The 110644-nt window shown below is 39.8% G+C and overlaps 3 protein-coding genes across 6 annotated transcripts; 2 read left to right on the top strand and 1 right to left on the bottom strand.

Annotated features, from left to right (window-relative positions):
* The first annotated feature begins 17532 nt into the window (after positions 1-17532).
* Positions 17533-43363, top strand: FHL2 (four and a half LIM domains 2). Of its 2 annotated transcripts, none has more exons than XM_071569856.1 (6): positions 17533-17728; positions 27978-28157; positions 35351-35525; positions 39055-39224; positions 40874-41060; positions 42510-43363. In XM_071569856.1, the coding sequence occupies exons 2-6, from the start codon at positions 28002-28004 to the stop codon at positions 42659-42661; spliced, it is 840 nt and encodes a 279-aa protein (XP_071425957.1). In that variant the 5' UTR covers positions 17533-17728; positions 27978-28001; the 3' UTR covers positions 42662-43363. The 2 variants fall into 2 exon arrangements, with proteins under 2 accessions (XP_071425957.1, XP_071425968.1); XM_071569867.1 differs by having other exon boundaries at positions 27983-28157.
* A 3052-nt stretch (positions 43364-46415) lies between these two features.
* Positions 46416-55576, bottom strand: C1H2orf49 (chromosome 1 C2orf49 homolog). The gene is made up of 4 exons (XM_071576488.1): positions 55415-55576; positions 53296-53462; positions 49465-49837; positions 46416-46568 (listed from the first exon to the last, which is right to left on the bottom strand). The coding sequence occupies exons 1-4, from the start codon at positions 55553-55555 to the stop codon at positions 46512-46514; spliced, it is 738 nt and encodes a 245-aa protein (XP_071432589.1). The 5' UTR covers positions 55556-55576; the 3' UTR covers positions 46416-46511.
* Positions 55577-58375: 2799 nt separating this feature from the next.
* On the top strand, positions 58376-99245 carry TGFBRAP1 (transforming growth factor beta receptor associated protein 1). 3 transcript variants are annotated; one of them, XM_071576793.1, is made up of 12 exons: positions 58376-58396; positions 65679-66380; positions 73231-73425; positions 74418-74572; positions 80398-80480; positions 85826-86167; positions 87145-87202; positions 88594-88737; positions 89749-89895; positions 91198-91357; positions 92991-93424; positions 94022-99245. In XM_071576793.1, the coding sequence occupies exons 2-12, from the start codon at positions 65696-65698 to the stop codon at positions 94208-94210; spliced, it is 2592 nt and encodes an 863-aa protein (XP_071432894.1). In that variant the 5' UTR covers positions 58376-58396; positions 65679-65695; the 3' UTR covers positions 94211-99245. The 3 variants fall into 3 exon arrangements, with proteins under 3 accessions (XP_071432894.1, XP_071432810.1, XP_071432724.1); XM_071576709.1 differs by lacking the exon at positions 58376-58396 and adding an exon at positions 62693-62878; XM_071576623.1 differs by lacking the exon at positions 58376-58396 and adding an exon at positions 62693-62815.
* Positions 99246-110644: the final 11399 nt, after the last annotated feature.

A 110644-nucleotide genomic window follows, 5' to 3' on the forward strand; every position in this document is an offset into this window, starting at 1 on the left:
TTTCCAACCTAAACAATTCTATGACTGTAAAGCAGTTTTCCAACACACACACCTCCCATCACCTTGGAGTAGAGAACTGAATGAAATTCTTGCTTTGCTTGTCACTGGTGCCTCAGTCATGAAAGTAACAGGGCTGCAGACCCATGGAGATAGACAAAGAGCCTGCTGTGCCATTACTGTTGCCAGCCAGAGAGCTTCAGCCCCTATTCCTCTTCTTAAAGGGCTACATTCCAATACCAATGTTACCTGAGACATCTGGAGAGGTCTCTGCTTCTGACAATATCCACAGGAATACCTCTCTGTTGTTAGCCTGCTTAGCTGTTACCTGCTGCCAGAGGCCAGTGATCAGGGCCTGTAGCCTGACACGTTGCTAATTCTTTAACTTTGTGGTAGCGTCTTTCTCCAAGGAATCCTCCTTTCCCTCCTGAGCCTCATCGAAGGGTAAAGCAATACCCAAGATGAAATGAGGACAGTTTAATTATAGGGAAAATGGGGGCCAACTAGCTTCAGAGGACAAATGCTCTTTTCAGGAAGAAAAGTTATCATGTTTGCATTAAGAGATCTGTACTCCACCTTTTTGAGTTTTCAGATGAAGAGTGCTGGGCAGTCACCTTTACCCCCAAACTGGTCCTCAGTTGCTAGATGTGTACATCAGAACCAAATGTGCTCTGCACTCAGGCTGACACCTGAGGATTAAACATGTCAGTAGCACCCAGAACATCCTGGACTGAAGCAAGGGACTACCATCATTTATCCAGGTTGTTTCTACAACATCATCCGGACCTTTGAATTGTACAAACAAAAAAATTGGCTAACATGAAAAGGTTGAGGCTCTCCAGAGCTGTCCAAACATATGTCTTAACTACCACATTTTTGCTGCTTAAACAGCTTTTCATAACTGTTTATTGTTCTGGGAAATGTGAAAGGGCTGTTTACATGTTAGCTAAAGGAACATGTGGCAAAAGGCTGCTAGCTCTAGGATAAGCAATATTTTTCCAAGGAATTTGTGGGATATTTCTCTTATCACCCTGACCAAAGTCTCTAGGCCATGCTCCTCATCCCATGGTGCTTGGAAGCTAGGCATTGCTTCATGGACAAAAAGAGATGTGTGAAAGTAATTTGTTCCCAGAGGCTTGACCTAGGCTGTCAAATCATGTGTTTGGCAGAGGCCGAGGACATGCTGTTATGATCTTTTAATGTTAGGATGAATGCTTCAGATACCAGCTTCTCATTGGTTTGGAGTTAAAACCATAAGACTTGACTGGGCTCCATGTCAAACCATAAATCAGTTTGTCATGTCAGAAAGTTGGTGTTAGTATCCAGTCTCTGCAGCTTGACCTACACTTGCTGTTCAAATGAATTGCTCAGAGACAAGCTGGGAAGTGATGCTATCTCCTAAGGACTATTACCTGACCAGAGCTCTAAAGAGAATAAAATCAAGAGGGAGATGAAGAGAATGAGGGGTTCTTCAGGACCATGAAAGTAATAAATAAATCCATCAAAGAAATTGAATTCCTCAGCAAGTACTGCTGCTTCAGCAAGGAGGAGGAACAACCAGCAATCTCAATTCAGCAGCACAGTATTTCTTCAGATAACTATGCTGCTGTGTACAGGAGAGATATCTGCCTGTACACAGAGGCTGCCTGATGCTATTTCTTCACCTTCCCATCTTAAAGAGAGGGTTTCATTTTCCTCCCCTTAAAATAGTCCAACTTTATATCAAGGACTATGTCTCTGCTGCAACTTTGTCTGCAGAAGTACATTGAAATGCAGAGATGGAGCCAATATTGTCAAGGAGATAGGTAGGTTGTAACCCCACTTCTGCATTGAGTCTTTCTTGGACAAATATTCTTCCACAGCCAGCAAGACAATACCTGTGGAAGATGCTGGAAGAGCTTTTTTCCATCTCAAACTTCTTGCTTTTATGTGCAAGTGTCCCCTTCATGCAGCATCACAACTGCATTGCAGCGGGAAGGGAGCCCTGAGCAGAAAGCTCATCCCTGAGCTACAGCCTTGCTGCCAGTGCAGGTTTACTTTGTGATCTCAGGCTAACCTCTAAAGTTGCTCTATTTTTTGTGGTGAGATGGTAACACTGGCACTAAAGCTCCCTGCACAAGCAGGTGCAGGGCTAAAACAAGGCTACACACCTGGGGGGAATAGACAGACAGAAAAAATGGAGTTGTAGTCTGTTACTTCCACAGAACAGTCAGCATTTCTGAGGGTGTTTCTGTCAATCCCAGGACTCTGACAAATAATCTGATTGAGAAATTAGAGTTGCTCACTCATATCTCAGCCAAAATATTGAGTCTTGAAATATCACCATCTCCTTTGGGGTCCTTTACAGGGCTATCTTGTGGATAACTGTATTTTAAGGTCAGGCACTCCCAAATGCAGCAAAGTGATGGGCTGGAACTGCTCAGGAGCGCAACAGCCCTTTTCTTCGGGGTCCTCGTTCTGCTCTAGCTGTGATGCCTTAAAAGGCTGGCAGCACAGGGATGTTGCAGTCCTTATCTCCTGCCAATGGCTGGTATTTCAGAGATATTATATTTATAGCTCACCCAAAGCACGAATGCCCCACTGCCTAATTATGACACATACAGTTCGGGCAATCCAGTAAAGTGTTGAGTCTGTCCCTGTCCTCTCTCATTTGCAGACTCAGGACCAGAGGTAGCACCGAGCTGCAGCAAGGTAAGACAGTGCCTTGTTTTGGATTTCAATGTCTTTCGGTCCCTTTTCTTTTTCAACTACCATTTGCAATGGTTTCCCAGGGATCTTTATAGACATCTTGAGGGGAGTGCTGCTTTCTCAGGGGAAGAGTGGATTTTAAAATGTTTATTCCAGGACACACAAAAAGCATGTCTCTTTGTATTTCCAGTTGGCTGTGGGGAACCAGGTGCTAACTGACAGCTGCTTTTTGGTTTCTTCACTAATAATACACTGACATGTTTCCATGTGCTCAAGGAACACCACCATGTCTAACTATAGACACTTCACCAGTTTGAATAGCAAACTGAAGGACTTCAGGCAGAAAGCTTTTGATTTGTTTTTTTTTTTTTTGTTTTTCCCTCTATCAACATTTTCTTTATGTTGAATATTTGGAAAATGAATAGATAGTAGAAAAAAGAGAACAGAAGGAACACTTTCCTTTTTTGCCCTCTTTCAGACCATTTCCTAATGGCCATGAAGGAAAGAAAGGAAAATTACAGGTGGTGCTTACTGATTTCATGTTTTAAACAATTACTTATTATGGATTATAGTAGCTGTAGGAAAAGGGAAAAGGGAAAAGAAAGCTAAGCACTGAATCATAACTAGTTGTTATAATTCCTGCAAAGCAGGAATTCATCAAAACTTGTCTGTAAAATAGCATTAGCAATAACTGCCAAATGGCCATTATCAGGGTTCTGTTACATTAAATTACTTTTAACCTCATCTCATGAGAGCTTTAGTTTTCAAATGAAGCCAAGAAAAGAAGCCCTCTTAGGTAAAATAAGATTGTTTGTGCATGTGTGTACATTTATTTGGATGCATTTGCACATATGTTTTTGTTATAAACATTCTTATAACCAAAGGCTTTTAAATCCAAGGATCAAAAATTATGGAACAAAGGTAAGAAATATTAGTTCACTTCTAGCCCAAAATCTAAAGCTGTCACACTTTGCACCAGAGTTTGTTTACCATTCCATTATTTAGGAAATTAAATGAAGGAAAGCTTTTTCCAGAATGCTGATCCCTCCACAGGCTTGGACAGGATCTTGGGTCACTGGTACCCAAGTACCTGAGGAACAAGATTCCCTAGACCTGACCCAAAGCCAATGCTTGTAGAAAAGGACGGCCCACTTCAGAGTCTTTGGGCTTGGGCTCAGACCCTAAGTGAGCATTTCAAATTCTGAAGGGTAGCTAGTGAGTTTGTCTAAAGCTGCTGGGGATCCATGGACTTCAGATGAGTGGTAGGTGTTTACATCAGGTGCTATTGGGTCAGTGGAGGTGGAGAAGTTGGGTGTGTTCCCCAGACTACCTCTTGGGCTCTGCCATGGCAACATGTGCAATACCCCTGACAATGCTCCTGAAGGAGATACAGCCTGGAGCTGTGCCCAGGCCATTACACACTCATGGCCTCTGAAATCAAGTGGCCAAAACATGACCTAGGGATAGAATTTGCTCTTAAGCCATACTCAGGTCGGAGAGCCCCTTACAGGGTCTGGATAACTGACTAGCTCGGCTGACTGAATCTCAGTGCCTGGGAGCATTCTGGTGTCCTATATGATTTATGAGTACAGATATGTCTCTGAGGTGCTTCCAGGTATCCAGCCTTACCTACGATGGGGAGCCATTACCATGGTGGGTGTCCTCAGTTAACATGTCTCTCTCCAGGCTTATGCTGGTGGAGGCTGTGACAGTCAGTGTAGAGACAACATACTTGAGAACAAGTGTGTTCCACCTTTTATGTCAAGAACAGCACATAACTTAAGTGAAAGAAAAAGGGAATGTAAAATACCAAATTGTCTGTGCACACACCCATCTTATCTTGGGGTTTACTGTCCCTGCATTAATGCCTCAGAAAGCTTAGCATCTTCAGACATGGCAGCCGGCATCTCCACTTCTCCCTGTTCTCCAGCAGTAACAGTCTTGCTGCTAGACTGTGATGTGCTCAGATCTGCACAGAGCTCCAGTCTTTTTCTACCCAGCACTGGGGAGATGAGTTTCACAAATTATCTGGAGCCAAAAGGTAGCGCATCCCTCCAGAGAGTGCAGTGTTTTAGAGGGAATCCGGTGGGAGGTGGCAGCTGCCTTCACTGGTCCTTTGCTCCACTTGGCTTTTTCCAAGATCTTACTATTAAGCTAAACAGATGTGCCTCCACACTAAATTGTGCAATAAAGAAATAGTGTACAAAACTAATATTTTTTAATGGAGTAGTCTCAATTCTCCCATGCTACAAACTTTCTCATGTCCTCAAATTCTTTGTCTGTCACCCAAGTCTCAGGCTAACACAATAAAAATAAGACAACTGTTCTGGTTGGGCACTTAGTGTTAAAGTATTGCCACTGCTGTACTGACAGTGTTCCCTTTTAAATACAAGAAGAGAAGAAGCATTCCAATCATGCACAGCAAAACATGAGGTTTGTTTTTTTGGGGGGTTTGTTTTGTTTTGTTTTGTTTTTTAATGTGTTGGCTTAAGGTCTCTAGCTTGAATAAAATGAAGAAACCTAAATACTTATTGCAGTGATTTTTCACTGAATTTGAATTTAAAAGTGAAATTAACAAAAAGACCCAAAGCCCATTTCCAAAGTGAATTCATTCTAAAGGCGGTCTTTCCAACAATAATACTTTGTTCTTACCTAGCATTTGAAAATATGAATAATGGGTGAATAACTTTACTTTTTCCCTTCCAAACAGAAAGCCATCAGAACAAGCAAACCTTTGACTGCATCTGGCAAGAGGCTGGGAGGGGGCAGACTCATTCAAATGCTTCTTTAATACAGAAAATGTAAGAGGCTATTTTACAAGGAAGAAAAGCAGAGAAGGAAGTGAATGTGAATACTGACTTGGGGGTGAAATCTTGGCCCCACAGATATCAATGGCAGTCTTCCCAGAACCATCCACTGACTTTAGCAAAGCACAGATATCTTCCTTCTAATTTTAGTAGTGAAAAATTTGTGTACATTTGCACCACCAAAGCATGTTTTCATTTTTTTTCTTACTATTTTTCCTTTTTTGTAGCTGTGTATTGTCTAACCAAAGCACAGACACTCTGACACAGTTGTTTTTCAGTAAGATGAATTATTTCTGACTGCAATATTTTATCTTTGGCTTTATGTCACAGTGAGTACAGTTTCATGCTGATAAATCTCAGGTTGTTTCAACAATTTTCATCATCTAACACTGATTAGCTTTCAGAAGCATAGGTCATATTACACAGAGTCCTAGTTTTTCTAAAAGCAGCAGGAGCAATTTTGCCTGGTGTTGCTCAGCTCCCTCTGACAAACATGGATGGAAGACTACTACAGACATTTCAAAGAGATCCATCACCTTCATAAAACTCAAAATGTTTCTTCTGCAGGTTGATTTACTGGCTACCATTAAGACACACCACCAAGAACTAGTGAAACTGGAAGCTAGAATAAAAAATATTTTGCCTCAATTTCACTTCATATTTCAGTAATATTTTTTTATTAAGCCAGTTTTATGGTTTCTCTTCTGTAATATTTTTTCCTGCTATGTCTGTGAAACTTGCATATGACATCAAGTTTGAGAAAAACTCTTCATTAAAAAAGGAAAATAAGTACACTCACTTTGTCATGAGAATAGAATGAGCACTTATGTGGGGACAGAAGTTGTTTCGCACACTTCATAAACAAAGCTAGTGGGCATTCAGATCAACATATTCCCTGTACAGTTTACTGGATTTTCACTGAAATCTCCCCCAAAATTTCTATCCTTTCTGTAGGAGGGAAATAGACAACATTGACTAATGCTCCTTTTTGGTAGTCTGTGTCTAGGGAAACAAAGCCCAACACATCTAGATTGCCATCTGAAACCAGAAATACCTGCAATCCACAGATACCACTGCACAGAAACCCATTATTCTGTTTCTTAACCCATATTTTATATGGGTTAAGTAACCTAATATATGATAACCTAATTTCCCATGCATGATTTCCACTGCAATACATCCTACAACATCTAAGGTAGAGTGTAGAAGGCAGCAGGACACTCTAGGGTTAGAAGGCTAATTATAATATAAAAGAGAGAGATACAGCACGGCACTTTAGGTACAGAACAACAAAAGAGAGGAAGTTCTCAGAATAAACTTTGTTTATTGTAGTTTTCAGCTTCACTGCATAAGCCCCGGCTCAGGAATTTGTGTGAGCACAGATAAAACACAATGCTTGTTATGCACTCAAATGGCCTGCATTTCACTTTGTTAATATTTCTTCTCTCAACATCCTTTTAGGACAGAAAAAATAGCACTTTTTCCTAATTCAGAAAGGAGAAGTACTGGGCAGACCTGAGGGCAGACTCAAGTGCTGGAGTGTGTTGAGGATTGACAGACAGAGACCAAACTCAGGACTGCAGTGACACAGGACCCCAAGGAATAAGTCTGGGAAAGAGACATTCCCCTTTCTTCCCTTCATCTGCCTTAAAAGCCCTCTAGCCAGCAGAGGTGATGTTGTGTCCAGTTCTGCTCAATTAAACAGCAGGGACTATAGTGGCTGAATTCAGGTATTTAAATTCTTCCTGGACATACATAACATGATTTAGCTGTCCAAGTTTGGGTGTTGGTCTGAATTAGACAGCTGGATTTTCTGTAAATTCAATGGGGAAAGAAAAGCACACCTATGGGGCAATTCATGTCATCTTCAACAGGTGTCTAACAAATCACTCCTCACAAGCACCTTTCTTTCTTCACTGTAGCAGGATCATGGGTGGCCTGTTTAGGTAGTTTAGCATTTCATCAGTTTAAATGAGGTGAGATGGCTGTCAGCTTATTGGCAAATTTTGTTGATCAAGGAACAGATTGACATCAGCAAACTCTCCTCTTCTTTCTACTTTTATGAACCAGGATGCTTAGCAAAGTAGACTTTGTCCCCTTTGTCCTAGACTTTCCTCCCATTGGTATTATTACTCCTTACTGAAGTCTGCCACTGCTTTTGGCAATGGTTCCCTTATTTGTTGAATGAGAGAAGCTGAATTGATGGGGACCTAGCACCTGAAGGGCATGGAGACATCCAGCTCATCATTCCTGGAATGGGTTGGGACTCAGTTATGATCATTAACAACACAGATGAAGGGATCAAGTGCACCCTCAGCAAGTTTACAGATGACACCAAGCTGAGTGGTGCAGTTGACACACCTGAAGTACAGGATGCCATCCAGTGGGACCTGGACAAACTCAAGAAGATGGCCCATGGGAATTTCAAGAGATTTAACAAGATCAAGTACAAGGTGCTGCACCTGGATGCATCTATTGGTACCAGTATGAGCTGGGGATGAACAGATCAAGAACAGCTCTACTGAGAAGGACTTTGGGGCGCTGGCAGATAAGAGGCTGGACATGACCTAGCATTGTGAGCTCACAGCCCAGGAAATCAATCATGTCCTGGGCTGCATCAAAAACAGTGTGGCCAGCAGGTCGAGGGAGTTGATTCTGCCCTTCTGCTCTGGTGAGATCCCACCTGGAGTGCTGTATCCAGTGCTGGGGGCCTCAGCACAGGAAAGACATACACCTGTTGGAGCAAGTCCAGAGAAGGCCACCAAGATGATTAGAGGGATGAAGCACCTCTTGCATGAAGAAGGGCTAAGACAACTGTGATTACTCAGCCTGGAGAAAAGAAGGGTTTGGGGTGACCCAATTGTGGCCTTCCAGTACCTGAAGGGAGCCTACAAGAAACACAGAGAGTGACTTTTGCAAAGGGCATGAGTAACAGGACAAGGTGGAATAGCTTCAAACTGAAGGAAAGTTCATTTAGATTAGATGTTAGGAAGAAATTCTTTACTGTGAGATTTGTGAGGCACAGGAAAAGGCTGCCCAGAGAAGTTGTGGATAACATCATTGAGAGTATTCAAGATGAGGTTGGATGGCACTCTGAGCAACCTGGTCTAGTGGAAAGTGACCCTGGCCATGGCTGGGGACTTGGAACAGATGATCTTTTAGGTCCCTTCCAACACAAAAAATTCTGTGATTCTATGATTTGTGACTAGAGTCTCATGCTGGATACTTGCTCATGCCTTCTTTCTGCCTTTCCCCCCTGTTTACTAATGCAAATATAGGGTGGATATGCAGCTTACTAAAGGAAATAGCAGACAGTTCTGGGTCTCAGGCATGCTCAGGTAGAAAGTCAGCACAGGAGGGAGTGTGGGCATGGCTGTAGAAGTGCTGTAGGCACTCAAAAAGAGCAGTCTGCCTTCCTCACAGGTCTTCCTCTGCCCTCTCCTGCAAATGAAGTTCCCACTGCCTGCCAATACTGTGCCTGCTGTGAGACCATCCAGCCCCTTCAACACACCCCTTTCTGGACATCCAAGTCTTAGAAACTCGTCCTTGCAAATGAGGAGTTTGGGTTCCTGGAAAACCTCTTGGATATAAGGAAGAGTCAGCATCATTGCAGGCAGGCCCTTCAGGGATCAGCCAGCCAGTTGGGCAGGGCTCAGTCATTTAAGGCATTTGCATTGTAGCAACCCAACAAGGACTCCCTAGACTTTATGGGTAGACATGAGGGATAAATAAAAGCACTGCTTCATAATGTGAGTTCTTACTCCTTTCTAAAGATTCAGAAAAATTACTTGTCTTCCAGCATGTGACACATTATCTAAAAGACAAGCCATTGTTACAAGTCTTTATTTAATTTTACTCAAAACATTTGAGTTTCATTCACATTAAGACAGCAACTCCACTAGACAGCCATGTGAATATAAACTTGGCAGGGACAAACAAAATTCGTAAGTCTATCAGACTGACAATGGATGGTATATTTTTTCAGTTCTATGTGAAGTGTTAGACATGAAATTCACATCAGCAACCAAATTATTACTTTAATCCAATTATTTAAAGGGCATGAACACTTATAGGCTTCAAAGTAAGCACAGGCCAAGGAGGATCAACAGCAAGGACTCTACTTCAAAGTCCACAATCTAATCTCATATATTCAATCATAATATATGTCTGAGCCTATGTCTCATATCCTCTCAGTTTCTCTGTAGTATATGCAAACAGTAGTTGAAAAGAAAAATAATTGTTGCCATACAGAAGGCTCTTTCTGCAAAACAGGATGTCCCCAGTTGTATTCAGATTGGAGAGGGCAACTGCTTCTACTTACATCAAAATATTATGAGCCTGAAGTAATCTGGGAAGTGATTTGCAAAAGTATGCTTTTAAATACCAGGCAAGTAGAAAGGTTTGAGGAATGATAGGACCAACAGATAACGGTCCTTGGGGAAGATATGGCTGCACAGAAAACGTTAAATGATCTTTTTTTTTCTGCTCCTGTGTTCACTATGAGAACTTGGAAAGCTTCCTGCAGCAGAACACTTCCTTATGGGCATCGTCAGTGGATCTATTTCAAGCTGAAGTTACTGAAGAAGTATGGAACAAATTTAAAAAAATGAAGAGGAAGAAAATGTTAGAACCAGACAGTGTTCACCCAACAGATCTAAAGGGACTGAAGGATGAATTAGCTAAAATAATAATAGTGCATGACCTCTTATTTAAAACAGACTTAGGGGCACAGACCTGAATGTATCCAATACAGTGTCAGTCTTTTTAAATGGTTCAAAGAAACCAGGAGAAATAGAGGCTGGTAAGATTGACAAATTTAGTAGAAATTACTATGCAGTATAGAGCAGATGTGTAAATATGATACATTGGGAGAAATTCAATGCAGCTTAATAAGGAGAAATCATGCTGTGGAAATCCACTGGATTTGTGTACAATAATAAGCCACATGCACATACAGGACATCTTTGGGTGACACCATCTGCTTATTTGTCCTTTTCCATGTATTCAGTAAGGGTCTGCACCACACACCCTTAAAACATGCAGTAACAGGGTAAGAGGGAAGATAATTGCATGTACTGCATGAAACCAATTGGTAGATAAGCAGGTCTTACAGTAAAAAGTTAATAGATAATTAGTAAGAATTCTTCTAAGACTGAGCAAAAGTAAGGATCTTAGGCATCAGGATGAGTGGGCACTGGAACAGCATCTTAAACTGAATGTTGATAAATATAAAGCAGTGAACATGGGGAGAACTGAAACTTTAGCTATAGAGTAATGGTTCTGAGATGTCTACCTGGGTGTTAAATTTAGAGATTATATAGATTTATTAAAAAAAACCCAGACAAACAAACAAACAAACAAAAACCACAAAACCAAGACAAGCAAACACAAACTGGTCAAAAGCAGCCAAAAAGCAACTCAAATGTTAAAGTTTTGGCCACATAATCTAAAAAAGCAAATTGGCATATTGCAAAAGGTTTGAGGAATGATCAAACACAGGGAGTATCTTTCATACAGAATTAATAGGCAGACTGGTACACCCCAGCCTAGTAGAGAGATGGCTGAGGGGAGATATGATAAAGATTGACAAAGAGATGAACAGCCTGTAGCATATGAATAAGGATCAGATACTCATTTTCTCTCCAAAGGTAAAACCTACAACGCCTTGGATGAAACTATTAGTAGATAATATGTTCAAAATTAACACAAAGAATATGGTTTTTCAACAACACTCAATAAGGCTATGGGTAGCAGGAAACCATGAATTTCTTTTCAGGGAATCAGAAGGGACCTGTGTAAGTGACATCACTTTGTGAAAGTGATATTTAGTATGGTTACTGCCTCCAGGTTGAGAAATCCCCAAGCCAAAAGTTCTTGGAGACTGGCAGAATATTATGAAGAAATATCATTACATTCTCTTCTCATGTTCTTCCCAAGACATTTCTGAGTCTCCAAGAGCAGCATAACAAATTGAAGGAACCCTTCTGTTCAATGATTCTCATATTGCTATGGTGTGATCTGAGTAACTACAAATGACAGATTCTGCCTGATGCTATTCATCCTTTACAGGCATGAATGTTAGACTGAAACCTTTAGTCTGAGCCTTCCTTCCTTCCTTCCTTTCTTCCATCCTTTCTCCCCCCCCCGCCTTCCTTCCCCTCTCCCTCCCTCCCTCCCTCCCTCCCTCCCTCCCTCCTTTCCCCCTTTTCTGCCTCCTTGCCTTCCTGCCTTCCACAAAATTTTGCTCATTTGACTTGGAAGGTTGTGGAGCCCTAATGTTAATACTTAAGGGAATATTAGACAACTATTTGCCAGGAATGAGTTAGGCACTGTCACTTCTGTCTTGGAAATTAATTAGGTAGGTTCTTGAGGTGTCTGCCAGCTGCTCAGTTTTTCAAACCTCTGTTTGCTCAGAAGCTGAGGCCTCTGTCTGCCACATAAAGTGCAGTGGCAATTTCAAATGGTGCTGTTGGCTACTTCTAGAGGGTCATAAGAGATATCAGGGACTGAGGCAGAAAAAGCACTAAGGGGAGCAGAAGAAAATTATTCACACAGAAGTAATGTTTTGGAGACGAAGACATGACCGGTGATGCAGCGGGAGGGGGAGAATTATGGAAAGGTGATTTTTCCTAAAAACACTGAAACATGCTGCTGGGAACACCACTAGGAAGACAACATTCTGTACAGAATAGCAAATTTCTTGTCCTGTCAGAAACACAGCGATTAGGTTTTTTAAACAATCACAATCACAGTGATTTTTTAATAATTAGGTTTTTTCTTTCGTGTGTCTGAAACAGGGAATGATAAATCTTGATTATAATGAAATTAATAAATCCTAAAGTAAGGGCTAGTATTTACCAGTTCAGAAGACCAGTAATTACTACAATCTGTAGTAATTTGACATCCCAAGTTCCATCTGCAGGGGTAGGAAAACCAAAATGCTCTTCTCATTTGTCTTATTCAGGCTCCACATGGCAGTAAAGTTGAAACCAGGGGGAAAGGAAGAAGCAACAGCTTCTCTGCATAGGTCTCTGCATTATCATCACTTAGAGTAATCATTCCTAAAGACCGCTCACCTCCTGTTGGAGGTTGTCTCTGTATTCCAAAGCACTTCCAAAGACATTCCATGAAGCTCTCTGTCCTTGGTTACAGATGAACAAACTGAGGGGTTTAGGGAATACTTAGAATCCAAAGAATTGTGCAGATGGAAAAGATCCAAATGTTTCACTCTAGCTTCCTTAAATGTAGAAGCACCATCTGTTCCTTAGTGAGGGGAAAGAAGGATGGTAGGGAAAAGGACTGTATTCAGCAAGAATTGCTGTTTTACACTCTCTTTGTTACAAATCTTCATTGCTTCTTCTTCACTCAGTTAGCAGCCTGGTGAGGGCTGTTTAGCAGGTTTGCCTCACATGGTACAGACAGCTACTGCTCGGGGAATTGTTTGATGGGCTACCTTTACCCTGCAATGGCCTGGAATGGATCTTCTGATAATGCTTCTTCCCCAGTGAAGGACCTGTCAGTCTTGTAACATGGTGCCTCAGCTTTCCAAGCTGTTGAAAACTCAACTATCGACAAGAAGGATTTTCCCTAGCTGACACTAGTTCCTTTAATCCCTGGGTTGCCCCTTGAAGCTTCCTGTGGTGTGTTGTCTGCTCCTTTGCTGAGTACTACTACTCTGCAATCAATTCATGCTCTTCTGCTCATCATTGTCAAAAGCTGTTTTCTGGTCAGCTGGGAGAGAGCTAAGCAGCTGCAGCAAGGACACAGCCATCTTTCTGCCTGGGTCATCCATTGCAAGCCTTCTCCACATGTCAATTGTCCACAGAGAGAGGGACATAGGAGCAATTACACTGACACTGCCAGACCACATGTTGACCAGTGTCTCGCTGCCACATTCACTTTGGGACATCTCTTTGAGGGGATAGATTTGTCTGAATGAAACTAGGGCTAGCTGGATAGAAGGTCCTGACTAACTTTAAAAACTGAATGAAGCCTTTGTCTAAACTTACCATAATGGTCTGAAATGCTTTCAGCTCCATCCCATATGATGCTATCACAGAAAGACACTTGTATTTGAGTCTGTATCATCTACCTCATCACATAGCAATATATTAACCTTCTAAAGATAACTTTCCTTATACAAAACCAGAATTTCTTCAATGCTACCCAACCATGGCACCTAAATTACTGAAGAGAATGGTTTAACACTGTATATGAAAACTATTGAAACATTTCAAGAAAGAAAACATGATTTTTTTTTTCTAGATTAGATTGGAGTTTCTAAAACACTAGTCTTTTCACATTGATTTAGACTAAACAACCTCCCAAAAAAACCCAGAAGTCTTGAAAAAAGTCTTGCAAAGCAGACAGACTTTCACTATCTGCCCTGGCTGTGGTGGTTTTAACAGATTGTCCAAGGTGGTTTTAATAGATTGTCTCTGAAACCCTGATACTTCTTTCTTGCTGAGTATTTCTGCTTGAGGACTGAGTTACCTAGAGGAAGAAAGTCAGATGAAAACATTGTAACAAGCCTTGTGATTGGGAGACCAAATTGGGGAAAAGTATATGCTGAAAATACCATTTTATTCCTTGTATATTCATCATATGCTTGGGGAAAACTACATATCTGTGAACATCGTATGAGAATGAATATTCAGAAAGTTTTAATATTTCCTGTTATTTTAGGTTTAATGAACTAAAATGCAACACCTGCGTGAGTCTGTACTATTTCCTAAGCAGAAGTGCCAAAAATAGCAGTTCTCCTAAATGCATATTCTGTATTCAAAGAACACTTGTGTTGCACAAGTTCAGGCATCAGAAGGGGTTTAGCTGAATACTGATAAAGTAAATTATCAGTTTCCAGGAAAAATTAATGGAGTAAGGAATCAGCCAGTAGCTCAGCCACTTTAAAAGTGCAGATTTCCACCTCCTCTGCTCTCTCAGAGACATTATATTTCTGTGTCTCATAGGAGGAAAGAAATATTCTATTTCCAGTTGCCCTTTTCCAGTTTTTCTTTATTCATTCTTTTCAGGCAGAAAAGGAGATAAGTGCTGAAATGATAGTTATTTTGGCATCAACCCAGTCACTGAAGTGAGACTTATGAAGGATTAGTAAGATCATTGAGAAGTCTGCTATGAAAATGATACTTTTCCCATCTTTCTTTTCCCATATATAGCATTCTATGCATATAATTAGACCTATTAAACACACATACCACTGAGGAACAAGCAATATATGCTACATAAATGCTATACACATGAGGAAAATATAAACCATAGGATATGGCACTGGATGGCACGTGCAATTCCACACTTATATTTCGGCCCCCCTATTGAAAACACTGCCCCCTGTTTTCACTGCATTGTCTCATCTGAAGCCTTGGCTGATCTGTTCTGGGTTAGTCAGAGAACAAATGAAGTAGAAATAAAATTAAATATATATATATATAAAAGAGAAGAGGGTGACATAATAAATTTGCCACTGAAAAAAGCCCAGCCTTTTCCTTCCCATCACTCTGACAATTAAGGAAATTTGGGTTCCTGCCACCCACGCCCCTTGGATTTGTTTGTGGTGGGGGAGTGGTGCGGGGAGTGTACTGCCAATTACTGATGAATATTTACTTGTGAGATAAAATATGGAGTGAGTAGGTTTCGACCTAGGATAAGAGATCAGAGGTTCCCCATACCTTCCCTAGTAGCATTTTATGGAGCGCACACATTTCATCATGGAAGGAGGGAAGGTGCTGCCTGATAGCTCTCCCTCCTTCCTTTCACATCTCCATACAGTCTTGATGTGGCTGCTGAGTGTCCAGCTCCACAGTGAGCCCACAGATAATTGTGTTTGAAATTGGCAGAGGCTCCTCTCTCTTCAAGGAATCAGAGGTGTTAGATTAAATCATACAAAATCAATTCATGACCTGCAACAGTTAAACTAAACTATTTCAGCTGAAGCCACTACATATTTTAACTCCTGTCTTCTCTGCCTGTAGGTCAAATCAAAAAACATCTGTCAGAGTTGCTGCAGTAGCTGTCAATGGACAGATTGGGAAATGAAAATATCATAGAAATGGGAAAAAATCAATTAATAAATTCAGAATATTTAATTTGTTTAGAAACACTGACTCAAATAGCCCAAATCTAATCATCATAAAGGCCCTTTTTTCTTCTTTATATGCACTTTTAAAACAGAGCTAAGAAGTGCAACTAAGATGGAAATAAATTATTATTGTTGTCACTGTGAAATAGTTGCATCTAAAAAGAAAGAAAATCATGATGATCATGATCATCATGATGATGGTGGTGGTGGTGGTGGTGAACTAAATACTCCTGTAAATTTGCCAACAACTCAGTAAGAATTTGGCTGTCCTGAGCTCTATATTTATAGACAGTGAAACTAAAGAACAGAAAGATGCAATGTCTTCTCCAAGGGCACCCAACAAGTTGGTGATGGGGCTGGATACTAAAGTGGTGTCTCTCCCAGACTGAAAACTGCTCACTGTCTGGTTTAATTCATCTTCCAGTGCCAATGCAAATGCAAGGAAAGAGTCAGGGACTCCTCATGTTGCTGGGGAGTGCAGCAGCTTTGATTTAAATAACATTTAATTGCCATGGCATCCTTAATCCCATATGCCCATGGTCAATCCTCCAGGGCATGATGCCTGTGTTTTGAAAACACAGCCACAAAGGCTGCATCAACTGACAAACAGACCCATGGGCATTGCTGGTCATCAAAATAACTCACATCTGTAAAGCAGATTTGACTTCTGATAGAAGAGCTAGGTACTGACCTTCCCTACCATTTTATTGTCTCTGGTTTTCTAGATTTAGAGTGTTACTAAGACCAACTAATACTTTCATCCCCATGCCAAATCTGACTACCATTAGGACAGCAAGTACTGGTTACAGTTCTGGCATACATTTTTCAGGAGAAACCCTAAGCTAACCCATGTTCACATCTACACCACCACTCAGACGTGCCAGGACTCAGTGTCCAACACAAAAGGACACCAGACTACCTTGCATCTTCTGGATGCAAAGCAGCAGCAACACTGTCTCTGGCGAATGGGCTTTATATTTTTATCCTTCTGACTTTCCTTAAGGTTGAAAGCATTCAATTTAAAGCACCTCCCTTTGGCAAGCACAAGTCATTACTGAAGAATTACCCTGAAATGCTTCCCCACCCTACCCCTCAATCTACAGAGCAGATATCTCTCATGTACTTCTGATCCAAATTCTTCCCTCTGGGAGGTTTTCCAGAACCCTGACTGTTTTGATTAGGAGAATGTGTTGATAGATGAAATTGGATTTTGTAGCAGAAAAATTAGTTCCTGGTTATAGGAGGATTAATTGCTCCCCCTCTCCTTAACATGTGCCCATTGGTAGGGCTCTCTGCTGGGTATTGAGCATGACAATCTGTTCCTTTGCCTTTCTTTTAAACAAAGAAGGGTTTTTGTTTCATTGATTTCCTGTGCTTTTCCTCTCCTCCTGATTATGGGGGAACTTGGAAAAAAAGAAGGGTGGAGAAAAACTAGAATAGGCTCTGAATGCTTGTAAAGAATGTCTGCACATTTGCTCCTAGTAAAAACCTGCACTCTCCCTGAAGGAGGAGAAAGCTTGCTTCACTCTTCTTTGGGCCAAATACGAAGTCACAGCAGGCAAAATGACCAAAGCAAATAAAGACTGGTACCAGTTTGAACCAAAGACTTCATTCTCTTGGTCAGGTGAAAAGCCTTACAAATGTTTGGGCTTGAGTTGCTATAAAACCTTTCCTTCTGTAGAGAGAGCGCCCTCGGAATTAGCAAACTGGTGTTATTAATAATAAGCATCAGGGGTTTAGAGAAACAAAGGCTGGAGGAGGGGAGGGGGAGCCTTATTTTAGGAAGGGGGCCAAGAAAGACAAGATATTTAGGAGAGGGAAGTATTGACACCCTTCGAATAGAGAAAGTGTCGAATGCCAGCTGCAGAGCTCCTGAAAGAATGAGAGTCTCCGATGCTTTTGTCTCCTTATATGGTAAAATGATAGCGAGGGGTTTCACTAGGCTGAGGAAGGCAGCAGCCTCTTTCCACACAACACTGACTGCAGAGCTGGAATCGGAAGAGCTGCTCTTTGCAGGCAGTAGAAAGCCCCATCTGGCTGTACAGCTCTCCACTGCCAGCAGGCCAGTGTGCTATTTGTTAATGGATGTGATCCCCTGTCCCTGGTCCAGGAGGTGACATTAACTGCCCGCTACTGCTCTGTAAGTAAATATCCCTTTTTTCCCCTTCCCTCTCCACTACCCACATATATTTGAAGGTGTTGCTTTAAACAAAGGGTGCAGAGAGGAGGAGAGGGTTGTTTAATACCCCAGTGCGTTGTTGGGGAAGGATGCAAGGAGAGAGACTGTCGGTCCCCCCTTCTACTGAGTGCACAGGGAGGGGGTGTGAAGAGCAGAAAGACAAATTTCTTATCACAGCAATTACTGCTACGTGTCCGTCAGTAAGGTGACACATCGGGGAGCTGATGAGGCGCTGTGTCCTTTCATGTGTAACTATTTTTAATGACTGTATTGTGCTGCTTGTGTAATCCACTGGGGAGGTGATAAAAAGTAGAAGCCGGGGTCTTAGATTCCTTACACCTCCGTGCACACTCCTGCTGCCGAGCTCAACAAAGGAGCATTTTCGTACTGTAGCAAGAGCAGATGCACATGAAACAAAGGTAGCCTTTCGTCTTTGCAGGCGAACACTGTGAACAGATCGTGTATGGGAAAAAAGGGGAGCCGTCAGCATTGTATTTCTCCTTTTTATGTGGAGAGAATAAATTAGAATACAGATCCCAATTAATAGCTCTGAATTCCTTCTTTTTGCGCTTCTCTCTGTACGCTTGAGTGTGCAGCTACAATAACCCAGGTCCTTACTGTATGCTAACGTGGATTTCTCTGTGTGTGTAATAAAGGAAATACTAACTTTCATTGTCTGCAATAATGGCTGTTCTAAACTTTCTACTTTCTCAAAGGCATATGGCTGTTATTTAGTTGACCTGTATGTTTCAGCTTTGTTGTATACAGAGACATACAGAGTCACAAGAAAGCAAATCTTATAAAAATATATATCCACAAGTCAATCTGTGATTGTTACTTCCCTGACTCCAATCTACAGGTACATTAACTAAGATTAGTAATTGACACTGAAATTGCTAGGGTCAGTAGTTGTAACATTTATTGATGGGTATGCATATTTATATGTGTTCTTAAATGGGAATTGGGCTAAAAGGGACAAGCATAAGGTTGTGTGTTATTAGATATGCAAACATATCCACATGTGAAGAACTGCAACAATGAAGGTTGTCCTTAGGTTTCTGCTATGAACCTTATTTTCATCATTTCACAAATTTATGGGACTTCCTGCTTTCTGACCCAAATCGTCTATGCTTTTTATCAGCCAGACAGTAAACTTTGAAAATGATTGCTTCAGGCATTTGGATATAGAAGAAAAAAAAAGTGTAATTTTTTTATTTTATAAAACTTTCTCTCTGTTTTTTGCACCTTTGCATATATTTGGGAAAGCATACATTCTAATTGCTGCTCTTTAAATAGTGCCTGTGTATATTTTTGACCACATTAGGAGAAAACTTTTAAAAAAAGATATGAGTTGCTATATTGAAAAATCTGTTCCTAACAGGCCATAGTGTCATTATCAAAACCTGACCAGAGCATCAATGAAACTATCTTTTACCCTAGCCATAGCATAGATAATGATCTTTGTCTTGCAAGTCAACACATGGTTGAGGTGAGCAGGGCAGCTGAAAAGACACAAAATGCTATTGTTGAGAAGTCACATTCTTGAAAGTTACCTGGGGTTCCCACCTGACATCTCTATCTGACTAGTACATCTGAGTCTGGGAGATAGACCACTTCTTGTGATCTTTCGAGAAAGCTTAGCAGATCAAGATGGCTAAAGTAGGGATAGAATGTACTTATTTTTGTTCTCACCATTCTGCAAATGTGCTCCCATAGAAATCAGCGGTGCAAGCACCAAATAGCAGCTTCCCTGTGGTTTAGATTGATAGGAAAATATTACTGGTTTTTGTTATTTCATAGCAATGTCTGCGCTGTGTTATATATTGTTTGTCTATGTGAAGCTTCTGCCATAGTCAAGTACAGATAGTGCTCTGTTTCCTACCTATATTACACAGTTTCTTAAAGTCTGAGGATAGCACTTTCCCCGAAATAACATCTTTCCTGTCCATACAGACATCAGCCCTCCCAGATGGCACACGTTGCCTTAGGAAAAAGATCAGAAAACTCCTTTGATCACACACAACACAGTCCATCAGGATCCCATCATGCTTTGAATATCAGGAGCCAAAAAAAATCCCCAAACCCTTGGTGACAAAGTACAACTCCTACAATTATAAGGGTTAGTGACAATTTCTGCTGCATTGCACTGCAAATTCAAGCTTTCATCCCAAAAGAAAGGGCTAAGAAGGGCTGCAAAGACTTATGTTCATGAGTTAGACCTGGTTCAGTTCTCCAGGACATTGAGCCCTGAGCCTGAGAGCCAAGCAACACCTTACCTGCTGATGTCCTCACCTCCTTGCCTTGCCTCGCCTCGCCTCGCAGGGACCAGGACATCCAGAGTTCAGGAAGCATTGGATAAACATTAACACCATCAGCCACAAGCAATGCCTGTTGCTGCTGGCCAGCACACTCACACTCTTTCAAGGTCCCTGAAGACCAGTTACATTCAAGTCTTAGTCTCATTCATGTTTCTCTGATGGATAAATCTGTCCTGAGCATCTTCATACAAACTCTGAATGGTGTATTGTTGCAGGCAATAATTTTCCCTCACTTGGGTACTGCTTCAGAGATTGGGGAATCTCATAATTTGCATTTTTAGACTGATTAATTCTAATGGTGTAATTTTAATATTTCATTTACATATGCACAGTTATTTGTGATGCAGATTCACCCCCAAGTGAGAGTGTGAAATGGCAGGGTGATGACAGGTTTCATGAAAATAAATCTTGGATACATTGACAGTCACTGAAGCATTAACATTTCAACAATATTAATTAGCTATGCATAGAGAGACAATTTGATTAAAAACCACTAGAGTCTTCTTTTAAGGATGATCATCAAAATACTTGTGCCAGGTGAAAAAGTTACAGTCCTAATTTTGTTCTTTGTCACATACCCTTCTGTATTATATTGAATAATATTAACTAGGATGCTGAATGGCTACTGTACATATGGGTAATATGCTGTAAGAGGAATGTAGGTGAGCATAATGCTGACATAAGCATATACATCTCTCCCTTTCACAGCAAATTTTCATTTTTAAAGTTGCATATATATCAACCACACCAGATCAATGTCTATGATATCACTTTTGATGGTGTGAAGTAGTTCTAGACCCTTGGCAAGCACAGGCATAAGGACTCAAAATCCACTGTCCTTTCTTTAAAGTTGTGAGTTGCATAAAGCCGTGAAATACTTCTAAGCATTTGCAGAGATATATTTTGTCACTGCTCTGAAGCACATTTGAGATTAAGAGCAGAAGTGTCTTCAGAGACCAAGATCTCCCCTATGATGAATTCCACCCCTACATACTATGCCATGCATCTCTCCCTGGTGGATTCAATATCTTCCTTCTTCAGTCAGAAAGGAACTTGCCCAGAAAAAGGTCACCTCTACCCATGTCCAAGGCTCTGTGTGTCTTTCTATACTTTCTTCTGTGTCTCTCACAATCACAGGTACTTTGCTTTCTGTGTCCAGTCTCCATCGCTGAACCCCAAACTGGGCCAAACTGGTTTCACCAAGGTACAATCAATCTCTTTTGCTAAGATGTGCCCAGCTGAATGGGTAAACCTCTAAGGCTTACGTGTGATGATTTGTGATGATTTGGAAGGCCAGGGGCATGGCAGCTGAGCAGAGGAGTGTGGATACCTCACAGCGCTGAGGCATTCAATGCAAAAGTACTTTTATAAAGCAGCTGTAAGATGTGTAGTAACTGATGCTCCAAAACACCATGCATGTCAATTATCTCAGACAGAAGGAAACTTTGTGGTCCCAGCTCAGTAAACAGAACCAGAGCTGTACTGCTACAGGCCAGAATAAACAACAAAGGATTCCTCTTCCTCAGAGTCCTCCTAGATTTTCTTACACCCTTTCTATAAGGAAGGAAACAAAAAATGTTTGGGACACTGTTCTGGTTTTGTGCCCTGGAGAGTAGTATGCAGGATTTCAAAAATATAGAATTTGGAAATGTCACTGCATGGTAGCACATGGCATTTCTGTACATTTTTATCTTAGGGTCTAATTTCTCCAAGATTATCAGTGTTCCTGTCAATAAGAAAAAGCAATCCTGTTCTAGAAAAAACCCCTCCATTGGAGTTTAATGTCTGCAGATATTTAGCTTATACATTACTTATGCAGGGTAGGGCCAAAGATAATAATCAGGTTTAATATTTATAATCTTATTCTATTTTTCTCCTCTATCATTTTCTGTTATCTGCTTAAATGCTCTTATTAGAAATCTGAATTTTTATTAATATCAAGTATTTGACCTTCTCTTTGAGCAAGCTTTTGCTTATTCTGCAAAAGAAAGAAGGAAGACAGCTGTTTAAAAAGCCTTTAATATAGAAAATAAGGGCAAGCCTTTCCACTTGAACTGGGCTCTTCCTTGCTGTGGTAGATTTAAAAGTCATTCTCCATGTTATTTCAGTAGACTCCTTTTCTAATTGAAATGTGTTCAGGAATGTTGGTAAGACCATACATCCTGTAGTCATTTCAATGTGAACCTGAGATAATCACAGTGTAAATTGTGTGGGGGACACTTTCAGTGTCAATGCTCACTTCTGTGGTATTTGTTGTTATTACCACTGGTTCTCACTCTACCACTGCTAGAATGACTCTAAACTGGAGCAGATCTTTATTGGCTGCCAAACTCAATAAACCACACAGAAACCACAAGTGGAGTGCTCTGTCTCCACTACTGGAACAGGGGTTACTTTAGCCAGATGCATGAGGAACTTTAACAAATGAGAAACATTTTCTGTTTGGGTGTTTTATTATTTATATTCTGTAAAGGAAAACAGTCTTAAACAGCACACTATCCACTTTCCAAGTCATGATAAGCTGACTGTGCAATCCAGACAGGAACCAGGTATGCTTTGGTTATCTGCACATGTTAATGCAGTCTGTCTTCTCAGAAAATTGCTCTAAAGTACTTAAAAAGGCACATTGGAATGTTATACCATAGGCAAAATAAGTCAGCCATTTCCAAGGAAGCCGAGTCCTTGGAAAAACCTAACTGTGATTTTGAAGAGTATTTTAAAGTACCTTTAAAAAGTCCATTAAAAATTTAACTTTTTTTTTAAATAGCTTTTATGATTTGGCATGTAAAGGTCTGATTGGGATATTTAGGAAGAGGTGACTTTACTTGGAACCTATTTTTAGTTGGGTTTTGTTATTACTGTTTTTGGTTTTTTTCAAATGTCAAATGGCTTTTGCTGGAGAGCTTCTAAGAGAACTGTGAATATCTACTCTGAAATTAAAACTTTCAGAAGCAGCAATGAACACTTCTGTAACAGGACTTCTAATATTCTAACTTTGATGTGGACACTGCTAAAGCAGTCTAGGCTTGTTAACAGAGAGAGCAATGACATATCATAAGGCCTTTGATTTATTCAAGATAGGGTGCCAAATTCTTATGATGGTCTTCCTTCAGGATTGGTCTTATGGACTGGTTTGAAAAAGGGCATAGGTCTTTGAAGAGTGGTTTGCTGTTGCTGCAATGAGATAATAGATAATGAATGCGGCAAGAGTGTCTGAATTACAGGAAAATAGTCACCACTTGCAAGGAAGACCAGCTTAGTTTGAACTGCTAGTTAATAGTTGTAAATAAATCTTTGCATTTTAGCCTTTGGAACATTAACATAAATTGTATCCAAATGCTCTAGACCTGAATGGCTCATGCCTCTAGAGCTGCCAGACACAAATCTTTCTTTCTATGGGGATGGGAAATAAACAGATAGAAAATTCTCCATGTGCACAGTTCTGAAAAAATAGTCAAGTGGGAGAAATGTGCGTACACCTTGAAGGAACACCTTTTGTTTCCTGAGTAGGTGGTGACAGAACATCCTTCTCTAGGAGCACAGGCAGAGCCCTAGTATTATTCTCCTAATTAAGGTCAGCAGGAAGACCCCATTCAGCATCTACAGGGATGATTTCTGTGTCTCCAGATACTGTTCCAAGAGATCAGAACCTCACTGAATAAACTAAACAACTCCTACATGTTTTAGACAGTTTGCCTTGGCTTCTTTCTCTCTCTCTCTTGGGCATGTGCATCTGCACCTCTCAGTGTCCAACACCCTCTAAAAAGGGTTGAAATAAGAGACACACAGAATATCACCTATTAGGCTTGCAGGCCCTGGTTAAAAAAAAAACAGGCAAGTTCTGCTTTTTCAGTAGTCAGTAGTGTCATGAGATGGGGAACACTGGCTGATTTCTTAAAGACGAGTCATAATTTTTATGAGATAATATAATAATTTTAGCAATTACTGATAATAAAATGAGACTAAGCCAACAGGAGAAGAGGAAAAAACATGGATTTTTAGGTCGGTTTACTAATTTTTTTTTTTTTAATTTTTCTGCCAATTCTTAACTCTTCCTGGAAGACACAGTGTAGGTAGTGCTAACATTTGGCATAAGCTGTAACTTCTCTTCTGGGCATGCAACAGAAAGGTCTTTTTCTTGTGTAGATGTACTTGTTATGTCTGATGTTGTAGGAGGCAGACTGCAAGGCCGAAAAAAATCAATTTCTCCTTCATGTTAATGTTGAGAGCAACCTGAAAAAGCCTAAGAGAGATTACTGCAATAACATCTACAGACCTTGTTGTGCCACAAAGAGGTGTAATAATGATGAGGATCTGGCCCACAAAGCTTTATAGTCAACAAGTGTCAAACACAAGTGGAAGAACTAGATCAATGGCAAGGAGGTTGGTAATTTGTGTCCATCCAGAACTGTACAAGTCTTCTATTTTTTTGGTGTTTTTTTTTCCCTTAAAGTCCAAAACAGTGCATAAAGCCTGTAACAAGCTAAGCATGAGGGGTTTTTTATATAACAGGACTGACAATGTAAAGGACCATGTGTACAGTGACAGGCAAAACCATTGCTCAATACGATTTTGCATTTCTTCATTGTAAGACAACAGTGACATGATTTGATTGAAATTCTTGTTACTACTTAGTAGACAGGCCCCATGATTACTTTTCGTTTAATTCTCTCCAGAGCAGAAAAAAAAACCCCAAAAAAAAAACAAAAAAACCCCAAACAAAAAAAAAACCACAAAAACAAAACAAAACAAAAAAAACCACCAACAAAAACACTTGCACACTATCCTCAAAATATCATGAACCTGAATTCCTAAAGTTGAGAGATATTGGATACAAAATTGGTTCCGGATCCAAGAAAAGTTTCACGTAACTAAAACCAAAACACAGATCTGGGAAACCTTTCTTTCTTGTTTTTCGATTTCACAAATCTCTGGGGTTGTTCCTTGAATCCCATGTAGAGCTGTCCCTGTAGTTTCTTCATAGAGCAGTCTTGATCCATAAATCTGTTCAGGACATAGAAACGAGGGCCGCCTCTCCCTCTTAAGGGTGAGGGGAACAATCTACTGCGGCAATCTTAGAGAACATTTAACAAAACTAGATCTCTTTCAGAGTAGTCAGGCAAATGCCCAGGTATTTTCTGAAATAGGGGCAATGATTACTAAATAATTGTTATGTTATTGCACTAGTATATAAATTATTAAATAAATATATTACACAATGCTTGCCTCTGCTCCTGTGAAATGCACCCAGAAGACAATAGAGGACTCAAGAAGGACCCTCCTGTGACCAAGAGACAGGAACATCCACGTCTAAGGGAATAGTCCTTCTTCCAGTCACAATGCATTTCTATATTTTACATTTAGCTGTTTTGAATGAAGGACAGAAATGGTATAAACCTGTAAAGGAATCACAGTCTATAGTTTTTGCTTTTACACATCTTCACTGAAGAGAAATTTTTCACTCTTTAGTATCACACATCTAATTCAGGGCTAGAAAGAGCTAACTCTGCAGAAAAGCAACAAATGCAAGTTCATAAGTGGTTTTGGCTCATTCTTTAACTTAGCAATAATGGGCATTAAATGTACAACTGAATACTATCATTTGGGAAAAAAATCTAATGAGGTCTGATAAAAAGTACAGATTCCTGTCTTAAATACAGAATATTTGAACAAAGCTATCACTTCTCTCAGACTTTGTCATACATCTACACATGTGATAGAATGTACATTGGTTTGACTCCATTCACTTTACTGAAATTATTCCATGAAGAAAGTTAAGGCCTATCTAGTTATTTCATGGGAAATTTAAAGCATGTTATATAGGTTAGGTGTGTAAACAGGCTCTAAACAGAGAGGAAAATAAATCCACCATCCTCTTTTAAAGACTGCATCTACACTTCAAGATAAGACTAACTTGTTGGAAGCAGTTGTTAAGGAAATATCCTTCTGTACTGTCCCTGGTCTCTTGCCTTTGACTTCATTTCTAGTTACTGCTGTTGGAGATGGGCTAGAAGGGAGCTCTGGGTAGTCACTGCACTTGTCTCTCTAGGATGTATTCTAACTTTCCATCTTCTATTATCAGTCCCCATGAGTCTCTCTGCTCCTTAAAGATGGACACCTAACATGCTACCAGCTCCCCTTTGGGATAATAAAGTTAAATCAGCTCCTAGAGCATCTTTAAGGTCAAAGACGTTGGACTGCTACTCATTCTGGGTTCTCAGTAGTGCAGATGACCACCTGTCAGGATTTTTCCTCCAAGCATATTTTGAGGTTTGGTAGTTTGTCTCTCTTTTTTAATTGTTACTTTTAGTTCAAAGGCTTTCCAGAACCTGAGCCATCACTTACTTACTGCACACATACAAACCATTCACTCACGCTTCAGTCTGTACTGGTCACCACACAATTCAACAATTGACCAACCATAAAAAAAATAGCCATCAAAACAAAACAAAATTTGACCATTCAGAGTGCTGTAAAACCTAAATCACATCCCAGCTACAGGGAATGAAAGCTAACACTAAAAACTTAAATCCTGGATGAGAACTCAGGATTTCAGAATGCCCTGTGGGTGGCTCCCACTGCCAGAAGGAGAAGACAAATTCCAGAACTGAGCAACCTGTGCCAAGAACACTAAGCAAGTAACAACTTTTTGTTTAAAAATGAGAGCTGAAATTGGCAAAAGGACTGCAACTGCTGTAAATGTCACTTGTGCGTGAAAGACAGAGGTAGCCACTTAAGCCATTAGTACTAAAAACATATAAAGATTTATAGGTCAAATGTAGCTGAAAGAGGAGATGAGGCCTGACAGACAGTGAAAAGTATGCAGTCCAGGTGGTGTGCACTTTCCATTTGGGAAATTTCCTTTCCTAAGCAGGAAGCTATGCCCTGCTCCAGCTGTAACCTCCAAACAGATTTCAGGTGCAACACATGCTGCAAGCCTCAGGTTAAAAAAGAAGTTGATGACTGTAATGAAACCCAAAATAATTTGTTCCAGGCAATAATTAATATTCATGTGGTTAATCAAAGGCATTTGTGTCATCGTTGTTTGTGTGTGCATCCAGGAAAGGATAGAGACATAACAAGACCAGAGGAGCAAACAGCAGTTTCTCCTAATTCAGACAAGCTGTTGCATCCTATGCAGTTTCTTTCACTTGCTTTTCCCTTCCATAATCATTTTTTGATATTTGTCTAAGCCAGGGCATCTAGCTCCCTTCTGTGACCCAGTGCAATGCAGTGTTTGGACAACTCAGTCAGTTACATCAGAGAAGAATCAGATATACAATCACCCACCATCCCTACACCTCCTGCTGTTAACAGTGCCCGTGTTCCCATGCATGAGGAACCATGAAGGGTTGGTGTCTGCGTGCAGGGGAATGATTGCCAAACACTGGCTTACTGAGAATGCAAAGAAGGAAGGTGCAGAAGCACATAACAGTGGTGCCTGAGAGCCTGTGCATGACTAAAGTCTAATAGCAATGCAAACCTTTGTCTTGCCTTATGCAGGAGATGTTTCTGAAGATTAGCTGGCTCATCCTATTAATGTATGTGTCTCCAACCACCCTCTTCAGAAACACCTTCTTTCTTTGAAACTGTTGGTCAAATCCCATTTGCAAATCCCACGGGAATTCAGACTCAGGGTTTACTCCTCCCTCTTGTCCCTAACACTAGCTCTGGTCAAAGACAGGTCAGTGGATGGCTGAAGTAGATGGGCTATTATCATTGCCCTGCACTGCAGAATTTATAGTCCAGTTTCTTCCCATTGTGTTCATTTATTTGACTGAAAGTTGGATTAAAACTGAGGCACAATGTGATAAAAACTGATAAACCTTCCCTGGGGGATTGGGTTGAGTGTAGGTCAGTCTGACATGTGCCCGTTTCTGTCTTCCTGACAGGATAGCTGGACTCCAGACATCAACATGACTGAGCGCTTTGACTGCCACTACTGCAAAGAGTCCCTGTTTGGTAATAAGTACATCCTGAAGGAGGACAGCCCTTACTGTGTGAAATGCTATGAAAACCTTTATTCCAACACCTGCGAGGAATGCAAAAAACCTATTGGCGCTGACTGCAAGGTATGCTGGATTTGTCTTGTTACAGAAATCTTGACAGAGCAGCCTGAGCACAGAGTTTTGAGTCCTGGAAGGATCCAGATTTACAGCTACAGTTTCTTTCAGTGGGAAAACATGTTTTCTGGGCTCCTGTATCTGCTTTTTATCACTTCTTTTGGGAAACCCTTCTTTACCAGACATGGTAATAGAAATGCCTTCCTGTAAGGCATAGAGTGATCTGATGTAAGAAGTAGTCTCTAACTCATTAGGACAGTCTGCACACAGGGCCAGCTGAGATCTGGAAGGGTGGTAGAAGCAGATTTTGCCTACCTTTGGGTCAGAAGGAGCTAATACACTGCTGGATTTCCAGTGACCGTAATTCTGTGGTCATCAAGAGACAAGGCATGCTGAGGAAAAGTTGCCAACTTGGGGAACACAAAAATCTAGCTAGCACTGACCCAAGTAATAAATCAGATAGAGTTAGAAAAATTAGTGTTTAAAATATGAATGGTGATAGAGTCTAACTAGAGATTGGAAAGGACAGAGAAGAGACCTTGCTTGCTTGAGCTGTGCACTGCTGCACCACGTGAAAACACTTACCTGGTACAAATAAGGTGTGACCAGCTGCATTTCTTTTAAGTTAGCTAAAACAACTGGAGTTCGTGCCAGTTTCACCCTGACTGAATGAAAAGAGATGAGCCATGCAGTGAAGTGTCTGTTGGACTTCATCTGATAGACATCCTTATTACACAAAATTGACCTATTCAAAGTCAGGCAAGAGTTTCACTGACAGGGTGAGATTGCAGTAGAACTGCAATTTGTATTGCATGACCATAGGATTCTTGACAGACACAAGGATACCTGACACTTGATCTCCTACATTGCTGATCCATACCTCTAGAAGCACCAATTAATTCCTATTAGTGATATTACCACTCAATCACTAGTTCAGAGACAGAAAAATATATGCTTACTCAGACTGAGAAAACTAAATATCTTGTATCTTCCAAATAGATCTAACCCACGCTATTGGCAAATCAGTAGGAAAGTCCTTTTCAGAAGCCTTAAAAAGGTGAGAACCTTTCACTGTCAAGACAGGGAACTGGCAACAGTCTGTAAGAGGGTATAAAATTGCCAGTTTTCCTACAGCTCATAAATATTCAGATTAGAGAAGAGATACAGCTGGCCTTGCCTGACCTGAAAAGCAAAGTATTTCTGTCCCATTCCAGAATGTGCTTTAGTTTTAAGGTCTCTTTCTAATCCCCTGAGAAGACATTTCCATGTGTTGATATTCAAGAATTTAAAAACTTGGACTGGCTTCAACAAAAATGTGGTCAAAGTATTCAGGCATTAATCAGGCTGAACTTTTCAACCCAGAATTATGGATTTAGGGAGTGTGGGTGTTATCTGATATACTACTTTTCTTTACTTTTAAGCAAGACACACTCTAATAGCAGATAGAAGGGGAAAAAAAAGGCCCCTTAGTCTGCAATCTAAGAATATTTTTTTATATATATAAAGAAACAGAACTATATGTGGAAAACACAACTACGAGATAGTAAATATTTATTTCTTAAAGTGCTATGAAGCGTACCAGAAACTAGCGTGTCCTTTTTTGTTTCTGTGACTGCTGTTTGTTCCTGTCCATGCTTTATGCTGTAACTTTTGAACCTGTTGACCAATTTTAACCAAATTCTGACAGAGGGATAAAAATTGAAACTTAAATTGCTGCAAGTTTTTTGAATAAAAACCCAAGTATTCGGATAGCAAAAGAGATCCTATGGAGGTTCCCACTGAAAAAAAATTGGAGTATTTTTTTAATGACAGTAATAGCTGCTAGAAAACACATTTGTGAGTGCCTTTACAAGTGCCTCACCCACAAGATAAGTTTCAGACCAAGTGTGTGCACTGTACAACTGAGCATAATTCAGCTGCAAAACACAGAGTCATAAAAAAAAAATCAGACTTCTACTTCTCATTAAATTGTATGCATGCATAGGTATACAAACATGTAAGAAACATACACACAAAAAGACATAAATGTATGTATTTTTCTATATATGTTTTTACACATTTCATTTACTTTTTCATCTGAACAAAGAAGATAAATTGTATTGTGTTTGGGAATGAAACCAGCATGCTTACTGTATGTACAAAACAGATTCCACATCTGTTTGTATGTTCTAACATAACCTACGATTGTAAATTCTGAAACAAAAACCTAATGGACAGTGTTATCAGAAAAGGTCACGTCTGGGTCTCCACATCTGGCAGGCGTGCCCATGCTTATACTCACATTACAACCTGAAAAGCTCCATATAGCTCTCACCTAAGAGCTGCTTTGGCAAGTCTCTTCTTGGCCACTGTTGTGTCTCTACACTGAGAAAAGCTGCACTTAGAACCAGGTGCTCTTAATTTCCCTCTTTCCAGCCCTCCCAATTAAAAATAACCTTCCTAGAACTGACAGGGTTAAACCAAAGTAAAACAGGTGCTGACAGGAGGATAGCCAGGTCTCTGTCTTTGAACTATTGTAGTGAATCAGCACTGGTGCACAGCATCAATTCACCTGAGTTGAACTTAAACCTGCTCAGACACTAGTAATACTCCAATTCTGACAGCACTGGCCTCTGAGAGAATGAAATTCATGCCAGATTTTTCCACTGTGTTTCAGCTATGGCACCGAGGGCCCACAAGGTGATATGATGAATAGAAGCTTTCCTTGAATTCAAAACAGGGGAGAAATTGCTTTACTGTGTTTCTAGTTTTTATGGTAATTTATGTGTAGCGGTGAATGTAACTGAGTAATAACTAATTTGTTCTTTATTTTAAAATTTTTTCCACCAAAAAATCCTGAAATGATAACCTGCCTGAATGACACCTTTGGACTTCGGCCATTTCATTAACTGTAAACAATTCTAGCTGATGTTTATGAAACTTTCACAGACAGATTAAAAGCTTTACATATTGAGTGGTAGAAGGCACTGGCAGGCAGCAGAAAAACATGATGCCATTTCTCTCACAGCTATTATACATTATCCATATGCCAACAGTTGTTAGCATAAATTTACTTTTTCTAAAAAAAAGTCAATTTGTTGCATATGTGCCAGGTGAACACTCACCACACCTATGGTTTCATGCTTCTTTCTGGACACCCATCCATTCTGTTCCCATGTGCTTAACTGCTGAAGCATGACTTTTGGTTGACTTTGGCTTTTTTAATACTTTCTTTGCAGATCTTATGGTATAGAAACCATTGCAAATAGAGGAAATACCTACAGTAATCCAGTGTTTAATGCAGTCCACAAGTTGGCCTTGGCAAGTAGGAAGGAGTGAAAACTTTCTCTGCAAAATGCAAGAATTAAATTATAAGTGAATTGTGAGATAAAGCTACTGAGACAGCACACAGGCCAAAAATGTGTCAAAAGGGTCAGTCTTACCTAAACCAAACAAAAAAATAAAACCTCTGGTAATGCAAATCAGGAAAGGGATAAAATAATTTCTTTTCTTATTTTTAATATTTAAACCTTTTCCTGACTTACAACACTTTCTCAGTGTGTTACTGAACTTCAGACTAGTTGTAAAGTGGAATGGTAAAAGAGGCAGATACCTTACTGTCTTCTCATACGCTTAAGGGGCTGGGTCTGGCACAGTATCACTTGTTTTTACCTTTACTCAACATGCTTTTGATAGTATGTGCCCGTCTAACATACTGAAGTGTTTTGCTACAGGGTGTGCATGGTGTATGGTCTGGCAGCATTTTGTTGGTGTACCCTGTTTGCTCTGCTGAACCTTCTGAAAAGAGCATTGTGGCAGGCAAAAAAGCCTAATGTAGACTTCTTTCATGAGCAACATATACAGTTACTCCACTAGTAATAAGCTCTCCAATTTCCTTCTTCCTGTTGGGTCATGGCTGAAAGCCAGTTGAGGAGAGATGGTAACGCATAATGGTCTCAGTTTACTTAGACTTAAAAAAGCCAGATAGAAGACAAAATAAATGCAGGGTATGGGGAACTTTAAGCTTAACCCAGTCACCTGGTAACTTTAGTCTTGAGGGTCTTCTAGTTTTTTGGGGGTTTTTAAAAATACTTTTCCAGTTTTAAAAAAGTCACCTTGCAGTCTTATCCAGCCATGCTGGAGCAAAACTACACAGAAATATGGAGAAGCTGTAAAACGTGATCTTGCCAATGATAAAAGTGATTTTGTCAAAGGTTTTTTTTGTGACGTAATGAAAATGGGAGAAAATAAAATTACTTTAAAAAGCACATAATGGCTTTTCAAAGCCATAAGTTTTGCATGACAGGAACTCTAAAAAGTTTTGGATACAAATAGTATGTGTCTCAAGTTTTGCTTGCACCACATTCTTACAGTCAACTGAGTGTGTATGAAAGACCTCCATTTGGTTCACTCTCTGATGTCTATTTGAGAAACGTTCATCATTCATTTGGTTGTGTCAAGGAACCCTGAGCTGAAATTTTCAGCTGAGGCTGATTCTGAGATCAGGCTGAGAAAAGAGTGCATTCAAATCTGACTAGTTTCAGGGATTGCTACTTTGGTTAATTTTTCATCTTCAAATGAAACCGTTCCAGGGAAGAATTATTTCCCATATTCAGAAGAAATGTCACTGAGAAAAGTGTTAAAAATTCTCCCTCTAGATACTGCTACAGGATTTATTACAGCTTAGCAGAGATAGGTATTGTCCTCCTTCCTTTTTCTTTTTAATAGAAGCACATCTGGAACTGGCTTGGTGCTGTCTGCACTTCAGCTGCAAAATGCTTGCACAGGGCAGAGCACGTAGAACTTAACAAAGGACCAGCCCAACATTCAGACAAGCTTGAAGTCAGTTTTGTGCATGCAACTTCTCCAGTGTAGAATCTCCTCCAGAGCAATACATCCCCAGCTTATGGGCAAGCAAAAGGTTCCGGCAATATACACAAAAAACTTAAGTAGACCAAACCTCCTTTTCAGTGACTTTATTACACTGACTTAAGAACAATCATGATGCCTAAATGGTTTTTCAGTACCTTGGGCTTCCTTGCTTTCAGATTTGACAGATTCAGAGAAAGACAGTGGTATCCATTTAATTAGTCTAATATTCTGCTGCACGTGTGTCAAAGTCAGACATCTTAGACTATCCCTACATTCAATGACAATACCTGTTAGAGTAATCCAAAGTACCTAAGATTATTCAATCCACTCTTTATCTTTGGTGCTTCTTGATGTAGGTGTGCTGCATCACTGTGCTATGATGAAATATCTGCCACTTTTACCTACCCATCTACTCCTGATATAATCTGCCGTCATAACTGAGTCAGGGGTCAAATCTTGCACATTGACACCTAATCTTTGTCTTCATTACTTCTCCTCTAAAAGGCTTGCACCTTCTCCAGGGTATAATTTCATTGATAAAGTAAACAGACATCAGCACATGAATTTTGGAGATAAAAAATAGCCTGCAGAAAATTGCTAAAAAAGGAGGAAGGCAGCAAGTGGGGGAAAAGAATTGAACACATCATGTTGCAAGAGAAAGAAAACCAGATCTGTTGCCATTCTACTTTCTAGCAGGCAAATTTCACCTTTTGGAAAAAACTCTTGGCTGTATATTGTATTTTTCCTGTTGAAAGTATGATCTGAGATCAGATTTATGCTATTGAACTTCATTTAAGGAGAAAAAAACGTAAATATCTTCCAAACAAATTTGTTTTCAATTTGCTATTAGAAAATATTAAAACTTTACTGTGGGAAATTTGTGCTGTTTCAAAAGGAATTTGCTGAAATGAACAGATGAACTCAATAAACAGATGTCTGGAAGCTGTAAAGTTGGAGTCTTAGATCTTTTATCACAGAGTGCAATCTCAGAGATGAAAGACACATTGGTACCAATTGTTATTCATAATGATTTAAGAAATTTAGGTGAGTAGTGCAGATGTCTAAAGAAAAATGCTTAATTGCATGGTCAGTTTGTGACTTAAATTACTATATTTTAACAAGCTACTACATATCAGCTGAGCTAGATGAAACTATTTCAGTGTTTCCTGTGAGCTATTTATGAGACCAAGGCTCCTGAAGACATAATGTGTTGTTACTTTAAGTTAACCCAAATCCACAGTTTCTTTTGTTTGCGCTGAGCTAAGATTACACTTTTGGAGTTACCTGTGACTGTAGTGACTTACACAGAGCAGCTTTGGCCAGAATAGGTACAAACACTTTGTAATGCTTTACACAGATAAAAACCTCTGATATTCTACAACTTGTTCTTTTCCTTCAGTTAACCAGATTAGTTCAGTGCCTGCAATAAGTATGTAGTGGATCTTCAGCTAGAAACTGAGAACTTACTTCTGCTCCATTCATGACAGGACTGGCCAATCACACTCCCAACCCAAACTGAAGTCTACGCATTTTGGGGTAGACAGCTTTTCTTGTAATTATCCAAGCTCCATTTTGTTTGAAATTAAAAGACACTGTTCAAGAGTTACATGACTAGGCCACCTTAATTTAAATTTTAAGAAGCGCAATCCATTTCTCTACGCCACAATTTCAGAAGGATTGAGTTTTTTTCAAATAATAAAAGAACTGCTGTAGAGGGTATTTTAAATACTTATATGCTCACACTAATCGCTTGGCCAGTATTCTGGATCACTGGATGCAAGTACAACAGTGATCTCACATCTTTCAGTCCGATCCACATCTAAAATAAAGGTAGACCAGAACACAAGAGTCAGTAAAAATTTGTTGTAGTGAAAAAACCCCAAAGAGATCAGATCTATTCCACCCTTGGCATAAATCTGTTGAACTGAAAAAATACCAATAGCAACTGGTAAAAGGATTTCTGTTCAGGAGTGAATATATATGAAAACACCTAGAAATCAGCAATAGTTAAGACAACAAGGGGAAAGCTATCATACCTATAAGTCTAAAGTTTTAATCTGACTCAGTAGCAGGGCTTTATTCTCAAAGAAAATATCTAAATAAAGTTAGTTGTTCCTCTGCCACATACAAAAAATATTACCTTGAACAGAAAAAAGCTCAGTAGTTGTCATGAGCTCTTCTTGGTTATCACAGCAAAATAAGTCCACCTTCATTGAAACACTTTTTCTTGAACTGCGCAAATTAGCCCCAGTTCATGATTGCTGTTCTGATTTTGATGTGTTTGCATTCTCCAACCTTCCAGTTGTACAAACTGTTCATTCCACTTACTTTGTGGTTTTGTATTTCTACAGGATCTATCTTACAAGGACCGCCACTGGCATGAAACCTGCTTCCACTGCTTCCAGTGCAAGAATTCATTGGTGGACAAGCCTTTTGCCGCAAAAGAGGAACATCTGCTTTGTACTGACTGCTACTCCAATGAGTACTCTTCCAAATGTAACGAGTGCAAGAAGACTATTATGCCAGGTTAGGATGCTCACTTTTTGGACTAAGAAAAGATTAGGCTAAACAGCAACATTTGTGACTGATGTTTTTCCTTGACTATTTCTGCTAAGCCATGGTGAACTCTGAAAAATACAATTGGTGGTACATTCTAAGCCATTTCCTTGATCAGAACATGTAATATTCATAATGGCTCATGGTAGAACTTTTATTCACATGAAATGGATATCTCTTGAAAGTTAGTGTTTATTTTGCTTAGCATTTTTATTAATGGGATTTATATTTTTTTATGGCAGTATTCATTAAAAGGCTTTTGATGTCTGGAAAAATAATATTGATCTTTCCATCCAATCCCAACTTTCTATGCTGTGTTGATTGACTTCCACTTCTTGAAAACTGGAAACAGCTTGCAGATTTAACAACTTAGTTAATTAAAAATTTAGCTTTCTAACTAATTACTCTAAAGTTATCTTCTCTTAGAAAAAAAACGAAAAACTGGTCAAAGTGCTTCTGAGGTCTTTCTTGAGCACAAAGATACAAAAAAAAAGGAAAGAGCTATTTTCTTTTTCAACATGAAATGTGATGTCATAGTAATAGATAGCTAAAACCTCATCTGCTCATGTCAATACTATAGCATTTTGTGATGATTTGAGGGCTTTAAAGTGGAAGACCTCTCAGTGAGAAATAAAATATTAAAATGCAATTTGAAGAATCCTCATACATGCTCCATTATGATTACTAGTTACTTTGTCAGCTGGTTCTGATACTGGTCATCTTAGACAAAAGTAGAAAACCACAACAATTGCTCCTAAGATATAAAAATGAGGGCTTGATGATGAAGTAGGACTTACAACTAGAAGCCACAGCAATATTTAAAATCAGATGACCCTCTGTATTTATGATTGAGTTTATTCCATGTGCCCCTGTTTACATGGCAGTAAAAACTGACATGTTTGGGAATAGCCAGTGCTAGCTTTAAAACTGGAACTCACTACATAACACAGCAAAGTCTACTTGCAGTCCAGAAAACAAATCATATCCTGAGCTGCATCAAAAGCAGTGTGGTCAGCAGGTCAAGGGAGGTAATTCTGCCCCTCTGCTTTGCTCTTGTGAGACCCCACCTGGAGTACTGCATCCAGCCCTGGGATCCACAACATAAGAAGGACATGGACCTGTTGTAGCAGGTCCAGAGGAGTGCCATGAAGAGGATTGGAGCAACTCTCCTATGAAGACATGCTGAGAGAGTTGGGACTGTTCAGCCCAAAGAAGAAAAGGCTCTGGGGAGACCTGCTTGCAGTCTTTCAATACCTTAGAGAGGGCCAAGAACAAAGATAAGGACAAACTTTTCAGTAGGTCCTGTTGTGATAGGACAAGGTGTAATGGTTTTAAACTAAAAGAGGATCAATTTAGATTAGATATAAGGAAGAAGTCTTTAACAAAGGAGGTAGTGAAACACTTGAACAGGTTGCCTAGAGTTGGTGGATGCCCCATCCCTGGAAACATTCAAGATCAGTTTGGATGGGTATCTGAGCAACTTGATAGAGTTGAAGATGTCCTTGATCACTGCATGGGGGTTGGACTAGATGACCTTTGAAGGTCTCTTTCAACTAAGACTATTCTATGATTCCATAATTGCATATGTATATAAGATTGTTCATCATTTTCACATCCCATGATCAGTTATTTATCCAATGGATTTCTTTCAGTCTATTGGGCCAGCTATATATTGATATGTAGTAATTGAAGCAACCCAGAGAATCCCATCTTCTCTTATAATCTGAAAGAAAGAAATCATTTTTTTAAGCTTTACAACCACCCACTGGTCTTTATCTTCTTACTCAGAATAGCTGAGATGTCACCACATTCGGAGACCAGTACCCCCAGCATGTCTTCTCTTCTTACACAGCACACCATGTTAGTACAGGAGCTACACCAGAGGAATACGATAACCAATAGAAGTATAAGTTATTTTGAAAGAACCAGCAAGTCATTGGATACCATTTGTGGAGAATATTAATGCTACACTTGCCCTTTGCTTTGCTCGACTAAATGTACCAGCACAGAGAGGGCATAATTCTTAGAATGGAACAGAAATATTCAAGCATGTAAGCATCAGGCAGTAAGATAATTAACAGTTCACTTATTACTGCTGCAAGTAAATTGTTTTTAAAAAACCACCACCAAATAAATCCTGAATTATGCCTTTGGGCAGAATTTAATGAGACCATAAAAGAAAAAGAAGAAAAATGTGCAACTAGTAAAGAAAGATGAATTAATGCCTGAGAAGGGGAAAATGGCAAAACATCACCCTGCAGTACTAGGGGTGGGGAGAGCTGGCATTAAAGGCATTAGTGTGGTTCTTCATCATTAGCCAACACAATCAGCTTGTCAGTCTACCAAGCATTTGACATCATGTTTGTTGTTGCAGGCTTCAAGAATGATGCATAACTGTAGGAACAACATTTGTTTGTTTATCCTTCTGGCCAGTATAAAATATTCTGACTCAAACTGGTACATGGGAAATTATGCAGTGTACAAAGACATTTGTCCATACAATGGGGTATCTCCAGTTTCCTGGAAAGGCTCAGAGTCCACCAGCCATACAGTGGACTGAATCTGCAACGCCCAGTATCTGAACCCTAAAACTTGATTCTAGAGAATCACACTCATTTTCTAGCTCCCAGGCTTTCTAAGCCACCTTTCTGTTATTCATTAAAAGGCTTCTAAAGATTTTCCTCTCTTTCACATTGTAACTATGTTTACAATATAACCGGAGACAGAGAGAAAACTTCTTTCTTACTGAAAGTCTCAGGAGACAGGAAAACATTTTAGGTGTTGCTGAGATGGAAACAATTGCAAATTTATAGTAGACCTCAATGAGGCCAGGAAAAAGACCACAGAGCAGATATTAAATAGTTCTTTGTCTCAGACAGTGACTATACTTTACTGGGAAAGGGAAGTAAGACGCTTGCCAGGAATTGGATGCCCCATCCCTGGCAGTGTTCAAGGCCAGGCTGGATGGGGCTTTAAATAACATGATCTCGTAAGATGTGCCCCTGTCCATGGCAGGGGTTTGGAGACAGATGATCTTTAAGGCCCCTTTCTACCCAAACCATGCTGATTCCATAATTATCCAGGTATCTTGCTGGTATCTGAAAAAGAAACAAACCCAGACTTGAAATGAATGAAGTCAATCTTTAATGAAGAATGGCCTTACCTTCACTCAGCACTAACAACAGCTTTTATTGGTGTGTCTTCAATTCCTCAGAATCTTTGTGTGCATAAAATTCATTATTAGCTCAATAGTACCACAAAAAGGTTTTTTAAGCCATCATGATTAACAATAAATGTTTCTCTTCTTCACAGGAGAACCACTTGCCATCCAAAAACTTAAAATGGTACCCCAAACTATGCAAAGCTGGTAGGAACATGAAATAGCCTCTAGCTCATAGCTGCACTGATTATTGACTGACAGCCAGCTGGCAAACAAGAGATACAGTTTACAATCACTTCATCCAGGAGAAATTCAGTTGGTGCTCTGGTCTCATTACAGGTACTCGGAAGATGGAATACAAGGGCAACAGCTGGCATGAGACCTGCTTTATCTGCTACCGCTGCCAACAGCCTATTGGGACAAAGAGTTTCATCCCTAAGGACCATCAAAACTTCTGTGTACCCTGCTATGAAAAGCAGTTTGCCATGCAGTGTGTCCAGTGCAAGAAGGTAATGCTCTTATGTTACCTGAAACCTGGGGGATTGAAGTCCATCCCATTTTATGCCCAAAGAGATAGGATATCTCCTTTTAGTGTGTGTGTTCAGAATCAACTGATTTTGAGATGATTTCAGTTCCCATCCTGCAGCAGCATGGCATTTGCTACAAAGAGCTTAAACACTCCTTAATATTGAAAGCATGCAGAGGATATATGAAAAAACCCTAAACAAAATAAAAAACCAGCAACAAATAAACAACAACAACAACAAAATAAATCAAAATAAAAAATAACCTCATTCCAATATAATCCATCATATATCACACACCTAAACATTTCAGATGGAAGGATGGAAGGAAGATGAGTTGACACAGATAATTATTTTTAATGTTCTAATGATGTTCAAGACAGAGATAAGATTTACATGGAGAAAATGCTGCTCCTGAAATAAACACTAGTTTAACATTGTTGGCTAAGGGCCTTTTATTTGTGAATTTCCTAACTTGTATACACAGACACTGAAAATAATTTTAGAATTCTTTCCTAAAGAGACTCATCATTTTGGAACTAAAAAATCCCAGTTTCGTATGGATATATGCATTGGCAAAGACAATCAAAACAATGGCTATATCCACAATAATTTTTCTAGTCCACTGCCACTTTTTCCTCTCCCTTCATGCTCTGCACCACTTGTGCCAGACTTTCTCCCACACATGCTACCTACTTATTTTGCCCTTCCAGTCAAACAAAGCTGCAGTCTGGTCAGACATACAAGCTGGCCAGAAACAACTGCCTCTTTGCTGCTGCACAGGCAGAACAAAACCGTAAAGGCTAATTTTTTCTTTCAGCATCTTACCAGAAATCTTCCTAATTACGTCTACTACCTCCTATCCATACATCTGTTTTCTGGAGCTTCTAAGAGTTTCAAATCTTAAAAACTTTGCTTAGTGTTCAATTTTAACCACATTTGAGAACAGGTTCAAAAAGATAGATAGATAGATAGATAGATAGATAGATAGATAGATAGATAGATAGATAGATAGATAGATAGATAAAGCACCATGATCACATATAGACCTGATTCTCAGGGAATTTTACTTTAGTGAAGAAAGGAAGAAAATTTAAATTGTCTACTTTTACAGCCTTTGTAGGAATACTCAAAGGATAAAAAAAAAATCAGTCTGTTTAAATCAAGGGAGCTGTTTTTTAGGCAACGACTTGTAAGAGAAACCTCCTGACAAAGTCTGGAGAAGCACAAAGTAAAGATTTCAGATAAAATATGAAATAAAACAGTCTTTGCCAAAGAAAGTAAGAAGGAAGTTGAAACACATAAGGGAGTCATTTAACCATGAAGAAAGGGACAGGTAAAGGAACAGTGATGAGAAAAATTCTATCACATGCATATGAAAAGCAACACACAAATAATTGCTAGAATAACAAATAGGACAATTGAAAGTAAGGTTTTACGGCGTGTGGAGAATAAAGTATTTTTACTACGGGTCTTGTTAGTATAAATTAGGAATTTATAATAAATCACTTGCATGATTTTCTCAAGATCAACTTTCACCCACAAAAACCTCATCACACTTCCTCTCTACCAAATCAAGAGACAAACCTGCCACCCCTAAGGAAACACATTCTGTCTTACTTTTCCTAAAACAGGCTATCACTACAGGAGGTGTAACTTACCGGGAGCAGCCATGGCATAAGGAGTGTTTCGTTTGCACTGGATGCAAGAAGCAATTGTCTGGACAACGCTTTACCTCCAAGGATGAGTTTGCATACTGCTTGAGCTGCTTCTGCAACCTCTATGCCAAAAAGTGTGCTGGGTGTACAAATCCTATTAGTGGTAGGTCTCTCATGGCTGGTGCCTTTATATTTTGTGGGAGGCTTGTGTTTTGGGTTTTTTTTTAGTTTGGTTGGTTGGGGTTTTTTCCAATGAACTGCTTCTAATATTAAAAATGATTCAATAATTTTTTCTGAATAACTTGAATGATTGAAGACAATATATAATTCAAGATACGTGAAATTATATACTTATGATACCTTTCCAGTGCCTAACAAAAAGAAATGGAAGAGACCCTTAAATTGAAGTTTCCTTCTTTTCACCTGATTTTCATGTAACATAGTGGATGCACATTAACAGACTTATGCTTATAGTGGGATATGCATGTTTTGTACACTGTCCCACTTGTGTTCATTAGAGGGATCAGTGACCTCAGCAACAATAGTCTCTTCACCAGCAGAAAGTGTCTAACTGGCTTATACTTCATGCTGTAGCAGAGCACATTTCTTCCCTTCCTTCTTGGGACATCAACTGAGAAGTCACAGTTTTTAGATGACACTTTCCAATGCACACATAAGGAAGGGAGCAACTGATTAGAACTTTACTATGAAGCCATTAGCCTTTAGCAGTAAGATCCATATAGTCCAAAACTGAAATCTGAGTTACACCTGGAACATGGATTACATAGTTTCTAGAAAAGCCAGTGTATATCCCCACAGGTACCGTTTTATGTTCATATGAAAGAGACATTTCTTTTTTGAATATTGCAGTCCTTTCTATCATATGTTGGTTTTTTTAAAATGTTGCTACTAAATGCAAAACTAAAGAAAAAACTCTCTCATCAGGTAAGAAATATGCCAATTAAATCTTTTCACCGTTTTCCAATGCATCATATTCCAAAAGTTCATAATTTCTGAGGTTAAGCAAAAGACAATTACTACTACAAGACATTTGTCCCTCTTTTCTTTCTTGTACAATTTCAGTATCCTTTATGATAACCTCCATAGCTTCAAACTCTAGAATACTTCTTTCACTTTACTAACCTGCTGCTTTTCTTGAGGCACTCTTCCTTCAGAGCTATGAATCAAGTCATGACACAACCCGACAGACTTTTTTAATAATCTAAATGCATTTTAGTAAACAAAATATAACTTACTCAGACACCATAAAACACTCTGTAAAAAACTGAGAATTCTGTTTGGTGGCAGATGCTTTCCTTTCCTTTTCTTCATCTCAGTGCCATCCCCTGAAAGTTAATTTCTGCCATTTTCCCCAGTTATAATAGCCTCACTCACTAACTTAGCTGAAAGAAACAGAAGTATTTGGGGATGAAAATAATAGTTGCTACAGAACAGGAGTTGCAAAGTTAGCACAGTAACAAATGGATTTGTCACAATGGCATATTTTCATTACTCTGTGCTGGATCTCCATATCACTGAGGGAAGTCTGCATCACTTGGTGGCTGATGTGCTATCCTTCTCTTCTAACAGAATGCTTTTGGTTTTCCATCAGGACTTGGAGGAACCAAGTACATCTCCTTTGAAGAACGGCAGTGGCATAATGATTGCTTTAATTGCAAGAAGTGCTCTCTTTCACTGGTGGGTCGTGGATTTCTCACAGAAAGGGATGACATCCTTTGCCCTGAATGTGGGAAGGATATTTAAAGCTCAAACTAAGAGGTGAGGAAGAAGGGAGGAAAGCCGTGCTTGCAAAATAGTCTGAAACACACGGATGTTCAGAACTAGCTTTGCCATTCTGTGTCTCACTGTACTATTAACAGTACTTAACCTTTTTCATTATACTCTCCAAGTCTGGAGGGAAAACAACTTGAATATCTCTAGTAGCAGTGTTGGTGTTTCTACAGCTAGAAAAAGCTAATGCAAAGTGTAAAACCATTTGGCTGTTTTTGACATTACATACTATTTTTCATGTTTGTTTCTTTTTTCCTTCCACTGAATATTCCAGTTACAAGTAAGTGATACTGTTCAAGGATTACAATGGCCACACACACTACATTCATAGGTGGTTACTTAGGGTGAAACCTTCAGGCCACTGAAATCAACAGCAACCACCATTCAATTCCAGTGTGGTGATGGTCTCACCCCAGTGTTCTTGAGCTATGTGACTAGTGTGTGCTGTCAAATCTGTAGAAAGACTGCAAAGGTAGAGTATGTTTCAATGTACAGGGATTTGTGCCATGCCATAAAGAGATCATGACAAAACAGTTGAAGTGGGAGTGCTTCATAACAGGTACATTTTATTGCATGACTAGCTGATCATTGTGTGAAGTACAAGTTCTGATTGACAGTGTCAGTATTTCAGTTACTTATTACACTGCATATCGTATTTTTCAAAATAAAATCATTTAAAACAAAATTGTGATTGTGATTTAATTCTATATACGTATTTACAAGCAAAATGTTCTCAGTCTGAAGAAACACATTACATATAAATACAACCCTTTTTGTACCCAGTTCCAAAGGAACAATCCAAAGTAACCTAACTCTTGCCCCAAAGCAAAACTGCAAGAAATACAACCATGTTATACAATGGACAATCACAGTACACTTTCCAGATGGAATTGTGTCCAGTAGAAGAAGTATGTTTCACCTCCAACAGTAGTCTTCAGATGTGGAAAGATTTAGGAATATACTTACTCTATGTGTAACTGGGTAGGGAAAGTTTGGTCCTAGTTTCTGCCACCACTCTCAAATTTGTCTCTTTTTGTACCAAGTATGAAGTGCTCACAAGTCACTACTCTCTCATTAATTCAACAAGCTAAAGATATGCATCAGATTAGATTTAGTTTATTGCACACCATTGGAAGAACTTCGTTAACCGACATTTTTGAAGTGCACACTGTGCTAACCAGAACTCACTGAATGACTAAATTCTATCCTTTGATGATTTCATTTTATGATGAAAGCTGTAGTAAATAGCCACAAAACTCCCTCTGATATCCACACCTCCCAAAGGAGGGCAAACACCTCACTTACTCTCCTCTGGGGTCTGGCAATCCCCCAGCACACTGCAGGAGCAGGAGCAGCATTTGTGCTATGTAAATCTTACCACTGCCCTAGCACTTAGTGCTGAGAGAAGGGTTACTATTGCTAAAGGGGTAGTGTCCCTGTACTTGGCACTGGGGAAGCCACACCTTCACTACTGTGTTCAGTTTTGGCCCCTCACTCCAAGGAGGACACTGAGGTGCTGGAAAGTGCCCAGAGAACTGCAACAGAGCTGGTGAAGGGGGTTACTTAACATGGAGAAAAGAAGCCTGAGAGCTTATTGCTTTCTACAACTACCTGAAAGGAGACTGAAGCAAGATGGGGAGCAGCCTCTTCTCTGTGGCAGCTAGTGATAGGACAAGGGGAAACAACTTCAAGTTATGACAAGGGAGGTTCAGGTCAGATATTAGGAAAACTTTCTTCACTGGAAGTGGTCAAGGACTGGAACAGGCTCCCCAGGGAAGTGGTGGAGTCACCCACCACTCCTGGAAGTGTTCAAAAAATGAGCAGATGTGGCACTTTGTGACAGAGTTTAGTGGGCATTGTGGTATTCAGGGAAGAGTTGGACTTGATCTTGGTGGTCTTTTCTAACCTTAATTATTGTATGAAGACATTAAGAGCAGCACGGCTTAAACCTTGCCTCCGAAGTACTACACCAGAGGACAAAATGGTCCCTGCTTTGGGGAAAGGTAGATGAAACATAACAAGGCTGGAAAGCATACCAGCCAGAAAACAAGACTGTTACCATGCAATAGCAGCATCATGCTGCATATCCCTCCTTAACACACACCAATACACACATGCTCCTAGAAACTGGAACTAGACAAAATACATCGTAGACTCTCAACCACTGACAATAAGCCAAGCACAGAACAGAATTTTTATGACTGTTACACTAGTGCAGCTGGTAAAGCAGCAAAGTGGCTGCTGAGCCTTTTATCCTGTAAGCTTTTTCTTGAGTCTTAATCACTTCAAGTCCACTGAAATATACCTGTGCAAAACGAACAAGCTTAATTACATAACAAAAACAAGTCAGCACTGCTTTGTTTGCTTTTAATTTAATTTATTTAAATAGGATAAGGCTACTTAAAAGACAAGTCTTTACATACAAAACGTACATTACGTTAAAGTTTGCTGTACTCAAGTACAAAAACTGCACAAGTGTTTAGTAAAAGGGAAACAGCACACTATTTCAAAACACACATTCTTACCATTTTACAGCATTCGAGAAGTGCCTTTTGTATCATAACAGTGAATGGAAAACTTCTGTATGGTAATGAACTAAGCTACAGGTTTTGGTTTCAATATAAACCAGTGCTGAAAATGTAAACAAGCTTTCCGAGCACTACTGACAGGTTTTTTTAGTGGATTAACTAAGCGGATTCAGAATTTGATTTCTTTTTTTGTTTTACTAAGTCTGGGAGCATTGTTATTATTATTTACCATCCATATCTAAAACTGATCTAAATTGGCTTCAGCCTGAGCCACTGAGTTTTAATAAAAATGTTCCCATCAACTTAATTGGATTTTTGCCCTGTAAGGCACTACCAATAATGCAGTGAAACATCAAGTTTCACAGAAAACCAAAATCCATCTTAAATTATCAATGCAAGGGAAAACAGGTTTGTGGACTTTTTTCTAGAGCGCAATTACATGTGATAATGCTCTCCAGATACTTCTCTGTCTTCCTATCCATGCCCCTCTCCAACTCTGTAAGCTGAGAAAGCATTGGCCTGCATTCCACTGGTTTTCCCCATATTTTATCAGCATCATTGTAACCAGCAAAACAATCAAATTTGCTACACTTCTGCATGTATAAAATATGCCTCTGTAGTTAAGAGAACATGGCACTAATCCACACAGTACTTCCTCTCAAAGTTTCTTATCAATCTAATAACATATTTCCTTCTGTGCATTTCTTATTTCACGTATCACGAGAAACTTCAATTTGAAGTAATGCTGTTAAAATAGTTCATCTCTTATTACCAACCTAACTTGCACTGCAGATTCTACACTTCTATTCTGTGCAATAAAAAGTAAAAAAAATTACTGTAGACCAGCTTATCAGCAGAATGGCCAGTTTTCTCATCTCAATTAATTACCTTTTTATAGCCAAGAAGCCACTTGGGATCTCTCTAAATCTCAATTTAACTATTTAACCCGATGTGGAACAAAACTGAATCTTAGTAAAGCAATGTGTGAATCATAGTGACATGGAGGAGATGAACTGTAATAACCTTGAAAACTAAAAGTGGGAGGTTTAGTATAGTGTAGTATCACTACCTTCTAAAGAAGTAATTAACTACTTGGTGTACAACAGCAGACACTCTTAAGGTTACTGGTGATAGTGACTCCAGATCTATGACAGGGAACTGTTAAACTTGTTAAAGCTTCACAGAAATCTGAATCTCTGTAAGGTTTAAAAAGAATTTTATTTAAACTGTTTAAATATACCTATCTATTTGAAAATATGGAAGTAATATTTATGTTTCAAGCACCATTAGTTACTTCATGGCCACGTAACGTGCTGGATTTTCTTCTTTGCTTCTGTAGGCTTTAGGTCATTCTGAAATACAAGAAAATACATAAGTATTTTTAGACATACTATGCAAATAGGAGTCAGCCATTGATCTGACATATTCAAATCTGGTACTATTGCTGTACCCAGCCATAGGCTACTACAATAGCTTTCTATTGCCATCTTGTGGAGAAACTTAAGTATCACAGGACTTCTCTAGAGAACATAAGAGTCAATTAATTTAACTACCTGCAAATCATACATGTGTTTTGGTTTTTCTTAACCTACAATTAAATATGCAAAAATGCCTTTCAGTTATGCAGCTTAGAAATGGGTACATATTGGAGGCTCAAAACACACTTCTAAAGTTATTTCAGATTGTCTTCTTAAAACACTTGTTGAAATGCAATAGCATAAGGAAAAAAACCCAAGCATACAACTAGGAAACCAATTTACTTTTGCCAAATAGCAGAATATTAGAAAAAGAGAAAGAAAATTCGGTCTTCCTTTGTAATGATCTGGATCAAAAAAGTAAAATAACTCCCAAAGCCTCAGATGAACTCATCTTTCAAGCCCTCCTCTAGCTCAAGAAACTCGTAAAAATCAAGAAAATCCAAAGCAAAACAATGGGAGATGAGTGGTGAAATTATTACCTTTCACCATCTAAGAGAGTAATAACAAAAAAAACCCCTGAAGAATTGAACTTCAATAGATCACACAAACAGAGTAAAGACAGCCATATGAGTTTTCAAGAACAATCTGCAACACACTGGTTTAGGGAGCACAATTTAGAGATCTCTCGTTTTTAAGAGTTTCACCGTTAATTTAGTTACAGCAGTCCTGTGGACTGCAACCACTGAAATGTTTAAGAGAATTAGACGCAAAGAGGGATAGTGCCGTGCTATTTAGCACAAGAACTTCAGGTTTTTTTGAAAGTCAAAGAACAATCACTTGCTTGAAGAGACAATTGTCGTTACTGTCATTACACTAGAAATAGATAAGGTTTTACACTCTTCAGCCATCTGCCAGGTACACTGACTCTGCCTGACTGCACTACTTACTATTCAACACCACATTCTTTAACTTCAGCCAGTAAGGTACCATTCATAGGACACACTTGCCTAACCTCAGACATTTCCTCCAACATTAACCAAGGCATGGCTGAACTTGCAGGTATTAACTGGAACAACTTAAACTGTGGCAAACATAGAAAGTCAAATGTCAGAGGTCAGAGCTTCTGAGAGTCAGTTACACAGTGGCACTTAAAAATGTCATCACTGTGTCTACAAAACATTTAAATTAAAGGAGCTGTGAGGTGTATATTAAACAAGTTTCAAAAGCTCTGTAGGTTCAGATCTGACCAGTGCTTAAAAGAGTTCTAAATACTAAAGGAAGTTATGATACTAGTAGTGGGAAACACACCTCTACAGCATAAATTTCATTCAGAGCCTCAGCAACAGTTCTTGTAAGTTGCTAAAGCTGTCTTTCAGAACAGCCACATGTTTAGGTGCTCATGTTTAACAGAAGTCTGATGGAACCTGTCAAACCACACATCAAGGATAGTACCTGCATTCTTTCATGAAAGGATTGTTTAAGAAGATATTAATAGAAAGCATATCATGAGGGATTACTGAGCAGAAGTTCAGTCTCATGTCTTGGGAAAATTCTGATGAGTGTGACTGCACACTATATCTAAAGCTCCCCCTGCAGTTCAACTGAAAATAGGTATTTCTAGCTCTTTCTTTGAAGCCCAGACTTATCCCAGATATTCAGGTGCTCCAGTGGAAATGTGAAAACTCCTTCATTTGTAAAATGAAGGAAGGAATACCTCACAGATATAAGACTTATCCCTACCTTGTGGCATGTTTTGAAGAGATGCCCCATTGCTCCTTGCTCACTGACAAACCCTTTAAGACTCATCACGCGGTTGTCAAAACCAACCACTGCTCCTTCTTCCCATCTGGCAGCTCCATTCAGCACCATTATCTACACCTTCCAAGACACACACTGCTGAATTCACAGATCCTGCCTTAGCTCTTCACTTGTCACTTCAGCTCATCAGCTTCATTCTGCCCTCATCTGTAGAGCAGTTCTCTTGAATACAGAAAATTTGTTTACGGTCAAATATAACATGCAGAAAGAAGGTAACTATTTACCTTATGGTTAACAGCTCACTCATCAGGCTTCTACATGAGATCAGCACCCTTCTGTTCAAGATCTCAGCATGTCTTCCTCATTGCCTTACAGAAGCCCAAGTACCCAATTAAAATGCCACATCAAAATGAGCTCTTGACCTTTGGTGTCTCACCTTGACTGATACAGTTTGCTGTTATAGCTTCTCATTCAGACCCACAATCTAAGCACTCTCCAGATTTACACATCCAGTTGCTTCCCCTAGTTTGCCAACTCCTGTATGAGATTTAAAACAGATGGCATTCTTCTTCTAAGGATATATTCTATGACTCTCAGCATCTCACTTCAGTTCCTCTAACATCTCTTCCTTTACTGTAAGAAATGAAAGCTTCTCCTACTCAACCATTCAAGTGTGATTGCTACAAATAATTTCATTTATTCTTTCCCTACTACAGAAAACAGATCACTTGTCCTCCCTTCATCCTGTTCATGTTCTACAATACCTGTTCTTTCTCTCAGACCTAGCAGTAGAATTATTTAGTTTGCTACCAGCACCACCTTAAGTATTACCTACTCACTAATTTTAAAATTACATGCATGTTTTCTACAGTTGCATCTCTCACACAGAAGTTTCCCACAAAGTACTTAATTTCCTTCCTTCTAATCTTTCCCAAAGCAGCTGCACTTTCATCTGTTTCTAAATACTCTATTATTTAAAAATAAAATAATTCCAAAAACTCTTACAAGGTTTTGGCTTCTGTAAGTTTTAACTAAAAAAAAAACTGCAAAACAAGATACTGCACAAACGTACCGGCAAATCAGGTTCCTCTTTTGGAACAGACCTCTTTAACTTCACAACATTAGTTCCCGCTACTGGAGGCAAAGGGTAAACCTTCAGATTAGTCAACACACCGCTGTTAGTCTTTGAAATATTGTTCTGCTTAGCCTCACTACTCCTCATTCCCAGCTTAGTGTCCTCTGACAAACTGGAGGCTGAAATGTATGTCGAGGCATTTGAAGGAACTGATAATCTTCGAACAGTGTTGGTGGTGCTTCCAGCTGGAGGAGGTTTCAGGCGATCGGCAGCTCCATTCTCTGTCTTCTTCACCTTTATGCTTGTACTTGTTGAATTGCCATCAAATACAATTAATGGCCGTTTCCTTAAACCTTCCACAGCTGTAACACTGAAAATACAAATCACAAAATTCTCAGAAACACAAGCTAGATGGTAAAAAAATAGCATATCCAAGACATGAGTACTGAAAATTAATTTAATCTTGTCTAAAGTAAATATATATCCCAAAACACTAACGTTAAACTCTGAGCTACTCCAAACTTAAATAAAAATAAATATACTTATATAAACTTACATATACTTAAGTGAAAATAAAAAGCAACCAAAATCACTTCCAAATTATAGAGGCAGGAGGCTGTATTGAGGTAGAATGTTCCTCAGCAAAGAGAGTTGGGTGAGGAACTGTGTAGGCAGACAATTCCAGTTGTACGACCAAAGACCTTGTGCTGATACACTGTAGCTCTTTCAGAGTAACTGTATCTTCTATTCTGATAATTCTAAATTTCCATGTTTACACGCTTATGCAAAATCATAATGATAAGACAGTCCAAAAGATTGTTACACAAGGAATAAAAGCATCAATCAAATAAAGCCCATCTGTTTTTTAAATAAGCTGTCTTTGAATAGGAACCTTAAGCAAATTTAATTACTTTTTTAATAGTGTCTTTAAGCCTATGTGTAGTCAAAGCTGGTCAATTTAGTAACAACTGATTCACGGAAAGGAGTACTACCAAAGCTAATATGAAAACAGTATTATCAGAAAACATCCTGACTGCAAAAACATAAAGTTAACATAACTCACTCTACATGAATTCGTAGTTTTAAAAAAGCATTGCTCAAGAATGACAAAGAGAAAGTGATTGAAAAGTGCAGATTCAACAAATAAAAAACACAAACCACCATTAAGGTATGTGATATTCCTGCTTAGAAACTTCAGTTTTCAGTATACGTTGACTTTTCAGTCATCTCATATTGAACAGATGAATAAAAGCTGAATTACAGTGTTTTCAACAACTGAATATATCCACTAATTTGCAGCTAATGAATTTGAGAATATTGATGCTAGGTATCTTAACAAACTTCAAAATAAGCCACAGAGACTCAGTGAGTTGGACTTGGAACATTACGGCTGATAAACCTCACAGATTAAGAAACTGCACATCACTTGAAAAATTTCTGTCAACACCAGAGATTTCTATTTAAAAATGGAAGTAGACACAGCTTAGGAGTTCATAAAGCAAGAGAAAGCTCAGTTCTTAGATTTTTTTCCCAGTCACCTTCCTTAACATAGTAAGTCTGCCTTTCCTATGGGGTCAGGGGCATTTTATATATTCGAGTGGTGAAGAGTGGCAAGTTAGGAACTAACTGCAATTCTTAGATTGTTATCTTTCTAAACTCAATTGTAGCACTTACACAAATGGCACAATGCAGGTAACATTCCCAGAGAAAAACACTGGGAACATTCCAAAAGAAATTAGGATGCTTTACTGCCAAGAACTGTCACATCCAATTTTTAGATGTATGTCTCACAGAACCTTGGGTGTGATGTTTGCTTTGTTTATATAAAGTACAGGCAGCTTAAAAGCTTCAGAGCAGGACTCCTGTTACTCAGCAGTTTTCCCAGGGAGGCCACTGACACTCACGAACAGCTGAAATCAGCCATTTTGGGACCATGTCCCCTCCTGCAGATCATCTGTGAAATCTAGATTTTGATGCACATCTATATCCTAGGGAAATGTTCTATCCACACTTTGGACTGGGCTGGACGGAGGGCATGATCTAATCCCGCTGTTTACTTTGCAAGGCATGGTAAAGATTCAAGATTTACCAGAGGAAACAAAAGCTTCACTACATGAGCAGTCTGGGTTGCTACTCTCTCATGTGACTGCTCATGTAGTCAGGATGGCCTCCCAGTCATGAGGACAATTTAATGAATAACGCCCCTACTTTTTGTCTAGCTTAATCTACTTAAGGTAGAATCATAGAATCGATTGGGTTGGAAAGACCTCCGAGATCATCAAGTCCAACCCTTGGTCCTACTCCAGTCCATTTACCAGATCATGGCACTCAGTGCCACGTCCAATCTGTTTAAAAACCTCCAGGGTTGGTGAATCCACCACCTCTCTGGGCAGGCCATTCCAATGCCTGATTACTCTCTCTGGAAAGAATTTTTTTCTCATCTCCAACTTCAATTTCCCCTGGCAGAGCTTAAGCCTGTGCCCCCTTGTCCTATTGCTGAGTGCCTGAGAGAAGAGACCAGCCTCCACCTGGCTAGAACTTCCCTTCAGGTAGTTATAGACAGTGCTGAGGTCACCTCTGAGCCTCCTCTTCTCCAGGATGAACAATCCCAGCTCCCTCAGCCTCTCCCTATAGGACTTGTGCTCCAGTCCCTTCACCAGCCTTGTTGCTCTTCTCTGGAGCAGCAAGTTTTAGCTCCCACACTCTGATTATACTAAGTATTTGCCTGTTACCAAAACAAGCAGGTGATCCCCTCTTCTGTGAATATCTGAAACTGGTCAGAAGTAAAATGGTTTACACTGAACTCAGTATCATCAGCAGTTCTCAGGGGATGCTGAAGTGGCCTCTCAGGTTCTAAGTACAAATGATGGGCCTTACCAAGGCCAAGCTCTGATCATGAACAGCCAAAGTGCTCCTGGAGACTGAGTGTTCACAGGTGAGAGTCTTCAGACTTGATGGCACTTCAGAAACTACACATACACTCCGGGATTCTCACCATCCTCTTTCTTCCAGCAAGCAAGATGACCTTACAGATCTACAAAATTAACCAGCCCTGAACACAAATTCGTTCTGAAATGTTTGGAATTGCATAGACTGTGCTTGTTTTTATTTGGTATGATTGTCTGCAAGCTCAAATATTCAGTAATATGAGGTATAAACCACCACCTGTAACCCCAGATATTTGACTGAGGTGTAACACATCAACTCAGGCAACATACAGCAAGTCTTGTAGGACATGACAATATTCACCAGCAGTAAAACTAAACACAATATTCAACACTGATTTTTAAATTTCAATGTGCTTTTACCTCCAACCTGTAACTACTGGAGGCAAGCCAACACTCACTAAACTGTGCTGATCAAGTATTTAAGCCTCATACTTATTCCACGTGCTTCCCACAGAGAAACTCATCAGAGAGCTTCTCTTGTTCATACTATCGCTCAAGTTTATTTGATTTTTAAACTGAACTAACAGCACACTTAGTTCCCACTTCCTGATTGAGTTGAAAATGTCCGTGCCCACTGCAGTGGGGTTGGAGTAGATGACCACCAAAGGTCCCTTCCAGCCCAAACAATTGCATGGCTCATGAAAAGAAGCACTATAACCTAGATACCATGAATAACATTTGGATGACAAAAAAAAAATTTCTTTTCCTTTTTCCCATTATTGCAGTAGTAGAATCTATCACTTCTAACACAGGAAACCTGACATAGCATTCTCTGTAGACTGTAACAATGTCCAAAAACTGTAAGTTACATTAATGAGGTAAACAAAGATTCAACTAGATGCGTTGTCCTAAATTCTCCAGGTCTAGCTCACTAAATTACCTTTTATTCTCACTTTTCACATCATTTGGCTGTCTTTTCTTTTCCATCATTTTCCCCCATCTACTTTTTGGTAACTCACGCTGAGGCAGGGGAATGGCATGTTGAATATAGAGATCAGTGAGACCATCTTTGTCCATCTTCACATCATTTTCGACTAATATATTTTTCTGTAGGGAACAGAAAAAAAAGTTGCTATTATTATGACAAATTCAAAACACAACTATCTTAGTGCCATAATTTATTTTTTCAAAATCCACTTTAAGGTATTGCATTGGGCATAAATGCCAGAGCTTCAGAAGTGAGGGGGTGGATGGGGTGATTGGTTTGGAGAGGGCATGACCTGTTCAGTGCCAATGACAGACTGGTGTCATGCCTTCCTACTGTCAAATGCCCTTGTTTTCTGTGTGGATTCCACTCAGTCCATCCCTCAGAGAGGCAATGGGAAACAGGGGATCAGTGCACAGTGATTTAGTTTCCCACCACCTGCAAGTGCATCTCTTTCACATATCTCCCCATGTGCCTCTTCCTGTGCATCCTTTGGAGTCTCCTGCCTCCAGAGTCTGCCACTCTTTGTTAAGCACATTTGAGCACAGGTGCCATGAGTTCCCCTGCTTCAAATTCTGGTGTGTGATGGCCTGTTTCCATCAGTGTCAGACAGCTGGATGCAGCTGTGACCAACACTGGGCAGTTATTCCCCTCTGCCTACACGGGTTAACCCTGCACTGCCTCCCTATCCAAAACCCACAAGTTTTGCCAATAAAACAGTAGGAAAAAAAAAGGAAAAAGTTCTGATAGAAATACTGTTGATAGCTGATGTTTTCATCCACTCTTAAACACACTACCCTGAATCCAACTACCATACCAGAGCTCTTCTTCACCCTTCTAAACGTCAGGTAACTAGAACATAATGCAGATTCATCAGACTTATAAAGAAGCTGTGCTTCCTTCCCCAGTTCCCAAAAAATAAGAGAGGTAAGTTCAATGTCGACATGACTGACAACTTATTTACATTGAGGGTGGCAGAGCATTGGAACAGGCTGTCCAGGGAGGTCATGGAGTCTCCCTCTCTGGAGACATTCCAAGCCCACCTGGACAAGTTCCTGTGTAACCTGCCTTGGCAGGGGGGTTGGACAAGATGATCTCCAGAGGTCCCTTCCAACCTTAAACATTCTGTGATTTTGTGAGATTTCTGGAACTGTCAGTTTTAACAGAACACCAGTTTTCCTTTTAACCGTGTATAGGATTGTGAACATTTCTTGGTACCTCCTGAAAGATTATTAAAAGAAAAAAAAAACCTCCACTAACATTCTACAAACTAGAAGTCACCAAAAGCAGGTCAAGCCTCTGTCACTACTGGTTTTGGGACCACTTTATGACTTCTGATGTTGGCCTGAAAGCTGTACATTTTTTGTCCACACAAACTACATGGATGACAGCATATAAAATTCTTCAAGCTCATACAAAACCCCAAAACTGTTGTTTCATGCACGTAAAATTTCCAGGCAAAAGCGGCAACAAGTATTTCAAATTACATAAAATGAAACTTTGCATGGTCATAAACTGTTTATAACTCACTTTTGAACTGAGTTTCTTTTTTCAATTATTAAGCATTACTTAAGTATTTAAGCATTCGCTTGACTGATGGCACAGGCTGCACTTCTTTAATGCACAGAATTACAGAACAGTGTTAGGGTTGCAAATGTTGATCCAACCTGGACTGGGAACCTCTGAAGTTCACCTGGTCCAATCCCCCTGCCCAGACAGGGTTACCCAGGGCAGGTTACACAGGAACTTGTCCAGGTGGGTTTGGAATGTCTCCAAAGAGGGAGACTCCACGCCCTCCCTGGACGTGGCAGCTTTACCCGTGCACAGACCATCATCTCTGCACAGGCAGTTTAACTACGCAGAGAGCATCGCGATTTGGGCAAACTGCTCTTCAGCAGCCTCGGTGTTCAAACGCAACTCCTCTGCAAACACAGAGACACCTCCCGCGCCACGGGCCTCCTCTCAGCCAGAACGTGGCCTTCGGAGCACAGATTCGGGGGCTGCTTTTCCCTGCACTCCGCTCGCCCCCCTTCAGGGTCCTCGGGCCCAGCCGGGCCGGGCTCCCCGGACGCACCTGCTCCAGGGTGAGCCGCAGGAATTCCTCCGAGAGCAGCTCCGGGTGCAGCAGCAGCAGCTCCGACTCCGAGTGCGCCGCTCCCCGCTGCTCCTCCTCGCCGTTCCCGCGGCCCGCCCGGGCCCGTCCCTGCGCCGCCATCTTCCTGCCCCGGCACCGCCTTCCCGGCCTCCCACAATGCCGCGGCGCTGGAAGCGCGTCCGCACTGGCGTCACGGCCCGGAGCGGGGCGGGACAGCGGGGACGGAACGTAACGGGCCGAGGGAGCGCACGGAAGACGCGGGGTCGCGGTGTTCCCTGGGCTGGAAGAGGCCCGATGCCCAATTCCTGGCCCTGCACAGCACCGTCCCCAGGAGTCACAGCACGTGCCCGACAGCTTTGGCCAAAGACTTCTTGAACTCTGTCGGGCTTGGTGCTGTGACCACTTCCCCTGGGAGCCTGTTCAATGCCCAAACGCCCCCAGGTGAGAAAGTTTTTTCTAGTGCCCAACCTAAACCTCCCGTGACACAACTTCATGCTATTCCCTCGGGTTCTGTCACTGCTCACCACAGAGCAGAGATCAGTGCCTGCCCCTCTTCTCCTCACAAGGAACGTGTGGACTCGCCTCAGACTCCTCCAACAAGCCAAGTGCCCTCAGGCTCCTCACACGGCTTCCCCTCAAGATCCTTCACCATCTTTGTTGCCCTCCTTTGGACGCACTTTAAGAGCTTAATATCTCTGTTACATTGTGGCACCCAAACCTGCACACAGTGTTGCAGGTGAGGCCGCCCCAGAGCAGAGCAGAGCAGGACAATCACTTTCCTCGACTCGCTGGCGATGCTGTGCCTGATGCCCCCCAGGACATGGTTGGCCCTCCCAGCTGCCAGGGCACTGCTGATTCATATGCAACTTGCCCTTGACCAGAACACTCAGGGCCCTTTCCATGGCACTGCTTTCCAATATCTCATTCCTTAGTCTGTACATATATCTGGGGTTGCCCCATCCCAGGTGTAGAATGTGGCTTGTTAAACCTGTTAAACTTTCCCCAGCTGGGGATTGCCCAGCCCAATAATTTTGTCTGAGTCTTTCTGCATGGCCTCCCTGCCCTCAAGGGAGTCAGGTCTTGCTGATGAGGTGAGGTCACCCTCCAGCTGATAAGAGTTGAACAGGGAAAAGATATTTTACTGTAATTCTGTCAGAATACAAGAGTACAAACCACTTGTGCTGCTACATGCCAGAGCTGTGCTACTGAATTAAATGGGATCCCCATCCTGCTCATACCTGTGGCACCTGCTGATTATGTATGTATGGCCAGACTTCGCCAACGCAGATTTGGGAAGGGCTCTCCCCACGTGGGTGTGCCCTTCCAGCCTGCACAGTGGATTTTTTAGGTGAGGCACAGCGTGCACAGAACTGGTCCCACCGTTTAAGTCCTCAGGTCCATTTGCCACGGCCGAGTGAGCTTGGACAGTGACAGTGAAGTCCTCGGGACTGTCACAGCACCCGGTACTAACCGGGGCTGACCCTGCAGAGCATCCAAGATCTGACGTCGTTGGATGGCAGGGAGGCATTGAACTGCCAGGGGATGGTCCCCATTGAGACTAGAACTCAGAACGTTGGTAACACAGCTTGATCTGCAATAACAGGAGTTGCTTTATAATTCCAAAGTAAAGTAGCTGCCTGTCCATTGGAGTTAGTCGTCTGCTTACATATTTAAAAGCTGAATAGGGAATTACAAATGATTACGAGTAAATAACCATGTTGTTGTTACGATACTGAATTGCAATGTAATTTGAAGTACTTACTTTCATTTTGCAGAATTATGAGGCACAGGGAACACCTAACATAGTGTCGTGGGTTTAGGTGTACATCCACACAAGTGAGCTGCAGATATGTGACTGTGTATGCCACGTTATTGCTACATGTATGCAGTGCTTCTGTGTGTGAATTCAAAATTTGAATATTTAAAAATCATTTAATTGTACAAGTAAGTAGTAACATAATTTCATAATGATGGCCTCAAAACAGCCATATGGCAGTATGTGCTTTCCCTCTGTCCCTCCTCCCAAACTATCCCAAGCTACTGTTACTACTTATTTTTTCTTGGAAGCACTGCTTTTTCCACCTGTGCTTATTCTTTGTCTGTCAGGGTTGGGCTACAGCATTTGGAAATAATAAATGGATCCCCCAGAGCTGGCCAGCCCGTGAGCAGTGGCCAGTGTTTGCATTGCTGGGATTGGGTTCTCCCCTACGTGGTTGCACAATTCGGATGCTGGCCCCGACACTCATATCTATGGGACCACACACAACTACAGACTAGTTCTATTTTCAGTTTCTCACCCTTCTCTCACTTCAGCCAGTTATGTCACAAAATCAACTTAATTCAAGTAATCTTGTAAATTAATATTCATGAATGTTCAGCCTGTATTTTGGTGCTTATTTTATCCAATGAAATTACTTCCTTGTAAATTACATGTATCACCTCCCTTTTCCTAAAGTATCTTATAAGTTCTTTCCTCATGGAAATATATCCTGCTAACCAAATTACTTTTGCTGATTGTGACTTTCTCCCTGTGATTTTCTTATGTTACTACTTACTTTGTAGGGATTTGTACCCAAAATTATAGTTTCTCTTTGGTTAACCAAACCATGTTGTTTCACAGTGAAGTTCTGATAGGGATGGAATGTAAACAGTCTGATAAAAATGCAATGTTTCTTTTCAATTGGCTGTAAAAATTATACAATTCTAATAAACTAATGTTTTCATAGATCTGCTGAATTATTTTATTGCATTTTATAACAGAGATTTTTTTTTTGGTTAATGTGATAACTTTTTAATTTTTCCACATCATTTTCCTTTTTTTTAAAGATTTCCCAGTTAGAAAAACAATGTTTTAGATCAGTTCTGATACATTTCTCTTTACTTTGTTCATTAGCTGTATGTGTTGTCCCAAAATAGGTTCTTCAACCAAGTGTGCAAGAGGCCAATCCACGCAGAGTCAAGGTATTTGATTTATTTACACTTCTGCACAAAGAGATAGCAAATCCAAAAAGTCAGCACCAGAACCACCAAAACTTGTCACTATTTATATGTTTCAGCAAACAAAGGTATTAGTATTGGCTACAAGTTGCCTGGTTTTCTTATAATTAGTATTTTATCTTCTATTGGTTAATGATTTCTTTGCTTCTTATGCTAATTAGTCTGCAGGTTCAGTCCTTCTCTTTTGAGTCGGTGGGCTGTGAGTCAGTGGTCACAATCTCCCCCTTCAAGAATTACCTTTGGCTCAGTCAGAGCTGATTTCAGCATTTGCTGAGTTGGCTTCGTGTGTTTCTTCCTTATCTTGGGAGTTCTGCCAAATGTCCCGTGACCCATAAATTCTGCATTCTTTGTGTCTGCTATCAGTAGTACATCCTTCTCCCCAAGCTTTGTAAACCTCCCACTAGGTCTGAGATCACTGAGGCATGTCAAGCCCTAAACCTTAACAAGGCATTTCTACCAACAAGTAATTTATCTTTCTAACACCTGGTCATCAGATGGTTTCAACTTAATTTGGGAATTACTTTTTTCACATTCCAAGAAAATGCTCTCAATCTAATTGACTTTAATAATAATATCATAAGTCTCTTATAATATATAAGAGACTTAGATGATATAGAGTTTAGATAGAATGTATATAGAACATAAACATAATAATAGCAATAGTATAAGTATGTTACAATATAAAAGAGACTTACATATATAATATACAGCATATATAATAATAGCAATATTAGGTCATATAAGAGGCATGTAATATATATTGAATATACATAGAATATATAGAGTATATATAATAACAGCAATAGTATAAGCCTCCTATAAAGGATATTTATATAATATTTATATTTCTAAATATTATATTTATTTATAAATAGGTTATGTAATATATAGCAGATATAATAATAATAGTAGCAATATTATAAGAGACACATAATCTTCATCATCATCATCATCATCATCATCATCATCATCATGGCTAGGCTTCGCGAACGAAGATTTGAGAAGGGCACTACCCACGTTTGCTGCAAGTGTGCTGGTGGCTAAAAAGGCCGATACGGGATAGGCAGGTCCGGTCACAAAAGGCACAGCGGAACGTCTCCCTAGGTGACATTGGCAAGGAACGGTTCTTTCTGCGTTGTCTTTTCTCCTCAAGACTGACTCTCCGTGCATTCTCAAAGGAAGCAGCAGCGTTGTGAATCGTGTGTCTCCATGAATCCCGATTGGAGGCCAGAGTGGACCATTGGTGGCAGTCAATATGTCCAAGGCTGAGGTGTTGTTTCAGGGAGTCCTTGTATCTCTTCTTCGGGGCTCCTTGTGGCTCTCTTGTGGCAGCCGGTGGCGAGTTCACCATAGAGCACAATCTTTGGGAGGCGGTGATCCTCCATCCTGGAGATGTGCCCTGCCCAGCACAGCTGCGTTCTCATCAGCATGGCCTCGATACTGCTGACCCCTGCCTGTTCAAGAACAGACACATTGGTCACGTAATCAGACCAGTGGATGTTTAGGATGGAACGGAGGCAGCGCTGATGGAAGCGTTCGAGAAGCTGCAGGTGGTGGCGGTAGATGTCCCAGGATTCAGACCCATATAAAAGAGTAGACAGTACAATGGCTCTGTAGACACTGATCTTTGTACATTTCTTCAGGCATTTATTGGACCAGACTCTTTTATGGAGTTTTCCAAAGGCTCTGTATGCCTTTGCTAGCCTGTTGTCTATCTCTTTGTCAATCTTACCGTCTGAGGAAATGATACTTCCCAGATAGGTGAACTGCTGGACTGACTTAAGCTCTGAATTGCCTATGGTGATGTGAGGATGATGGAAGACTTCTTGAGGTGCAGGTTGGTAGAGAACTTCCGTCTTCTTCAGGCTGACTTCCAGCTCAAAAAGCTCAGCAGCCTCTGCAAAGCAGGATGTTAAGTGCTGCAGAGCTGCTTCTGTGTGAGCAACGAGGGCGGCATCATCAGCAAAAAGCAGCTCGCGGGCAAGGTGATTCAGGGTCTTGGTGTGGGCCTTCAGTCGCCTTAGGTTGAATAGGCTTCCATCGGTACGATATGGGATGTAGATGCCGTTTTCTTCATCGAGGTCTGCCGTGGCTCTTTGGAGCATCATGCTGAAGAACATTGTGAATAGAGTTGGTGCAAGAACGCAACCTTGTTTCACACCATTGGTTATTGGAAAGGGCTCAGAGAGCGCATCGCCATATCTGACTTGTCCATGCTGATCCTCATGTAGCAGGATGATCATTTTGAGGAACTTGGGGGGACATCCTAAACGTTCCAAGATCTGTCACAGGCCTTTTCTGCTCACAGTGTCGAAAGTTTTGGTGAGGTCAATGAAGGTTACATAGAGACCTTTGTTCTGTTCCCTACACTTCTCTTGCAGTTGTCTGAGAACAAACACCATGTCTGTGGTGCTCCTATTGGCTCTGAAACCACACTGGCTTTCAGGTAGAAGATCTTCTGCAACAGTGGGTACTAATCTGTTCAGAAGTATTCTTGCAAGGATTTTACCAGCAATGGAGAGCAAAGTAATACCTCCGTAATTTGAGCAGTCTGATTTTTCTCCTTTCTTCTTGTACAGGGTGATAATGACTGCATCACGGAGATCTGGTGGTAGTTCCCCTTGTTCCCAGCAACGCACAACAAGCTCGTGGAATTTGGCATGGAGTGCTTGACCTCCATGCTTCCAGATTTCAGGTGGAATTCCATCAACCCCAGCTGCCTTGCCAGTTTTCACCTGTTGTATGGTCTTAAGTGTCTCTCACATAGTAGGGGCTGCATCCAATTCATGTTTCACCAGTTGTTGTGTAATGTGCTGAATTGCTGAGCCTTGGACTACACGGTTGACACTGAAGAGAGTCTGAAAGTGCTCAGACCATCAGTTCAGGATGGAGGTTTTATCTGTTAGAAGCAGTTGAACATCTGCACTGAGTAGGGGGCTTTGAACCTGGTGTGTGGGTCCGTACACTGCTTTCAGGGCCTCATAGAATCCTCTTTGGTCACCCAAATCTGCGCATAGTTGTGTCTTTTCTGCTAGGTCGAGCCACCATTTGTTCTGGATGTCTTGAAGTTTCTGTTGGAGCTTACTGCATGCAAGACGAAAGGCGGCTTTTTTTTATATGGCAAGATGGCTGAGCAAGGTGTGCTTGGTGAGCAGTTCTCTTCTTCTTCAGCAATTCCTGGATCTCTTGATTGTTCTCATCAAACCAGTCTTTGTTTTTCTTGGAGGAGAACCCTAGGGACTCTTCAGAGGACTGCAGGCTGCAACTTTTAATATGCTGCCAAAGTGCTTCAGGAGAGGGATCTATGGGATTATCTTTAAGTCTAGTTTGAAGGTTTCCCTGGAAGCTGTCTCTCACTGTGGCTGTTTGAAGATTGCTGACTTGGAGCCTCCTCCTTGGAATGCCGCCTCTCTTAGGTTTGGGCTTGAAGTGGAGGTTAAGTTTGCAGCGCACAAGGCGGTGGTCTGTTTGACATTCTGCACTCAGCATCACTCGAGTATGATGGACATCACTGACATTTCTCTGTTGTACTAAGATATAGTCAATGAGGTGCCAGTGCTTGGATCGAGGATGCATCCAGGTTGTCTTCAGGCTGTCTTTCTGTTGAAAGATAGTGTTGGTGATGGTGAGCTGCCGTTCTGCGCAAAACTCTAGCAGGAGGCGTCCGTTGTCGTTGCAGTTTCCAATGCCATGCTTGCCCAGGACTCCTTTCCAGGCTTCAGAATTCTTACCTACTCTGGCATTGAAGTCACCAAGGATTATGATCTTATCATCTGCAGGAACATTTTGGGTGAGGTGGCGCAGGTCTGTGTAGAATTTGTCTTTTTCCGCTGGGTCAGCTTGGAGAGTTGGGGCATATACACTAAAAAGAACAACATGTTGCTTGTTGTGTAGAGGGAGGCGTAAGGACACAATGCGATCGGAATGACCTGTCGGCAGATTTTCAAGTTTGGAGGCAATGGAGTTTTTAATCATGAAGCCAACTCCTGAAAGATGTCTTTCGGTTTGGGGTTTGCCTGACCAGTAGAGTGTGTAGCCAGCACCATGTTCTTTAAGGCTGCCTTCCTCATGAAGACTAACTTCACTAACTAACTACACACACACATTCTTTATGTTTGTCTGTCTGCCTCCTCTCTGGGTTGCAAAGTTCAGGTGCCCGAGGAGTGTTTCGGACGGTGAGGGCGGGGCATTCCCACACGTGACCGGACGCTCCCGTTCCCGTTCCCGGTGACGCGCGCTCCGGGCGGGGCTGGCGCCGCAGCGGAAGCGGCGCGTCCCTCCCGCCGCCGGCGGATCCCAGCGCGCCCCGAGGCGGCCGCGGCCGCCGGCACCGCACGGCGAGGCCCCGAAGCGGCGGGCCCGGCTCCCGCCGAGCGCCGGCAGGTGCTGAGGGAGGGAGAGAGCGGGGCCGGGAGAGGGAGAGGCTCAGTGGCCGGCGAGGCGGAGGTGGGCGCGCCGGGGCGGGGCAGGCACCGGGCCTGGAGGGCTCCGTGTGTGTGTCTGTGTGTGTATGTGTATGTGTATGTGTATGTGTATGTGTATGTGTATGTGTATGTGTATGTGTATGTATGAGCGGACCGAGGCGAAGCGCATCCCTGCCCTCCCGGCTGCGCGTCCCTGCCCTCCTCCCGTCGCTCGGTGGGATCGCACCCGGGGGGCAGTCGGAGCTGGTGCAGGTGCGGGGGAGGCGGGCACGGCGCGGGTGTGCCGGACAGCAGGCAGAACATGCAGTGCAAGGTTATTACTAAGAGCGGGGGAGAGGGAGCTGCTTCCCACTTCCCACCGGAAACGAGTGCGTGCGGGGCTATTGCTACGCTGTTAAAAAATAGCGTCTACTACGCTCATAATTTTCCTGACTGTTGCTCTTTGGATCTTGACAGCAAGTATCCCCGTTATCTTGTTTTCCGGAGTTCTGAACATCTGAAAAATGCTACAAAAAGTCCTGACTATTTGTAACTCTGGTGTGGCCTCTTGCACTTTTAAAGGAACAGCGTGTTCTGTAGAACCTGTTTCTTTGCAGTGCACACAGGCCCCTAAGGTTTTATGAAGGAAAACAAAATAAATGTTAAAAAAATAAAATTATGTCCAGCTCACGTGTGTTGACATTGATTGTTCCTAAAAGCTTTTTCCCTCAGCCTTCTTTTTTCCTAGAACGAATTTCTTTGTTACTGGATTTAAGTAGTACTATGGGTTTTTTGTTATTTCTGCTAGGAGTCATGTATCTATTATGACTTCTTTTATACTTTTACTTTTCATCTACTTTCATTTAGGAAATTCTTTTGGAGCTTTTTAATACATCTTGGTCAAAAGCAAAATTCTCCCAATGGCATACATTAGCATTTTTACTTTGGGCTACAGGAGTGTTAAGTTGTTGTCAGCTTCAAGTAGGAAAGCTGCCTGACCTCTCCAGTTTACCTTTCTTAGATCACTTCAGGCTACACACAGGCTCTTAAAAACTGTTGGGATTTTTTGTTGGTCAGCCTTTGGACACCCTTCTCTAACTTGATATGGTGTGTTTCTTTTGATCATGTTGGAGGATAACATGGCTGTGTTGCCAGAGAGTTGCATTATTATTTTACCTGAGGTTATTTCTCTCATGCTTTCTGAGTTTGTTTGGAATTTTTTTGCTTTAAGGACAGAACACTAATTTACACCCCAGCTGAGAATGGAATAGGAAAATGTTATGAAAGCCCAAACTAAAGTCTTTTTAACTTCTGAAAAAAAACCCCACCAAAACAAACCTCAAAATTCTTGGCATTAAAGATCACTCCTGTCTCTTAGTAACACGGTTTGCTTCTGGTTATATTCTTAGTTTGATCTAATTTTATTTAGTGGTTACTTGCAAGTTGTGTACCTTACCTTTTCTCACGCTGTTTTGGAAATTTTTTGCTGTGATTTTCAATGTTCTCTCTCAAAAGCAAAGGGGTTGGTTAGATACAATAATTTGAAACTAAATTTAGTTTGACTATGTTTGGCTTCAAGTTTGTTCACAAGAGCATCTTGTTATTGGTCTCTCTTGGTCCGCAGAGATTTCTTTTGATGTTTTGTATCTCCGTTGTACCTGTAGACTAGAAGCAGTTGTTTATGTTGTATCTTAAATCCATTCAAGATGTTTAGTGTTGGGTCTTTCCCTGTGTTGGCTAAGTGGTCATTAAAGACCAGTCATGACAAATTAAAAGGTGATTAAACAGGGTAGTAGTTTCTCATTTACTTCTGTTTAGAGTGTTGAGCACAGCTGTCTGCTGGTTTCCTGTAAAAGTTACACAAATCTGGAGTACAGTAAAATTGCAACTGTTTTTAAAACACAATCAATTGCTTCATAAATTGCATCTGTCCCTTGACAATGTTTGATTACAAAAGGGTGGGTATAGTTTGTAGAACAAATATTAGAAGTGCCGCTTAGCACTTAAAGACAGTGATAGCAGAGAACAGACAGTCTTTTAATTTCTGTGATATTGCAGCTTGAGCTTAATGTTTTATGGGCCATGCTTCCAAATTTTCTGGGTGAACGAGCTTTATAATTGCTGGTGCATATAGTGTGATGCAGAGAATGTGTAAGTAGCACTGAATACAGTGGGTATTCTGCAGGTATTAAAAACCAAAACCAAATTACAGAACAACAACTTTTATTATGAGGTGGATGCTACTTTGCATAAGGGATTTAACTGGATTGGAAGTTACCTATTTCTGATTGCAGGAGAAAAGGAATGTAAAGTATGTGTTAAAATGGAATATTCCTGTGATATTTAATAAAGAGACTGTGTACTAATACTAATGCAATTGAGTGTAAAGCAACATGAGATGCTAACTAATAGCACTAAATGTCTTTCAGCTTCTCAAAAAACCTAAGCCCTAAAGCTTGTCTCTTTTCTTGTACCGGTCATAGCAGCATGTTCATGACAGGTTTATAAATCACTAAGCACTGGCAATAACCACTTGTAGCGCCAAAGTGTCTGAGAGAGCCAATAACATGCTGGTTACATGTGGAGAAAGTATCTCTTCAGAATAGCTGGGTGCTCTTGTAAATCTGTTCTAGAATAGGTTTGAAGTGGAAACATAAAATTTGATTAATTTCTGTGGTTATTAATGTGCTTGCTCTTGCTTGTGTAGTTGGGTTGGAAATAGAGTATAGGCTATTAAACAATGCAGCAGCTAAGTTTTTGTATTGGTGAATGTTAAAGTGCTACCTCTGATATTAGATTATGTGTGTGGAGGTAAATAATGTTTTTTTTTTCTTTTTAATCAGATCACCCAGAAGACACAATGAGCGTTAAAGCTTTCAAGCTCGTTTCTGCTGTTGAGCGGGAGATGTTAATGGGAGACAAAAATTACATCAACATTGAGTGCATTGAGTGTTGTGGGAAGAACCTCTATATTGGAACCAATGACTGCTTTATCTACCACTTTATGTTGGATGAAAAGGTGTCAGCAGCTGGAAAAATAACTTTTGCTGCTACCAAACAACTACATAAATACCTGGGCTTGAAGAAGCCTGTGAGTGAGTTGAAAGCAGCCTCTGCCCTCACCAGACTTCTTGTGCTTTGCGACAACACGATAACACTAGTTAACATGATAAACTTGGAACCAGTCCCCACCGGCGCCAGGATCAAAGGAGCTGTGACATTCACCTTGAATGAAAACCCAGTGAGTGGGGATCCTTTCTGCGTGGAAGTCTGCATTATCTCGGTCAAGCGTAGGACCATTCAGATGTTCATGGTGTTTGAAGACAGAGTCCAGATAGTGAAGGAGGTGTTTACTCCGGAGCAACCCTGTGCTGTGGCTGTAGATGGTTACTACTTATGCCTTGCACTTACTACACAGTATATAATTTTGAATTATAATACTGGTGTCTCCCAGGATCTATTTCCCTATTGCAGTGATGAGAAGCGGCCAATTGTGAAAAGGATAGGCAGACAAGAGTTTCTCTTGGCTGGCCCTGGAGGCCTAGGTGAGACTAAGGTTTTTAATTTTTTGCAATTTTTTTTAACTTCTCCTAATTTCTCTCAATTTGTGAAGCAAAGCTTTTAATAATTGTTATGCATCATAATGATTGTTTACTTCACAGGTCTATATTGTAATGTTGAGATAAAAAGGGAGATGGTAAATTTTTGGTACTTAGTACTATTTTAAGTATCTTGTTTTTTCAGTGCTCAAACATCTATGGTTATTTGTGTTTTAATCATGTTTCAGAAAGCTTCATTTCTGTATAGACAGCTAAGAATAGTAAGACTGCATGCCTGAGTTAAAAAATTGTTTGGTACCAAGTGAAATTTGAGAGGCTGATAGACTGTAGTGACCAGCTGCACTGGGTTTGAGGAGCCCCATGTTGCTACAAAATTGTTAAATTAGTGTCAACAAGTTAATGTTAGTTCATCTGGAGTCTATTTTATACATTGTAACAGATTCACCAGTAGGTTTGTTGTACTACAGTGCTTTAAGACATTTTAGTGGAAATAGACTATCCTAACTCCTATTGAAGCAAACTCTGTCCTAACTATAGATGATGTCAGATACTACCCAGTTTTTATGTTCCCATTTGCTTAAGTTTTTTTAATGGTGTCTTTCAGCTCTGTATTACAAAAAACAGTAGTTTAACAACTGCAAACCTAAAGTTAGATCATGTGAAATAATGCTCCTGTTTAATAGATAGATGATAGAAAGGACTTAGTGCTGCTGTAATCTGTCTAAATCAACAGTATACTGGGAGGTCAGTCATCTTGAGCTGTTTTTGGACAAGCTGCAATATCGCAGAGCTAACAGAGCACAGGCAGAATGCTCTCATGCTGTTTCCCATATGACTCTTCTTTTGGAAGACACAGTTTATGTATTTTCTCTGACATTAGGAATAGCATGATGTGAAGTTCACAGCTATTTAGGTTCCTAATTCAGGGATCTGAATGGGTTTTGGCTTTTAATATAAATTCCAAAGAAAAATAAAGAGTGCAATCAATTGCTTATATTGAAGTTTTGTCTCATGACCAGAATGTGAGATGTACAACAACTTAACAGTTTTTCTTGAAAGAAGTAGACTCTCATTAGAATATCAGTTTATGCAAATTAAAGATGTTCCAAAATGAACTTGTTTTTTTCAAATACAGGGCTTTTCTAAGTCATTTTCGCTGCCAGCTTCTTATTGAAACTCTTAGTTGCTTTAAATGTGAACATGTATTTGTGGACATTAACTGTTTTAGTAGTGCTGTAAAAGTTTAAATTTGTAAATGAGCTATCTGAAAATATTCCCTTTTGATATATTTCTAAGAGGATCCCAGTCTTAATTTATTTTTTATTTATACTTTTAGGAACATCAAACCAGCTTCTGTTCAAATAGTTAATTTCTTTTTTGATTTAAGAGGAATAGAGATAGTTTCAAAAGCATAACTATTTAGAGGGCAGAATTTTATTTAGTCTGACTTTAGCCTTTATGTGGTGTCTTACAATAGGAATGTTACTTATAAAATCTGACATACTGGTGTAAGTAGCATGTGCTGGGCTTAGAATATCAGGTATGTGGGATCTTAAGGCAATGCACTTATGCTGCTCTAAACATGCCATAAACCACTGTCTTCCTCACGAGACAGGCAAAGTCTATCTTTTACTACCTCAGAAACCTTGCAGACTGTTTGCTATCAATTCTATAGGTTTTCCTTGCCTAATCCAGCCTGTGGGTTGTTGTTTTTTTTAAACCTCCTGTTCTCTATTTCTTCCCCCCTGTTGTTTTTGCTAGTACTGTCCATATTGCAGTATTTCTTGGTAAAATTCTTAGTGCTTTTTACACTTGTCTCTTTGAAATTATGAAGATGGTTGAGCATCTTTATGGTAGATAAGTGTTATATGTCTTGGCGTTCGAGGTAGGCCTCTGCTGTAAAATGAATGGACTTGAAAAGCCTTGATGTACATCTTCAATTCTAATTTTGATGTGCTTTTGTACGTCTCATTGGTTAAGGTGTGCTTGTTTGGCACTTGCTAGAGCCTCTGTGTTTAATCCAGCCTCTTACTGAAGTGGATGTGTTCTGCATTAATAATATATTTGTCTTTACAGTGCTTGAAGTGACATTTATTTAGGTTGGCAGAAAGCAAGTGCTCAAAATGGTAACAAAGAAAAATGTCTTTGAATTTATTTAGTATGTAACTTTTTTCCTTACCTGGACTCTTTGCATTTAAAATTAATTGTTAGAATTGCTTGTAGCAGATCCCTGATCTTAGCCATTTGGTACGTTCTTGTCTCTGCTTGCAGTTAGTATTTATCTAATTCTTTCAAAAGGAGGGGGAACTTCATTTTTGATGCATCTTCATTCTGTCCAGTAATTAGTTAATTTAGAATTAAAAATCAGTTCTTTCTGATAGGTATGAATCTATGCTTACCAAAACTCAGTTTTTGAGTTTGTTGAATGTTTTTAATCAGATTTCCTGCTGTACAGAGGCTTTAAGTGTTTAAGATTACAGCAGACAGTTCTTGCATATTGGCACAGGCTGTGCTTCCTAGCACCAGCTGGAGCAACTGCCCCAAAACATTAGAGGTGTCAACCAGACTGAGCTCCCAAGAGCGGGTGCAGCTTGTCAGGCCTTGAGCTGAGGACAGCACCTCATGCCTCTTGCAAGGAGACTGGAGCAAGGGGAATGTCCTTGCCCACGGGAGATGTGTGCTTAATTGAGGATTTCTGTTGCCATGTAAAGGAGGTGCAACAGGAGGTCAGGAGAGTGCATGGCATCAGCAATGACCAAGAGGAAATGGAATCTTCTTCGGGACCCAGGCATGAGCCTTGAACCTCCAGCTGTACAGAGGGAAGGACAGGCTGAGTCTCTGCTTGTTCTGCAATGGCCAAGGCTGGAAACTTGTGACTTGTAACAAAAGAAAGGAAAAACTTGTCATAACCAGAAGAGAAAGAATTCTCCTTCTCTGCCTGCAGACCTACATCTATATATATTGAGTGCTCACAGTAGCAGCTGAAAAGCAGGAAACTGTCCCAACAAATTATCTGAGCCTGTACAATGCAATATCACCAAGAGGAATTAGGAAGTCAGAGTAGTGGGACACTGCCTCATATTGGAGATGGAGGTTTTCTCATCAATCTTGCTGGTAAGGAAGAACATCCTGAGAACATCCTGTTGACAGGGATTTTGGCTTTTATGACTATGCGTCCCTATTTGATCCCCATTTAAGGGAGAAATGGGATCCACCAGGCCAAGTGAAGCAAAAGTGGTTTTGCCAGCTTGACTGACCAACTTGATGAGGAGGCTGGAAATTGGATGTGGTGATGGTGGTAGGCTGAATGGGCAAACAAAGAGTGCAAGATAGTGTGATGAGAGACTTGATAAGCAGCAAACAGAGCTGAAGAGGTCCTGCTTCAGACATTCACAAATAGTCTTTACAAAAACAGTATGATGGCTCTTCCACTTTTTCTGGGAAACCAGCACACCTATGTGTTAACAGCTGAAAGGGGAGGTTACCCTCTCACATGGGAGCCCTAGGAAGATGTGGTGGTGTGCCTTGGAACAAAAGAGGAGGCAGATAAGAGTTTAGGATTAGAGGGCAGGCTAACACAGGTGACATTTTGGTGAGTGCCTGCTACAGATCACTTTATCAGGAAGATGATGTACATAAGACATTCTTCAGGTAACAGGAAGCAACCTATATTTGTAGGCCCTGGTTTTTAGAGTGCGCTTGAACCACTCCAGTACCTGCGAGAGGGGCAGCACAGCAGGGCACAAGCAGTCCATGAGTTTTCTGGAGTGCATTGATGGTGACTGAGAAGCTGTTGAAGTCATGTGCTCTCTTGAACAAAAGTGTATTATCAACATTATTCTCATACTGAATCAAAACCACACCATTGTACCAGCTACTAAGAAGAAAATTAATCCAAAAGCAGAGGGGAGGCCAGTGTCCATCTGGCATTGTCTCTGCTGATACCATGTAGAGCAAAAGGAGCATATCATCAGCAAAGGAAGGCTAATGGATGGCTACTGTTGAATGGGGTGGAGGATCTGGTGACAAAGGTCATGGAAAAGGCTGAGGTGCTTAATGCCTTCTTTACATCAGTCTACTGGTATGACCTTCCTTCAGGAATCAGCCCTTAGGAACACTGGGAAAATCTGGAGCAACAAAAACCTGCCCTCAGCAGAGAAGGATTGGGTTATGGAACATTCAAATAAACGGTACAGACAAATCCATGGGACCTGATGGGATGCTCCCATAAATGCTTGAGGGCATTGATCAATGTCATTGTGAGGCCAGTCTTTATTATCTTTGAAAGGACATGATGATCAGGGGATGTTCCTCAGGTCTGGAAGAGAAAAATGTCTTCATTGCTTTCTTAGAAGAGCAAGAGAAAGGATCCAGGGAAGTACCGGCTGGCCAGCTACACCTTGATCCTCAGGAACGTGTTTGAGAAAATCCTGGAAGCTATTTCCAAACCTGCAAAGGACAGGAATGTGATTTGGAGTAATCAATGTGGTTTTAAAAAGGGACTATTGCCTGAGTGTCTTTTATGACTAAATGTCTGGCATAATGAATGAGGGGAGAGCAGTGATACTGTGAGACTCAACAAGGCTTTTAACACTATGGCCCATGACAGCCTTTGTAGACAAATGGATGAAGAGCAAACTGGAGAAACAGTCAGGTGGATTGGCTGAAAGGTTTGTAGTCAGCAGCATGGAGTCCAGCTGGAGGCCAGTCACTTGTCTTGTACGCTGGGGGGCCAATGTGAGGTCAATACTAACACCATCTTTAAACAATATGGGTGGTGGGGAAAAGTGCACCTTCAAAAGGTTGGCAGATTATACAAAACACTTCTTTATCTCTTATTGCAAAAAAGAGTGTAGCTGTGTTTTGGGTAAGTCTTGTAACCTTTGCATACCCTATGCATTTTTAATACAGAATTGATTCCTGACTTCAACTCAAGTTTCATCAAATGCATTCCTGTACCATAAAAAGGCTGTGGTTTCTGATGGTAGTTGTTATGTTTATTGTTATCCCTAGGTGAGAGCTGGATGAAGATATCATTGAACCACAGCACCATTCTACCACAGAAGCCCAAGCTATTGAGGGCAGAGAGATGAAGAGAGACACTGAGTTGAAAAATTGCCATGCATTGCTCTGCATACCCTTTCACTTTCATAAAGGATATGTTAAATTACCTTAAAAAGAGCTCTTCCATTTTAAAAAAAATTGATTTTTATAAATATTTTTGTTAGAACATTGGAGAAATAGAAAACCTAAGAATTAATATTTCAAATATTATAAGCCCTAAATTTACTACTTGTTAGTATGTGTTTAGTTCAAGTTTTCTTCCATTTTTTGAAATGGGATTATAGCATGGCGTAATAACTGAAAACCTTTAAAAGTGAGCAAGGAAATTTGCCTGACATAAAATTTTACTTCTGAGTCATAAACATATCAAAATCTATAGAGTAAATTGGGAATGAATATATTACTACCCTCAAAAAAGTATTTTCTGTGAGGTGCTTTGGCTGAAAGGCTGATCATTGTAGTGAAAAAGAACCCTTAGTCAAGGGGAAAAGGATGTTCATTTAAAAGCTGCTATAAGAGATACAGAAGCTTCATCTCTACACCGCAGTTCTGTAAAAGTCCTCAACCTTGTGTTTTGTTTTCTGTTTTCCCTTTTTTTTCCTCTTTCATTCCAAGATGCTCCCTCTGCTCAGCTCGCCTTGCCTCATTATCCTCTGTTTGGAAGGGATCTGTTTGGAAGAGATTTTGTAAATTGAATAACATAATCTTTTAATCTCTTGTGTTCTTTAGAGCTCAGACTTATTCTGCCAGCTGTCAAGTGGCTCACTGCTGCCAAAGATCAATTTTCAGGGGCATGTCTTTTTAATGGCATGAGAATACTGGTTGTAAGGGGTATGAATTCATATTTGAACAGTAGTTTACATACTGCTTCAGTAGGGCTCAGCTTCTAAAAGGCCTGAAAATTTTGACTGAAATATTTCTGCAGTTAATGTCTCGGAAAGAATTGGGAAATACCCAGTAGTATGCATAGAACCAATGGCATGTGGTCATAAAGTTAGAATTCTATTCAGCTAGGAGAAGGAAGGAGGACAAAATAGACAGGAGGAAAGTGACCAAAAACCCCCAACAAATCAACTTTGAAGTTTTCATCTGGTTATTTCAAAGACAGCATAGGAGTTATCATGAGGATATTAGAAATTCTTTGCTCTGTGCTGCTTTATGCACAACCTCTGCATTCTTTTCTAGTGATTGAAAACACATATGCCTCACAGGAAGTGACTCATCTCAAGGAGCTGGACCTTTGTTCTGTGAAAATGTTGCCGTATCAAAAGTGAAGAAGTATAAGTAAACAATTGTGTTCATTTAAATGCTCTTTAGAGATTTGATACAACAAGGAACAAACATGCCTGCATTGCCAGACAGCTCAGGCAGTGTAGGTCTGCGGTTCCTACTAAGGCAAGATTGTTTGAAAGCTGGATCCCAAGAAATGTTAATGTTCTGAAATGAATTCAAACTGCATGGCATAATTCCTATAAGAAAACCTTGAAACTTACTAAACTTGAATAATTCTTTGTAGTTTCTTTCAGTATTCGTCTCTTATCAGGTTTTGGTATTGTCTGTTCCTGTGGTGAGGGAGGAGGGGAAAAAAAGATTGAACTGAGTGAACTGTCAGGTGTCAGGTCCAGGGAGGTGGGACGTGCTGTTGTTGTGCCACCTTGCATCTGTTCGGAGACTTTTCATCGCTGTACCTTGGTACCTGTGCTTTGTGTTGAGAAAACAACATTCTTCAACTATAGCACGAGCTTCAGGCTTTGCTTTTCCCTTTTTCTAGGCATGTTTGCAACTGTGGATGGGATCTCACAGCGCGCCCCAGTGCACTGGTCAGAGAACGTGATTGGGGCAGCTTTGTGCTTCCCTTACGTGGTTGCTCTCGATGAGGAGTTCATTACCGTGCACAGCATGCTGGACCAGCAGCAAAAGCAAACCCTGCCTTTTAAAGAAGGTCACATTCTACAGGACTTTGAAGGTATTAAAAAGGACACTGTGTTGTATCAGTAATTTTGGAACAACCTGCAGTCACTTCCTTTTCGTTTTAAACAAAGCATCTGGCAAGTATGTTGACTGTTGAAACTTTTATTGCAAATTCTTTTCCTGATTAGATTCTTGCAGACTTCAGTAATCCAAAAGTCTAAGCTTCTAACAAAATGTATGCTCATTAAATGTGCTCTAATTATCAAGTTAATTGTTGGGAAGCAGTCCATGGAGTTAGAGCTTTTTTTTATTTTCTGTAACTTGATTATTTCTTTCAAAGGAGCAATGTTAATTTAATGCTACAACTTAGCAATTGTGAACTACAGGTATTTGTCCATTGACTGTCCTGACAAAATTGTACCAAACCAGAAAGGCATACAAAACAATAAAACTTTTTAAAATATCTGTGTAACAGTGTTAAAATATCTGTGTAAGAGGTTTAACAGTAATAATTCTTTATGGAATAGCCAAACAGAAAAAATACAGTAATTTCTCTTGGTGTGTTCTTCAATTAAGAACTCTCAAGTGTGGATTACATTGTGCAACTACCTTTTTTTTTTTTTTTTTCAGAAAAGCTGCAAATTCTAGCACTATGAACTGTATGTTACTTGCTACCTTTGATGTACAGCTTACAATTAAAATGCAAGCCTAGGGAAATACCTGGCAGTTAAAAGTCCTTAGTCTCTGGAATCTGGGCAATGATTTTGGTGGCCTTTGCAGTTTGGTTCATCATGAGCAATTAAACACAGTTTCACTTAAAATGGAACAAACTGTGCTGTGAATAAATAAATTTACCATCATCTCTGTATTTCGGAGGTGGCATTTATAGGTAAACTATGCTATCTAACAAATATGGTAACATCAAAGGTCAGGTTTGGAACTTTAACACTGCTTAGGTTTTTGAATCTTAAATTGTGTATCTTAAAGCTTATTTCTGATTTTTTTGTCTGTAGAGAATTTAAAAATATGTCTGTTCATTTTGTCCAGGAAAGGTGATTGTTGCTACTAACAAGGGTGTGTATATCTTGGTGCCACTACCTTTGGAAAAACAGATTCAAGATCTTCTAGCTAGCCACAGAGTAGAAGAGGCCCTTGTTCTGGCAAAAGGAGCTCGAAGGAATATTCCAAAAGAGAAATTTCAGGTCTGTCTTTTCTTTAATTTCATGAAAATATGAAATTTCACAGTGGGATCATGTACTCCAGTAGTCAAGTGATTGGAGAGGGTGGGGGAGGAATTTACATTGAAGAGAAATTGTAATATTAACCTTTTATGATTTCAGCCTGAGGAAATAGGTGTGCTGTTTAATTGGTTTGTACTTGTAAAGGCTGTGACACTGGCAGGTCTGAATGCTGTTGCTCCTCTGGGGTTTGGGGTTTTTTTGCAGGGAAGATGTTGGGGGTTTTTGTTTGTTTGTTTTGAGGTGTTTTTAGTTTGGTGCTTTTTTTGGTTTTTTTCAAGTAACTTGAGAGAATTGAAAACAAAAAACCTCAAAAACCTAGTGACAGAAAATCCAATGCAACGCTTCCTTAATAATAGGCTCACTTATTTGCTTTTGCTGTTCAAAAATGTAGGCTTTATTTCAAATCAGAATTTTTGCATTTTACCTTTTTATCAAAGATTCTCACTGTATACTAAACTCTGGTTTACATTGCAATACATATTCTACTATATTTGTTTCTATTTAGAGACTTGGAAAAAGCAGCATGAAATCTCTGCTCACTGAGTAGGTGAATGAATATCAAGTCTGGTGTGTTTTTTGTTGTTTTTTTTAATATATTTTGGAGCATTTTGTTGCCATTACAGTAGTACCTGTTATTACTTCTGATTTGTTTAAAAGATGTAAACATGACTGTGGAAGTTACAAAACTGCAGTGGTTCAAAATGATTCAGATTGTCAGGATTTTTAATTTTTTTTTTAATTTCACAAGGCTGCTAATAGCTTGTCATTTCAATTTTGGTCAAGGCCCTTGAAAAGCAGTCAATAAATTAAATGAAACTTGTATCAGTTTTTATTTTGATCCTTAACTCCTCTGTTGAATGAACACCTGGGAAACTGCTAGAAGTAAAAACCTAGTCAAGAAAAGTGTTTCCATCCTTTTGCTAAGGGATAGCGATCTGGACGTACTTGAAGCTGTATTTAGGCAAATAGAGTTTACTTTCCAGCAGGTTTTGCTTTGCATCTTCGCTTCCAACTTTTCCTCCGCAGTCTCTTTAAAGCAGCGAGCAAAAATCTTGCTGTGGACAGGATGCCTGATCTAATCAATGTCTCATACTATGTATGATCACCTATAAGTTTCCAATTATTTCTTTCCAGTTTATGTAGATGTAGTGTGGGAGGTGTCTTTCTGTGTTTTGCCACAGAATGAACTGCAATTCATTATCTAAAATATGTGATGTAGAATCTCATTCCTCCTAAGTTCTCTTGCATTATTTAGGATTTTTCAGTTTTTAGAATAAGTTACTTTCTGTCCATAAATACCTTATGTGCAGTGTCTGTCTTCCTGGAATTAGTTGCCTAGAATATTGTAAGTTCTTTCTAACTTAATGTGCTCTTAAAGGTGTTCAGTTACTTTAAGTCAATGTTACAACTGAAAAACAAAAAGTATGGCACTTACATGCAAAATAGCATGTTCCATTTCTGGTCTGTATTTGCAAACTGATATTAACCACTTTGAATTCATGAAGTCTGCCACTGACTCATATTAAAACCACTCAACCTGGCTTAGTTTTTGAGCTGTTAGTCGAATATTTCAGTGTTTATCTGTAGCTGGAAGTGTAGCATATTGAGCTTACTTTCTGATGTGACTCTGATACCAAGCGCTGTCATTACAGGTTTGTTACAAGCACATCAGACTTTCTGCTACTGTAGTCTCACATAATGTCAATCTGATGGAGCTCAACCAAATTAAATGCCTTACATGTTTTTTGCAACATTTCTTTGACATACTTTAATTGATCGTATAGTCGCTCATTTCTAACTCCTGTGTAAGAGCTATCTTCAGATAATAGATGTTAGATAGGTAAGAGATACCTTCTAATAGATATCTTTGGGTATCTGTTTTTCAAGCTTTACTGAATCATGATGTAGGGTGGTCCCGTGGTGTAAAGGACAGCACTCTGGACTCCGAATCCCAAGGACCTGAGTTCCAGTCTCAGTGGGGACTGTCCTCTGGCAGTTCAATGCCCCCCTGCCATCCCATCCCGTCAGATCTTGGATGCCAAGCAGGGTCAGCCCCAGTTAGTACCAGGTGCTGTGACGGTCCCGAGGACTTCACTGTCACTGTCCAAGCTCGCTCGGCCGTGGCAGATGGACCTCAGGACTTAAAGGGTAGGGCCAGTTCTGCACACGCTGTGCCTCACCTAAAAAATCCACTGTGCAGGCTGGAAGGGCACACCCACGTGGGGAGAGCCCTGCCCAAATCTTTGTTTGTGAAGTCTGGCCATACATACACACTGAAGCATGAGTAGCTGGCAATTTCAAGGCATTACTTTCCCATTTTATCCAGGCAGTAGAAAGGAATACATAGGCTTGGCATTAAGGCACTTGATCCAGCCTCTATAATTTGTCCATACAGAATACTGATTGTACTTGTCTACTTTATGAAGTACAGTGCCCCCTTTGCCACATGATGGTTTAGTTCTGCGGTTTGCAGTGGCTGTTGCCATCTCACATGTGACTTGAACTTAGTCAGGGCATTGTAGGGGAGATCTTGAGGACATGGTGTTTCTTTCCTGCAGTTCAATCCTTTGTGATTGCACACATACACAGGTGCATGCACTCCCTCTATATATCAGCAGTATTATATCAGTGTAAATACATCTATGCTGCTAGTGCAGAATGGTGATGGAATAGCAATGAAGTACTGCACTCTCAGAATTATTTGTATAGTCAATATTTAGTTATTGGAAAGTAGCAGGTCATTCATTAGTGGCTCCAACTTGTTTTTTAACCTGTGGTCCCTGCAGACTGTAAATGTAGCTCTGCCAATCAGATGAAAATTTCTTTGAGCATCAGGAATTCCTGCTAGGTAAAAAAACACTAAGCAAAAGTGTTCCAAGGAAATGGCTTTACTGGATATCATTTTTGATAGAAGAATACAAAGGCCTTTCTACCATGCTACCATGAAATGACTGAATACCACTTATTAATTTTTCAGGACAGCTGACGTTTGCAGAAATCATGGTTGATGGTAGTGAAGACCTTGGTTAGATTGACACACATCTTACATAGGTATCTCTTTTTTTTTTTCCTTCTCATTTCTTTTTAGTTTCAAAAATTCTATTAACTGCACCCAAACCTGACCAAAAGGCAAGGTGGCTTTATCGAAAAATTCATTTGGACAATGTAGTTGGTAATTCTGACCATTTTAGAAAGGATTTTTGTAGCAGTTAGGAGAATTCAGCTTTTGTTACAGCTGTCGCAACTTCAGCAGTCATCTTTCTGTTTCCTAAGACTTTTTCAGATATGAATTAATACAAAACCTATTTCATGGTTTTGTAGCTAATTTTTTAATGTGATTTCAGTCAGTAATACAGAATTTGTCTAAAGCACTTCAAGTCCTATGGTGGTTCTTCAGCAATTATAAGGGACTAAACAATATGTTGAATTTTGACTGGATGTCACTTAGTACCTTTTAAAAACCTGTTGTGATATTTTGTCACATGTATCTAGAAGAACTCGAGGTGTTTTTTCTGTCATAAAAAGAAGTTATATATATGCATTTGGCATATAGGTCTAACCCATTCTTAAAAATCTGTAAGAAAGGGAATATTGGATTTTCCACAGACTGTCTGATCTGCTGTTTCCATAATCTTTACCCTAGGACATCTTAATGTCAACTGTGTGTCTTGTTAACTAAAAATCTACCTGGATACTCCCTATCCCATCACTGCATCTTTATAAACTTGGGAAAGCATCTATCTGTAGATACTCTACAACTTTTTGTAGCATGCAGGAAGTGAAGATATGTCAACATTTAAATGAAAATGAATATCACTTAGTTCAGATTTCAAACTGATTCCTTCAACCTGTAGTTAGACTATTTATGTGCTCTTTTCAACTTTTTATTGCAAAGATGCTGCACAGACTAAACTCTGCAATTAAAGCAGCATTTTCAGTGTCTTAGATCAATTCAAACTTAATTACAATGTCAGAATTCACTAAATATGTAAATTTTACTGATCACTCTATTGCAAAAATTGAAAATAGACTTGGGGGAAAAAAAACCCAGCCTATCTACCTTTGATACCAACCAGCAGGGTGAGAAGACTTTCCCTGGAAAGTCAGGCCAGATTTTAATTTTTTTTCTGCTGCCACAAAATGCAGATATTTGCTGATTGAAATATTTTAATAGTGTCCTTAGGAGTGTGACCATGTGGGTATTCATCAGTTCAGAGATTACTGTGTAGTGATGTAATAACACTGTCAGAAATCTAAAGTATTTTGACTATTTTGTGAATTAATTGCCTAAGAAAGTTTTATTTTGTAAGTAATCAATTCACTTTTAGCTTTGTTAACTATCTTTTGAATTATTACACTTAAATGTAAAACATTAGTTCATATAAAGATGTCATGAAGTAGTGTTCAATTAATTTTATATTGTTATGTTTGTCTGAAAAAGTGTGCCACATAACATTTTGCTGTTTCCACTTCTCTCCTCCACACTGGGGAGTCAAGAAAAGTCCGAGAGAACCTTACAATCAATACATTTTAGTGGCTTGCTAATTACCAAGATTAAGTATTTCCTTAAGACAAACCATTAGTAAGGCATGACTAAATGAACTGAAGCCAAGCTTTTCTCTTGGTAAATCCATAATCTTTAATCAAGGTGAAAAATCATCAGTTACAGAATCAATCCGCTGTACTTTGAGGTCTGATGGTTTTTAGCAATTCCTGCCTGGAATGCGTTCCTATTGTATTGTAGTTTCTCTGGATATTTTCATTGGAAATGTTTTTATAGATCTGTTTTAAGTCTGCCTTCACATACAGCATGAAATATTACAAAGTTGTGTACTCATGAGGAAGTTGAAGGGAAGAACTGAGGACATGTGGAGGTAGCTGGGTGTGTTTGCCAAAATACCAGTGTTGTCCCAAACATGGGATGCTTTGCAGAGCACAGTTCAGGTTCCTTGCTTTTAGTAGTTCTCCTTTGCTAACAAAAATATTCTGGGCACAAGGGTTTCATTTAAGCTTGTGGTACTTGATGGACAATTCAGATTTAATAACTACCTATCATTTAAAGTAGTTTTTGTGTTATTTTTCTAATGAACTTCTTTTTATCATTTTCTGTCTAGCTGTGACCCTAACAGTAAAACTTGATAACAAACAGCTTTTCATATGGTTTACTTGGTTTCTAACTATATTTTTATCTGCTTTGCATAATGTATTTCATATTGGATAAGTTGAACTGCTTTGGAAGTATTTTTTTATTAAACAAAAAAAAATCAAAATAACAGAAGTCAAGAATATGATCCCTAGCTGAGGATGAGACTGAGTATTACTGCAGCAGTGAGATGAGACAGGAAGTGCTCGTGGGACCATCCTTATCTCTTTGGGGTTTTTTTTGTTCACACTGAATCATGGGGAACTTCAAAGGTAACCATTGACTTTTATGCTTACAAATAACTGAAGCAAAAACCTGAGGCAAGTCAGTGGGATGTCAGATATGTCATTATTTGAACCAGAAAAATTCAGCTTGCTGTTTGTTGACTTTGCTCTTAGTAAGGACTCATGGGCAGTGTTATGTTAATACACATTTGTGTAAGAAACTGAGTCTGGGCTGCAGATTCAGTATATTAAAGTACATAATATAAAATGTAGAGGATCAAGGCTTTATTTTGCATATGACTTGACAAGTGTGGTTGAAGATCATGTAGTCAGTTTTTTGGAGGTAGTTATTGCAGTAGTAATTAGCACTATGTAAATACAAATATAATAAACCTTTTTTCCCCCCTTCTTTTTCGTAGGTAATGTACAAACGAATTCTGCAGCAAGCAGGTTTTATACAGTTTGCACAGCTTCAGTTCCTTGAAGCAAAAGAACTCTTCAGGTAATTGTGTGACAAGAAATTTATTAACTTACCTTCTTTAAATAAGGAGTTGGTGTTCTTGGTTTTAAAAACAGTCGCTTGAATGGCTTGTGATGCAGATGTGAGTTCACTGTGATAAAATGGTTTTCTTAGGGGTAAGAACACAGTAACATTGAAACAACTTTATAGCTGAAGAGTTAATGCAAATGATTTTTTGGTATGCTAGCATATAAAGCCTTAGGTGTTTGAGTGTTTTATCTGTAGATTTTTTTTACTGTATACCTATGAAGGTCAAATCTTTATTATTGAGCCTGTGCTGTGATTTACAGCATGAACATTGCTTTGTTCTTTTTTTCAAAATATTTTTAACAAAAAGGTATCATTTAAATAGTAGTTACTATTTAAATACTGTTAACACAATTGCTCTGTTTTGAGGATGCTGATACTGAATTTGTTTTAAACTTGTTCTGCTAGACCTTTTCCAGAAAGCAGATTATTTGTTCTTGAAGTCTGTACTAAATTTCCCAGTGTAGCCATTTCAGCCCTCCTTTGTTTCTAAATTGATCTTGATATTCCACTTTCATTAAGAAAATTCTGCTCATTATCTTTATCTGATAATTTCATTTCTGCTAGACATGCCTCCTGCTGTGATGGAGCACTGTCTGTAGTTAGTGTAATTCGTGCTGACTCCATAATATGACTCTCCTTGTTTTCTACTGACATTCACTTTAAAGCTGTTTAGAGTCTATAGAATGGGATTAAGGTTAGACAATTTTCTGTATATTCTAAGTATGTACAGTGTAGGGAAAAAGTTGTCCTTGGGTTTCTGGAAATGCATTGAGGAAAAAGTTTTGGAGAATTCTGCTACTGCTGAGGGACTTTGCCTTTTTGCCTCCTGCTCACCAGTATAATGGGAGACACTGGGCTTGAATGGGCAGAGTACAGTGAGTGAAGATGAGGGACTGACAGGAAAGCCCTGGACAGCATTTTTGGCAATTTTTTTCAGCCACAACCACTTTCTATATGACCTTGTAATTTTTTTCATTAGTGTGCAACTTGCTGTCTTCCTCCATCCTTATAATCTTCCACACACTGTATCTGAACCTTGTGTTGTGTATCTGAAGTAGGAGTACAATCTGGACATAGTTAGGAATCTTTGAAAAGCAGTGAGAAGAGGGAAATGTATCCTGCAGGGGAGCTCCACCACCTTGTGGAAGGAGTCAGGATCAGTGATGCAGCCTCCATCCAGCTATCCATCCATCTGACAAGTTTTAATGAATAGGATTGTGGGACCTCCTCTAGAGAAACAAACAATCTTAATGAAAAGATTTGCTATCCAGCCATGAATTTTGTAGCTGAGTCAGCATCCCAGAATGTTTCCTTCCTCTAGAAGCTGGTACTCCAAAGCAGAACAACAGTCCATGAATTGCTGATGTCTGCTTGGGGAAGAAAGCCAGGATTCTGTGCTTTTCTTCTGTCCAGCCATACACAGGCTATTCAGAGTATTTTGGTGACTCTGAAAAACCTTGTTATGGAATCCAGGTTCCTTGATTTTTCAGCCCTGAACACACCCAGTTACAGTAATATCATGGTGTGCCCTAATACACTCTCAATCAGTCTTGTTCATTTAGACTTACTGATGCTCAGGGGTTAAATGGGAAAGATAATGGCAGCCTATGCAAACACTTCCTCCCATCCCAATGTGTTGCTCTGTGGGTGTTTCAAACTTGTGTTAGTCAGAAATAACTTCAGTCTTAATGCCAAAGGGAAATTTGGTACCTGTCTGAGAAGATGGATTTAAGCAAGAATGGCAGCAGTACTTCCAAGAACTTAGTGTGATGTGAGTCTACTTCTGGCCAAATATGAAGGGAGATTTATCTCACTGCACAGAAAATATCTGTCAGTTACAGGCTAGCTGGGGAAATTTCTATATTGGACTAAAGGTCTTCATTTTCTTACCTCAAGTATTCTTGGATAACCTTGTCAAGAAACAGTTTGATCTTGTGCTTAAAATGTGAGTTCTCAAACACTGACTCTTTTAAGAGGAATATTTCGCAGAGTTCCTTGTGGTTATACTGATACTTCTGAATACTGACAAAGATGGATAAAAAGGAAGGAAATAGTAGTTTTATTGAAACTCAAGTAGCTCAACAAAGAGAAGGGAATTTTCTGGATCTGTTAGCGTTGAACTGAGGGAGCTGTCACAGTAGGGCTTCTTTAGTCCAGCAAATTGTGTTATAGTAATAACAGAATTGTGATTGTGTTATGTAGTAGTGATTTCTATTTATGCTATTTCACATTACTGTCATTAGAGGCTTGTATGCAGTTAGACCAAACAGTGCTGTTTAACAGGCCATATGCTGAATTCTAGATGTCTTACTGAGGTCTTAGCAGCTGCCTCAGTGAAACCAGTTCTTTTCAGTGTTTTTGGCTATGTCCTTTCACTGAGTAGTTGCTGCTTACATTCTGACACACCAAATACTTTTCTAAACTTTGTTTCCCTTTTTAACAAATCAAAATGTTAACTATTTTCACACCTGAGAAAGCCTATTGAGAGACTTTAGGAATTAGTGAATCCTACACAAAAAAGGTTAAAAAATTGCTGGTGCTTATACCTGGAGAAATAAGAAGTAGGGACGGTGTAAGATTTGTATCTTAAATGTGATTCAAAAATATAAGCTTCTAATACAGCCAGTGGGATCTAGACAAAACAGCTCATACTGTAGGCTTCGACATCTCTGATACCTGTAAATATGAAGGTCTAAATTTAGGCATAAGTTTCCTGAAAACTTACAGATTCTGCCTGTTGTTTTGTTTGTATATATGAAGCACAAAAAGACTGGTTGAAGTGAAGCTGCCTCTTGACATTGACTACTGGACTTGTCTTGAGTTTGTTTTCTACTGTGTGATAAGTTGCTATCTGTATTTTGCTAAGCCTGAGCTGTTAGAAGGTGAAGACCCAGATGTGTTTTTTGAAAGAGGTGAGGTCCTTTGTGCCTGCTCTTAAATGATTTTGTCCAGATGTGGTGGAAAGAGCCACAAGACAACCACAGATCCCAGGAGTCACAGGCCTTGAGATGAATGTTAGCCATTCTTGCAGGTGGGGTCATTTTTAGTATTTGCTATTTTTCTTAAGAAACTTGTGGATGATGTGGTGCTTTTAAGGAGGCTGCTTGATTACAGATTACCACTGCTGTGGGGAGACCAAAACTATAACATGAGCTTGAGTCAGACCTGTGGAGAGAACCACTGGTGACTCAGCCCAGGCTTTGGGCTATCCCAAATTGGAAGCTGATTCTCCTTGGAGGCTATTTCTCCTTTTGAAAACACATCGTCATTGAGGCCAGGATCTGTGAAGTGAGGGGTGAAGCAGCTGACAAGTTTCTTATCTAGAAAAAGTTGTGTGGTAAGATGAAAGAACTCAGAAGCTACTGTAGAAGTTGGAAAATGTTTTAAAACTTATAATAAGTGGCATATTAATTTCAGCATTTTTAACTTCATCCATCTCCGTGGTCACGGTTTCCATCTCAAGCTTAGGCCATCTCCAAATACTTGACAGCATAGCATGCAAGGGAACCAATGTTTATACTTGAATTTCCCCAGCTTTTTCAAGACTCCTGGTTTCTGCACAGATATTGAGTACTCTGTGGATGTTATTCAAGTTTTGGGTTAGCTTTTGTTCTGAAATGATTCAGGGAAGAAGGTTGGAGGGAAAAAAAAATCTTTCTTCAAATAGGGTTAGTTTTCTAGTGTAACACATATCATGTAATGTATTTTATCTGGTGATCCTCAGGCCTTCAACTTTCAGAGTAGCTGGACTAGCCAAAACTGCAGTTAGATTACTGTAATGAGTTCATACTGAAAGCTCAAATGTTCTTTGAACCATCAGGTCACGCCATAGACAGAACTTGCAAATTCTTGGTTATTCTACCTCTTGAAAAAAAAAAGTCTTTGTCTCCTTGTGTATTCCATCAAAATGTAAATCTAAGGATTTCAAAGCCAGATATTAACTCTGAAAAGAGGGATTAAAAAGAAATTTCAACTGAAGAAATCTGCAAAGTGAACCTTGGATAGACATGGGACTTTATAGAGGGGAGGTGGGTTTTAGGAAGTAGGAGCTCTGGGTGTGAATTGGAAAAACCTGCTATTCAAACCTTTTCTCATTGGAAGGCTTTCCATGTTCAGATTTTTGTCTCTTCTGGTCCCCTGTGGTCCATGTTGCTGTTTCTTTGCTTTGCAGTCATTAGGTTTTGGACAGGGATACTTGCTGCTGTCTCCCAGGATTTATCCTTCTGGTATAGATTTTTGTATCCAAAGGACAGTATTAAAGAAAATTCTGTTTTAAACAGGTATGGTCATGATGATGCTTCCTACTAGTTCATATTTCCTAGATGGTTTTGGAACTGTGTTAATGGCAAGAAGTGAATGATGCAGGGCATGCCCCACTCTTCAGTTGCTTCACAACAGTCAGGAAGGGATGAGCCTGCTTGTGAGGATCTGTCACATTTTAATGCTTGCAGAAATCTGCTGCTTTGTCTACTTCTGAGTTCTAACTTGTTTCTTTGTGGAATTCATTACGGTCAAGGTTGTGAAGAGAAAGTTTTTGAATTTGCTGATCACCAGATAAGAACTATTTTTGAAAAGTTTTATTTGCAATGAAATAGTAACTGAACAGGATTTCTTTTAGAGTACTGTCAAGTTCTTTTTGATCTTTTTTCAGCGACAGTATCTCCTTCATTGCAAGCATGTCCATCTTTAAAGGTGAAGTCTGAATAAAAACTTCAGCAGTGAAATAAAATATAAGTCCTGATGTCTTGATATTTTCCTAAAGCAGGGCCTGGAAAGAGAGGTCATTCTAGCTGTGAAAGTTAGGAAGTTGTTTGCCACTTGTAAGACACCAAAACAAAGCCAACCACAACCCAGAAAACACTCCCACTCACTTTAGTTTTCTGTCACAACATGCATTCTTCAAAAGCTTGAGGAATTTCAATCTAGGCTGAAACAAAAATGTTTCATGTGGTGTATCTATGTTAAAACTTGCTGATGAATAAGTGTGCTGCTGGATAAAAGTATAGGTGCCCTACAGCTGTGGGATGTCAAAAGCAAAAGGCCAGTGTCCCAATTCTTGGAGCTTTCAATGTCTAGAGAAGGAAAAATAATGATAAATAAAACAAATAAAGAAATAGCAAAAAAAATCCAGATTTGTTCTGCATCTATTTTCTCCAACATAGAAGACAGTAACTTTCAGATACTGACAATCTGTTAGTGTCCTGACTCTAAGCATATGTGAGCACACCTCATTTTTTTGTGCCTATGTATACTTTTTCTTTCTTTTTGCTTCATCTAGTTTGACACTGTAATTGCAGAAGCGGCCAGCTTGACGTCCGGGAGCTGATCTCTCTCTACCCCTTCCTGTTGCCTACTTCCTCTTCATTTATCCGGTCTCATCCCCCTCTGCATGAGTACGCCGACCTAAACCAGCTGACCCAGGGGGACCAGGAGAAGATGACAAAATGCAAACGATTCCTCATGAGTTACTTGAATGAAGTCCGCAGCACTGAGGTTGCAAATGGCTACAAGGAGGATATTGACACAGCTTTACTCAAGCTATATGCAGAGGCAAATCATGAAAGCCTGCTGGATCTACTAGTTTCAGAGAACTTTTGTCTTTTAACGGACAGTGCTGCCTGGCTGGAAAAACACAAAAAGTGAGTGAGTTTTTGACTATTGCACCTTTGAAGCCAGAGGTAAAATTATCTCAGGTGCTACTGTCTTCTAGAACAATGTGTTCAAGTACTTGCAGTTTCCATGTTACAGGTCAAAAAGACAACTTAGTGGCATTTAAAAGTTTTGGTAAAAAGCTATCAATTGACAGTCTGAGGTTAGGAAAATTCATTCTGTCTTATGCTTGTAAATAGAGAGTTCTCCATGTAAAATACTTAGTCCTAGGTAGTATGTCTGTCTTGGGTTTAATTTCTTTAAGCTTTAAACTGTAGGGTGCAGTAACAGCAGATACAGTGGTAAGGCAGTCTTTAATTGTGGTTATATTTAGGGTAGTTTCATTTATTTCAGGTGTTTTGTTAAAACCTCTTGGTAACTGTGGTTTACATGGCAAACTTTTACAGATGCGAAGGAATGTTAGAACATTGTTCCATGAGAAAAGCCCATACAGAACTTGGCTATATTTTCTTGCAGTACACAAAAGCCACTCTGTAATGTCACTGTACAAAGCTCTTCTTTGCCTGACTTGACTTCATGCTGCAGTAAAGAAAAAAAGTATCTGATAGTAAAACATAGTTTTAAGTAAAAACGTAATAGAATTTGATTTAATGACAGCTGATTGACTATTGGAGGAATATTTATTTGGAGCTGTGTGTTAAGTCTGTACATAAAATTGAAAGAATGGCAGGGAAAGCATCTCTAATTTGGCCCATACTTTACCAAAGTTGAATCTAGTAACTACAAACTGTCTTTGGGACAGGAATGACAGAGAAGACATATTTTTAGGGCAGAACTTCTCTCCTTTGATTCAGAAAAACAGCCTACAAAGACTTGTTCCAAGTATAGACATGGCCATGTACATGTCATTTAAGCAATTATTTGTTATACTCTGTGCTAATCCATCAATAATGAAATTAGTGGTAAATTTGTAGCAATTTTAGTATTATTTTCTCTTTCTTTACAGATATTTTGCACTTGGTCTCCTGTATCACTACAATGGTCAGGATGCTGCAGCACTTCAGGTTAGAATAAAGCTTTTAGTGTCATCTGTAAGCCATTCCAAAATACCAGTTTAGCTCTGAAATAAAAATCCGAGGTGCTAAGTTATCTGTTTGAAAAGTTGTGATGTGTGTGTGTATATGTGTATAGATATATAGAGAGATATATATACACACACACAAACATATAATTGTATATATGAGAAACTTGAAACTTATCCTAAGGCTTCCAGAATAAATTAATATGCTAGATGTGAAAAGTCTGAAGAGCTTACTGAAGCTGGCAGCTATTTAGATGCTTGTATGCTATTTTTAAAGCAAAACTGTGCATACCAGAACATATGTTTGTACTCCTAAAAGATAGACAGAAGTGCTAAAATACTCAAGTGATCACTTTAGTAGATATTTATGGGACTTTAGGAGCACACTCTGTGCTGATTGATGTGTATACGTACAGCAAAATAGTACTGTAATCTTATGGCAGACACTGACTGCAACTGAGAGTTTATTTCCTTGTCTGATGATGGAGAGTGCATTCAGCAAGATCTGTGGGTTTCAGCTGGGTTAGGAATCCCTTAGGGGGACCCTCCATTTGATGTCACTATTACTAGCAGTAGCCTGTAGACTAAATAATTTTTTTGTTCCTGTCTGCAAAACTTCATCAGAGAAATTAATATGTTCTTGATGAATACACAGCATTTGTGTCTCAAACCGCATCCAGTACCTGAAGTAGTTTGCCTTTTTGTGTGGCTTTTTGAGCACACTGATCACAGCAACCCTGTCAGATGCATTCAAGTCAATTGTGCAAATAGTATTAGCCTGAGCAGAAAACCAGTAAGAACAACAAAAACAGTATGTACCTTTGTCATGTGCAAGATATAGTTTTTGATGTTTTAAGAAAAGTTTGTTGCTAAACTGGTCTACTAGATGTGGCACCTTTTAATTCCAATGACAGTGCATATTCTGATTATAATGTATATAAAAACAATGTCACATAGTACTTGAAGTTATTCAGTCAAAATGAAAGAACAGCAAAAAATTAGGTTTTATTTTAAATTGCTTGTATAACTTTCTTTTAATCTTGCACACACAAAACACATGAAAAGTATACCATGCATTGGAGTAAAAGGACTTTCGATAAAAGTTTTATTTATCATTAGTGTACCTCCTTCAGACACTCTCTGAATGAAACCCCCATAATATGGAGTCTGAACTGGGTGACCATAGCAGGTGCAAGAGAAACCTGTGATGGCAAAACTTTAGTGACCAGTGAGGTTACTTGCAATTGGTGTTCTGGAAATTCTTTCTAATTCCACAAGTCTTGTATTAAGTCTTGTAGTAGTTTACATGAATTTTGAGGTGGAAGAGTTAGTACATGTTTTAAGCATTTTAATCTGTGTATGTTTTTGTTGCAGTTATGGGTGAAAATAGTTGATGGAGACATTCAAGATTCTACACGTTCTGATCTCTATGAATATATAGTAGACTTCCTTACATTCTGCTCAGACCAAGACTTGGTGTGGAAGTACTCTGAATGGATTTTACAGAAAAATGAAGAGGTTTGTGATGGATATACTTTTCACAGAACATCAGTATTTCCCTGCAGAGGTGTTTGTGCTTTCCTTAATATTGGTCCTCCTTCATAGCTAATTGAACATTCTGCCATGTCAATTAGTGATCAACAAAAGAAAACTTCCAGATTTCTCAATTCTTCTAAGTCCCTCTGCTAAAAAATGCTAGTGATAATTTCCTCTTTTTATTTCTGAAAACAAAGTTAGGGATTCTGAACAATGAGAGATACATGTCTTCTGTTTTCTTCATAAAGAAGAAAGTATGATACTTTTCATATCTTTAAATAAATAAAGCACCCAACAGGTTAACTGTTGTGGCTGCTTTTTTAAAAAGACTTCAGGGACAGATGGCATCTGTGTACCCTACAATAGGGAATAAAGAGCCTTCATTTAAGACAAAACTTCATTGACAACAGAAATAACTTTATCCACCAAAATTCTTTCAAAGAATAAATTTGTAGCATCCATTAGCACAGTGTACTGTTAAGTGGGATGTTTTGATGCTGTATCACACAGTCTGTGCTGTTGGAACTGTCACTACCTAATCTATATTAATTTAAAGCTTAAGTTATTTTGTGCCATGGCAGAGTTCTAAACTTTTGTTTTGGTCATTACAGACATCTCTTGCTCTGTCTATATCATCACATGTGAAAAGGCTTAAAACATTCTGGTCTCTAAATTAAAGTCTGAAGTCTCTTGTTCTGCTCTGGGGCAAATCCATTCAGTACTTTCTGTGGCTGGTGGGGGTGGAGCCCAAGCCAAGGTTTATAGGTTGGGCAATGTATAGACAATAAATTGAGGCAGTGGAGGATAGGAGTGAGTGAGATCACAATTGGCACAGAGAAGTGTAAATCTGTGGTGCTGAGCAGGGGTTTGTGTTGTTTATCTTCATGAATAGTGTACTAACAAATCCAACAGTGCTATTACTTGTTTATTTAAAATACTTATTTAATACATTTTATTGCCACAAAGTTCCTAAATGCAATTAACTCTTTCTAGGTTGGTGTACAGATTTTCACTAAAAGACCTTTGGAAGAGCAGGAGAAAAACAACATTAATCCAGATGATATCATCAGTTGCCTTAACAAATATCCCAAAGCACGTGTCAGATACCTAGAACATCTAGTATTGGAAAGAAAAATAGAGGTGAGTCCTACGAGAATGTTTAAAGTAGGCAAAGGATTCAGAATGCAGATTATGATCAAAAAGCGGAAAAAAGGCAAAGTCAGAAGAAATAGACGTAGTATGAAGTCTTTCAGATGTACTCAGAGTAGGATAGGAGTGGTTTTAAGCTGAAAGTAAACAATGACAAGTGAATAACTGCATTATTTTCAACTCTTCTGATGGCAAGACAGTTGCTAACCTCCCCTCAGAGTTTGGATGTTTTTTCACGTTGATTATTGGATACTTTTCTTTGTCAATGAGCCTCAAAGCTCTTCCTGGTGAGATCATAGGAAAATGATTGGGCAACTGCTAATCCTATTGAACTGCAGCAGCAATATATTAAAATAGCTAATTCAATGTTTTGCAAGAAGGAGTGTGTTATTCTGTCTTGCTGGAGATTTGAGCAATTAATCATCAAATTTAACTGTGCACCGCCCAGTGTAGAATTCCAAACTGGGATGTTGAATGTCCAAAAGATGCATTCACAAGTCCTAAGTGACAGTGTATTCTACCTTGGGCTTTTTAGCACAATACAAAAACAGACAAACATTGTTGTATTTGGATATGAGACATATTAAGCTCAGGAGAAATTACTTTAACCTGCAAATAAAGCAAGGAAATGAACACTGAAAGAACTTGGCAGAACTGCAGACCAGTTTGCTAACTTACATTCTTCAAATATACATGTTGGATCAGTGGTTTCCCTTTATTGCAAATGTCAAGGTGTGTTACACCATGACTGATGAATTTACTGGTCTCTGATGTCATGGATATTTTCAAACAAACTTTGAGTTATGCACAATGCCTCCTAGAATATTTGTAACAAAAATAATTTACAGTGAAATCTACCTGATAAGTAAAGACTGGGCTATAAATCTGTTTGGTCTTTAGAAATTGCTATATTATTGTAAATGATTTAGTGAGGATGTTTTAAACAGTCAAATCATCTTGTTTTGATGAAATTTGGGTAGTGGATAACAAAAAAAGTATTGTGCCTTTAAAGTGCTTGTCTACCTCTGGTGTCTTTGGCAGATTTTTATTACAGAAATAGAAAAGGTCAAAGAATATACCTGAATATGAGTAATTCAGTACTTACAGTGTATTTTGTGAAGCTGGTCTGAATGAAGTTGTCTACCTGTATAGTCAAAAGACTTTGTAAATAATTCAGATTAAATTAGTAAGTTAAAACATGTTTCTATGTTATTAAGTAAATATTCATCACTGTTACTGGTGGGGAGATGTTGTCTTTGTAAACTGAGCTAACATTGTTTTTTAAATCTGTAGAAAGAAAAGTACCATACTCATCTAGCTGTCTTGTACTTGGAGGCAATACTTCAGCTAAAATCTATGACCACAGATAATTGTAGAGAAACAACGGAACTGCTGTTCAAACTACGCAGTTTTCTTCAGAAATCTGATCTTTATAGAATTCGCTTTATTTTGGGTAAGCTGCATGTTGTCTGTTAGAAATGCTATATGTCATTTCCAGCAGGAAACAAAATTAAAGTCCTTGCAAGGATAGAAAACTAGAAGATCTGAGGTTTGTAGGTGTGTTTCTTTGATAGACTATATTTCTGACAGACACAAGTTAATTTAGAAATCCTATCAACATACAGCATTGTCCTTGTGCTCCTATAGCTTGTGAGATACAGTGAGATACTTGATACTGCACCAAACACAGAATACCATAACTGACTAGAAGAAATACCTTCATACCGTTGTCCTAATAGTCAGTGTCTTTTTAATGATGAGCGTGTAACTTGTGACAACCTTTGCAAATGAGATTTACAAGTTTATTTTTTTAGCAATCTGTTTCTCAGTGAATGGAAGTGAAACCTGGAGGAATTTGATTACCAAAGACTTGTTTGTTGTCCATAACCCTTAGCCTCTCACCCTGAAATCTGGGATTCATGTTAAACAAAAACATGAGCATCTTTTTGAGTGAAAAACATGCATCTTACTGTTGCTATGAGGCAAGCAACAGTTGAGCCTAAATCTTTTCCTTGGTCAGTGCTTATAATGGTTAATTTTTAAAGTTTTCATTCACTGGAATGCAAACATATGCTGCAATGAAGAAGGCAAGCATTTAGAGCCTCTCTGTTATGGAGGATGATGGGATGAAAGAAAGGATTGAATAGTGAATGAAGGGAAGTGGCTTGTTATTGCACTGAAGGATATGAAATGATTTTTTGAAATTCAGTGGAAAAATCCAATGAATGTGGAAATAAAAATAGCTGAGTAGCAACTAAAATAATTTACCAGTGTTAAATGTTCCCTTGCCTTTCTGGACAGCTAAATGTTATATGACAGATAATGTAGAAGTCGTTGAAACTCATCTTTTAGTTTTTAAATAGATTTTTAGGGGCAAGAGTTACAAAATAGATTATTCACTTGAAATACAGGACTTGGCAATTCTAATCTTATATGGAAGTGAGATCAATGAAAAGTAACGTGTTCCTGCTTGATAATCAGAATATTATGTTGAGAAAAACATTGTATTTCCATCCATTTTATATAGGCCTATGTCAAATCTTTATCACCTTTACAATAAGAAGATTTTCTACTTTATCATGAAATGCCAGATGAACTTGTCACTAACTGCCTATGGCTGACACTTTAAACTGTCAGAGTGGATTAAGGGTTTGTAGTGTCCTTTTCTTAAAGGGAAGTACTATTTGATCTTTATTGGTTTTTATGGGCTTTATTTTGTAACCTCTTGTAGTATTGGGAGAAGCAGAGTTAATATTGCGGCTTCATCCTACAGTTTATTATATGTGGTAGCAGTGTGTGCAGAAATGTGCAAGACTGACCTGCTAGAGTTAAAAAGATGTCAGTGACAGTGGTTTATCACCTGTTATTAATTTCTTTGTCCTATATTTTGTGGTACTCTTTTCTTGGAGGTGTTTTTCCATACATCTAGGCACTCTTGTGCTTATAAGTATCTGTCCTTTTTAGTTGCCAGCACTTCTGCAAAACTAGGAGGAGTTGAGTTCTGTGGGCTTGTTTGCACTGACTCTGGGACAGGGTGCAGTTGTCTGCTTCACTGAGCACATATTGCCTTGTTTTTCATTTAACAGACAAAATCCAGGGCACAGACCTTCATATGGAAAGTGCAATTTTATATGGGAAACTGGAAGAACATGAGAAGGCTTTGCATATCCTTGTCCACGAGTTAAAGGACTTCCATGCTGCTGAAGAATACTGTACATGGAACTCTGAGAACAGAGACATGCAGTACAGACGGAGGCTTTTCCATATGCTGCTGTCAGTGTATTTAACTCCAGGCACTTCGGATTGTGCACTGGTCATGGCTGCTGTGGACCTCTTGAATAACCATGCTGCTGAATTTGATGCGGATCTAGTTTTGCAGGTGATCCCTGACAGCTGGTCAGTGCAGCTCCTCTCCCCGTTCCTGGCTGGAGCAGTGAGACAAAGCATCCACACAAAAAGAATGACTCAGGTTGCACTTGGGTTGGCACAAGCTGAAAACTTAATCTACAAGCATGAGAAGGTAAGTTGCTGGGTCTTTTTTAAATGCAAGCACTTTGGAACTTTACAGTTGAGTCCTTTTGATAATATAATAATCAGAGGAAGTTTGAAGAATTACGTCAAAACTTGTCTTCATGTCCTTGACAGTTTGACTTTCTTCATTTTTTAAGGTATTTTTGCTGTGACGAATAGATTCAAAATTAATTTTATGCCCTCTCTATAAAACAAAAGGGAAGGTGTGGGCCTTGAAATAGGAACAATCTTGGTGAACTTCTGGGCTGAATAAAAGTGAATCTGGGATTGCAGATTAACAAAGTTCTTGCAGAAACTTTGACAAATGTGAGTTAGCATTTCTTTCACTAGAAGGGAGACCTGTCAAAATTTGCAAAAAATTTTATCCAGGACTCAGCATTAATTGAAGCTTGTTAGTGGATATTGTTAATGGTAAATTCAGTTGTGAAGCTTTCTTCTGTTCCTAGCTACAGCGGTGTTGCCTAAATCTCTCAGCAGATTCTTAAAATTGGGGGTTTTTTGTCCATTTAGTACAGTTGAAATTACATGCATCATCATTTCCTTTCTTAACTATATTCACATTTGGAACTTTTTTCCTTCTCTTTAGGTTAAACAAAAAGGAAGCCCAATTCTTCTTTCAGACAAAAAGGTCTGTCAGGTGTGCCAAAATCCTTTCTGCGAGCCTGTGTTTGTGAGATACCCAAATGGAAGTGTAGTCCACACACACTGTGCTGCCAACAGACATCTGAATTCAAATGTGACTCATCCCTCTTCCAGCTCCAGCAATCAGACTTGAACTATGTTCCAGTCCCACAGGTTCCCATGACTTACACCCTATTGAAAGTGGGCTGAAAAGAAAAGAATAAAGTGCAGCTACTTTAAGTGTAAATCAAGATGGACAGCTAGTTTTTGGGTTAACGGGAAGACTTTGAGTAAATATGAAATATTGCCACTTATCTTTCTGATTTCTAATGAATGTAGATAGAAAATTCACTACCAGACATGGAGAGGTGCAAGTATGGGCTCTTTTATATGTAGGGATAAACACTTAGAGAAAACGAGCCTTTTCTTCACAGTGAGGATGAATGTTCTGGAGTCAAGGCAAGCAGTTATTTTCAGAACTGTCACTTTGCACTGAATGTGATGTTCATAAGTTTGTAGAGGTGGAGATGGCATCTACTGGAGCTGGAATTATTGAAACGTGACGGGACAAGATTGGCATTGTGCAGCTTACTCTCAGAGAGAAATGTGCGTCGATTATAGTGTTTGCTGCAGCATGTCTTCTTTCGGGCCGGATTCTCTTCCCTGGGATCACATTATGAACTTCATTTCTTTTGCTCTACAAAATGTTGGGGTTTGATGCACTTTTTAGTACCTCCCTCCCATCCTTGCTACATGGAATTGAAATGTAAGCACCGGTCTGTTAGGTTTCTGCTCCTGCAGTTACTGTAATAAAATGAGTGGAAACAGCCTCAGAAACACAGTTGTGCTTGGAAGAAAAAAAAATGCAAAGGAAAAAAAGATTCTCTGGTCATGTGATAGTCACTTTTATATGGGGCAACAGACCTTTAATATTGATTTATTTATTAATATGCAAATATACTGTACATACAGTTGAATAAATTGATCTTATCATTCTAGAGTTTCTTTGGAGGATTAAGGTGTAGCTGATGCATAAATGTACAGATTATGTGCAAAGTGTTTGCTGTAACATAATTACCTGTTGGAACTCCATAAGAACAGGTTTTAGTCCTTGTGGATGACTTTGTGCAATCAAAACCACAGAAAAAGGTGTAATTGGTAAAAAAATCTACAAAACTGCACTACAGGACTACTGGATTTGTTATATTCTAAATACTCTGTAAACTAAGATTTTTAAATAGCACAAATCCCTTACTTACCTGCCCTCATATATATTCTCATTGCTATTCAACCATTTTAAAGCAGTCAGTTTAAAAGAAGCTTCCCCAAAGAGAGGTCAAAAAATAACAACTTTAAATAAAAGTTAACTATTTCAAAGTTAAAGCATTTCTTTTAATTCTGTAAAGCTCTAATAAATGCCAGTTTTACTGACCAGCATGCCATGAGTTTATCTGGCTGCTCCCTGTTTCAGCATTCCAATCAGTGGAGAGAGCAAAATGGAGTATCTGCATGGTATTTTCTAGAATCATAGAATATGCTGTGTTGGAAGGCATCCATCAGGATCATCGAGTCCAGCTCCAAGGATCACAGCATGTGCCTCAGAGTGTTGTCTACATACACAGTCCTTTATAGAAAGGTTGGCTTATGAAACTGCCTTCTAAGTGTAGTGCTGCCTCCAAGAAGGGGCAACCAGACCTCATCCAGGAAAAAAAGGTATCCATATCTCTCTCATAGAATCATACAATGGTTTGGGGTGAAAGAGACCTTGAAGATCATCTAGTCTAAACCTCTTGCCATGGGCAGGGACACCTTCCGCTAGACCAGGTTGCTCCAAGCCCCTTTCAACCTGATCTTGAACACTCCACAACCTTTCTAAGCAACCTGTTCCTCTATGTCACCACCCTCTGAGTGTATAATTTATTCCTAATACCTGACCTAAACCTACCCTCCCTCAGCTTAAGACTGTCCCCTTTGTTTCATCACTACACATCCCTGTACAAACTCCCTCTCCAGCTCGCTTGTGAGCCCCCTTCAAATACTGGGGGGTGCTATAAGGTCTTCTCAAAACCTTCTCTTCTCCAGGTTGAACAACCCCAGCTCTCAGCCTGTCTTTGTAGGAGAGGTGCTCCAGCCTTGTCATCATCTTAGTGGTCCTTCTCTGGACTTGATCCAACAGGTCAACATCTTTCTTGTGTTGGGGACGCCAGAGCTGGACACAGTACTCAAGGTGGGGAGTGCTTTGCTTTAAGCAAAAGATCTTTGAATCTTTCCTAATTCTGAAAAGAGGAAAGTACATCTGTTGTGCTGAATATTATTCATTTTTAAAAACCCAAGAAAGGAATTTTTTAGTGCTTTCTACTCAGATATGTAAACCGTATTTTTTAGAGGCACTCAGTGAACTCAACTGTGGGCATTCCTGACTCAATTCGGGCATGAGTGATGCTGCTCTGGCACCGGTATGAGCAGACTATCTTGGATTCATGCATTTTGAACATTCTGCATACAACTGACAATGATTACATAGACAGATTTGTAGTCCCCAGTCCTCAAAATACTTGCTGATAAAGTGGAAATGATTTTTACAAAGACCCTACAAGACTTTTGTGTACGGTACCCAGTATACTTTGTTTTGCTGCCAGCATCCTCAGTCTGCTCTTTGTTCTGTTTAGTAAGGAAGTACTAAAACAAAGACCCCTCTCTCTGATTTAGACTAATTCTAGCTACCATGTAGTGATGAACTTCATTTTGGCAACTGCTGTTGCAACGGAATAAAGATCATGTCTTTCCAGACCACAGGAAAGTTCTTAATTGTTACTGCATGAAAAGGTATGTCTTTAAAAGATTAAAAAATCCTCTTTTCAGTTTTTTTTTTGCAGATGTGTCATTTAGCTAAAATGCAAAAGAAACAATAGTTGCACATACAGAACAGATACAGAAATCAGAATAATGCTAGGTAGCATATTTGCAATCATAAGTGTTCAAAAGTAGGATTAATATTTAAATTGGGGGCATCTAATTCTTTTAGGTGTTCCCCCTGCCCCAAAATGTGGACTGGAGAAGTATTGACATTTAGTTCATACATTGTTAACCTGTTTCTTTGTTAAATTTTATACTAGATCTTATTTGGATGAATTAATATTGAAATTCCATGATAACAAAAGGAAAAAGCAAAAAAAACTAATGTGGGGCTGAGGTAGAGCAAGTGTTCAGCAGGGAGGTGCAGGAGGAGGATGCTCTTGCAGGGTGTGTGCAATTGGGGTACTACTGGACTAGTGGAGATGTCAGCCTGTGAGAGTGGTGTGTGGTATTCTCTCAGCAATTTTATGAAAAGTCTGCATTCAAATTTCCTTAGGTAGGACAACTGCAACACTCCTTGGGTGAGGGAACTTCACACTGGGGAGTATTTCTTTTTTTTATTTTGGTGTTGTCAGTTTGATCATTCTTGGTTTATGTACATGAAGTCCTGGGACAGCATTGCTACTGTGGTAAGTTCTGGTATGGTGGCAGCAGCGTGGAGGGGATGAACTGGTTATTAATTGCTGACTGGATATGTGAAGGAGGAGAGGCAGGAAAGAAGAGGTTTTATCTGACCATTCTTCAAGTTTGGCAATTAAATGCGTTCTGGAAGTTTAAGCTTAATGCAGCCTTTTTATCTGGTTAGAGTATGTGGTGTCTTGGACATGCCCTTGGAGAGAAGAGACTGTCAGAATGTTTCTCCTTAATTTAGCTGTTGCTAAATTGTTTGTAATTCATCTCTGTCACTTTTTCCAATGAGTCTCCTCCAACTTTATATGTGTGAAAACCAAAACAGAAGTGCAAATAGATTTTTTTTAATGTAACAACATGTCTGTGATTCAAGATATAGTAACTGAGATTAGTCTCTCACACAGACACCTCTACAGATACTGAGGCACGTTTGCTTAACATGTAGCTTGTATTTACTGAGATATTGCGGCTCTATTTTTTTTGCCATCCACTGCAAGAGCTGATGGTACATACAAAAAGCACTTGTTAAAACTTCTACTCTTTCATGTCTCCATGCTTCCTCATATAAAAATAACCTAGGACATGTATATGTCATCATATGCAGAGGTTTTTCCTCTTTAAGTCAAAAAGAAGAAAAATCCTAATGAGAAAGAAATTGCTCAGAATCTGTCAATCTGCTCAAAATAATATTCATGGCTGTGCATTACATCTTCATTTCTTCTATGTAAATGTATCGATAAGTTGTCACATTGAGATCAGTATTCTTGTAATATTGTCAGAGTCTGGAGAAAATAAGCATTTGGGATTTGTTACACAGAGCACAGCACAGGTACCTATGAAGTTACTTCTTCAGGCAGCCCATACTGTGATGGCTCAGGCATTCACAGGAGTCCAGGTCACAGTGAGACTTGCGCCCCCTGCTCCCAGTCTCCAGAAACTTTCCAGCCTTTGTTACCTGTTTAATGTCACTCTTCTATGACCTAACTGACGTGGGAATAAATCTTGAGAGGTTCTGGGCCACTACTGAGCACATCTGTCTTCGATAAAATATCACTTTATTACATCAGCTACATGAAACCCTGCTCGTGTGAGCTGTGGAGAAGTGGTGGTAGGGCTGCAGTATGTGTATGTTTTCTGAGAACTTTATTACATGTTTTAACACATTATTGTGACTCTGCTGAGTCTTTATAACAACATCTGTTCTTTGCAGGACTCCTGTCCTGAATGACATTTAAAAATATTTTATTTTATACAGTTCTATCAGGAGGTAATTTTTTATTTTATAACTCTTCTCGGCTTGCTGCCGTCTCTATTCAGCACGGCTCTAAGTGTTTTATTAACATCCTGCTGTTCCTAATAGGCAGCCACTAATACGTTTTCATTGTGAGCTCTCTTCCTATTGCCTACATTTGCTAATTAATTTTTCTCTTGCTGTACGACACTTAAGGGCTTATGCCTTGTGAACACTGGTAATTAAATGTGCTGCTACTTTTTAAGGGAAAAGAAGGAAAAAAGTTAATGACATTCTGTAATGTCTGATTGACCGCAAAACTGAAGTTCCCCTGCAGTAAATTTGTTCAGATGAAAATCTGTAGTGTTAATGCTTTCAGACTTAGTGGTTATTTGGTGAACATATACAGCAGTGTGTGGAATGTACAAATGTATAAATATGTTGATTTTTAATAAAATCTTTTAATTATGTTTGTCATTGATTCATAATTACATAAACCCTGAAATGTGAATGGCCAACTGAAGGGAAAGATTCTCTAGTGGTAAATAGAGGATTAATCAGGGTGACTGACACAGGGGGTCAGATGAAGAGACTGAATTAAGCAAGTGCAGGATGTTAATGGAAATAAGCAGGTGTTCTTAAAAACTAGTGAATTCTACTTACTCTTACCTCTTCCTTGACTGAATATGGGCTTTTACAGATTCAGATAAAAGTGACGACTGCCATTACAGATTTGAAAGATCTTGATCTGCCTCTGTGTAGTCCAAGCAATTCCTTGTGTGATTAATCAGGCAATAACAGAGTGAGTCTGGTCAGTGCCAGTTGCATGGACATTCTGGAGGAGTCTGAACAGACGTACTAAAAGATTTTGAGGATAAAACCTTGAAACAGGGCTGGTGTTAATCTGGGAACATAAGCTGATAATTAAGAGCAGCTAGTTTTGCCTCTACACAGTTGTTAGAAAATGGTCCATGTTAATCATCTAGATGGCAACTCCTTTCAAGACAAATAATCCATGGAGTATAGCTGAGTTTATGTAGACATGAGCCCCAAAGTTCCAGTTCACTGCAACAGCTGTAGGTGCAGGACAGTGTAAGGTCAGAGGCCAGGGCTGTCAACAGAAAGCTGATGACTGAACATATGTCAGATTTTCAGTATGCAACGAGACTGATAATAGTGCTTAAAAACCCAATAGCAGCCATGAACAACATTACCAATGCCTGTAATGCCTATAATTGCAAATAACCCCCTGAAGATGTTGTCCCATAACCCCCTTATCAGCATAGCACTTGCACTGAGTGAGGTCTGACCATGTTAAAATCCTCCAACAATTTAGGCTGGATGGGTTCTCTGGAGATGGTGCTGTCCAAGCCCACCTTGAAGCACGGTCAGCTCGTGTCAGGTTAGTTGCCTTGTGTTAGACCAGTGCTGACAAGCTTGAAACCAGATTGGGAAGGGTCCAAATGTCTTTTGATCTTCCCTTTGCCAGACCAATGTATTGCTTAAACATCCACAATATGCCCTTAAAGAGAGGTCAAAGGCTAAAAAGTACATCTGTCTTGAATAAATTGTTTGGGGTTTTGGCATTTGTTTTCAAATATTATGGAAAGACTGAATAAACAAGGAATTTTAGAAAACTGGCAAGTTACTGGTGACAGCTTCACGATTATGCGCTTTGTGCTTCTTTGACCTGGAGAAGTATATTCAAATAAAGTTCTTTATATCTGTTTGAAAGTCATAGACAGCATGAAAAGATGTTTGAATCCCTTTAGTCCCTGTAATGTCCAAGGTTACTCTGCAGTGTCATGCCAGAAAGCTCATAGAGTCTGACAGAAGTGTGGATTTTTCTACTTGAATCACAAGCAGTTGAAGATGGGGAGGGAGGAGCATGGGATGGATTTATATCTGCTTTTTGAAAAGATGTTATTCACTGGGGATTTATATTTGCAAAGAGAAAGGAGATTTTTATTTCTGTACTTCTTTGATAGGTTTTAACTTGTCATATCTTATTTCAAAGCACTGCTGTGGTCTTTTGTGACACGCTGATTTGTCAAGCTGAAGCTTTAGTGTTCTTGCTTCAAAACCTTCCCAAAAGGTCTTGTTCTGGACAGCAGCCACTCTACATCCCCTCTAGATACTCCTGTCAGCATGTTAGCTCTACTTCTGACAGCAGCTGCTCATTCTGTAATGCTGAGTGGCCACACAACTGCGATCGTATTGTAGGTTAACCACAGCCAGCAACCAAGCCCCTCACAGCCACTTGAGCCCACAGAGAATCAGAAGGGTAAAAGCCAGAAAACTCATGGGTTCAAATAAATGCAGTTTAATAGGAAAAGCAAAAGCTGCACACACAAGTAAAGCAAACCAAGGAAAGAATTCCCTGCTTCCCATGGGCAGGCAGGTGTTCAGCCATGTCCAGGAGAGCAGGGCCCCATCACGTCTAATGGTGACTAGGAAGACAAACACCATCATTCCAAACATTCCCCCTACCTCTGTCTTAACCTTACTTCATATACTGAGCATGACATCATGTGGTCTGGAATATCAATTTGGTGAGTTGGGGTCAGCTGTTCCCACTGTGTCTCCTCCCAGTTTCCCAGGCACCTCCAGTCTCACCCCCAGCGTAGCAGTGTGAAAAGCAGAAAAGAAAGGCCTTACTTCTGTGGAAACACTGCTCAGCAATAACAAAAATATTTCCATATTATCAACCCTGGGTTCAGCACAAATCCAAAACACAGCTCTTTACTTGCCACTGTGAAGAAAATTAACTCTATACCAGCCAAATCCAGCACAGATGGTCAAAACTAAAAACTACAAACCAAAGAAATCTCAATCACGGAAGAGGGAAGAGTCTTTTGTGAAGCTGATGTTAATTATTGATTCCTTAATACCCTACACTTTTGGTTTTACCATCTGCTGGATATAAAATCACAAGAGTGTGTGGTGTTTCATATGAATAATCACTTTTGCTGGTAACTTTCCTCCCTGTGGAAGGCAAAAGGGAAAGATTTTATTGATTGAAGCCATGCCATGGCAAGATTGAAAGGCAGCTAAAAAGAAGACCTGCCAAGGACTCTTTGGAAGCAAATGTCCTTAAAAGCACCAAGAGAGCTCTGAATGCAAAAGTGAGGCCTCAGGAAATTGTGAGCTAGTACAATATTTAAATGGAAAAACCTCCTGAGTTTAGTAGGGAGAAAGTTTTAAAGGTTTACAAGCAAATTCCCTGCCTTGGGTCTTGTCAGGTCAAGTTTGGATTTTGTGTCAAAACAGAACAAACTTCAGTGACTTCCTAATTTGTAAAGCCCCCTCCACTCACCCCCTTCTCACTCCCTTGGGAATGATCCACAATGCTCCAGCTCTCAGGGGCTGCCAGTCTCTGCTTGCACACAGGCTGCTGTTGGTCCCTGGCCACCTTCCCTTACTTGGCTACATTTTGTTCTTCCATCTTCCCTGGCTGAAGAGCTCTGTGGCTTTCATGACAGTGCAGCCTGTGCCCTGCCTGGGGGCTCCCTCTGCCCCTCTGAGTTTGACCACTTTTCTCCTCCGGACTTGTACCAAATATGCAAATTGATATTAAGCACTAGTAAAATGATAGAAAATAAAGTAAAAAATAAACAGAGATTCATAACTTTAATAAGTGTTGCATTAATTAAGAGCAAAGCTGTGCTCTAACACATATATACTACTTGGTAGTAATATATTTTTGTGTTGAAATGTTTTCATGGACCCACTATTTTAAAGAAGTCTCTGGTGAAATGTTGTCTCTAATGTTTTTACTAAGGAATCAATGCAATCAGTGGACAGTAAGTACATTGGCTTACTATGTTGGTACTAAAAGGAATCTGAAGGCATTCATAAGCAGTCCTGCCACATTCTGTCCAGCTCTGCAGAGCTCTGGGGAAGCCAAGGGGCCAGCCTGCTGCATGTGGGCTTACATTATGCAATAAATAGCAAGCACTGATTTAATGCAAAATAAAAGTTTTAGACAAAACCTTCTGAATCAAAAATTGTGAATCCTGAACCCATGAATCCTGAAGGCACTGAACTGAAAAGAACAGATTTGAACTTGCCGTAAGTTTTGCTTCATTTTACTCTCTGTACCAAGATTTGGGCCTAAGAGGAATGGGGTAAGGACAGACAGAGCTTAATTGCTGACCAATTATTTACAAGAATAATATTTGTGAGGTGCCTTCATTTTCATTTTTTCTTATTTCCAAAACCTGAGATCACTGACGGCTTCCTGACAGAGCATGATGGATATTTGGCAAATGTACAGGGACCTGGGCTGTTCCTCAGCTTTTATGTCCAAGCCCCTCCAGATTTAGCCTGAGATTCTGGCAGGAGTGTGACAGCATTGCCAGCAGCATTTGCTAACAGAGTAACAGACAGCTACATCTGAACTTTCTCATTTCTTTCATGCCATCAAGATAACATCAGAACACTAAAGTTACTCAGCATGTTCAGGCAGTTCTCTTCATTTCATGCCATTTTCCTAAGGAAGAAAATTCTTTTTTTTTTAGCTCAATATTTTGAGAATGAAGTTCATGTCAGTTTCATGCAACAAATTTTGTGGGCTGTAGGTTTTTTTGGCCTATTCAGACTGATGTCCATGTCTGGTGGAGGTAAGCTAAGACAGGTGGAGGAAAATGTAAGTGCTATCCATATTTATTTGCCCTGTCTTATCTAGATGCCTGAGTTCTGGCATTACCCAGGTGTTGTGTGCTACCTGCAGCATGGGGTCAGACCTATTGCAGAAAACTGGTGGAATGTCTTGTTGAGGTAGCTCAGCAATGGGAATAATAAAAAATATCTAGCAGCTTTGATATGCTTATTTTATGCATCATCACCTGTTGTTGCTTTACACAACTGTCCCCCTGCTGTTGGAGCATTGGGAATGCCCTGACATATGAAGAGCTATTTTCCCTTTCTTTTTAACATTTGATGGAAGAAAACTGGCCCCAAGGTAGAAAGGGACCTCATATCTTCTTGTATACTGACATACTCTACCTGTGAAGTGATAGTGGCAATGCTAAAATTGTGCTCTTGCTGCCTGAATTTTCCAGTAGGTAACATAACCACAATGTAAAGAAAGCACATGACACCAGTACAAGTGTGAGTCCTCACCTCTATAACCAGTACTTGCCAGTATAACTTTGTCTGCTGTAGGTGCTGCCTGGTGCTGCAGAGAGAGAGAACCAACTCCAGCACTGTGGTGGGCACACGAGCTACAGGCAAATGTACACATCCTCAGCAGCAAAAGCCTGCTGGGTACAAGGCTGTCCTTTGTTGCCTGAAAAGTCTGTGGAGAAAAAGACTCCAAGCCAGTTTAGTAGAAGATAAGAGAGCAGAAGATTTGAGGAGCACCCAGGCTCAACCAGGAATACATATCGACGCATGTGCCCTGAACACTGGTTTCTTGGGGTTTATAATGATGCCCATCCAATTCCTGTCCACCCATCCCTCAGTCCTGCCCTGTAGTCCCCAGCACACCCCATCCAGAATTGAGTCTGGGGGAGTATTGTGACCCACTCTTCATCATCCTTCTCTTCCTCATCGCACGAAGGGCACTTGGAGGCTTTCCAGTGTTCTGGGCTTCGAGGTCATTGACCTATGCTTATATCTTGCACTGCAGGCCTTCCTATATTTTTCAGCCTTCTACCTTGAAAAGAAGTCTAAACAGCTAAAGGAAGTTTGAGGGGTATATGGAATAAGGGTTAATATGCATAAGCATTGGACTTAAGCTACTAAAAATCCTGGTATACTAAAATCTACATTTTACTATAAATACTTCTAAAATCTATAAAAATCAAAAACTCAAAAAATCTCTGAGGCATCACCTTCACTTGGCCTTTTCCCACGGAGACTTTCATTCAGGCACATCCAGCAGCAGGTGGGAGGGTGGGCACACAAGGGGAGACCTCTACAATGCCTACACTGCTCTTCTGAAAGTCCACTAACAAAGAGATGCACCAAACTTTAGTCCTATGCACCATACAGTAGAACAATAACAGTATTATTAAAAAAGAAAGATTGAATTGCAGCATCCATCCTACTGGGTGATGCCCCAGACCACTACTGTTGCACTCGAGCTGTTTTCTCCATCACATTACCCAGCCTGGCCTCAGGAGCAACATGTTTCTACTTGTTCTGATGGCACCAGTGGATGACATCGAACAACTCCACGCAACCTAAAAAAGACTGGCAGCTTTTTCTTTCATGGCCTAAAGAGGTCTGTACCACACAGAGGTGATATTTATTGAAGTCCATGCTTGTCACTCTATGTGGTTTCTTACAAGAAAATATTAAAACCTGAGTTTGAGCCCCAGAGAGTGTTTTAACTCTCATGTAATCATGGAGAATAAATTTCCAGCCTTAGCTGGAAAAGAACACTAACACTGCAGAGTTAAGCTGCACAGAAGGCCCTCTTCCTCCTCCCTGCTCATTGCCCCGGTCACCTTTGGGACATTTCTATTCCATTTGCTGTTTCCCACTATTCTGTTTTAAAGTGGATGGTCTGTAATCATGCAAACTCAATTCCTGCACACTCAACATATAAAGCTGATTAATTCACCCTGTCTGAAATTATGCACCCTGCATCAATATGCTATCTAGTGTTTCACCCCTTAAATAGTGTTTTTAAAAAGGCCACATTACATTATCCCATCAATTGTACTTTAGAAACACTGAAAAAACTCCATACCCCCTGAAAATGTCAGTGATCTCATACAAGTGCCTTGAGCTCACAAGCCTGAGTTTAAAAACAACTTATACCTGAATAGTGACAGTGTTTTAAGTAGCTACCTTTATCATTTAAGGTTCAGCACAATTCAGATTGGTTTTTACAGAGAGAATGTAGGAGAACAGCTACAAAAGAGAATGAGACCCAGGAGTGTTTGTGCCTGGTCAGTGCACACAAGCTGTCAGAAAGGCAGGGAGAGGGAGAAACACGCCAAAGGAAAACTCAGGAAGGAATCAGCACAATGTGCTTTAGCACATATATTATCAAAACAGCCTAAAAAATCCAGAGATAAAGCTGGAGAGGGGTGACAGAATGGGGAAATGAGCTCAATCCAAGGTGAAAGAAAAGGAAAGGCAGAGGAAAAATAAGATTATGCAAGTATCCCCCAGTGCCCATTCAGCCTTTAGGACTACCTTCCTGGCTGGAGACACCGACACATGCCCCTGGGGTGTTCAGAATGATGCTTCTCAGACTTAAATGAAATCTCTGTCCTGCTGCTCCCCTTCTTACCTCTTCTCTTCCCCTTGGCTCATCCCACCTGCAAGTCTTCACCTACACTGTCAATCCCTTTGTCTTCTTTGTGCTGGTGGCTGGAAAGCGACAGGGACTGTACCTGACTCAAGGTCTTTTCTTCATACAACCATAGTGGCACTATCTCAGTGATAGGGCAAAGTTTTATCAGGCAGACTCATGAGAAAGGTGACTTATTTACAACTCTAAAATATATATAAAAAGGACAATAATGAGCCTACTTAATGATGGTAAAACAGACTTAATGCCATTTAATTACTGCACCTGTACGAAAAGGAAGAAGGAAAAATATCATTAAATTCCAGAATTAGAAAGAAGGGGAAAAACAGTCTAATAATAGCTACTTCACCAATAAACATAAAGGTTATAAGTGGAATCCCCAGAATTTCAAAGTCAAAATATATTTGTAAAACTGAAAAGGTTAGAGGCAGAAAAAAAATAATCAGGCAGCAAAAGGCAAATAATCCATTAATCATGCACATCTGCTGAAGCAACTGAGGGAGCAGGATGCTGGTTGGGCTGTGGAGCAGCGAAGGTGATACCCATCAGCAGCCAGCCCTGCTCCATGAGCAAAGGTGGCACCTCTGCCTACAGCAACTGGGTCCATCATCTGCCAGTAGGAAAGAAACAGAGTAATTAGAAACAGGCATTAGAAACAGTTCCTATGGGAAATGCTGTGCTTAAAGGGGAGAAGCATATGGTAAGAGGCAGAACTCAGCAGGCAGCAGCTAGACAGATGCTTGTGCAAAATCAAGCATGACTACAATGGCAAAAGCAGTAGGCAAAGGAGTGTTAGCCAGCCTTATAACCAGTGACATGGCACCTTCACTTTGCCAGTCACATTTTTCAGTTTTCTTCTTTCAAAACCAATTGGCAGGGCACTGATGTGCATGAAAAAGAAGGATGTTGTCTTTACACTGAGGTTAGCAGCCAAGGGCAGCTTGCTGCATTTCCTTTGGATACATTTGGATTTTAGGTCTGTAGAGTAAATTAATAATCAAAATGCCTTTAGTTCTCCTCCACTGTCAGCTTGTGCAGAACAGTGCCAATGGTCAAACATTTTCAGATCCATGGAGTAAACAGACTCCAGTGCTATTTCAAGCTCCAGCACATGGCACAGTCTGGTGCCATGGCACAGGCAGTGATGGACACAATAAAAAAAGTTCCCTCACACCTCACTGCCTGCACCTGAAAACAGCTGCTACCCTGATGCCTGTGTCACTGCATCCCTAATGATAACCTCCAGGGTTATCTGTCTGTTGGGGCAGTCTTTTGAAATGAGAGGTGTCTATTACATTGTTTTGAAGCAGAGGAGGTGTGCATTCCACAGTGGGTGTATTTTTTGGTCACCCTTTTGTGGTGTGTCTCCTGATGTGCTCTGGAGGGTGTGAATATTTGTTCCCATGTCATTTAAATAGGATGCAGTGTCTTGGCTCAAGGTCTGCACTTGCTGTGACACTCAATTTGGTTTGGTGTTCATGTGCTTTGCCTGGCAGCCTAACCCACCACAAAACACTGCTCTGAGGAGGTTTGCAAATTATATATTTCACTTTAAGATGTCAGAGGTGACAAGATACCACCAGAAGCAGGGACCTACGAATGCAATAAGACAGGAAAAAATGTTACCAAAAAAAAAAGGTGATACTGAGCAAGGAGTGAAATCAGGTCAATCCTGTAAGATCTTGTTCTCTAGGTCTCAGAGAATAATACCTTTGGATGAATTAGAGCACATTTACAAAAATACTTCCTGATGCTTATTTTTGGTCTAAACTCATAATAAGTGGGCTGATATCTTTATTGGATATTAATGTTGAGATGCACAGAGAACCCTGGTTTAGCAAAGCTTTTACTTGCATGGAAAAGTAATGTGGTATTACAGTGCTTTGATAGCAATCATGGAGATTTTACTCTAAAGGTAAAGATCTGGACTTGGGAAGGGAAGGTCTTTGGCACAAGAGCAGAGAGTAGTTTCTTCAAGTCCTGGGAGAAATGCAGGGCAATATTGTTTTTACCTCAAAATTCTCTGCACTCTTGAAACATGAAAAACGTGAAGATGATTTTCATGCTAGTTATGTCCTCAAAAGATGCACAGGGAGCCACTGAGAACCATTTGAAGAAACATTTTCAGCTTTAGACTACAAAGTAAACACAGAGAAAATGGGTTTGTTTCTGGGGGAAGACAGAGTTTAGAGGTTCTACCTTAACTCCAACACTGCAGAGATATGCTCCTGAACAGAAGAATCACTCCTCTGCAAGAACACCTAACAGGCTGCTCAAAGGCCCACAGAAGTACCTTTAAAAGCTTTTAAAGATATGTTTTCAAAAAACTTTAAAGTACAACCTTTTTGGTGCTTGGACTATTGAGAGTGTGGGTTTCTTGTGGCCTCGTTGATGCTGTGTGTTGTAGGAATTCTGCAACGATATGGTGATTCTCCTGATCTTGGAGTTGTTAGTCCATTAACCTAGGAGAAATGTGCTCTCTGCTTTTACCTCTACCACGTGGTCCCTGAGAGCCCCCGAGAAAGGACACGCAGAGACCACCGGCAAGGACAGGAACAAAGAGAGGAAGTTTATTCAGGGGAACAGGTTTATATGGACTTTGGAGGGATACAAACTCACCAATAAGGGACAAGAGGGGAATCTGGCTTTGGGCCAATAGAAGTAAGGGGATTTACGTTCAATGGGAAAGGGTTTCAAGGAATATGAAGTCACAATCTTTCCCCAGCCCCCTGACCTGGGAGGATATTCTGGGACAAAGAAGCAGTGACATTGCAGTTTTTACATTCAGTACCTTCAAACAGTATTAAAAACATCAGTTGTTAAAGCATTCTCAGTGGCTGGTTGATTCTTTTCATCAGCCCATTTTTGGCAGGACATTCTCCATGCCATATATTGTGAACGCATTTCTACAGACTATGAAGTCTGTAAGTGTGTCAAATTAATTAATGACTGTTAATTTAGATCCCTCTACTAGCACACGGACATATTTGTTCTCAGTCTAGCTCCTGGATATGCTCATTGTCAATGCTTAAGGCAGAGCAGATTATTGACCCGAGAGCTGAAAAGAAACTTCATTTCTATCTTACAAATTGTACAAAAATATGTATTCAGGAGGAACCTCATTTTATCGACATTTCTGGTTCAGTTGCAAGCAAGTCTTAATTAAACAGCCATCTTAGTTTAGATGGCTTTAGAAATAATATTTAAAAAAATCATTTAGATTATTTAGAACAAAGAAGCTTGTCTAATTTAAGGACTTGATATAGAAACTGTAGTAATGAACTAATTAAAAAAAACCCCAAACCACAAAACATGCCCACCACCTTTAAAGCAAAGCATTGCTGTACTAAGTTGGATCTCTTTTCCAGAGAGGTGGAGCTATAGGGGCTTAGTTATTATTAATTAAAAATGAAAAAGATTTTGATGATTTAGCTTTAAAAGTTTCCATAATCTATTCAGAATAAAACTGGAGCATACAGACCTGAGAAGCAGCTATGCTAAAAATGCCAGTGGTACAAAGCCACAGGTGAACATTTGGTGTTTTACACTCCACTATGTGGTGGCAAAGTTGCTACAGTGACTGTGGCAAAAAAAGGCTGATTAATGGCAACAGCCATGCTTTCCCTGCATGGTTCAGATGCCAGCTTCAGAAACTGTTCCTGTGCTGGAAAACAGCAAAGTACAGCAGTATGCGTTTCATGTCCATGTGTGTTCCCTTTCTCAACAAACTAACAGAGGAACATGTGGTGAAGTAGGAATCTGGTTTTATACTGAAAAACTCATTCAAATAACTGAGAGTTCAGCATAAGTGAAGTAACATGGAGAAATATTTTTTCCATTTTCAGGACTGTGTGTCATAAGTTTATGTGATTAATGTCAGCATAGCAGAAACTTGTTTCCATGGTGCTTTACTAGTACTCAGACACTACAAATTAGTATTTAACAATAATTCCTAAGTCTACTCCTCTACCTGTGAACACACAGCAGGGCTCTTCTGGTAGCTCTGGTAACCTCTTCTAGCTCCATTAATTTTCTCCACTTTTCTATCACATCCCCAAAAGTCCTTTTCCTCTGATGCAAATAATTCCCAGCGGAAGATGACCTATGCTCAAAACTAGCTTTTCATTTCTGAATAAGGGCCCATGCAAATGAGATGCTCAGCTAAGTAAATCTAACTTGAAAATACCAGTAAAATAATGTCATGGAAACAGATTCCCATAACCTGCATTTGCTTTTAGTCACCACTTGTCAGACATGATCACAACAATAGCAAATTAACTTTAGGAAAAAAAAACCTGCCAGGGCAAAGATACTTGGGCAATATTCAAATGAACCACTTAACCTTTCGGAACTAAAAGCTTCCTGCAATAATGACACATTAGTCATTAACTCAATATGTGCTTTGTTAAATATTAGACAAGAGCTCACATTCAATTTAGCTCTCACATATACTCAGCGACAAAGAGCCATCTGTGTCAACTACGATCTCCAGGATGGGAAGTGTGCTGTGAATGGCACTCCAGCCTAGGAAAGCTCCGGTGTGCAGGGAGAAATACACAACAGCCAGCACATCATGGGAAAAGGTGATCCAGAAAAGAGAA

This window comes from Pithys albifrons, chromosome 1 (assembly GCF_047495875.1).
Source record: "Pithys albifrons albifrons isolate INPA30051 chromosome 1, PitAlb_v1, whole genome shotgun sequence".
Lineage (NCBI taxonomy): Eukaryota > Metazoa > Chordata > Aves > Passeriformes > Thamnophilidae > Pithys > Pithys albifrons.

What these genes read in the sequence shown, in the direction of transcription:
- FHL2 (XM_071569856.1), top strand. Translation starts at nt 28,002, where the DNA reads ATGACTGAGCGCTTTGACTGCCACTACTGCAAAGAGTCCCTGTTTGGT. An exon ending in CTATTGGCGCTGACTGCAAG is followed by an intron (nt 28,158 to 35,350) that starts GTATGCTGGATT and finishes GTATTTCTACAG; the next exon opens with GATCTATCTTACAAGGACCG. An exon ending in AGTGTGTCCAGTGCAAGAAG is followed by an intron (nt 39,225 to 40,873) that starts GTAATGCTCTTA and finishes TTCCTAAAACAG; the next exon opens with GCTATCACTACAGGAGGTGT.
- C1H2orf49 (XM_071576488.1), bottom strand. Translation starts at nt 55,555, where the DNA reads ATGGCGGCGCAGGGACGGGCCCGGGCGGGCCGCGGGAACGGCGAGGAG. An exon ending in TGCGGCTCACCCTGGAGCAG is followed by an intron (nt 53,463 to 55,414) that starts GTGCGTCCGGGG and finishes TGTTCCCTACAG; the next exon opens with AAAAATATATTAGTCGAAAA. An exon ending in GTGAAAAGTGAGAATAAAAG is followed by an intron (nt 49,838 to 53,295) that starts GTAATTTAGTGA and finishes TTGTATTTTCAG; the next exon opens with TGTTACAGCTGTGGAAGGTT.
- TGFBRAP1 (XM_071576793.1), top strand. Translation starts at nt 65,696, where the DNA reads ATGAGCGTTAAAGCTTTCAAGCTCGTTTCTGCTGTTGAGCGGGAGATG. An exon ending in AGGATGCTGCAGCACTTCAG is followed by an intron (nt 87,203 to 88,593) that starts GTTAGAATAAAG and finishes TTTTTGTTGCAG; the next exon opens with TTATGGGTGAAAATAGTTGA. An exon ending in TTTTACAGAAAAATGAAGAG is followed by an intron (nt 88,738 to 89,748) that starts GTTTGTGATGGA and finishes AACTCTTTCTAG; the next exon opens with GTTGGTGTACAGATTTTCAC.